The sequence below is a fragment of the Chanos chanos genome, chromosome 2 (genome assembly GCF_902362185.1).
Source record: "Chanos chanos chromosome 2, fChaCha1.1, whole genome shotgun sequence".
Taxonomy (NCBI): Eukaryota; Metazoa; Chordata; class Actinopteri; order Gonorynchiformes; family Chanidae; genus Chanos; species Chanos chanos.
Genome location: NC_044496.1, coordinates 32,474,334 through 32,599,527, shown reverse-complemented (window position 1 = coordinate 32,599,527; position 125,194 = coordinate 32,474,334). Strand labels below are relative to the sequence as shown.

Sequence of the window (125,194 nt, the reverse complement as noted above, 5' to 3'; positions counted from 1 at the left end):
TGGAGAGGATCATTTAATCTCGACCTCTGACCTCGGTCATGGACCCTAAGGTCCATTTAACCATACTATAAAAGGAAACTTCCTTTTTGGTTCTTTTCCACTGAGTATGTTACAAAATAATCTCATTTTTGTATTCTTTTTCACATCATAGAAAATGCGTCTCTTAACTTTGTTCAAGATAAAAAGGTTAGGAAAAAAATGTTTTCTGAGATTGAATTTTAAATCAGGAGCAATGAATGCAGATGTGATGGTAATATGCTCAAAAATGATAAATTGCAGAGTTGGAGAGCTATTGTAGCTTTGATCATGAAATTTACCAGATATGTCCTCAATTAAATGTGATTTTCATCAAAAAAATTTTTGCTCTGAAAGGAAGGCAAACATACATGGGGGTTTTGTGCAAACACAAGGAGAAAGAATCAGACATGCATGGTGCATGTATGCCTCTCAGCGTAAAGGCAACAGATGGTTGTTAAAATCTTTGGTGTTTTTTTCCCACATGTGGCATGCAACACCAGAAAGCAGCACACCTTGTACAAGCACTGAACCAACATCAGAAATGTTGACTCTGCAGAGACCATACTTCCCATTTAAAATTCGGACCAAAGTGTAGTTCCCTATATGTCTTTATTTATTTATTTATTTATTTATTTATTATATGTCTTTGTTTATTTTTTGGCCTTCAATAACCACTGAAACATCACCTTGGCACATTCCTTTCTGCTGTTCAGTGAATCTCTGGTTAATTACCAAGAAGCAATCTGATCTCAGCACATTCAAGTTGTCTGTGGGAAGGGGGCGCAATTCGCTAAAACCAAAGTCACGTTCTAGCCTACATTTTCAAATCCACTTGATTGGTTGTCTGGGTGAGTGCAATCTAACAAACTAAGCGTAAACTAGTCGTGTTGCGTTGTGCGTGGACTCTGAGTTGTCAACTTTCCCACAGTATTTCAAGAAAGTAGCTAGCTTCGTTTGTTGTCTAGCTTTAAACAAACAAAATGGACATCCGAAATAGATTTTTAAAAAAATCATGATAGAGGACCCTGAGACTAGCATATCAACCAACACTGACCAACCAGCCGCTCAGGACAACACAGGCAAGCCACTAATATGTCACTACTGTCACTAATAGTTTTGTTAGTTTTATAATAGCCAGCCTACAGGAAAATATGTGTCTACGTTGCGTTGCCTGTGTTAGATTCTGTTCTTCAGTAGAGACTGATTCTCAGTTTGCAGTTGCATGTGTTTATTAGCAGAGCTAATCTCTCCAGAGCTTTGTGTGGGTGACTTCACTTGGTGGTTGTTGCTTTAAGGCTTTATGTCAGTAAACGTTGTAAGCACTGTTCAAACCAAGCTCAGAGAGTCGGTAGCATGCGATGGTGTGTGGATGGTACCTGTTTCCTGGGGTTTGTTCATCTGTTGGAATGCACTTGTTAAACGCCTGGGGGGTATTCCAGAAAGCAGGTTTAGTGAAAACTCTGAGTTAGTTAACTCAGAGTAAGTAGTAAACCTCCTAATAGGAGAGTCCTGTAGCTTCATTCTCCTAGCAAAACAAAGCTATAAGGCTCTTCTATTAGGAGGTTTACTGCTTGTTCTGAGTTAACTAACTCAGAGTTTTCTCTAAACACGCTTTCTGGAATACCCCCCTGTGCGCACCTTCTCTGCATTTCAAATTGGCTACTCTGCAATCAACAATACTGCGTTTAATCTAATGTGACAAGCATGGAAGCCCTAAGATGCCAGCCGTTTACATTTTAATTTTGATTCTGTTTTCTCGTGATGACGGATTATTTTTCTTTGTTTTCCCAAGATCTCGAGTTTTTTATGTCATTATCACAAAATAACGAAACTTTGTTCTCTCGTGATAATGACATAATTAATTCAGTATCTCTGGAAAACAATATTAAGTTTCTGACTGTTGTGGCCTGTAAAGCCCTTTGAGACTGTAAACAGTGATATTGGGCTCTTGTCACGAAGTCACCAGGAAACCGGACACAAGTGCAGAGATTGTATTTTTAATGAGAACCAGGCGAATACAAACAAACACAGATTCCAACACTAAGTAAAAAACAAACGGAAAAGCAAACGGCAAACTGGAATGTAAACCAGGACTAAGACTCAGAATAACACTAGGAACAAGACTACGAATTAGACTTAGATAACTACAGAGCGCTCAGAATACATGTGGCAAGTGTAGACTTCGCGACGACTTTGGGAAACAGTGAGGTTTATAAAGAGGGGGGAATCAGGGAAAACAAAGTGAACACAGGTGTGAATGATGAAAGGACAGGCTGATGATTAGTAAACCGGCGACGCCAATCACTGAATGGCTGTAGTCGGTGCGGGAGGAGACGAAGTCATTGCAGCTCTAAATAAACTTGAAACTTGAAACTTAAGTTTCGTTATTTCGTGATAATGACAGAAATAAGTCGACATCTCAAGAAAACAAAGAAAAATAACACGTTATCAGGAGAAAATGGAATCTAAATTAAATATCAATCCATGGCATCTTAGGGCCTCTGTACTTTATGATGTAATTAACCAACATTTGTAGACAAAATGCTCCACACTGCATTTCACCTTCATTTGTGTTGAGTCTATGAGCTTACATTGTTTGCGTACTGAACTCGTCCATGTGAGTGATTTTAAGCTGCCCAGTGGCAACAGCGCCTACCACGGTCTCAGAATTTGGTGTAACACCGGCTCTGACGATAATGCTGGGACAACCACTGAACTATCTATCTAACTACATTTAGCCCAGTGTACCTTCACACAAGAAAACACTTCAGTTATGTTAAAGGAACATCAATCAAAACTATCCACAGAATCACAAGAATAAAATTTGCCTCTTAAAGCCTCCACCATCTCTTAGGGACTAAAGGCGACCGGATCCCTTTTTATTTCTTTAAACGTCGACGAACTAAAGCAAGAACCCTTAAAGATCATCGGATGAGTAACAGAGCCCCGAAGATCTTCAAGTAACAAGGAAAGGAACTTCTCCCTGGACCTGCGAATCGCACTGCTCAGGCCACCAAAAGACGCACCTTCGGTCGCCACGCAATGAGCTATTCAAAGTAAGGCTGGCATCTGGGCACACTTTAGTATTACGATTATATGCAGTTAACATGAAGGAAGTGTTGTTATTTGAATTCTTTTATGATTGAAATGTACACACTGTATTTCATGTACGATGCGGTTTTTAGCCGTTTGCTATTTTCTTTTGGTTACAACTAATGAAGGATAGATCTGGCATGCGTTCTCTCTCTCTCTAACTCCCTTTTTCTGATTGCACACCTCCAACATTGGGATTGCAGCGTGACTTAAGGGTTGGGTAGAGTGGTTGAGTTTAGGGCCTACTTACTTGAGACTAGCTCTCAAGTTAGACATTCTTTGGTCTCTCGCATACATGCGCTTCTCGTTGCCACCCCCACTCTAGTTGGTGTCTAGCACACACGCTTGTGCACAACTTCCACATACCACGCATACCTCTTGCCTGTGCACATGTGCACAGCCTCTCTCCCTCGCTCCTCCTCCTCTTTTCTGTGCACATGCGCCCAGCCTCTCTCCAAAGGACTCCTCCCTCTCTCTTCAGTGCGCAGCTGGGCACACGCCCACATACACGCACGCGCGCTCTCTCTCTCTCTCTCTCTCTCACACACACACACACACACACACACACACACACACACACTCATCTCTGGTCTAACACTCATTCAGTCCTACACTGAATACCTGTACATAGACTCATCACCATTTTGTTACCATTTACCCTTTGATCATTCTATTTGCTGCTGATTATTGATTGTACCATATCAGTATTAGTTTGCCAAGTAGTATTGATTATGTTAATAAATAGTATCATTGAAATAAACTGTTGTCCTGTCTGTTACTGCCACAGTATTCCCTGAATGCCAACCTCTGCCATCAAAGCACTCCAAATTACCTTCACCAACCTGGTTGTGCATGAGTGTTATGGACTTAGTAGTATAGATGTAGTACATTAGTACTGCAATACTCTCTAAGACTGTAGCACAGTGTTACAGCTATCTTATCCTTTTAATCTTAGTTATTTAATTAATAAAATATTGAACACCCAAATTAATGGTTAATAAATTTTATGAGACTGATTTATTAATCCTATCACATCTACATCTTTTGGTGTCCCTGTGTTAGGACTGCAATTGTACCTACATTATAAATTTCTGCTTCTAACGTATAAGGCCCTTAACGGTCTAGCCCCCCTGTTTCCAAGTGACCTCCTAACACTTTACAGCCCGCACCACCCTCTTAGATCACAAAATGCAAACCTTCTTTCCTTACCAAGAATAACAAAATCTACAGTTAGGGGCAGGTCCTTCTCCTACATGGCTCCTAAACTGTGGAACAGTCTTCCAACCAAAATGTCTGGGATTCTAACACACTCTCTCAGTTTAAGTCTAGACTAAAGACCTACCTATTCAGCCTCGCATATACCTAATCATCTTAGCCAAAGGAGTTTGGGTGGTGGACTGTGGTCATGGAGTGTTTTGGTGAAATGAGACGTCGATGATTCCTCTCTATTCACATGCGATCACTTAAGTTTGTTGACAATGGAATGGAGAGTTGATGTCTCAAAGACCCCAGATGGCCATGCTCTCTCTTTCTCTTTTTGTTTTTTGTGTCAACACTGCATTAATTAGGACTGCCAGATGTTGCACTTGAGTCAGAATCAATACCATTCTAAAACATTAAAAAAAACTACTGTGTGCCTCAGTTTGCTTCTAATTTCAGATTTTTAATCATAAATGTCAGAAAAATATGTTATTCCTTTGTATGTAATAAGGCCATGATCATGTTTTACTAGAGTTCAGCAAAAGTTCAACTGGGGACGCTGAACCGAATCACGTGAAGAACTGAAACTAGATGTGCTTCACTGATAGTGATGAGTGAACTAACCACAGGATGTCCTTCAGGCGGTAGACATGTAGGCCTAGTATAACCAACCGAATTAAACATATCGTGTGCAAATATAAGATATCATGCGCAATACATGCAAGACGCCATGTGCAGAGGTGTCAAATGTTAAATATTATAACAATGTTCAACTTAAGGGCATTTAAGCAGAAAGAAGAACATGACCTGGGACTATGAGAGGTCAACTAACCACAAGATGTTAAAAGCAAACAGTGAAACTGCTGTCACAAGAAGATAACCGTGTTGTACGCATTTAACATGCTCCGCCTAAGAATCTTATAACCGCTTATGTTATTCTATAAATACTGCATGCAAACTAGAAGAAGACAGACAACTCACTACTGTGATGCTGGATTGTATCGTTGTGTGACTTGTCTCCTCGCTGCGAGAATAAACTAACCTGCCTTGACTTTGGAGAATCTGAGAGTCTTTTATAAATTACTCTAACAATAAACCAATACTTCGCATTTATAAGCTACACAAGTTTTTATTTTGTCTCACAAAAGCGAGCCTGTGTATCACTCAGCCTCTTGTTTCCGAACTGTCAAAGACTGTATCTGCTAGCTAGGGATACTGAAATGGTGTATCCACTGAATCGACAGAACGACCCAGAACATGAGTTAAGTCTTTGGGTAGACTCCTCTATTGCATGAATCATCGCTCTCAAACTCAGGCTGTCTGGGTTTGAACTCAAGATTTCGAAGTCAGGTTTTTGAACTCGAGCTGTTCCAGTTCAAACTTATTCTTTCTAACTCGAGCTGTCCGAGTTCGAAGTCATGCTTTCTAAACTCAGCAAAGGAGCTGCAGAAGGCGATTAACTAAATTCAGACCTTTTGTTTGTAATACAAAGACTAAAAATAATTATTTCACTGGGGTAAACACTTTTTTCAAATTGTTTATTTAGAGCCCAATATCACTATTTATCTCAAAGGTCATTACATGCCCACAACAAACAAAACAGGACAGTGTAATCACTTGTCAATTCAGTAAGGTAATTAGTCTGTTTTCATATGTGGCAGACTGCAACGATTTTTTGGGGGGGTGGGCTATTAGTCTACACTTGCTCTTTGTTGACTGGCCGCTGCTGTACGCACTGCGTTGTGATAACGAAGATTTCTAACCGATTACATGCAGTTGACTAGAGGTAGCGGAACTATAAGGGACATAAAAGAACAACTAAAATAATAATAATAATAATAATAAAGGGAGTCGGTTGTTATGGTGAACGAACGACGCACTAAAATAAGTCGCTCAAAAAGAACGACTCCTTCGCGAACTGCACACCATTATTATCAAGAAATATCGGACCTCCGAACGTTGGGATGGCCCATTAAATTCAATGGAACTTTCTGCAGGAGTCTGAGGGACCGTATAATAAGCCGCGATTTAGCGTATTAGACCGGTAGAGCATGATAAACGATTTTGTTTGTTGTTTATAATACGGTTGTTTAAAATGCTGCAGAAAGTTCCACTGAATTGAATGAGCTGAAAAAAATTAATGATCGCCGCCACTGGCAACGGGTTTTGTGCCTCTGATTTACATCTTTCATACCATTCCGCAAGTACTCCGTTCACTTATCGTAACTGATATGTGTATGTCCGACAAGACCCGAAAAATGTTTCCACAGACAATCAAAGACAAGAAAGGAATGGGAGCATCAACTTCGACTTCCCTCGAGATGTGCCATTGATTCTCTAAAACTGCACCATTAATGGAAATATTCGACTTAATATCAATAAACAGAATAATAAACCTATTAATCTGCAACAAACTGACGAAGTCTGCGGGTAGCCAAACACATTGCAACACAACACCTGCAACTACTGAGTTCTCTTTGCTAGAAGGACTATTTTTCTCAACGGAAGCCATGCAACGGCAATAAAATCATTAATATGAAATAATGTGTAAAGTTTCTTTTATCATTTTGGCAAGTAACCGTATAATAAGCGACATAATAATAAGCGGCCATTATCAAAAAATAAATCCCAACAGGACGAACAGGTCTTGTTTCCTCCTGAAGGGATTTATTTTTAGATAATGACCGGCGGACTATACATTATCCCTTACGCACAAGTAACTAGTAAGCTAGCGTACTGCGAGTTTAGCCCTTTTACAAAGGTAAAGTGCTAGCTGCCAATAGCGTCAGAGTGAAGCACTTTAATTTAACTAGTACAAACAAACAGTAATATCGACGTTACAAACACAAATGTCAAGACAAATATATAAGAAAACTTAATGGTAGGATATGAACGCACACCACATACAATTTCAATGTAGCACACGCTTGCGACTGTTCGTTTTTAGTTAACCATAACATTAGGCTGGCCAGATAACAGCTGTTTGTAGATACGGCTTTATATTGAGTATGCCTGCTGCTGTTAATGTGTTTAGTGAGTACATAGTTACGGATTTTATATAATGCAGCCGATCGAGAACTCGCTACGACAGCGGAGAACAAGAGGGCGCCCTCCCCGAAATAAGGACAGAAACAGCGTCGGCCATCAGGGAGGTCACCGCTATTAAGAACGACAAAGGCAGCGCTAGATGGGAGGTCACCGCCATTAAGAACGACAAAGTATGATTTTAAAAGTGAGATTCTGTATTGTACCTTTACCAGCGAATGTTATATGCCTGGTTATAACCATGTTTAGGCCTATTAAGTAGCCTAGAATTTGACACTGCCGTTTAAATGTTTAGAAATTTCCATCCTCCAACGTACTGCCTAATCAATCAAACAAAACATTTCCTGGCACTGCACTGCCACTTAAAAATGATTTTATATTCGTATTTTTATGTTTCTATATTTTCTTTATGTTTACATTTTGTAGTAATTCCTTCTATGTTGCTTGGCACTGACTCTCGTTGTACATTTACGATGACAATAAAGGCATTCCTTATACATTTACTTGTTGCCTGTATTTCAGTATTCTCTGTTAAATTGTTATTATCAAGGTGTATATATAGATTGCAGTATACAAAGGTGTGTGTGTGTTCTCAGCCTGTGTGGACGTGGTGGAAGTAAACTGGTAAAACATAAATTACATGCAGTAATGTATTCACTATAATTCCAGGTTCCACCAATTGAACTTAGTTTAATCCATTTAAATACCAGCTGTAACATTTCACACACCACGTGAGTTCACATGAACTCAATAACCCAGTTGACCAATACATTCCAGTAGAAATTTCTATTGGTTTTTTCTACTGGCATTCCAGTAGAAACCAGTTATGAAACCAGTTGAAATGTGTATTCAATTCCCTATAAAAACCAATAGGAACTAGTTGAAATTGCTATTGGTTTTCTACTGGTTTTCAGTTGGTTTTCTACTGGGATTTTCTACTGGTTTTCAACTGGAATTTCCACTAGGGATGACAAGGATGGCGTGGAACAATTCTCGACCCCTATTATTAGCCCTTCTTTCATTCGTGCGCACACACTTGCCAGTGAATACCAGCCTATTTAGAGCAATTACGTGGAGTTTAAAGTGCATGCGTATTGGTCTCTCATTGGCTGAAATTAGAGTTACGTTAAAGAACTAGAGATAATTAAACAATACAACTCAGTAGTCCCAGTGGTGAAATTACCACTCCTTCATCACACTTGTACACTGTATTACATTCTTTAGGTCTACAGACTTTTCCTCGGTGCTATGTTCTATTTCATTGGATTTTATGCCATTACTCTAGTTCTATTGTTTTCTTATTGTTTAGCATTATTTCCATAGCCTATATTCTCCATATACCCTCAAATATATTCCATATATTTAGACATGCCCTCTCCTACTTGCATCCCCATGTTCTCCAGACCTCGTCTGGATTATAGAGAAGGAGATATGCACAAGAGACCAGGTAGTTCAAACACAAAGATAAATGTAGAGCGGTACAAACGGTGCCCAGATAACTAATATTGCAGTGGGCTTTTTAAAATACTTTCAGGACCCGCAAAAATCTATTTAAAGATTTCCATTACTTTCATACTTCACCCTTTTTCCCCAGTTATCTCTCTGTCTCTCTCTTTCTCTCTCTCTCTCTCTGTGTTTGTGTGTGTGTGTGTGTGTGTGCCTGCAAGAGACACAGAAAAACTGACTTACTTGAATGCATCGTAATGATTAGCCACACCCACTTGAATTAAAATTTGCTCAGTTCCCTCCCACAGACCACCGCAACTTTGTACACATAGTTGTCTTCATGAGTTTAAAAATGAGAGCATTCTACTCTCAGCCATACATGCGTTCTCTGCCAGCGGCAGCAATGAGGAGGATTATCTTTTTAATGTCACTGTCGGTTCTCTTTGTCTTCAGGCGAGACCTGACAGTGTCCGGGGAGAGCCCAGTCAAATGCAGATTACAGGGTAATCCTCAACCCCCTGTGCTGTCCATGGATGGAGATTATGTAATTGGAGGCATTTCTCAATCCATAAATTACATGCGGACAATGGGCCATAGTTACTACGCCATCATGCCAGACCCCTTGCAGTGCACAGGGAGGTCAGTGTAGACACACAGAGGCTGACTTCAAAGCCGACAGTTTGGTTAGAGCATTTTGAGTGGATAGCAGAGCTGGGAAACGTTCGTGGCCAAATTATGACATGAATGATATGGCCAAATGAGATTAAGTCGGAAAAGAATACAGGATTTACGAGAAACATTTGCGTTAAACCGGAAAATGACCAAGGAGCAACTGCTTAGGCGAAGTGTCATCTTTAAATGTAGCTTCTATATGCAGTCTAATTGTGTTTTTCCTCTAACAGCATGGCGCAAGGGACTGCGCTTCGCTCGTGCCATGGAATATGCTATCCATGAGATCAACAACAGTTTCTAACCTCTTACCAGCATCAGGTTAGGCTACCGATACACGATTCGTGTGCCTCAGTAGCCATGGCCGTTAAAGTCGCGTTCAGTTTTGCAAACGGACAGGACCCTGTTTTCAATGGCACAGATTCATGCGCACAGTCGACGCTGTCGTCGCCATTGTGGGAGAGTCCGGCTCTACGCCGTCGATGAGCATGTCTCGTGTAACTCCGGCCCTTTCGGTATCCCACAGGTGCACAAAAGACAAAGCTCGCTCTCTCTCTCTCTCTCTCTCTCTCTCTCTCTCTCTCTCTCTCTCTGTATGTATATATATATATATATATATATATATATATATATATATATATATATATATATAAGGAAAAAGACAATTATGTTGCAAGAGTGTATGTTAACAACAGCTGCAAAGACGTTAGACTACCATGGAGAATGTAACTTTTCCCTCTGGCGAGGAATTTGCTCGTAGATACTCTCGGACAGCTTTGTAGGTTAAAGTTATCAGGTCTTCTTCTCATACTGACTTTTGCATTGTACTGTTATCACTATTTCTGCTGGTCTGTTTACAGGTGAGTCATTTCGCAACGTGTGCGTGCCTGAGCAACAAACAGCATTACCCAGGTTTTTTCAGGACCATACCGAGTGATCATTATCAGGCAGCCGCGCTGGCCCGCCTTGTCAAATACTTTGGATGGACGTGGATAGGAGTTGTTCGCAGCGATTCAGACTATGGAAACAATGCAATGGCATCTTTTGTGAGGGCTGCGCAAGAAGAGGGGATCTGCATAGAGTACTCAGAGGCCTTCTACAGGACACAATCTCGCAGTAAACTAGAAAGAGTGGCGAGTGTTATTCGCAGATCCACGGCCCGTGTCGTCTTGGCATTTCTTGCTCCAGGTGACATGAGAATGATTTTGGAGGAACTGGGGTCGCCAAAACGCCTCCTCAGCTACAATGGATTGGCAGTGAAGCGTGGGTCACGGAGCCAGGCATGCTGCGCTACGATTTTTGCGAGGGCGCTGTTGGATTCGGGATCCAGCAGTCTGTTATCCCGGGTTTTCGCGATTTCCTTCTAGACCTCTCCCCTGAACGCGTAACAGAATCAGCCGTGTTGACTGAATTTTGGGAGAGTGCTTTTGGTTGCCGTATTGTGAGAGATCGGGTTGATTCGTCTCAGAGCATTCCTTTATGTGATGGGAGTGAAGACGTGCGTAGTTTACAGAATCCATACACGGACACTTCCCAGTTGCGCATCTCAAACATGGTGTACAAGGCCACTTATGCCATAGCCCACGCCATACATGGCCTTGCGTGTGCCGATGCGAAGTGCAAGAAGATCACAGTTGAGCCATATCAGGTATAGGGTCCTTAAAGTGTGTGAAAACAGTGCTATTAATTAATTATATTCTGTTTATCCTTAAATACCAATATACCAAGCAATATACAGTATACAGTACATACATATATTTTTTTACACACACACGCACATACACACATACATACATATACAGGGGTTGGACAAAATAATGGAAACACATGGTATTTCAAGACCTATAAATTTGCTGATGTTTAGATGTTAATATAATTCCCAGTGATAGGTAAATCTTATGTATATGCACTGCAGACATCCTGTACTTTATGTATTACCCAAGATTTTTCTCTCTGTAGAGGTCTGCGTATTAGTATAAGTCAAAATGTGTGACCTTTCAGACTTCCAAAGAGGGCAAATTGTTGGAGCGCAAATGGCTGGCGCTTCAGTAACAAAAACTGCTGAGTTGTTTAACGTATCAAGAGGAACTGTTTCTAAAGTCATGATGGCATACCAATAACTAGAGAAAACTAGTTCTGGGAAGTGTAACTCTGGATGTGACTGGCAGAGCACTAAAACATATTGTATGTCAAAATAATCACTGAACCATAGCCACTAAAAGTGACTGCTGAGCTAAACCAACAACCAACATCTTGCTAAACCAGTATCAACCAAAACAATTCGTTGAGAGCTCAATGCAGCTGGATACCATGGAAGGGCTGCCATTGCCAAACCTTTTCTTTCCCCCATCAATGTTCGAAAATGCCGAAAATGGTGCAAAGACATCATCTCTGACGAATCATCCTTCATGCTTTTTCCTTGTTCAGGAGGAATTTATATATGGAGGAAGCCCAAAGAAACCCTTGATTTCGATTGCCTGACCCTAGCCATTAAGCATGGAGGTGGTTCTGTGATGGTTTAGGCCGCAATATTGTGGAATTCTCTTGGTCCTGTGTTAGTACTGCATGGAAGGGTTACCTTTATTTGTCAGTTTTGAGTGACCAAATTTACCCAATGGTCCAAACACTCTTTCCAAACGGTGGTGACATCTTTCAAGATGATAATGTGCCAACTCACACTGCTGAAATCATTAAAGACTGGCATGAAGAGCACAACAGTGAAGCCGAACACTTGAATTGGCCCCGACAATCACCAGATCTTAACATAATTGAAAATCTCTAGTATAATTTGGAGAAGCAAGTAAGGAGCCACTTTCCTTCACCATCATCTCTGAAAGAGCTGGAATAGGTTTTGCCCCAAGAATGGATTAAAATTCCCTTAGCCACTGTCCAAAAGTTGAATGAATCTATTCCTTGGTGTATTCAAGCAGTTATTGCTGCCAAAGGAGGACCAACTCGATATTAAATAATAAAACTGTTATTTAACAAGGTGTTTCCATTATTTTGTTTAAGCTCCGTATATAAATACATACATATATATATGTATATATATATAGACACACACACAGACACATTGTGCTTGGTGTGTTGGTATATAAGGACAAACAGAATATAATTAATGAGATGGATAATGGGTAATGGATAAGCATTGTTGCGTTTCCATTGTTAACCCACTGGGATTGTGTTTTAGGTTCTTGAGCAACTTAAAAAGGTGCATTTCAAAAGAAATGGTTATAAAGTGTCATTTGATGCCTATGGGGACCCTGTTGCCAAGTATGAGCTTGTGAACTGGCAGAAGAAGAACGGAGTCATGGAGTTTGTGTCAGTGGGTCATTATGACGCATCCCAACCCAGGGGTCAGGAATTCAGCATAAGCAAGACCATCTCCTGGGTGGGAGGCCAGACTGAGGTATTATGTTTTCTTTTGAAAATCTTTCCTTGTAACAAAATATAGGGATGCTGGTTTGAAGCTATCTATTGGTCCTTTCACAGGTGCCTGTGTCAGTGTGCAGTGAGAGCTGTCCTCCAGGCACTAGGAAAGCTGTACAGAAAGGAAGGCCTGTGTGCTGCTATGACTGTATACCATGTGCTGAAGGAGAGATCAGTAATGAGACAGGTAAATATTCTATTATTCATTCTGATGTACACTCACTTGCCGCTTTATCAGAAACAACTAGGTTGAACTTATGCTTACATTTACATTTATTCAGTTAGCAGAACCTTATATCCAAAGTGACTTCCAAGAGGGGCAGAATACCAAACAAGCACGTAGCCACTATGGAGCTGTCTGAGGCATAAGTGCTGCAGCTAAGTTCAGTATTAGACCAGACCTAGTTGTTGTACAGTTAGACTATGGCCCATCTGTTGCCATGCACAGTTTTCATTAGCCATCCTCTAATCCTTCATCACAGGACCAGCATTGACTGGATGTTTTTGGGTGGCAATTTGTTCTTAACCCTCACTGATACTGATGTGTGTAAAAACCCCAGTAATGCTGTTGTGCCTGATACTCATACTACAGTGGCATCCACTACCATGTCACTACCATGTCAGTGTCACTGCTGTGTTGACAATACTCTTTTGCCTCAATAACATCTGTTTAACGGTGGTCCTGTGGTCAGAAACTGACCATTGATGAATGGGGTAGAGGATGGCTGACAAGCTGTGCATGGTAAGAGAATAAAGTGTGTACGGGCTAAAGTCTGTGATTGTACACCTATATAGTGTGCCTATAAGGTACATATACCTCATAAAATCTACCTTATAGGTACACTACATAGGAGTGAGTGTTGGCCCAAGGAAGGAGTCTCTAGCTAAGTAGATGGTGAGTGTATAAAGTCCTCAGAACATAGGAGTTGCATTTATGACACTAACAATAAGCCTAACTTTTCAGAATGGTCACCACTTTAAAATATGAAGCGTTTCTGAATACTGGCCTGAGTGCCTTATGGTTGGCTTACTTGTAGCTATACATTGTCTTGTCACATACATAGAATAGCAGCTGCCTTCAAGTTGTATCTGAAAATACGTCATTCTTGTACTCTGTAGTTTGTAGTCTATTTACTGTTCAAATGTAAACATTCAACATAATATGAGTGTTTGTCGTTGTGTAACACTGCATGGTACTGAATGGTCCAGAGCGCACAAAAGCACATCCGTACATGACAAGTGTGCTCTTTGAGTCATTCTGAAGTAAAGTAAAGAAATGTGCCCTTTAGCCTCAGAACCTAGCATACCCAAGACAAAAACAAGTGAAGAGCAGCATTTTTCTGTGCTCAAAAGAAAAGAATTGAGACAGACTGACTACAGAAAAGCCGCCCCCATTCTCTCATCTGTACTTTTGATATGTATGGTTTTGGTCAACACACATGTCTGCAAAATGGTAGTTGTATCTGCAAGTCTGATTCCACCACACCAAATAGTTGCATGCAGTTCTGACGCAAATGCTGTTTTAAAAACATTTTTGTTCATGGTGCTGTCCTAACCAGTGTTTTTCAATGGTGTCATTGTTCCTCAGATGCCCTGGGTTGTGTCTCATGCACCCCTGAGTCCTGGCCTAATGCTCAAAGAGACCTATGCAAGCCTAAACTCTTGGAGTTCCTGTCTTGGGACGAGGTGTTGGGCATTGTCCTCACTGTTTGCTCTGTCAGTGGGGCATGCATGGTAGTAATTGTGGCTGTTGTGTTTTATAGACACAGGACCACACCAGTCATCAAAGCCAACAACTCAGAGCTGAGCTTCCTCCTGCTCTTCTCTCTAACACTGTGTTTTCTTTGTTCACTGACGTTCATTGGTCGACCCTCTGAGTGGTCCTGCATGCTACGCCACACAGCTTTTAGCATCACCCTCGTCCTCTGCATCTCCTGTGTTCTGGGGAAAACAATAGTGGTGTTAATGGCCTTCAGGGCTACACTTCCAGGCAATAATGTCATGAAATGGTTTGGGCCCCTGCAGCAGAGGATAACAGTGATCTTCTTTACAAGTGTGCAGGCATTAATATGCACACTCTGGTTGGTGCTGTCACCCCCTTTCCCTATTAAAAATGTGTCACAATTTAAAGAGAAGATCATTCTTGAATGTAACCTTGGATCTGCTGGGGCTTTCTGGGCTGTATTAAGTTACATAGGATTCCTGGCTGTCCTGTGTTTTGTGTTGGCTTTTCTGGCCCGCAAGCTGCCCGATAATTTCAACGAAGCGAAATTCATCACATTCAGTATGCTCATATTCTGTGCAGTGTGGATCACCTTTATCCCAGCTTATGTCAGTTCTCCTGGAAAGTTTACTGTAGCTGTGGAAATATTTGCCATTTTAGCCTCCAGTTTTGGTTTGATTTTTTGTATTTTTATCCCCAAGTTTTTCATTATTGTGTGTAGACCAGAACAAAATACCAAAAAGCACCTTATGGGTAAGGTGCCCTCAAAGGCTCTCTAAAACAGTCATAAGAAGCCAGCAGTAATATAATTTTGTCTATATTTATGGTTAACTACCATTGACACTTGATTCACGATAAACTAACAGAAAAAAAATGTTGTACAAGCAGAGATCCAGTTCTTTACCGCAGATGTATGTGTATGTGAAATGTGAATAAAATGTTTTGAGCAATTGTCCTGATTGGTCATATGTGTTCGTTTTCCACTCATGTTGTATTCTTCTTGATGTACACATACTCATTTATCTTGTCCAGACTAAAGTTTACAAAGCATATTAGACTTTTGTGAGTGTGATCATTTATGTAAATGTATTTGTTTTATTAATTTATTTTATCCATACTGTTTATGTATTGTCCATTTACAAGTTTTACAGGGGAAATAACATTCAGGTAATCCATCATGACTATGTCTGTGATGTAACAGGGACTTGTTTATTTATATCAAACATAGGGTGTGAGTATTCTCAGCTGCTCACTAATTCATCATTGTTCTTTTTTATTTTGTCAAAGATTTTGCTAATTTTTTGGTAATTAAAAAAGAATATTATCAGCTATTTGTGCTGTAAATCTGTAACTTAATCATTACAACTGGAATGATGAGCTGAAAAGTTATTAAAAAGAGTTCAGCATCTCATGTCATTTAATGTGAGGATCGCTGTGTCATTCCTTTCTTGGTGTTCTTCTCTGGACTCAGCAAGATGATGTAACACTTAGGCATAAAGATACAAAACAGCAATCCAAAAGCAGATGCTAAGATAGCGAAGATCTCTATGGCAACCCTGTATTTCCCTGGGGTGCTGATATATGCAGGTATGAAAGAGATCCAAACAGCGAAGAAGATGAGCATGCTGAAGGTGATGAACTTGGCCTCATTGAAGGCATCTGGAAGCTTCCGCCCAAGGAAGGCTAAGACAAAACAGGCGCAGGAGAGAAGACCAGTGTAGCCCAGCACCACATAAAAACCCAAAGGCCAAGCATCCTTACATTCCAGCACAATTCTTCCACCCTGGTAGGAGGCATTCTTGAAGGGTAAAGGTGGAGCCCAAGCCAGCCAAAAAGCACACAGGATGACTTGGCCTGCAGTGCAGCAGAAGATGAAGGCCCGTTGCTGAGGTGGTCCAAACAGTTTCACTATGTTGAACCTGGGCATGGTGGAGCGGAAGGCCAGGAGAACTACAATGCTCTTGACCAAGATGCATGATATGCAGAAGACAAAGCTGATCCCAAATGCAGCCTGGCGAGTGCGGCAGGACCACGGGGATGGCTTACCTATGAATACCAGTGAGCAAAGGAAACAGAGCTTGAGTGACAACAGCAGCAAAAAGCTCACTTCTGAATTGTTGGCCTTGACAACTGGCGTGGCTCGGAAGATGAAAAAAATTATGGTAACAACAGTTGCTCCAGCAACACCCAGGAGAGACAGGGTAACCAGGGTGATGCCCATGACCTCCTGGAAGGAGAGATACTCCTCGAAACCTGCCATACAGGCAATCCTGTCTCTGTCTGACCAGTAATATAGAGGACACTTGGTACACTCTGTGGCACCTGGTGGAAGATATGAACATAGCTGTTTTTAAAGTTGTACTTTAAAAGGTACGTGCTTGTTTCATAACACATTAGGAACAATACAATGCCTCTAGTGTTAATGAGTTTAATTTGTGTCTAATGATATATACTGATGGTATTACATTTATTTAAATTTACATTCTTCATGGAATGACAAATCTGAAATCGTTCACCATTACCTACTGACTGTACCTCCATAAAACACCATGTAACATATAGTCATCATACCTCTCTAAGATCACACCCTCTATGTCTTGCGTTCCAGTCACTTCAGTCAAGCTGTGTTCATTTGCTGTGTCTTTGAGTGAGGAATATATGTTGCCAGAACTCTCACCCGTGAGGTTGCTTATTTCTCCATCAGCACAAGGAAGGCAGTCAAAGCAGCAGATGGGTTTGCCTGGGCGAGTGGCCTGCCGGGTACCGAGAGGACAGGGGGCAGTGCAGAGTGACACAACCTCCATCATAGAGAGATCACAGCCATAATTTGAGGATTAAAGACTTCTTGTCCTTTACCATTTAAAAATTTTGCGCTATTTTTGGTGTCCTATTGCCAAAACAATCTAATAATAAGCACATCAGACATGTATTGAACTAAATATAATGAACACATATTTCAAAATGTGTCTGAGAGCAATAGTTTATACTATTGAGATGGTGTTTAACTGGGACAAAATGTGACAGAACAATAGCATTGTAAATATAAACAAGTTTCCAGTCTTTAAGTAAATGCAATGATTGTCAAAAGTTTAGCATGGTGGGATGGACATACCTGAGAATGCCCTCCTGCCCACTCTATTAATGCCTTGTTTATCTTCAGTTGGTGCTCATAGGGGGCAGAGCCATCGTAGCTCCCCACTTTCTGGAACCTTATGCTACCCCAGCCATCTTTCTGCCAGTTGATGATATCATAAAGGGGTACAGGTTCACCACTGGTGTCAAAATTTACCTTCTCACCAAATTGATTTGTAAAATTGATCTCTTTCAGGTAGTGTAAAAGCTAGTAGGGATAGTTGAAGGACAAAGAAAGATAAAATATAGCCTACATAATAAACCACACAGTCTATTTAAATATTGCTATTTAAAGATAATGAGATACTTCTGTGGAGTGAACATTTGTAATATATGAATGCAGATCATTACACCAACAATCACACAGTGTAATCACATGCAGCATGGTGCACACGCACACACACACACACACACACAAATAATTAACACTCCCAAAGAGTTGAAATGGACTGCCTGTTACCTCTGTAGATGTGAAAGTTGAGTTGGTTTTACAGGATCTGAGAGCCGAATTCTTGTGCGTGGGTCCACACTGCAGTAGTCTGTGTAGTGCATGAGCAATGGTATACACTGCCTTATACACATTATAGGAGATCCTCACCTGCAACACTTCTGTGTAGCTGCTCTGTCTGGTCTGCAGGTCCTCAGAGCCAGTACAGACTGGCCTACCATCATTACCATTACCATGGAAAGCTAGGTTACAGCCAAACTGCTCTTCCCAGAACATGTTGGTGAAAACGGATTCGGGTCCTGGTGAAGGCCGTACCTTCAGCAAGAATTCATACAGTCCAGGGATTGTGGTGCCTCGGAAGGAGAATCCCAGCGTGCCAGCCAGGATGGGCTGGAACTCAGGACGGGTGAGAACCCTGGCAGTCACCCAGGCCTCACTGGCCACCCACTGCATACTGGTCAGGTTCCGGCGGGCAACCTCAGTTAGCAGACCCAATAACTGGCCTTCAGTGGCAAACACAACCACTACATGAGCTGTTGAGACTTCTAATACATCAACAATGGAGTGGATCTGCTCTGGAGTAGCTGCTCTGGGCAGGGTTTTGTGGAAGGCCAAACAGCTACCCTGGGCCTGCAGCTGATCAGTGAAGGCCTGGATACCATAGTGGCTGTAGTCATCCTCAGTGCCCACCATACCCACCCAGTGCCACCCAAAATAAGTGACCAGCCGGACCAACGCCTGCACCTGGAACATGTCACTGGGCACAGTGCGCAGGAATGAGGGATACACTTTCTTATCTGTGAGGCAAGTGCAAGTGGCAAAGTAGCTGATCTAAGAGAGGGGAAGAGGGAAGAATCTATTTTTGGGTTTTGAGACATTTAGATGGGCTTTAATACTTTAATGATTAAACAGTTTTTATACTGTTTTTAATCTCTCAGGACACAGATCAGTCAGTGGTCAGTGGGGTCTTACGTATTCTCACTGACATAGTATTTGCTCGAAATCAATGGCTACTCTGCTCAGACAATGCACTAAATATCATCCCTTAATCTATCCCAAGTTTCTTTCTGCATTTGAAAATTCAGTGTTTGAAATGAATACTAATTTGTTTGCTTGAACATTTAAATGAAATTCATTGGATTTAATGGGCAAATGCTCAAACTCTTGTTAAAAAAAAAGTGATTGTCTCCCCTTGCATACTCTGTAGCATTGATTAAGCATGATACTGGATTGCTAAACTAACCTACAGTAAATTATCTAATATATTACATATTCACACACATAGGCCTCACCAGTGGGATTTTAAATGGTCCCAGTAAGTGTGCCACTGCACGGGTCGGTGTGGAGGATGCCAGACCAATGACAGCAGGCACAGGGATCTTGGCCATGCATTGAGTCTGCCCCTGTTTCTGCACAAAGGAACCACTGATTAGAGACAGCACCCCTCTCAGGCCAGTCCGGACATGGTCACAGCTGTCTACGATCCTGTAGCCCAGAGTTACCCCTGGCAACAGGCTGGAGTTCCCATTTATTTCCTCAATAGCAAATATCATGGTTTGGACCCAGCGAAAGGCACGCAAATCAAACCTGGGGATAGAAACAGAAGGGATGGTGAGGAACAGGACACAGGGGTGAGTGAGTGATTGAGTGAGTGAGTGAGTGAGTGAGTGAGTGAGTGAGTGAGTGAGTGAGTGAGTGAGTGAGTGAAATAAACTGGAATAAAAGGTCGATGTGAGTTAGGAAGTGACGGAGAGAAATAAGAATGACCCATGGAGCAGTCTTGGACAGATCTATGTTTTCTGTAGAAGCCAAAGCTCTAAATGATTTATCCTAAATAAAATTGATTAAATGATTAGTCACTATTAACTGACAACTGACTTAATATTCTGTGATGGCATATATTTTACACAAGGGTTTGTTCATATTGAGGGTATTTTAGAATTATTTGTTCCATTCAGCAAAAAGAGCACTGTAAAATGGCAAATTCTTACAGAGCCAGCTTTCACCAAGAGTTCACTCTGTCTTCCAAGCTAGGTATATGTCTCTGGGAAGATTGTAGAACTGCAGCATAAACAGCACCACTCAGGTGGGGGAGACTGGGCTGGTTGCTTTTTACAATTTTACATCTTTGCATCTTATAAAAATCATTACAATATTAGTGGAAATCTGAAAGTCTTGAGTTGAAATGGGCATCACTTTTATCCTTATAGCAAACTTCACTGTCCTTCAAAACCACTCTGCCAGTTTGTGATGGACTATCTTTTGCAGTCCAAACACACAGTTGCTTGTCAATAAAACATATCAAAAGGACTTGAACAAAAAATAGAGAATTTGTTTAACATGATTAACTTTTTTTTTAAAGTTAGAAACACCTAATGAGTTTTAAAAATTGTGGAATAACTGTCCCTAGGGATCTATAATGGTTCAATGTTTTTTGTTTATTTGTTTGTTTGTTTTTTAATTCTGTCAGTGGTTTTGAATCTATAAAGGTAACATTTTACAGTATTTCATATGGTAGGTTACCTCAATTAGTGAATACAAATAACAAATAAACTGATGTACAAACAGGTAAATGCATAATGGGTTGATAAGCATAATTTCATTTGAAAAAGCATGATTAGTCAATACAACAGAAAGCTACCAACCCCTGCAGCAGCAAAGCAACCATCCCCATCTAACTACTTGAGCTAAACTTTTTGATAGCTCCCAATGGACTTTATCTGCTGATTTGAATGTAATCCTAAATTAAAGCTTTTTCATCCCTCTTTTCTACAAATGTGTATATTTGTAGTGAGCTCCAGAAGTTCTTGGACTGTGACACATTTTTTATTCTTCGTATGTTTATTCTTCCGTGCTAATGATGTACCGAACATTTGATTTTTGTATGTCAAATATTTCTGAAATGCTTTGATTTGGTTTGCTTTATTCTGATTTCTCTACCTCATGACAGCCAGATTCATATGCGTCAACACTTTATTGATCCTTATCTGATCCTACAAAGACAAAAACAAAACTAAGGCAGTGTTCACACGTAGCGATTCTTTGAAGTTGTCAGCGTCTGTTTTACATAATAATCCTATGAAGTAGATCGTGTTTTTAAAAACGCCCTGAGCAATAATAAAAAAACAACTTCTCAGAAAACACGCCCTGCATTAAGCGCTTTTTTGACAGCTGACCAATCACCCGGAGTGCTGAGATTTAGCGTTTCTCATAGCAACGAACGAAAATGGAGAGGATAGCGGTGGAGAAAGTAATTGTCCTAGTTCCCGAGCACAATGAATTGTTAGACATGACAGTGAAACTATCATAACATTCATAATAAAGAGGCCGTCTGGAGTCACGCTGTACGGATTCTAGGAGTTTCTGGTAAGTGTTTGTGTTTACTGCCTGTCGTTAGCAAAACTAGCCTAGCTGTAGATGTTGTCAAGGCAACAAAAGACGTTCTCAACTGCTTTTTGAAACAAACGTTGCCAGCATTTTTTTTTCTACCTGAAAAAACGCTCTGGCAAGCTTTTTTCATCAAAAAACAAAACATAAACATGTGCATAAACTTTACAGGCATGGATACAAATGTACCTGTAATATTCATAAAATAAGGAGAGCTATCTATAAAAATATGCTGCTTATCTGGTATGGATGAAAACACCCTCAAATTAAAATAGGTACTCTGCACTTTATCCACCTTCTCATACTCTCATTACATAATTTGTCCACCCTCTCACATTCTCACTGCATTATTTTAAACCCACAGTGCTGGAGGACAAAGCCAAAACACACACACATACACACACTTTCCAAAAAGACTTTTAAGCTCATTGTATATAGACATTGAACATACCAACATTTGCTAGGCCTACACACAAAAAAAAAAACATGTTTCCACTCATCTACAGGTTCTGTGTTGTTTCCATCAACTGACCACATAAAAGTTTACACATTTGTTTTGCAAATCGTTACACAGACTGTAGTTGGCTCTAGTAAGAGATGTGACAACCACCTGCCCCTCCCCCCCCCCCCCCCCCCATGCACACTAATTACAATTTTAAATCTGTGGAACCTTGAATTTTATTGACAAATTGCAAAGATTTTGCGCAAGACTGCTGTCAGTGAATCTTTGATCTTGCGCCCTTGTTTTGAAAAAGCATTGCATACTCTGGCCAGGAAAACAAGATTAAGTTAAATCCTAATCACAGATCAGTTTTGCAATCCTCAATCCATTTAGATCTACTTGCCATGAGATTTTGATAAATACAGCAGTTGCGTGCTCATGAACCATCTTTGGCCTTGACCCCAAATTGCATGTTATGTCTTAGAACAGTCAGAGTGAGAGAAAAGGTCCTTGTTCAGCTCCTTTTCTTTTGGGTGTTGTAAAATGATTAGGTGGATTCAGGCTGGTGTATTCTGACTCACCCACTGCACTGGTGATGCTGTGGTTTGGTGTCAAATTTATTGTCCAACTCTGGAGCCATGTAGTGCAGGGGGAACAGCCCTCCGATCACCACATCCCCTTCAGACTGCAGCACTGGAGGGTCATAATCATCCAGCCTCCAATAAACACTCTCCAAGGCTCCTGCCTTTGCCAGGTGTAAGAGCTGTAGCAAGACAGTGACTGTCACCTGTTTGACCCCTGGCATCTCTGTGGACATCAGACCAGACCCCTGATACTGTCAAGAAGCCGCCTCGCCCGACTGCCAAATTAGCAGAAATGTCCTGCTTTATAAAACATCTCAACACCCCTTTTGTAAGTAGGTCAGGTTACTGACAGTAAGACAGGCCAACCAGGGGAAAACAGAGGGTGAGCAAAGGCTGGCTGCGGTACTGCAATCTGAAACTGCTTTGAGGTGCCTGAGGTGTCCTTATGGTGGAGTGAGTGGAAAAATAATGTCTGGTACATAAATTAACCTTCAGGTATATTCAGTAAAACATTCTAACATATAATCATATTTGATTATGGACCTGACTCATGATTTGAATTTCTAGTCTGTGTTTTATATGCTATGTGCATATAAAATTGAGAGTTTGAGCTTACAATGATATCCAATCAATACAATGAACAAAAAAAATAATTTCTTTGGTTTTACAAGTTAAAATCTTATTGCACACTAAAAGTGTCAGCGCCTTTGACCTAAGAGAATTGAAGATGTCATATTTGGCCTACAAATTCCAACAGATATATGTCTCATATATTTTGTCTCTGATGAGTTGTTGTCTCTGTGAGTGAGGGTTGAGAGCAAGTGGATGGACAGATATTATCACCAAATGAAGATGCCTGCAGAAAAAAATTACATTCTGGAAAGTGTACTGCAGCTGCTTGTAGCAATGAATGTTAAAAGTAAATTAAGAAGGAGTGTGTGTGTGTGTGTGTGTGTGTGTGTGTGCGCGCGCGCACGCATGTGCATGTGCGTGTGTGTGTGTATTGGGGGGTGGATAGGTGGGTAAATATCAGAAGACTCGGGCAGCTATAAAAGTCTAAGAAAAGTCTACAAATTCAGGTTAATCTTTCACATGAATGATAGTGGCAAGTCTAAACCAGGCAAAAAAAGAAAAACAGGCCTGCTACTGCCACCTACAGGACATTCTAAGCAGTTTACAGACACAGTTCAGGCCTAAATGTGGGCATGTGAACTTCAAATCCTCTGCTGAAATGTACTCGAGAAAAGTGGTGGGTACAACAGCATCTTAGAAAAAAAGCAACAGGTGGAAAAAAAAATTAGGAAACAACTGTGGTACATGTATGCTATGTGAATAATTATTCATATCTGAAAGATAAAACAAAAGAACTGACCAGCAACTCAAAACTCAGACCCATAAACTTCAAATGATAGCAGTTTGTCTTAATTTTTTTACTAAACTGACCTGTTTTGAATAATAGGGACATTACATGCCACAGAAATGATTTACAGAAGCACTGAATATTTTCTTGACATGGTCTCCCCCATGAGAAAGGACAAAAAATGGCCCCAAATTCTCACGATCCATCATCTCCAGAGAGATCAGCAGAGCACCGCCTGCCCTATAAAACTACACTCCTCATAATGCTGTCAGTAAACCCAGAGGGGACAAGGACTGACAGGAAACAGAGTGAAAAAAAATAACAGAGAGAGACAAAGACATACGATAAGACAGGCATGTGGGCCATCCAGCTTTTTTGCTTGTTAATTGTCTGCAAGACTTTTGGCTCATCCAGCTCCTCATTCAGCTCTTTTTCCTCCAACCTCACCTCTTTGCCTCCAGACAACATTACATTGTGTCGACTCAGGGGAAAGTTCCGTCTGAACGGAATGCAGAAGAATGGGGATTTGATTCTGGGGGGTCTGTTTGAGGTCCATTTCCTCAGCGTGTTCCCTGAGCTGTCTTTCACATCAGAACCAGAGCAGCCCTACTGTGAGCAGTGAGTCAGAGAGAGGACCAGTGAGTCTAAGAGTAGAGCAGTGAGTCAGAGAGGAGCAGTGAGTGCGAGCTGGGAGGAGGCAGGAGAGACCTCCACTGAGACTATGGACGATATAGATAGAACTCTTTCTTTGTGCATACAGCAAATCAATTCTTTTTGGGAAAAATATGAGCACAAAACTGTGTGTGTAACCAACATTATTTGTTTTGGCTGACACTTTTTAACCTACCAAACAAGATACTGAATTTAAAAAAAATGAATCAACACATCCTAACATTGAAGTGAAGAAACTCTTTTCAAAGAGAGAGACAAATGGACTGCACATAATGCTCCAAATGATTTGTCCCCACAGCACTTACAGCACTGGCAAATTTTCTCAACCCTGTTGAAGGATTAAACTGTGTAACAAAAACCACACCAGATAAACTACAGTTCTTTGTATACACACTGGGATTATGCAGTTCATTTTACCCAATTGCTTTTGCAGTGTGTTTTACCAATTTTTCTCTTTGTTGCCAGGTTTGATATGGCAAGTTTTCAGCAAGCCCAGACCATGGTTTTTGCAGTCGAGGAGATTAACAGAAACCCCAACCTTCTCCCCAACATTACCCTGGGTTACCATCTCTATGACAACTGTGTAAAGCTTGGGGTAGCATTCCGGGCAGCAACTGCACTGGTTAGTGGGACAGAAGAGTTGATTTCAAATGGGCACTGTAGCGGGTCACCCCCAGTGATCGGCATTGTGGGGGATCCAGGCTCCACACACTCTATTGCCATCTCGAGTGTGCTTGGACTTTTTCGTGTGCCTATGGTATGGGTTAAGGCATTTTCTAAATAAATATGACTTATGTTCTTATAATGGTATATTTTGAGCATTGTTGTGTAGGAACATGATTAATATGAGCATATAGGTGCCACCGAATTCAGGTTGGGGAAAAATTCCCCCATCCTCTCTTTCCACACTCTTTTCTTCCATATGTATATGAAAAAAATGGAATTCAGGTATGAAATCTGAAATTTCTTTGTTTATTCTTTTCTTTTTCTCCTTCTCCTTTTTCTCATTGTGTCACCAGGTGAGTTACTTTGCCACTTGTTCGTGTCTGAGTAATCGACACAGGTATCCCTCCTTCTTTCGTACAATCCCCAGTGATGCCTTCCAGACCAGGGCCATGGCCAAGATCCTGCATCGTTTTGGCTGGACCTGGGTTGGCCTCATTTACAGCAATGATGACTATGGCATCCACGCCGCACACTCCTTTCACCAAGATGTGGAGCACTTTGGTGGCTGCGTGGCATACTCTGAGGTATTGCCAAGAGACAACAATCAGGAGGATGTGAGCCGTATCGTAGGAGTAATTGGCACCTCCACTACCCGTGTTGTTGTGGTTTTCTCCACTGAGGCCTACCTGCTCCCACTGGTAGATGAGGTGGTGCGACAGAATGTAACAGGAAGGCAGTGGATCGCCAGTGAGGCTTGGGCCACTTCACCAGTTTTCCTCACCCCACGCTTAGTGCCCTACCTTGGGGGCACCTTAGGCATTGCCATCCGCCGAGGTGAAATTGCTAGACTACAAGAGCATCTGCTACATGTCCTCCCTGATGACAAACCTGAGAACAATATGCTCAGAATATTCTGGGAGGAGATGTTTGGTTGCAGGTTCAGAAAACAGGAAAGAGAGAGTGAGATAGCAAAATTGTGTACAGGCTATGAAAACCTTGCGAGTACAAACACAGCATACAGTGATGTATCAGAGCTCAGGCCTTCTTACAATGTATACAAGGCAGTATATGCTCTGGCACATGCCCTTGACGACCTCCTGCGCTGTAAACCTGGCAGAGGGCCCTTCAGTGGACACAGCTGTGCCAATTTCCACAATCTGCAACCCTGGCATGTGAGGCCTTCCTCTGTTGGGCGCAAGTAAAGTCAGCGAATATTTCATATACACATATTGTGTATAATGTGGGGGTATTAATAAATTCCCATGAGAGAAAAATTTCTTTTATACATACTGACAACTAACAATTAAATTAGCATGCAGATGTTCTCTGTTTTAGAACAAGGGTTCCTGTGTAACTTTGGCTTTTTCAATATACCTCTGACATATATTTTTAAAATCAGTTCACAGTCTTATAAATGTGTAATCTTGCCACCAAGATGGGGTTTCCTTTTATGTGTGCTATTTGCTTTCTGACATATCACACTTCTCCCCACTTGCTGTTGTTCGTTGTTTGTTTAAAGTATAGGGAAAAGGGACAAGGGACCAACTATAGTGATAACCCTCACAAAATCTGGCATGTTATTCTTAATCAATTCAAACCCCATCATTATGATATTTTTGTGTATTCTCCAGTTAGTCTATTACCTGCAGAGGGTGAACTTCACTACAACCTTTGGAGACCACGTGTCCTTTGATGAAAATGGTGACGCCCTGGCCATCTATGATGTCATGAACTGGCAAAGGCAATCAGATGGATCAATAAAGGTTCACACTGTGGGCATAGTGGATGAGGCCGCACCCAACGGGAAGGTGTTGACTCTTGACGAGGACAAAATATTTTGGAATTTTGAAAACAACGGTGTAAACATCTTTTCTCACTTTGTGGGCCGTCTTTTTATTTTCTTTTGTGTCAATGAATGTACAACTAACAATAGGAATAATCATTAGGACACCATGTCCGAGGTTCATGACTAGACTATGGGGAGAATCATTTTTGTTTATATTGGTGTTTATTTAAATTATTTTCAGTTCAATTCAAACTGAATGTGTAGTTTGTGGCTGAGGAAATAAGTAATTGTGTTGATCTCTCTTTTCTCAGCCTCTAAGATCCGTGTGCAGTGATAGCTGTCCTCCAGGCACCAGAAAGGCTACGAGGAAGGGTGAGCCAATTTGCTGCTTTGATTGCTTGCCCTGCGCAGATGGAGAGATCAGCAATATGACAGGTGAAGATGGTCATACTTAAAAGAAAAGCAAATGAACAAAAAATTCATGCAACCTTATCGGGGAGTTTTTATTACTAGCATAATCACTATTATTCACATTTTGCCCGGGGGGGGGGCGCTCTTTCTTCCTCCTTCCTTTAAATCCCTCCCTCTCTCTCTCTCTCTTTCTCTGTTTCAGACTCTGTTGAGTGCACCATCTGTCCAGAGGAATTTTGGTCAAGTCCTGACAAGGACCGTTGTGTTCCTAAAGAGGTGGAGTTCCTCTCCTACAAGGAGCCTTTGGGCATCTCCTTGACAACCGCTTCACTTCTTGGTGCCTGCTTCTGTGCCGGGGTACTCATTGTCTTTGCCCGGCACCGCCATACTCCGGTGGTACGTGCCAACAACTCAGAGCTCAGTTTTCTGCTGCTACTGTCACTCAAACTCTGTTTCCTATGCGCCCTCTTGTTCATTGGCCGGCCGCAGCTGTGGACGTGTCAGCTTAGGCATGCAGCTTTTGGCATCAGCTTTGTGCTGAGTGTCTCCAGCATTTTGGTGAAAACCATGGTGGTGATAGCTGTGTTCAAAGCCTCAAGGCCAGAGGGGCAAGGGACCATGAAGTGGTTTGGGGCATCACAGCAAAGGGGAACAGTTCTTGCCCTTACTGCCCTGCAAGTGGTTATCTGTGTGGTCTGGTTGGCCACTGCCTCTCCAGCTCCCCATAAGAACATGCGTCACTTCAGCTCCAAAATTGTGTATGAGTGTGCAGTTGGCTCGGTGGCTGGATTTGCCACATTGCTGGGCTACATTGGCCTGTTAGCAGCCATCTGTTTCCTGCTGGCCTTTTTTGCCAGGAAGCTTCCAGACACATTCAACGAGACTAAATTCATCACCTTCAGCATGTTCATCTTCTGTGCCGTGTGGGTTGCCTTCGTGCCCGCCTATGTCAGCTCACCAGGGAAGTATGCAGTTGCCGTGGAGATCTTTGCCATCCTGGCCTCAAGCTTTGGCCTCCTATTGGCGATATTTGCCCCAAAATGTTACATCATCCTTCTGCACCCAGAGAAAAACACCAAAAAAGCCATCATGGGACGGGCACCTCAAAAGAAATAAATATTTTTCTATGAGGATCGAGGTTAAATTGATTGACAAAGAGACTGCTGGACCTTTGATTGAAGAACACTGAGGGAAAAATTATGCTGTTAATTATGTTAATTATGCTGTCATTTTTGGACAAGAAATTCTTCTGAATGTGAAGTAATTTCTTGAAACTCAGTTATGTTCATGTGTTTAAGCATTCATTTTTAATTGTTGGACCTGTTGCTGTAGCTGATCCTTAATTCTGCTTCCATATTCTGAGGAAACAGTTAAGTTGTAAGGTGCTCATTTTTGTCATGTATAAGCTACAGTGAAAAGTAGGCTATTAAAGTAGGCTATTAACCATTACAAATATTTCAGACTTGCCAGAGAATGAAGGCTGCAGCGGTAATGCTAAAAATATCATAACACTATGAGGCAGTAGTACCAGTGGGAATTACTGCCATGAATGATGATGTTCAAGTAGGTGTTTACACTTCAATTTTAATGCTGCACATTTTGACGTGCCCAGAATGAAGAGTTGTTAAAATGAAGAAAGCCTGTATAAAACAACATCATGATTTTTGAAACATAGTGTAAGATACTGTCCCTCTCCAACAGCAAAGTTGCACTCTTCCCCTGCAATGTTTCCAGAGTATTTCAACTGTGGAGCTGCTTCAGTCCCTTATATTGTGTTCGAATGAAAAAACTTCACAGAACCTGAGCAACACTATAACTCCACAAGGAAATAAATTTTTTTCTGTAATATTCATTTTTTCCTTCAGGTGAAATATTCGTTAACACAATTGTTCATTTAATAAAACACTCAGACCACAAGGAAGCTGTACAGATGTGTCTCTTTATTGAGCCACAGAAAGTGAAACAGATATCAAATGAAAACAACACCTTATTTTGAACTAAACAGCTAAACACATAAGTGGATTTCAGTAGACTTGCTTTTCTGTCAGGGTGTACACTTTTTACCATATTTATTGAAGGGGTTAATGAAATTTGTCAAAACAAAAAGCATTCAGGTAGGATAATAATGCTCATTGTAAAATTATTTTATTATTGACCTCTGAGCCTTTCCCCCATTATAAACTTCTTTGTATTGTTTTCTGGCCTGACTAAAATTATATAGCATTTTGGAGCAAAAATGCACACAAGGAGGCCATAGCTAGATGCCAGGATAGCGAAGATCTCTACAGCAACACTGTATTTCCCTGGTGAGCTGACATAGGCAGGCACAAAAGCTATCCACACAGCACAGAAGATGAGCATGCTGAAGGTGATGAATTTAGCCTCATTGAAATTGTCTGGAAGCTTCCGAGCAAAAAAGGCCAGGAGAAGGCAGATGGCAGCCAGCAGCCCGATGTAGCCCAGCACAAGTGCGAAGCCCACCACTGAGCCCACTTCACACTCAAGGATGACCTTTGACCCCTGTAGGCCTGAGTTATGGTGAGGAGAGGGTGGGCTCAGGGACAGCCAAATGGCACAGATTATCACCTGGATGCAGGTGAAGAGAAAGACACTCCCTCGCTGCTGACGAGGTCCAAACCACTTCATCAGTGCTGTAGAACCTGGCTTAGCTGAACAGAATACAGCAAGCACCACAATAGTCTTCACCAGGATGCAGGATAGACATAGAACAAATGTGATTCCAAATGCAGCCTGCTGCACCCTGCAGGACCACAGTGAAGGACGTCCTACAAACACCAGAGAGCAGAGGAAACAGAACTTAATTGACAACAGCAGCATGAAACTCAGCTCAGAGTTGTTGGCCTTGACAATGGGTGTCTGTCTGTTGTACAGGAAAACCACAGCCACAGCTACAGTCGTCACAACGCCGGACACGGCAACAGTTGTCAGGGTAATGCCCATGGTATCAGTGAAAGAGAGGAATTCAATATCCCTTGGAACACATGCTGTCCTGAAACTGTTGGACCAGAATTCTGGTGGACATGTGTCACATTTTGTAGAGCCTAGGGACAAACAAACATATACAATAGTTTGTTTAAAAACATTTTTGAAACATATTTTTTAAACATATTTTTGGAGCTATTTAATAAAGAATTACAGTAATTTTCTTAATCAGTGTTTTTCAAACCATGGGCCATGACCTGCAAATGGGTGGAGAATGGGCTGGGTGATAGATACAGACATAATACATTTTACTAATTTGCAGGGGACCCAGCAAATGAAATACTTCACAAAGAGCCAAGTGAAAACTTGCTTTGAGAAAATTTGATGATTTGCATATAAATTTTGTCTTTGTTTCTGAGGAAAGACCAGTTGCCAAAGTGCTTGTTCTGCTTATAAAAGCTAGTGAAAGAACAAAGCCTACACTCTTACTTACAATTAAGATGGATAAAGCACCGTGTTTTCATTATTACTGTAACAGTTTGGACCTACAGGCAAATCATTACTGATGCTATTTATGTCATTTTTACTGACAGGGCTTAAATGTGTTTTGTTCAGTTCAAGAAAGCATGTGCCCAATTTTCATAATATCTACCGTGTCCTATGAGGCAAAAGTATGCAAACAGTTATTTTCATGCACTAATGTCTTTATAAATGCATTGTATCATTAAAGGAGTAAGCTAACAATGCTGATATCACACTCTCTGACCACCTTAGTGTCTGAGTTTGCTTCTACATATAAACTTAGCATTTGGTAGAGTCTGGAACAAAGACACACCTGTCCTGGTGAGTTACACCATGAAAAGGTGTCAGGAACACCAGTTGTAAACAGTATATAACAATATAACGGTATACAGGATGTTACACTCTCGAAACAGGTACACTGTGCCTATACTTATTGCCTTAACTATCATCAAGAAAACAATCCTCCTGAACTGGAAAACTAGAAATACATTAAATATCACACAATGTTAAGGTTAAACCTCCTCAAAGATTACATATCTATGGAAAAAATTACATTCCAGCTCCAAACCGCACACTTTGAAAAAATCTGGGGCCCCTTTATCATCTCATTGGATTTGCCTGTAAAGTAAACCCACCAACTCCAAAAGTCACACAGGCGCACACACACGCAAACAATCACGCACGCACGCACGCACACACACATATGCACATACACATTACAGCCATCACCAAAATCTTACTTCCTACCTTTCATCATACACTCTGATATCATACCTCCTACATAACCACATAAATTTCCCTATAAACTCTCATTTATTATATGCAATGCTTGGTCTTTTCATTGTCCTGTCATGTCAGTCTGTTTGTCGGTCTGACCGTCTATTAGTTTGGTCTTGTCACGTCTCGTCATGTCTTGTCTTGTTTGTCCGTTGAGTTCCTGTCCGTCCTTCCACCTGTTCTTGTCATATCTCGTCGTGTCTCTGTCTGTCTGTCTGTCTGTGTTCGGGTATTAACATGGGATCAGGCTAGGTGGGTGGGAGGGTGGGTACGGAGCGGCTTTACTGAAGATATTGAATTTCCACTCAGAAAATAAATAAATAAATAATAAAATAAAGCTGTCCTCCAAAGAGGGAGGGTGGTGGCGGGCCTATAAAAAAAAGAAACGTGTGTTACACTCTCAGTGTACACTGTGTGTTACAGCCAACATTCTCAGGTGTTTTACAGACCTGTGGAGTTGCTGATTTCACCTTCTGCACAGGGCAAACAGTCAAAACAGCAAACAGCCTGTCCCTTTTTAGTGGCTTTACGTGTCCCTGGAGGACACTCCTCAGAGCAAACAGAGACAGGAACCTGGTCACACATACAAACATGCACACACACATACACACACACACAAACACAAACACAGGGAAAAGGATTAGAAACATAGACAGCAGCTGCATTTACCCTCTGTATTAATTTATGTTGTAATATGTGCATGTCTTGAGGACAGCTCACTTATACTTAATGTTCATGCATAATATCCATCAATGTTCATTTAATACGATTTCTAAATACTCTTCAGTATTCTTCTGATTGATGTTATTTTTGTTCATTTGTTTTTTTAACAATGTCGAAAGTAGCTTCCTCCAACGAACACGATATTACTATTATACTGAGGAAGCAACTTATCAAATAAAAAATACATTACAAAATACAATAATTTCCTGATGCTGTTTTTGTCTGTCTTTTTAACGTCTCTCCGCAATAAAAATCCACCTTGTACCCTGTTTGCACTGGCAGTCCACACAACGGCTGATTCACTGATAGTGAGTGTGGAGCCCTCCATCCGACCGACAGTGACGCAGCGCAGTGTGCCATCTAGTGCATCCTGCCAGTTTACCAGGTCATAGACTGCTGGGATCCCCCCCTCCTGGAAGTAAAAGCTCTCCCCAAGTTTGGTGGTGAATTGCACTTTATTAAGATGCTCCAAGAGCTGCAGGATTGAGTGTGACAAAAGAGAAACATGTTCACATGAATGCATACATGTGTGTGTACTGTATGTGTGTGTCTCTTTCATCCCTTGCTGTAAAGAAACGTGAGAAATCTGATTTAAAAAAAAAAAAAAAAAAACACCTCTGAATAAACACAGCACAGAATAATTATTTTTCCCCAGATTGCCATATTTTACCAATGATGTTCCTGATGTAAGATGAAGTGATACTGGAACTGCGTTTCTCCTGACAAACACATCTGCTCACCCACCACTATTGATCACAATATTTTAACATGGACTTTGCACACTGAAAATGCTTTTAAAGTTTGGAAATGTTGCAATATATTGGAAAAAAAAAATTTGGGCAAATGCTTGATAGTTTCATGACAGTATCAGCATAACTGGAAATGGAAAATATTGTTCTGGTTCTGATCCTTGTGGAAGACGCTATCCTCCCAGACAGAGGCTGCATGGCTCATTTTGGTAAGTTCTGCTACATTCTTAGTGCTGAATGCTGCGTCAAAAGTAATAAAACCCTGAGACAAAAAAATTATGCTGACATCACAGAAGCTTTCCTGTAAAATGATACAGGTTTCCTGAGAGACCCACCTGTGCAAGGTTAATCTCTTGTGTTGTGGAACAGTGTGAAGTTTTGTTTGAGCTGGAGCTGGTCTGCGCAGTGCAGTTAAGCAGAGAGTGGAATGCATGAGCAGCAGAGTACACAGCTAGATATACATTATAGGTCACCCTAAGGTTAGATGTGTCTGTGAAGGTGTTCTGGATCCCCTCCAAACTCTCTGACCCATTGCAGAGAGGCAAATTATTAGTGGGGGGTCCAGAGGTGTTCAGCGCCAGGCTGCAGCCAAATGTCTCCTCCCAAAGCTCCTTCAGAAGAACATTGCCTGGGTAACGGGAGGGGTGCACCTGTGTGAGGTGCTCCTTGAACCTGGGGATGGGAGCACTTCGGATGGCTACACCCAAGATACCCCTGGTGAGAGTGTAGAGATGGGGCTTGCTGAGCAGACTGGTACTTGTGCTCCAGGCTTCGCTGGCAAGGAACTGTCGGTCAGTGATGTTCCGTCGCAACAACTCCAATAGCAGCTGCTCTACATCACCATGCCAGGCAAATACTAGGATCACACGGGCCAGCGACCCCTCGATTGTCGAGGCGGCACGGGCCACATCTTGAGCTAACCGCTCCCGGAGGAGTGTCTCAAAGAAAGCTAAGCAGATGTTTGAGCCTTGGGTCTCCTCCAGGAAGACCTGCACTGCCAAACGTCCATAGTCATTATCAGCCCCCACAGCACCCACCCAGGTCCAGCCAAAAAGCTTGGCCAGATGAGCCATGGCGCGGGCCTGGTACACATCACTAGGAATGGTCCGGAAAAAGTTGGGGTACTCACGTCGGTTACTCAGACAGGAACAGGTGGCCTGATAGCTAATCTGACAGAAAAACAGATTTACTGGCGATTCATGCATAATCTAACATTAAAAGCATTCACACCTTTCACAATTCCCTATAGCTCTTTTGGTGCCCATTTCTTTAACATTTTCTAAAACATAAACCAACATTAACACACTAACACATATGTGATGTGTGTCTCTCAGATTCTTCCCATGTATTTACAGCCCCAATATGGCTTTGATACAAGCACGTTATTAATGTTAATCACTGACTCACCACAGGAACATGAAGCGGACTGAGGGTTCTAGACAGGATTATGCTTTGAGTGGATGAGCCTTCCCCTATGATGATTCGCACCGGGCCAGTTTTGTCACAGGAGCGGTTTCCCCCACTAATCATGGCCAGTGCTCCCCTCAGGGAGAAAGGATGTCGGCTACAACTGTCCATGATCTGGTACCCTAGACGAAGACCCGGTAGGAGGAAGGGGTCTTGGTTAATCTCTTCCACCGCAAATACGATTGCCTGTGCCCAACGCAGTGGGCCGCCCTGAAAACTGACACCACAATGAAAAGTACACACAGCACACCATACGTGTAAACATCAGTGTAAACAAGTGTAAACATTAAGTCATCCACTATAATCCAGTAAAAGAAATCAAATGAACTGTGTTTGGAGGTGCTTAGCATTTCCTGTTTTTATGAGCTTTCAGTACTCATGTGACTGTGCCTGTGTGCCTGTTAAATTAGCAAATAAAACACTAAAATAAAACAAAAATAAAATTAAAATTAAACATTAAAAACTCTGAAATACCATTTAGTTAGAGAAGTACACATTTAATATAAGAATATATTTACATTAAGTATACTGATAAATGATAAAAAAAGATAAGATGATAAAAAGAAAAGAAAGAAAAAAGAGAAAAGTAACTGAATATTGAAAATCATGTCATGTTCATCATGTTCAGTACAACAGTACTACATCTTAAAACACACTCCATATAAAAATCATGAATGTCTACCAAAATTATACTAATAATACTATAATAATAATAACACTAATTAAGCCATAATCACGTTTTCTGAAATCATGTAATAGATTATGAATAATAAAAAGATAATTTTATATTCTGTTTTGGAGGGGGGAGAGGCAGAACTAATTTGTGGTGTTTTGTGAAATTAGCCAAGTGTGTTTTTCATGTGGAATGACATGTCTGAAAAGGAACCCATACACTTAAGGGGAATAACTAAGGTTCATTTCAGTTGATTTAATGGAACTTGAAAAGAGAGAGTAGTCTCAGGAGTTTGCTTGGTTTTTCCATTGAGAACAGTGTTCTGACCCTTTCATTTCTCAAGACACATTAGAGAGGGAGGAAACTACTCTGCTTACTGAGACATGGAGAGAGAGAGAGAGAGAGAGAGAGAGAGAGAGAGTGAGAGAATGTGTGTGTGTGTATGAGAGAGAGAGAGAGAGTGGCTTTTTTTCCCATTTGGTTCACTCTTTGGTCCACTTTCACAGTACTGCTTGGTTCATTTAAAGAGGTCTACATGTGGCAATACCTTATTTTAAATCAGTAGCCTACTTCAACTGAGCCTAAAATAACAGCTTCTCTGACAGAGAAAGGGTTACAGGGTTATCACCAGCCATTTTTTTACTATGAGAAATATGAACTGTAAATGTTTTCACATTCAATTTAAATTCCTCTTTTCATAACAGATTGGTTGTACTATACCTACACGCTAATAAAGAGATAGACCAATGCACATATCTTAGAAATCAAAACCAAGCTCAATTTATCCAAGAAGACAAATAAGAACAGAACATAAAGTAGGTAGAGCCTCTCTCTCACTCATTCATTATCTAAACCGCCTATCCTAATTAGGGTCGCGGGGGGTGCTGGAGCCTATCCCTGTGCTCATAGGCCGAAAGGCAGGGAAACACTCTGGACAGGTCACTAGTCCATCACAGGGCAGACACACAGACAAACAAACTCATACCTAGGGGCAGTTTAGTGTCTCCAATTCACAGCGCTACCCACTGCACCACCATGCCGCCCTAGGTAGAGCCTCATTCGGATATTATGAATTGTCTTTTTGTAGCTGTTGAACAAGCAATAATTAATAACATGTGGTCATTTTACTGCAATGCAGTGTTTAAGATTTACAATAAACCATTAACCCTCACCAGACAGACTGCAAATACAAGCTCTGTGTAAACCATTGGAATCCAGGTGCTCTTGGAATCTGAAGTTAACTCTAGTGTATTTGAAACAAGTTTGAGAAAAAAATTCACAAAATATCCTAATGAAAAAATTCTTAGAGCAACGAAAAGTCCTTTTGGGGGGATCCTAGGTAGTAGGCAGAAAAAGAGAGACAGAGAAAACTAGAGACTCGCTTACTTAACACAAGGCTTCAGGTCAGGCAGGCTGGTAAAGGTCAGGTCCTGTGCAGTGGGCAGGTTGTGGAAGTTGATGAGGCCCCCAATAACAACATCACCATTCTGAAAGAGCCCCACATTGTCAAGATGCGTGGCTGTATCCCAGCTCCTACACCTTTCCTGCCACATCTTCACCTCTAAAACTTCTATCATTCCCTCTCCAAATGTCCACAGGGCCAACACTATCATAGTCACTGTATGCAACAGACAGCCAGAGGCCACAAACATGCTCATGGGCTTGACTGGTCCCTGTGACTGTGTGTCAGTGCCAAGTTTATATGCGTATTTGTAACAATCACAGGTTCCTAGGAGGGTGTGAAATAAACAAGAATCCAATAGCATAGAGAATCTGCAAATGGCTCTTCCCCTGAGCTGGTAATCAGTTGGCACTAAATGTTTGGTGCTTAAAGATGAGTGCATGGTTGAAAGAACCAGCAGAGGGGAGCAAAGTAATTTTAGGCCCAATGTGATTTCAGTTGGCGTTCAGGTAATGATGGGTAATTTTAAATAGCAAAGGCACATCTGATCTTTAACTGTTATGCTTCATGCGTATGGAGCAGAAAGAATTTTTTTCTTTGTTATTTTTTTGTTGTTGTTATTTAAAACAAATGTACGCTCAGCCAGAACTGATGTTTTCATTAGGAGCAATAAAACTGTGCCGTTGCCACAGGTGCAGGTATTCATTTCACATCAATTTCTAACCCATTAGATCCTGAGATGTGTTTGTGCTGGCCAAAATCATGTCCCAGCTCAACCCTGAGTATTTCTGAGACCATGTCCACCCTGGAGCTGTCAGGTTAGATTTGGATCATATGCTATGCAAATCAGATGTTTGTAGAGCAGTGTGCAACCTTTTAAGTTCTTACAGTCCTATGATATTTTCATTGCTCTCCATGAAACAAGTTCATCCGGTCATAACCTTGCATTAATGGAACTGTAAGGAAAAGGTTGAAGAAGAGAATAGCAATACCTGTGTAGATAGCTACAGCAGCAACTTCCCTCTTTCCTTATTTTGGATATTATCATTGTAATCTGATTAATACTACCTAAAACATTACTTATCCATGAAAGAGCTTATTGACAACATCAGTGGTTTCTGAGATGGGGTTGGTACTCTTTTGCTTGCTTTTGCTTGCTCTAAACAATGTGTCTTTCTACTCCTATACAGATGTAGTACAGAGGACAGTTTAGATATATGGGACAAGAATTACTTCAGTTTTAACAGTTATACCAAAAACATAGGATCTGAGAAACAATTCAGAATTCAGAGAGGGCAAAATGAAAACGTGCCAGACAATGCTGCACTATATTGTTTATTTCCTCCATGGCAAAAATTTCAGAATTTTATTGCATCAGTAGGAAAATGCTCACAGTCATTTCATGTTTAACCATACAAAGATTACCTAGATGCTATTCATAACAAAGAAAATAAAAAAGGAGTGTGGTTAGTTTTAAAACACATATCTGAGAATGCCTTCTCTAGGTGGGTTACTGTGAAACTGTCCTTTTAAAAGAAAATATATAACCAACAAGATATTTTTTTCTATCAGTATCAAAGCAATTATAAAAATAAAATTTTAGTCCCAAACCTTTAAAATATGATGTGTTAAAATCTTTAAATTCATGACTCACAGCAAGCAAGCAAGTCAGAGCAAGCAACTCTTCAGATAATGTTACATTCAGCAGAAAGTTCTGTGCAAGTTTTCAGCTATGGAGACATCTACAGATCTGTGCATAGTCATGCTGAACATGTTGACACATGCATATCCTGTTGTTGTTCTAAAAGCAGTCAGTTTATTTCAAACTAAAACCCTAATACCATAAATGGGAGTACATGTCAAAATTGTATGTACAAACACCAAAGAAAAAAAGTAATATCTGAGAGAAAGGAAGACCCAATAAAAGACTACGCATTTAAAAAAGTGAGGCCCTATTTGATATGTTAAACTATATATACTACACTGAAAAAGGGACAAAAATAAGACTGAGACAACACTGCCATCATAAAACACGCAATCAAATGACTTTGTTTTATCAACTATTGTCAGACAGCACTTATTGGCGAACATAATCTACTGGTAAACAGCACATACACACAGAGGAATGCTGTCAAGATAGTGTAGCACAAAAGACAAGAGACTCATCACATGACCACTATTTACATGTTCCTGGAAATACCCTGGAACACATCTCCTACGTTATTATGAAGTGCATTCATACTGACCAAGAGCTCCTTTCATGGTGTTGGACAGAGAATGCCTCACAAGTCAAAGTCTCAGCAAGAATTAGATCTCTGGCTCTGAGAAGGAGCAGGAGCTGGAGGGAAGCACGGTGTCAGAGTAGAACTGATCACTGTAGCCATGGCGCAAGGTTGTACAGGCCCCTTCAGGCAGTCCCCTGTACTCTAGTCCCATACGATCCAGGCAACAAGAGATATAGGAGCCAGCGGAGTGTCGGTTGGAAGAAGAGTTCTGGGAAGACAATGGCTTGTTGCGGAGCATCACTCAAGTGCCACTCATGGGCTTGAACTTAAGTGCTTCCTGTTGTCGTTCACGGGCATGGCTGGCAATGTGATGCACACGGCTCTGGCTGTGGGATGACAGTCGCCGTGACAGGAAGGTTGGAGGGTCCTCCTGGTCACCTGCTGCAGTTGCAGAAGAGCTGGAGAGGCTAGGAGTAAGCATTGAGGTGACAGGCTGAACTTTGGGTACGAAGAGCTCAGGGCAGTCCTGTTCCAGAGTCACAAGTTTGCATAGCTGCTCTGTCAGGGAGTCAGCAGACTGTCGATGGTTTGTCAGATTGACCGTCTGTCTCACATCGTGTAGCGAGGACGGTATGATACTGCGACTGATGACTTTGTATTTGCTTTGGAAGTTGCAGGAGATGTCTTCAGATGTCAGGTCACCCAAATTCTTGGACTTGGAGGGGCTGAGAATCTTAGACATGTTTGAAGAGGCAATGTTGCAATCTGTGCAGCCTAGGGGTGGTAAACTAAGTTGTAAAGTGGAACAGGAGCGTGAATGTGATGGACCAAAGCAGTCTCCAAACTCTGTAGTGTTGCAGACCATGTCATGGTCTGAGTTGGGTGGGGAAGAGTTCTCTACAAAAGCACTGATGCTCGGTCTGAGGTACACAATCCTGACCTGCCATTCTCTATGAAACTGTCTTTTACAGCCTGTCTGATCATGCCTGTCCCCAGCTATCTGCCTCCACTAAGAACATGTCCATTATAACGCCTGACTGACATGCTCTAACAAAAGTCTCACTACTGTTGTTGGGCCCTCCAGGTGCTGCTGGCATGGGTAATTGCCCTGATGAAGAGCACTGAAGTTCAGTGGATGCTGGCAGTGGGGGTGGCTGGTAGGGTCTGTGCTGTGGAGATAGCGCGTGTAAAACTGAGGAGAGGCCTGGCATGACTGCCTTTGGAGGAAAGTAGGTTTGTAAGGAGAAGATTGTTCATATGTGGGCACATGAAGATGGAATGTCTGGTTTGAGCGGACAGTAACTCAGGTGGCTTTCACGTTCTTTGTCATGGCTTGGAGGGTATACCGTGAGGGCACTGTCCACAGGAATCTTCATCCACATTGATCTCGATTTCTAACAGACTGCTCCCAGCTGCACCCTGGCAGAGTACAAAGCAGTCTGAGGCTATGCTATTGACAAAGGTACCTCCATAACCTCCAGACCTCAAGTTCTGCAAAGAGTCCTTCAACTGATGCAGACCTCCATAACTCTCACCTCTGTAATGCTCCCAGCACGCATCCCCCCTCAATAACTCATCCAGATGGTATTTTATACCTGTGGGTAAACAGGGTTTTTCTCTTGTCAGTACCCTCAGGGGAAGCCTCTTCCTCGGAACTCAGTATCTGATCACTCAAACTGAACCTAGAGACAAGAGACAGCACTTCCTCATCCAATATGGTGTAAAAGGCTGGTTCAGTGGTCTCTGGGCTGGAAGGGAAAGGTGTCTCAGAATGTTTAAGTTTACAGGGAAAGCTGTCGTCCTGCGTTACCTTGAGAGGATTGTTGGTGTTTTTTCTCTCCATGCCAGGAGGGCACTCATTTTGGCCTACTTGAAGAGGAGTGCTGGAAAGGTTCACAGTAGATACATGCAGGGCACTGGGGGAAACAGAAAGATGAGAAGGCCTTGAACCAGACCCCAAAGTTACACTGTTCTGTTCATCAGTGAATTCAATCTGACCCAGTACGGCAGATATGGATCCACAGGTGTCATACTCAGTTCTGCGTGAGACTGCATCGATCAGTTGGGAAATGGTACTGTCTTGCAGGGAGGCTTGATTTTGCTGAGTGGGCTGATCCTCCACAAAATGAGGAGAGAGGAAAAGGGCAAAAAGTGGGACTTCTTCAGGTTTTACTTCAGTCCTGTTATAGTTGTTTGTTTTAGCAGTTTTAATGTGGACACTTTCAAATGATAGGTTCACATCACAATCCAAGAAGGACTGGTGGCCTGCAGGTCCTGTGGAAGGAGCTAAATCACCTGGTTGGATAAGTCCATCTTGAAGCAGATGTGTGAGATCATATGTTGTGGTCTTAATTGCAAGGTTAGATGTCTCCTGCTCTGTCTCTCCCATTCCGTCTAGGATTGGTTGGTTCGTTGGTTGGTGGTGGGTTGATTGACTGTCAATATGAGGGTAATTAAAGGTGAGGATTTCGGTCAGCAGATCCACTGAGACAGATCTAGGCTGGTCAAAGTGGAGAAGTGTATCTGTGGGAGACATTTCAGAAAAAAGGAACAATATCAGTGAGTTCCACAGAATTGCAAGAAATACCAAAACAGCAAAACCAAGGGTGATCCACAGGACAAATGGAATGAAGCATCAAGTAGGGCTGAGGCGGCGGGTGAGAATGAGGCTGTGCAGGTGCCAAGGAAACACTGATTTTGTTCGTTTTTTCCCCCAAAATATCACTCTGGAGAATATGATCTGATTCAATGCTTTGTGACTTCAAAAAATGTGAATTTTAATTCAATTTTCTAGAACTTAAAATAGATCAGTGAAATGATGCAATCGTGGGATGTTTCAGATGAGTCAACCCCCCATGTAAGGTTTGTGCATTACCTGCAGGGGCTTCCTAGTCAGTTTTCTATTAAAAAGAAGCATAACAGTAAAGACAGAACAAGACAAAGGTGAGCTGAAGTGCTGAGGAAGAAAAGCCTGTAAGCCTGTACAAAGCATATGGAGGGTTAAAAAAACTCAGTATATTGTTGAAAAACGTAAACACCAGAAACAAGAGAAACCAATAGTGTATGACCACCAAAATTTGCAGAACAGCATTTCACCAGGTACCTTTGTTACATGACAACACAGGCAATGACCAGATACACAACTACCATTTTAATTAGTGAGGAAGCTATGACTTGGAGAACAAATGGAACAAATATTTCATCATTGTAACAAAAGCTAACCAGCAGCTATCCAGAATCAGTGTTTTTAGGGAAACATATGCCCTACTGGAAGCAAAAACAGACTTTATGCTCATAACTAGAGATCCAAGAACTGTTTTCTTTTTTTCTTGTTTTTTTTCCCTGAGTTGTCCTTACTACCTGAAGTTTTATTTTTTTTTTCGTTAATAGATTATGATTATGATTAGATTAGATTATGAAAGCTCTCAGAAATCAGAAGGGGCTACATTTGTAAAAGGTGAAAGCTGAAAACTGAAAATGAATTTTCCCCAACATTCACACCGTTTTTTGTTCTTAATACTTCAGATTTCAGGTCCCTCACAGCTCATGTGAGATATTCAGTGCACAGTGAGGCTGATTCAACTAGGCTGAACGCACCAGAAAGAGTGTCAGCCCTAGGATCAGGCCCTTCCTGGATGGGAGAGGTGAGGATGAGCTGGTCTTGCAGAAGGTGTTCAAGGGGCATAGACGCTGGACGATGCTGGAGGGTGGCACGTGGACCCACACGTCTCTCCACTTCAGCTGCAGTAGCCTTGGGGTCTCCAGAGCTGACCTTCCACTCGGACGAACACTCAGGCACAGCCATCTTGGTCTTCTTGCGGCCCTTGGCAGGGGCGCTGGCTGTCCGCCGTAAAAGGTGGTCACTTACTGACCCCTTGCGAGGTGAGAGCCCTGCTTGTGTGTCCACGGATGACTTGGAGCTTTTTTTAAACAGACCTCTGATACCCCGCAAATGGTGACCCTAAGAGGGAGGGAATGAAAGTGGAAGAAATGGTAAGCATGTACGGGAAACATATATCACCTACTATTGCTGTCTAACAGAGGTGAGAAATGCAGACAAATTGCAGTTAAAAGCCTTCGAAAATATATTTAAAACCATGAAACACACACAACATGATCTTCTAGTATTAGCCATTAATTATTTACTTTCACAGACATTCTATGAACAAGGGACACACATAAGAACAAAATCAAAGCATAAATGATAAATCCAAACACACATATACAGGAAGTCACATTAACATACAGAGTATGTAGATTTTTTCACATGGAGTATGTCACATTGACACATAGTCAAGTCAAGTCATGCAGTGCCATGCAGTACACTGAAATATCCAGAATACCTTGTTAACTCCTAGAAAGTGCATTATGGTATAGCTGGGGTTGAGGACTAGGGGACTCCACTGGAAAGTAAAGAGTTCTGAAGAGTTTGAATACGGTCAAAGACCAAGCAAGATTGTCTAATATTTTACCACTGAATTTCCCAAATGCTGCACTGTTTTTTTTTATGTTTTTGCATTTTCGACAAAATGAGAAAGGTCTGAAGGATTAGAAAAAAATAATGTCACAGCTCAGCATAATTACAGAGTGAATGGAAATGTCCTCTGGCTCAAAACAGAAAGCACCAACCTTGCCATAAATCTCATGGACAGTAATGTGGACAAAGATAGAGGCCTCTGTCTGCCCATCCAGGTAAATATGTCTATAACCTGAGGAAAAAACAGATAATGACATAGTGAGAGTGGTAGGAGGAGAGGAGTGTGTTCTCTGACATTGGTTTCAGTGGCAGTGAAGTACAACTACATATACATCAAAGCCAAACACCTGAAGCATTAACATTGAGCCTTAGACTCAGGCGAGATGACAAAACTGAGTTCTCAACTGTTCTCATACATTCAGACATAGTAAATGCATTTATCTGGCAAAAAGCTACAACAGAGGTCCTGGATTCTCTGCACTGAAATACTGTAATTGATTTGGAATCAGACATTACACAGGGAATGTTTGCCAGAAATCTACTCTCTCACCTGGCATGAGGCTGCTAAATGCTAGGGTTCTCTGGCCCACAAAGTCACGTCCAATCGGGTCATGATCCCAGATCAGGAAACGCACCAGTGCCACCTCAGGCATGTGCAAAGTGAAGGACAGAGTCTCCTCCCACACTGGGTTAAAGCCTGAGAAGGGAACACATACCCATCAGACTTATAAAACACGAAAATGCAGAACACAAGCTCACCCGCACACTCAATCCTACGACCTTTTAAAACTTGTTAAAATAGGGGGCAAAGTCAGTTATCACATGAAATGATCATAATGGTTACTACATACTTTTCTATACGACCATAAATTCAACAGAAGGGTGACTTAAGTGTCATTCCACTGCATACACTAGGGTATCAGTAATTATACACTAAACATTTAAGTGGTAGATGTGCGTGTGTTGATTTTGCTGACATAAAATGTGTGTCAGCAGAAAATACATAATGATAATTGAATAAAAATAAACACACCCACACATGAGTCCTCTTCAGTGGAAAATAACATTAATGGGAACATTAAATGCCAGCATAAACAAGATCACCAAATCCCACTGTAACTTGCAATCAGTGCAGTAATAATGAGCAAAGTACATTCTGCCTTTGTCACTCATCAATGAGTTCTTTTTCCAATCGATATTCATTCCTCAAACCTAAAATGAATCATTTCTGGTATCCATAATCCTGCACTGTGAGAGCTAGCTAAAGAGGCGACAAATGAATAGCTTGACTCATACTTCCAATTTAGCTGAAGGGGCTTAGATCAATAAAATTAGGAGTCAGATGCATTTAAACCAACTTAGCTGCTCATTTCCACAAGACTATGTCTCACCAAAGGCAGGAACCAGTTTCTGAGCAGGTCTGCATATGTACATTTGCTATATGAACTTGTAAGCAGTGATCAATACACCCTGCATTCAAACCGTTCCTTATTAAAACCACTCCACGTTCAGACACTGTTGTAACTCTATTTAGAATCCATTGTTAACAGTTTGACTTACATAGACTACAGAAAAAGACTACAAGTTCTATGTTGTGTGAATTCTTCCATGATGCCAAGAGTTCTACCCAGTGATGCTTGATGGGGAAATTAATAACGGTTGTAACAGAATGTCTCTTCACTATAGTTAAGGCAAATGTCACGTAAACAATTCAACAAGCCTCATTAAAAGGGGTCTGGTTTCCTTAAAGAGAAAGTTGTTCATCATTATTACTAGCTAGTTAAATCAACGAGAAGATACAAAATCAACAGCAAATGACTGCACAGGAAAATGGTTTAAATGTACATCATACCTCATCACACTGTATAATGTTAAAAAGGATTCATAATATCATCTCTGCGTGATGTGAGAGAAACAGGAAGAGAACTGTCTTTTCTTGAGATTGGAGGACAGTATTAACCACACAGGCAATTTTCAGTCTTACAGATACCCAGAAGTATTTCACAATCAGTCCAAAATCTTTTATCTTCACAGGCAGCTGAGAGTTCACCTGTAATTCAGAGCTATTGAACCAGCCATGTGACGCACATCATGCATACACATGGACAAACAAAGTGATCCTACCATTGTCATCCACGACCCTGGTCTGCTCTTTGCAGCAGTCCACTGGAAGGCCGATGATCTCCACTTCCACAAAGGGGTCAATAATCTAAAGGAGACAGAAGCACACTTAATGAGAGGCTAGTGATTCAGCATTAATGCATAACATTGTAAAAAGTCAAGTGTTTTTGTGTGTTCAGTCATGCACCGAGACTGTCCAAGAGAAGATTTGTTACCAAAATTAGGAGGCTCTTCCATTTCTTTGATATGAAAGGTTACCTTCCATTTCTTTGATAATAATAATAATAATAATAATAATAATAATAATAATAATAATAATGTTTATTTAGAGCCTAATATCACTATTTATAGTCTCAAAGGGCTTTACATGTCTATAACAAAGTCAAATCAAAATTATATTATGCGTAAATTTGAGAAAATAGATAAGCCTTTAGTCTGGTTTTAAAGGTATGGAGAGAATTTGTAAACCATTCCAGCGGAAGGGAGAGCGATAGGAAAAGGCTCGGTTGTTAGCGGACTTCTTTTTAACTCTTGGAATGGAATGACTAATAGTCCAGAATCTTGAGAGCGCAGGGTGCAAGGTGGGTTATAGGGTGTAATTAAGTCAGACAGGTAGGAAGGTGCAAGCCCATGTAAAATTTTAGATGTTAATAAGAGGACCTTAAAATCTGCCCTTGCACGAATTGGGAGCCAATGAAGGGAAGCCAGGACAGGGGTAATGTGATCAAACTTCCTCATTCTGATCAGAATTCTTGCAGCAGCATTCCGGACCGGCTGAAGACTATTGGTACTAGAGGCAGACAGACCAGAGTAAAGAACATTGCAGTAATCGAGGTGAGACGTGACGAATGCGTGAACAATGGTTTCTGCATCAGCCATACTTAGAAAGGGCCTAATTTTAGCTATGTTAAGGAGGTGATAAAAGGCAGCTTTGGTTGTGTTCTTGATATGAGTGACTAGCGAGAGACTAGAGACAAAAAAAAGGGGGGGCGTCTCTACATCAGGGGCCGGTGGGGCCTGGCCCCAACACATGTATCATGCAGCAGCCCACAACACGATCAATAATTCAGTGTAACAATACATTACATATATATATATATATATATATATATATATATATATATACATACACACACACACACACACGTGTATGTACACGTACACGTACACGTATTTTTTATTTTTTTTGGTCTTCGTAACTAACATCGTTGTGTGTTTATTACATATGACAACGGTAGCGCTGTCCGACACATTCACAATATCTTCCTGTACATGTTGCGTAAAGGTCTGTAGTTCTCCTAGCAGTCTTTGTTCGGTGACAGTGGGGCGGGCCTGTTAGTGTTCGTTTAACCAACTGAGCAGTTGAACATTGTAGGCATGTTCATCGCGATTTCAATTATGGCTGTGGGTCACGATCATGTTGGCCCCCATGCTGAGAGCAGCCAATAAAAATATTAGAATGATATACGTCAAGATGTTTAGTAGATGCTGTTTAGGGTATCGCCGTTGCTACACAGCGAGCTAGTCATCACAGTTATGTTAGCCGCTACTACTAATAGCAAGGCAATATAATGAATCAAGTCGACTAAAGTTAAATTTAGTTCATTTGTGATCACATTGATGAAGTATGTTTGTGTTTGGATTCTTTGAGCAAGTAGGTTTGTGTGTAGTTTCATTGATGAGTTAGATGCTACCCATACAAGGGACATTCTAAGCCTTAAGGCTTAGCGAGGAAAAGCTTAACGTGGCTTAATGTTCCAAAACTGCAATCAATGGTCATCAGACTTCTCTCGGACATCTCGTCACAAACGCTTCCCCCCCGTAAAAAATCAAAACCAAAACCCCAGGAGTATGGCCGTTAACTTCTCACGTTAAGTGCTCTCCTCTCCATTGAGGCCCATTATAAGGGAAAAGCTTAACATGGCTTAATGTTCCAAAACAGCAATCAATGATCGCCAAATTTGTCTGACATCTCACATAGGAAATCCTTATGTACTTCAATTAGAATTTTTAAGATGGGAGAGAGCTCGTAACAAGAGATGTATGAGAGCAAATGGTGATCTTTGATCGTAGATTTGGCGTATTAAGCTGCGTTAAACTTAATGGACACTTAACGTGACATGGCCCTAACTACCATATTCCTTGGATTTTAGTTTTGCTTTTTTGATAGGAGATGGTGTTTATGACGTGTGAGATGTCAGTGAAAATTTGGTGATTACTGGATGCTATTTTGGAACATTAAGCCATGTTAAGCTTTTTTCATATAATGGCCATCGATGGAGAGGAAAACGTCTAATGTAAGATAACGTCCATACTAATAGGATTTTGGTTTTGATTTCTTGACAGGTGGAAGAGTTTATGACAAGACATGTCAGAGAGAAATTTGGTAAGCGTCGATCGCAGTTTTTGGAACATTAAGCCACGTTAACCCTTTTGACATTTTAGAATGTCCAGTTATTGGTGCCCCACCAGACTTTCCGTGTCAGAGATGCCACTGGAAAGGTAATCAAATCTGCAGCCTTCATTGATGGAAAAATCACTGCCTCCTCTGGTAAACAGCCCATTTTAAGACATAATTATGGTCAGCAGTTAGTGTAAACAATCAGGGCTCCTTTGTGCCAGTCTACAATTTGCCCTTACCCTGAGAGTGAGGTTGGAAGCACAAAATTTCTGTCAGCAAATATGCCAAAATCCAAAGTAACCTCTGGAGACCTCCAGGAAAAAAAAACCTGCCACTGACAGTCTAGAAAGTTGCAATACTATTTCCAAGGCTTTAAGGCTCAACTGAACCACCACCAGCGCCACATTATCCAAAGTCATGAAGTTCAGAATCGTGGTGAATCTTCCCAGGAGATGTTCATTGTGCCAGAATCTCTAAGATCAAGACCTAAAATTGTCCTAGGATTCAAAAATACTTGAGCTACATGCTGAGATGTCCACCGAGATGTTTCTCCACCAAAGTCCAGGACTAAGCCCCACTCAGATAGCCTTCAGATTCGGATTTTGCACGTTAAATTTGTGGTTGCAGTTAATCACCTGTGGTCCTGTGGATCCTATAAAATATGTTGGAAATTTATATTTGGATAAGCAATGAAAAAATGGCTGTTGTGTAGGTTCAATAGTTCAGAGTGTAGGGCCATAAAGTCATTTTAAACAATGTTTATGAATCTTCAACAAGTAATCACAAAATGATTTAGTGTACTGATGATTATTTTCACAAAACATTTTTAAAAATGATTCTATGAGAAAAAGCAGAAAAAACAAAAGGTTGTTTTTGCCTGCACACCGTTAGCTCTTGGTGTCCTTTTGCACTGTCATACCTGACCTATTGAACTTCAGTCTAGTGTTGGAGAAAAAAATGTTTCTTGGCCCGAGAAGAAGACATTGTAACAGCTATGTAGCCATTTTTGTGTGAGGTAATCAACATAATCATTTTGTATTAAGATTTCATAATTATATAGTCATTTATACTAAAGCAAATGTGTAAAGTTCTTTTATAAAGATGTGATCTGCGAATGGGGGAATAAAAAAAGGTCATTTGAGTTTGTCTCTGTGCTGATGGTCAAACATTCAAGGTTACATGGTGTGAGCCTTTTTTGGAGGAAATGAAAAGACTGTGTTGGAATATAGCCAAGGGCACTAAGATGAAACAGTGCTCTCATTTATTCTTTGTATTTCCAACAGTATTCTGATTTAGTCTTAGTCAAGACCAAGCAGGTATGAATCAAGTGTGTAATGATGTTTAGTGTGAGACACTACTCCTTGCATTCACCTTTGTTCATTTGTCAATGTAGGTGCCAATGTAAGACATACTGCTCACTTATTTTTTGACCTAGGTCACAGGTGTCACTTTCTGACTAGGTCATTAGGAAATGATGGTGTCTATCAAGATAGGCAAAGAAGGTGTTAGTCAAGACAGTCATCAGAGGACTTATCATTAGATAATCTTTGATATGCTTGTATAACTACATATTTTTGTATAACTATAAGTGGTGCGTGACGGTTAGTAAGTCACTCCCCGGACCTGACTCAGTTTGTTGTAAACTGCTCTCAAGTGGTTACAATACACTTATACTGCACCAGACTCTTCAAGATTTCGATTGCTTTTTGAAACTTAGAATTCATTGAAGACTTAGCACCAGAAGAGAAGTAAATGGTCTAGCGGTGGGACTCAGTTATATCTGGCCCTGACTTGGCAGTCTCCCCCAAACTAGTTTTCAGGATTTCTATATTCATAACTTTCTATACCCGTACATTAATGGGTGACTAAATGCTTGAATCTAGTTCTCAGGATTTCTGTACGTGTAACTTTCTACACCTTAAATTAATGGGTAACTAAATGCTTGAGCCTAGTTTGCAGGACTTCTATACCCATAACTTAATGGGTAACTAAATGTAGGCTATATTTTTGAGGCACTCTGTGCAATATACTTTTCATAAATGAATGTGGCAACCCTTCACCTGCCACTATGCCAGAAATGTGACTTAATAATGAAGTGATAGAACTAGATTCCTCTAACCTTTTCCCTAACTACATGCATTCTGAGTTTGGCACTCTGACAGGTGCATTCCTTTCTCCCTCACCTCTCCTCGGTCCCCCAGCATGGAGTCAGGTGGTTTGGGCAGCTGCTGCCCACTGATGATCTTGAGCACCAGCTGTTTCTTAGGATAAGCTGGAAGAGGGTCATCACAGAGCGGGTTGAATGAGCCTGGAACACAGAATCTTATCAGTCACTGTTAAGACATGGGTGTAACCTTAGCATACTCACTTGCCTGATGGCCCCTCTTCCTAATGAACAGTATTTGAGAGCAGGACTATATCTCTTCAGGAGCAAATTCAAAAAAGCATTGTAAACAGACTTTTCCTCACAGATTTCAATTTATATTTTGATGTATTTCTTCTCCTGTGATCGTAACATATCTTTATATAGAATGTGTGTTTATAATTAGATCAGCCTACATATGTTGATCTGTTTATACACAACCTACATCATATATACATACTAGAGTGTGTACTGAGACAGCATTATCTGTATCTGTTCAGTCAACAAATTATTTGTCTCTGTATCTGTATTTGAAGAGTAGACCGGACGTGAGCATGGTTTATAATGGTAGTCACGTTAAATTGGGCAATGCTGTATTTTCTAACCTAATATTATTGGCAATACAATTTTGTGCCTTCACACCATCAAATTGATTTAATATTTGCATACAATTAGTTATGAAATATATATTCCACATCCTCATACTGTGCTTTTCATCTCTCACTTTTATTTTTCTTGTTAACTAAACTAAGTATTAGTTAACTGTTCTAAACCTCACCACCCCTTTGTGGGACACTGAACAATCAGAAACTGAAAAAATGTTTTATAAATCAAAAGATCTTGTTTTGTATTGGAAATACATAACTATTTACAGTAAAGATATATAGAAAATATCCTTCAGCTGAAGGGAATCGTCTTAAATTCCAATGATGCAGTGTTTGCGATTCTTGATGTGTTAACGTTACTGCAGTTCGCTAGGGAAACGTAAATTACTATTTCACAACAGTAACTTGCACTGACTCGGTGGGGGCGACTACAGAACATAGCTATCACTTTTCAGTATCACGTAGTGAATGAAACAACTTTCGACCAGGGTTTTTTGTTTTTGTTTTTTTTTCCAATGGAGGAAATTAACACATACAGCTAAAAACTACAGGTTGCGGTGGTAAACCAGCTGACACGACAGGCTTTTGTATCGCTAGCTCCCGTACCTTACTCAGTGGGGGCGACTACAGTACATAAAGCAATCCCTTTTCAGTAATGTGTAGTAAATGAAACAACTAGTTAGTGGAATTAAAGTCCTATGTTGCAAACAGAATGGGCATTTTTATCTTGTGGCCATCCACAATGATATGAATTGATTTGAAGAAACATAATGGCCGACTCACAGACATGTGAATCCCACAGATGGTGATAATTCAGTGATGAAACGTGCTGGTGTGTTGTAATTAGACATCTCTGTACCTTTACACATAGATGGAGGTTTAAGAACATAGCCAATGCCTCCATTCAGCATAAACTTCGCCCTGTTCAGCTGCATCATTCTTCCCTCTGTCTGATAGTTCAGTGCCACTGAAGCATATCAGGAGAAAAACAGCCAAGACATTGTCAAGAAAATTAACAAATATATTCACTCATTTTTTTCAGCTTTTTAAGCTGGTTCTCCATAAGGAGGGAATCACAGAATGATTTTTCTTGTTCTTGCAAAGTCAGAGCATGAGAACAATTTTTCAAATAATGAAATGAACTAACAAGTAAATAAATAAATAAACAAGTAAATAAAACCTAACAAGAAGTGAAAGGACCTAGATGTTTTACAGCACATGAATACTGAACCATTTACTATGGTGTTTGAGAAGATTTGATTAATTTTCCCTCTCCGTCTCTTTCTCAGAACTCACATACATCCAGCATACTCTTTCCCTCTTTCTCTCCCTCAGTCTCATCCTCTTTCCTCACTTCATTGCCCTCTCAATCCTGTTATCTGTATTTTTTTTTACTTCCTTTCTCTCATTTAAATTTCATATTGCTCTGTGATGTTCTGTCTGACTATTCATTGGTCTTTTACCAAAATGTGAGAGAATGTGTGCACACATACTGGGACATCAGTGAGTGCGTGTGAGAAAGTGAGTGAGAGAGAGTGTGTGTGTTATCAGCACTATGTGGTAAAGAACAAGCTGACCCCCCCCCCCACCCACACACACATACACACACACACACACACACACACACACACACACACACACACACAAATCGGCCTAATGTTTCAGTGGAGCTGTTGTATTAAGAGCATGGTGACAGCCCTCAGGACGATCAGATCAACTCAAAATGAGCTCAGATCAGCTGATCCCAGAACCAAGCACCAATTACACAGATTACACTTTAATCCAAAAACTCCCAAGTGTGTCTCTCTGTACTCTGGACAAGCCCAAAAATTAGAAACAACTTGTAACCCACAAATGGATTTCTCTTTAAACTGAGCATAATCACAGTTGGAATGTGGACACAAGAGCAGTGAAAAGGGCTTTGCATGTCATGTGTAGGAATTTTTACTACAGATAATGTTCACTTGTAATTGTAGTAGTGCACACAGCATACTAAAATAGAATTTTATCATACATTAGTGGTGCTTTTGTGTATGTGTGTGTGTGTATGTGTGGGTGTGTGTGTTGAGTAGCTATGGACACATGTATATGTAGGTGCACTCACCTAACTGGCATCCCATGTTCCAGTATGTCTGTGGATTGAAGTTGCTGGAGTCAATGCGATAGGCTGAGGGGTAAACGCGCGAGAACTGATGCTGGTTAAACACCAAGAAATGCTCTGCCCGGTTGTGTACCAACTGCTGAGCCCGTGTCTCACTGAAGGATAGTACATTACACAGAGAACCTGAGACCAAAGAGAGATAGAGAGATTGGTAGAGGAGCAAAAGCCAAGAGAGAAGACAGAAGCCTCATTCATCCCAAGAGGACATGCTACGTTCAGGTCACACTGACTAATGTATATGTGAGACAAAAAGACTGGAGAGAATGAGGGTGAAAGAGAATAAAACAGGAGAAACTGAGACAAGTGAGGAGAAAGAAGTATTGTGTGCAAGAGGAGAGGGAAATGTAGAGGATGACAGATGTGACGAGGAGACAATCTTGTCTTACCCTCATCCAGCCCATCCTGACATGCCACACAGTTAGTGAGGACCACAAGGTCCGACAGATCTCGGCTAAGTTTCATTGTTTTCCTCCGCTTCCCTGCACCCCTTCACCCAGAGGCAGAAACACAAAGTGTATTAGACACACACAAACATTCTAGCAAGGCTATTGTATTGTGCACAAACCTGAGCATGTGTGCAAGATTTTCACACTTGTCACCAGTTTTTGTACATTATATTATTACATTTCTGTACACATGGTGGCAGTGTTGCAAAAACCACATTAGGTAGGAAAAGACAAATTTCACTAGAAATGCCTCTCTATTTCAGTAGATAACCAGTAAGTGTCTGTCTGCATAACCTTCAAGTGTAACATTCAACATTTACAAATGCATCTGCACAGACTCACACATACTCAAAAATAGAGGACAGAGTGTGTGGAGAAATGATTATACACAACAGGGAAGCACATCAAAGAGGAGGAAGCAGGGAGACAGATTGTGACTGAGAGACACAGACAAGCTAAACCAAGAGAGAGAATGAAACAGAGATGGTATCTCCAATAACATATTGGATATATACCATATTAGATATTTGGACACAACACATCAGGTTTAAGCAGTTCCTGGTGCAAATGTCCTGATCTTATGAAGAAAAACTCATAAAAATGTTTACTTTGCAAAAAAGTGCCAGTCAGCATACATCTCTTGTATGGCTATGACAGTGAGAGCAGAGGAGACAACAGTAGACATGAAATGGTGTTTATGAATATCTGTCAGTTGAGTTTAGGATTATAAATGGCAAATGCCATTTAGAATACTCAGTGCAGGAAAACACTAATGACAGACTAATGGCCTTTGTGTTACATGACTTTGCTTCCTCGTCCTGCAGTGAGGATGCTGTGATGGGATCTGCATTGAAAGCTTTCATCCCTCTGGACCACACGCATGCTTTCATAGAGAACTACTCATTTGTGGACTGACATTTATTCTCTTGCTCTCCAGCATCAAACACTTTACTTCATTTCTCTCTCTCCCTCTCTCTCTCTCTTTTTGTCTCATCATTCCTGTAACTCTCTCTCTCAGGCTGACTTTTTCCATTCTTCTCTTTTCATGTCCTTACATGTTTTTTTCTCTCGTGTATGTCCTCCTGTTTCCCCACACTTCTCTCTGTGCCAGAATTACTTTCCCACTGTCTCCTTTACCCTACAGCACTCTCTCTCTTAATTCCAACCTAAGATCCTGAATGCAGATAGAGTGGTTGCTCTGATTGGGCCTTGGGCTGTGACCCAATTCGTCAGACAGCTCAGACCAGCTCATCACTTCACCAGGTCATCAGACTAGCAACACGCAGCATCACTTCACAACCCCACACCAAAAACTGACATATCAAAGCCGATGATGAAACAGATTTAATACATTTACAGAACATTAAAAACCACTTTGTCCACCCATAACAGTGAGCAGGCATGATTTTTTTTTGTGCACTTTGCACATCTGATAGAAAATGTACAACTTTTCACAAAAAGTGATCTTCTGAAGAGGTTGCTCAGTTGAAAGAGTGAAGGAGATGCGAAAATAGCCAACTGCAGGTCGGAAGAGAGGGAGAGCACCTGTTGAACTGCCCCCCAGCCTCTTTTCCAGACACCTCCTGCAGCCCATCCTCATCTGTGTCTGCACTCTTCAGCCTATACCTGGAATGTCGCTGTGGATGGATGGGAACACACATCTTTATTATCTTTAAAATGACTCCCAGCAAATAGCTAGTGTTCAGGCCATTAACTCATATTAGAGCTCACCACTGCTGAGCACGATACAAACTCAAACAATATTTAAACTTAAAACTTTATCATTAACCCTACACTTAACTGACATCAGGAAGCTTGAATCACAGCCTCTGAACAGGTCTCTCTTCCACTTTATCTGTCCCAAAAATTCATGAGAAGCTGTCATCCTATTAAACTGGACTGGTCCAGCTTGGGGAGGTCACTTATTTAACTGGGTGTCTCCCTGGACTGGGGTAGTCGTGTTTAATCTCTAGGTCATCTTTCTCTCTTGCTGTTTGCATCTGTCTTTTGCTATATTTCTAAAAGATGTTCTCACCTTGTGCTTCAGGTTACTTATGAAGGAACGACTCTGCGATTTCTTCAAACCCCCCTCTTTGGAGTTCTAGAAAGAAAAATGAAACAAGGGATATCACAAACTGTTGTTTAAGCACCAAAAAAATGCAGAGACCAGTCATTTCAGAGGACAGTAATCTCCACACACGTGACAATTTTTCAAGCATTCAAGCAAGTATACACTGGGTTTTTACAAAATTCCTACTGGATCCTTTGGTAAACAAGTTTTCAAACTCACTTGACAAGCCCAGGAGTGAAGGGTGTGTGTGTATGTGTGTGTGTCTAGAAGGTGATCGGTGCTGAACCCACATATCAGATTCAGATAGTAAAAGTCAAAAAAGCCACCAGGACAATGTCAAGACCAGTGATAATGAGGCAGAACAAATTAAATATCCACAAAACACAGCTATAGCTGCTGATTTCTGTTATGCACTTCCATCTACAGTCTGTGGTTTCTGTTATGTACTACCATCTACAGTCTGTGGTTTCTGTTATATACTGCCGTCTACAGTCTGTGATCTCTTTCACGTACTACCATCTAAAGTCTGTGATTTCTTTCACACACTACCATCTGAAGTCTGTGATTTCCTTTACGTACTACAATCTAAAGTCTGTGATTTCTGTTATGTACTACCATCTACAGTCTGTGCCAGAGTGACCGTGACTGGACACAGTGGCTGTGTGTGATCAGACGCAGTCTAAGGGAGGCAGAGCAGGACAGAGGCCCAGTGCAATCGGGTGGATGAAGAGTGGGATTGGCTAGAGCTTTGGTGTACCTTGCGCAGGTTTTTCTGCAGGCCTCCGTGAGTGGCACGGAGCAGTGCATGGATGGAGAAGCTGTCCGTGTCCTCCTTGTCTCCAATCTGAGACTCCTTTAGCAGAAAGTCCAGTTTCTTCCTAATGTAAGATTCCACCTGGTGCTGATTGGTGCCATTACTCTGTACACAGAGGAAGAGGAGTCATCTCTCACACTAAGCATGTGCATTAAAACCGTTTCTGCAACTAAGCACAGACATAATTCTCACACTCTCAACACTTACCAACACCTCTTAGACAGGTTCTCTTGGTACAAGGTCATTCCCAAATTTCACCAGTCACCAGCCAAATCAGAGTTTTATTGCATTTCAAAGCAGTGTCTTAATATATCAGGCTTTTATAATGGAAGCTTGGCCCAGATGATGTGTTGTGTACATTTTGAAACTTGCACAGTACAGAAAAGAAAAACATTGCAAGAGTCAGTAGTCATACATCAGCTGTCTGACACAATAACTGTTCTGCTGCTTGAGGAGTTCAGAGCTCAACAAAGACAATCCTACAGACAAACACATCACACCTTTAATTAGGTAATGAAAGAAGTGGGAAATGAACTGCAGAAGTAAACAGGGTCAAATGATGCGAGACACTGAAACAAATGATAATGCCCTGTACTGGTCAGTAACATGTATGGAAAACAACTCAGAGTGAGAGGTTGGAAGGAAAGAAAGAAAGAAAGAAAGAAAGAAAGAGAGAGAGAGAGAGAGAGAGAGAGGGAGAGAGGGAGGAACATACTAACTTGAACCACTGATTGTTCTATTGAGAAGGAACACTGGGCCTCATTCACCAACTGTTCTTAAGAAGAAATCCGTTCTTAAAACCTACTTATGCAGTTTCTGACATTCACCAATGCTTTCTTATTTGGGATTTGTTTTTAGGTAAGAATCTACATACACTCAAGAGCATACTTGCGCACATTTGAGGGCTGACATGTTTGTGCAAAGTAATTGACTAGAGTTTACTTCAATTCTACAGTTGTATAATGTTATAGGATTTCAATTAGGCCTACAATAATCTTTATCATTTATATTATTTTTAATAATTATTTTACAAAGCATCATGGTCTTTTAAAATAAATAAACACTAACACTTCATGTAACACTCCAGAATGTAGTGCATATTTATTCAGACTTTTGTACGACAAACAAAAAAAGCAATACGAGAATATTATAGCTGATGGAGACTGTTAAATGAGAAGTAGTTTTACATACACTACTTATGTGTTATCCTATCTGAAACCACACAGGCAGGTGTGTGAGAATCAATCAGTTCAACTTTTACATATGGATAAATATTAAATATACCTGGACAGAGCAGACACAGCCATTGTAGCCCTCACTCCTGTCTGCTACTGTACGCGCATTGCATTGAACCATTAACACAGGAGCAGAATTGGTGGCACAAGCTACTTGTTGGTTGTTAGAAAATAACTCAGAATGACGAGAAATAAAGTCAGAATTGCAAGAAAAAAAGTTGGAGGGTTTTTTTTTTTTGTGGCTGAAACTGGCTTCCATAGATGTATGCATACAGTGCTGCAGTCTCATGCCCTTTATGGGGATTGGCAGGGTATTTACCCATACCAATTTGGAACTGGCACGTGCTTTCAATTTACAAGAACAATGGGATTCATCATTATAAGAGCAAAGATGCGAACAATTCTGTGGCTTAAGAACACGTCATGAATCTGAGGTGGACTTTTTCTTAGGACCTTTCTCAAGAACAAATTTAAGAAAAAAACTTAAGATATTGGTGACTGAGGCCCATTGTTTTTCCACTTTTGTTGATGTGAAATGTACCCCAAATTAGAGAAAGACTCCTATGGTGTGTTATGGAGTGGTTATCACATACTACAATGGTTCAGGCCTTTAAACCACCAGTTTATATCCATGGCCCAGTTCAGGCCTTTAAATCACCAGTTTATGTCTATGGCCCTGTTTAACCTTACCTGGTTTTACAGATCTGCAAATTACTGTATGGAGTTTCATGAAAACACAGCTCACAGAAGTGAGTTACATTTTCAAATAGAAAAAAAACCCCATAAAATTATGTCTGACTGGAAGGACCTGACCTCAGATAAATAAAAGCATACTGTAGAAGAGACTACAACTCTCATGCTGCCACTCTGCCATTTCTAGGCACGAGAGAGGAAAGCATCAAATGAGATGAGAGAGAAGAGATCCAAATAAAACCTTTAACTGTGTCTCATGAAAGGCCTCAGTGGGTTGTTAAAAATTAATTAGTTTTAACAAAACAACTGTAGTATTTTGTCAAACCTGGCTGAACATCCACATAAAATAGCAATTAGTGGAATCTCCCGGAATTGATGAGACTACTGTCTCCTCATCCGAGCAGGTGGCCAGGGTTTTCAGTCCTCTCTGTCTCACTGACAGAACTTGATAGGAGAAGTTAGACTGTGTACAGGTTCATTTCACAGTGTACTGCCCTCCTAATGGTGTTTTGTAACCAAAATTAGACACCCAGCCAAACTCCCTCAATAAGCAACACAAGAGTCAGGACGTAGCTTTCTAGCTCCAAGTTTAATGCGGACTCTTGTAGAACATGTTGACAAAGTAAGAGAGCAAAACTGAAACAATAGAAATGTGCATCGAGCCCCTTCCTCACACAACAGTGCATCGAGTTACTTATATACGGATAATAAATGTATAGCCATATGTTTGTCAAGCACTACATATAAAGCCAAACAGAACGAACTGTGCTCAAAATATTGTAAATGTGATTTATATACTACAGGGGCACAACGTAACATGTCTTATAGTACGGGCACCTATCAGCCAGTATCTAACTTTAATCAAATATAAGCGTAGAGACGTCGCATCGACAATCAAGATTCGTCAACACTGAAAGGTAACCTTACAAACAATAAAAGATTACTCACAGGCAATGCTTACGATGGGGCAAATGGAGGACTTACAAGGGATGTTAGGATGCTATGTTGATCTGCTTAGATCTCCCTTACAACTGAAGCGTGTAGTCCGCTTCCTGTTTCCTGTTCATACTGCTGCAATACCACATTTGACCTAAAACAAACTCAACAACTAAAACATTAGACCAACTGCCTGGAGGGCAGAATACACAGAGTTGATTTTAAACCTTCAGAGGAGAAACTCTCATACAGAGCAAATTATAAAGTTCTGACCAGAAGCACTGTGTGTTTAAATAACCTCCACAAATCATGTACATTCTCTGAAAAGTACTGTAGAGGTCCCTGTAATAGAATTGTGCATTAGTTGATTACTGTGTTCTAATATCCATTATGGTATTTTTCAAGGGACAAATCAGTCTGATGGGTATCTCGGCAAATGTTGGTGCCCCAGCATTCAAACCACTTCAGTCAGAATCACTGTGGGAGATTACGGAGCATTATCAACTGGGCATTTTACTGCTTTTGTTGAACATTTTACAATGAAAACAAGTTATTCTTGAGATAGGAATTGCATTATAATGAATTCTGTTATAATCAGACCCTTACTGATGGTTGGCCAAACAGTGCCGAACAATAAAGTTACAGGACTGAGGCAACAATACAGTGTCTCAAAAATTAAAGACTTGGAACAGAGAGAGAGAGAGGGAGAGAGAGAGAGAGAATAAGACCAACATGCAGAGGAGATGATAAAGAGTGAAAGTGTGGTGGGATGGTGTGAAAAGAGATACACTAATGCAGCATGTGGGAGGCGTGAGTGATACAGAAAGAGAAAAAGAATTAGAGATCAAAAAAGTGTGTTAACAAGAGAAAGGCTAATATTGACAAAATCCTTTTTTCTCTGACCTCTCAATTTCACATTTTTAGACCTGTTAGTATGTCTGAGTGTGTGAATGTGTGAGCGTGTGTGTGTGACTGCGTGTGTGTGTGTGTGCGCATGTGCTCTCAGAGTTAGGATGACTCACAATGCTATTCTTCAGCTTGAAATCATCTTCAATCTCATCAGCGCTATCGTCGTCAGACACCTCCCCCTCCTCCACGTCTGCTGACAGGTACGGAGACAGCCGTTTCCCCTGGAATATGCGAGAAACATTTCAGATTTTGGAATTTGTTGCATAAAGAGTGGATGCAGGAAGAGGCAGACCCTTAACCTTCAACACACAGCAGTGGCCCCACACATACATGGCTTTCTTGTTCCTCACAGGGCATACCCAAGCAATGAAGGATTGTGCTTTTGAAACAAAACAAGACTTCCACCTCCGTAAGGGATTCAGTTTTTTAGCTCTTCGTTTTTCCTTGTGGGACATATTCATTCTATGCATGCAAAGCAAAACAATTATTTCCATTCAGGTGTGAAATGTGATTGAATAGGGGAGATTAAAAGAATGTGGGATGGGTCAGTTTAACTAAGATGAGTAGATTGTGGAGAAGAAGCGACATTCACTACTGAAGACACGGTGGACACGCAGACACTACAGGATCACAGCACATAGTGGCAATAGCCAATGTCCAGGGCGAGTCAATGATCTTCATTTAAAACGCCTCTCTCTGTCCTGCCTGCAGAAACGAAAAGGATCATTAGTTTCAGGATCATTAAACCTTCTCCCCCACAGCAAAGCCTCCCCCTCTCTCCTGTCCTCTGGGTGTGACAAGGGAAATAACAGGACTAGGGTTAGATATCAGCACTGACCCCTCATCCTGACAGCTCCAGTGGACAGAGCAGGGAGATGAGCCAGTTTAGAATAACCACTCAATGTCATAAAGTCTGTGTGTGTGTGTGTGTGTGTGTGTGTGTGTGACAGAGAGGAGTGAGTGGAAATGGGGAAAAAATGAAGGTTAAAGTGTATGTCTACAGTAAAGTATTCAGTGGTTGTGTTGTAGGTGCAGTGACATTGGAGATTGAGCTAGTATAGTGTATAGGTAAGATGTGTAGGGATGCATGCTCAAACAAAAGAGGCTAAAACCACCATTCTCAAAGTGTGGATCGTGGCCCATGCAGGACATGTGGGCACATTTTGTGGCCCATGCAGGACATGTGGGCACATTTTGAAGACAAATTATATTAAAGCAAAGAAAAGAGGCAAAAAAATATATCACTGAACAGTGGTTAATTCACAAATCATTTCACCATGATGGACAAATGTCTGCAATAAGCGATAATTTCGTGATCAGCCGAGCACCTCACTGGGACCAACGTGTCTCTTCATTCTCCGTATACTTACTATCATCTTTGGAAAAACAAAATCAACCTCAAATATAAACTGTTCACATTATGGACATTAATGAACCAAAGTGACAAATTCAACAGGCTTCGTCCCAGTTGCATTTAGGTGTGTTGATCAAATTCCAGAGAGTCCCTGGTGTGAGGCATCATCTAAACTTGGAAAATGGGGAAAAAAAAAGAAGCTGTGCCTCAGTCAACCTGAGAAGTAGTGCAGTGTAAACTACGGGGCTTTCATTTGAGTGACAGGTAGCTAATCTGACTTTACATGGATCAGAACTGGCTCTGTTGTCCTCAGGTCCTGCAGAGCAGAGTGCTGGCCTTGCCATCTGCCCTTACCCACTCTACACAGTGCCCCGTTGTTACTGGTTCATCAAACTCTGTCTCTTCTCATGCCACCAACATCCCTCTGTACTGACGACCGGCTATCCTCTCGTTTACTCACTCCTCTATTTTTCTGTTCATTTCTGATCTTCTGTATTGTCATGGTGGAATCCCCTAGTTTTTGTTTGTGATTTTGGTCATCTCCTTAACAGGAAGAATAAGATAACAGAACAACCATTCTGTGTATCAGTGTCTAATAAAACCAAGACTGAATCCGTGATTAAAATATAGTAAGCAAAACAAGGTGTTACCTTGAAAGTTTGAAATACTTTCAGATATTTTAGATGTATACAGTTGGTGTGTTTTGAATACAGATTGCACTTACCCCATCAAAACAGTGTCTCATTTCTAAATAAAAAAAAAAAAAATCATATGTTGCCAAGGTGCGTAAAATGCTAAACTTCACAAAATGAGAACTGGGAGGTTTTACTGTGTTTGTATCATACTGGCAAAGCTTTGTGCCTGATCTACCTCCTGCATAATCCCCTGCTGGAGCACCTACCTCCAAATGCCCAACAAGGGGAGCTACAGCCCCTGTCTATACCATCCAGCTAGATTATGGCCACACACACTAACTCCTGTACCATCAAGGATGAAAAGTCTGACATTCTCATTTCTAACTTTCATTCATATTGACTTGAGTTTCTGTAAAATCAGCCTCATTCTTGAGTGTGGAGCAGCTTGTGTGACCAGCATGGTGTTCCTCTCATCCCTTGCTGGGCTGGGCTTCGCGGGATCTACATTCGCATGGTTCAAGTCCCATGTGTCCGACCGTTCTTACCAGGTCTCTTGGAGGGAATCGGTCTCCTCCCCCTGCCCTTTCCACACTGGAGTCCCACAAGGTTCTGTACTTGGTCCACTCCTCTTCTCTCTCTACACCAGATCACTCGGTCAAGTTCTCTCTGCCCATGGTCTTTCTTACCACTGTTACGCTGATGACACACAGCAGTTCTTCTCCTTCCCCCCCTCTGACTCTCAGGTTCTGCCTTGCATTGCAGCCTGCTTAGCTGACATTGCCTCCTGGATGTCCGCTAACCATCTCAAACTCAACCTGGAGAAAACAGAGCTTCTGTTTTTTCCCGCTAAGAACAACCCAGCGATCGACACCGCAATCACCATCAAGGGATATGTGGTGTTCCCCACCAGAGCAGCCAAAAACCTTGGCATGACCCTTGACAATCAGCTGACCTGCTCCAGTTACATCGCGGCAGTCACTCGATCCTGCAGATTCTCCCTCTACAACATCAGGAGAATCCGCCCCTTCCTCACACAACAGGTGACCCAGCTCTTGGTCCAGGTGCTTGTCATCTCCCGCCTGTACTACTGCAACGTATTACTGGCTGGCTTGCCGACCTGCGCCATCAGGCCGCTCCAGCTCATTCAGAATGCCGCTGCACGCCTGGTATTCAACCTCCCTAAGCACTCTCATGTCACTCCGCTCCTCACTGTGCTCCACTGGCTTCCAGTAGCAGCCCGCATCCAGTTCAAGACACTGGTGCTGGCCTACCAGGCCACAAGAGGCTCCGCCCCATCATACCTTCAGTCCCTGATAACTCCTTATACCCCTGCTAGAACCCTCCGCTCTACAACCTCTGGCCAACTGACAGTCCCCTCACTGCGGGAGCCCGGCAGCCGTTCTTCCCAACCATGTCTCTTCTCCGCCATTGCTCCGCGGTGGTGGAACAACCTCCCTCATGCAGTTAGGACTGCGGAATCTCTTGCCATCTTCCGCAGGAAACTGAAAACCCACCTCTTCAGGACCCACCTGTACCCCACTGCCTAACCTCCCTTTCTTTATATATATATATATATATATATATATATATAAAATACTAACCTTGTCTTGTATTTGTGTTTGTCATTCACTGTCAAAGAATTCCAGGAGCACAATACGAAGGGTAAATTAACGCACAGCCTTATTGTGATCTCTGTTTATGAGGTAATAGAATCTGACTGATGCATTTATTGTAAGTCGTTTTGGCTAAAAGTGTCTGCTAAATACCAAATTGTAATTAAACGCTGTGGTGATCCTAACATGTTAAACACTGTGGTGTTCCTAGCACATTAAACACTAGTGTCTTGTGTAGCTAGATTGCACTCTGCCACATAATGACTCTCACCTGTTTCAGCCAAAGCTGTCCAGCCACAATGCTTCAACCATCACAAAACATTTTCAAATGTGGATCAGTTTTCATATTGAATTGTATTGGACAATACTGGAATCCACGGGATTGTTTGGTGTTATTTCATCACATATAGCCCCATCTGGGCGGCATGGTGGCGCAGTGGGTAGCTCTGTTGCCTCACAGCAAGAAGGTTTTGGGTTCGGTTCCCAGCCGGGTTGCCAGGGTCCTTTCTGTGTGGAGTTTGCATGTTCTCCCCGTGTCTGCGTGGGTTTCCTCTGGGAGCTCTGGTTATCTCCCACAGTTAGGTGAATTGGAGACACTAAATTGCCCTACTAAAATGTGTGTGTGTGTGAGTGTGTTTGTCTGTGTGTCTGCCCTGCGATGGACTAGTGACGTGTCCAGGGTGTTTCCTCGCCTTTCGCCCTATGAGCGCTGGGATAGGCTCCAGCGCCCCCCGCAACCCTAATCAGGATAAGCGGCTTAGATAATGAGTGAGAGAGAGATGAGAGATAGCCTGATCTCCTCTCTCTCTCTCTCTTGTTACATGTCATCACAATTCTTATGCTTCTCCTCCACATACAGGCAGTTCAAACTGAAATTCAGCATGCAGCTTTCCCATTGATATTCCTCTGGGATTCAGTCCTGGCTTGCTTTTTAAAAGGGTTTATATGCCAGAATGCATTTAGGTTGTGTACTGACCTTATGTGATCTGTAGAAATTTCCTAAATGAGGTTCTGCTCTCTTAATGAGATCCATAAGGATCTCTCTTCCATAAGGATCTTACGCTCCAGAGCGAATGTGTTGGACAGTTTCGTCTGACTTATTTCAGTTCACAGCCTCACTCCTGCTCTCATTAGAGCTTGTTTACCTTCCCTGAGCACGAGAGACTACTCTTTTTTGAAAAGGATGTAATCCATTTACGATGTTAAAGTCTTACAAAAAGCCAGAGGATAATATCTTTAAAATGTATCTTAGATGGTGTTCAACACTGTAGGATCACAGTAGTTTCCTCACAAAGATTCAAGGACTTTTAATCTTGAAGTAGACGCAGCATTCACTGGATTCTCTCTGCTAATCTTCCAAACGTGCCTCTACTCATTTCAGGTCCAGAGGACTGATCGTTGTGACATGTTACACATCGTCAATGTCAGCAATGAACAAGCAATCCCGTATAGTTCGTATTTAGAGAAAAGTCCACAGATTTGCAAATATTAAAGATATTTTATGTGAGAGCATGGCAGACACATGGCAGACAGATCCGTTTTGCCCCCCTCTCTAACGTCTAATGTTTTGTGTCTTGGTCCATAAATACATACCCACACCTCCTCGCGTGTGCATGCATGTGGATCGTTGGCTTCATTATGGATGTATATCTTGGCTTGTCCTATGAGTCCAGATTACTCCTGGCTGTCCTCCTGGCTAACGTCCAGACACAAGTCTCCACAATCTTTTTTTTTTTTTGCCAAACCTCATACCCTGTACATCTGTATACTGAACTCTCATGATGTAAAGGCATGTTGATTTTGGGCAAATAACTCTGCAGCTCTCCACTGCTCAGGACTGCACTAGTAATAATAATAATAAAATAATAATAGTACAAATTTATTTAGAGCCCAGTCTCGCTATTTATAGTCTCAAAGGGCTCTACATGTCTATAACAAATTCAAATCAAAATTATATTATCCATAAGTTAGAGAAAATAGATAAGTCTTTGGTCTGGTTTTAAAGGTATGGAGAGAATTTCTATAGGTAAACCATTCCAGAGGAAGGGCGAGCAGGAGGAAAAGGCTTGGTTGCTGACGGACTTGTTTTTAACTCTTGGAACGACTAACAGTCCAGAATCTTGACAGCACAGGGTACGAGGGAGGTTATAGGGTGTAATTAAGTTAAATGGGTAGGCCGGCGCAAGCCCATGTAAAATTTTAAATGTTAATAAGAGGACCTTAAAATCTCCCCTTGCATGAATTGAGAGCCAACGAAGGAAAGCCAGAACAGGAGTAGTATGATCAAACTTCCTTGCTCTGGTCAGGATTCTGGCAGCAGCATTCTGGACCAGCTGAAGACTTTTGTTAATAGAGGCAGGCAGGCCAGAGAACAGAACATTGCAGTGATCGAGACAAGACATGACGAATGTGTGAACAGTGGTTTCAGCCATACTTAGAAAGGGCCTAATTTTAGCGATATTATGGAGGTGATAAAATAGGGTGACCATATTTTGGTGTTCTGCTAGTCTTTAATAAGACAAATAACTGCTAGCATAATTACGGAGCTCCTAAAGTCCCGACGCGTAAGACTTTATCTTGTGCTCACAAGATAATTTATTATAAATTCATACGCGTCTCTAATGACTTCAGATGCACACAGCAACCAATAGGTTCTGTTTAGGTGGACATGAACACCTTGGTAAAACTAACGAGTAGCACAAAGCTACTCTTCAACCAGCTCACCCACCAAACTTCATTCTTCATTCTTGTAATATTATGATTTTTTTCCCTTGCAACAATACTTTATTCTCATAATATTATGAATATTTCTCAATTACGACTTTATTCTCGTAATATTACGTCTTTATTCTCGAAACTGAAGATTTTTTTCTCCTTTTTTTTTCTCCTTAATGTGGCCCTAATAGTCCATCACATTCCCATGACCAAGTCATCAAAATGAATTTGTAGAAATTCCAAAACTAGTACCAAAAACGAGTTATCCATAAAAACATACTTGAGAAAGCAACAGGGGAGATGGCTAACCAGAAGTAAAGATACCCCCTCCCGTCTCAGACCGAAAAGACCGCCATCACTGCGTGAAAAAGGCCTTTTTCTTTCCATTCAAGTTTTAGTGGCGTCACGGCTCTCTTAAGGTCTCTTGGCTGTTGCTGCGGTGTTAACGGTAATGAATGAGATACAGTTTAACCAATGTTTATGACATGATAGTGTACATGGCAGTCCATTGCTGGCGTGTGACAGGGCAGGACGTAAAGAAAAAGGTCAAGGCAATGCAAATGCACACGCAATGAATGGTGACTGTGGTCAAATCCTGGACAAGTTTGGCAATTTAGAAATCCCAGCTGGACGTAGTTTTTAGGTCCAAAAAAGAGGACATGTCCGGGAAAAAGAGGGCATACGGTCACCCTAGGTTGTGTTTTTGACTAGCGAGAGACAAGAGTCAAAAGTCACACCAAAGTTTTTAGCTGTAGAATTTTGAGAGATGATGCAGTTGTAAAAATTTAGGGTACTAAAAAGACTACTAAAAAGATGCTTATGTGTAGGGGGACCAATGACCAGAATTTCAGTCTTGCCTGCATTAAGCATCAGGAAATTTGAAGACATCCAACCCTTAATAGCACAAAGACACCCCTCTAGGTTAGCAAATTCAGAGCAGTCATTGTGCTGGATAGGTAATAATATCTAAGTATCGTCAGCAAAACAATGGAAGTTAATGTTGTAACTACGAATAATGTCACCCAAAGGGAGCATGTGTATAGAGAGTAGAAGAGGGCCAAGGACTGATCTCTGAGGAACACCATAGTTAAGCTCCACCGTATTCAGAGGTCACATTAGTATACTGGACCATAGGCGTCATTTACGCTGGGGACATGTCCCCACCACTTTTAGAAAGCCTTTAGTTAGTTGAACTTATTCATTAAATTAATGAATAAAACTACGTTAGTCCACAGTCCATAGTCCTATCATGCCATTAAGAGTGAGACCAAACATGCTTACTGATCAGTGAATCTAATTCGAAACATTTACATAGCTGCTGTGCACTCTTATGTATGACACATGTATGTTCTTAAAACGCACTTATTCAGACGTAGTCTTGGTTAATTAGAAATTAGCAATTAAAAGAAAACATATAATGGTTGATTCGTTTGGTTACCATAAAGCGTATTCGATTTTCCTTAGAGTCTGTAAACGTGATTCAATATGTCAATTTCTTCCGATGATGTTCTCTTCAGGTGGTGTTTCGTAACAAAATACTTGCAATGCACAGTTAAGTTATAATGTCAGTAATGTGTTGCAATATGGCTTGGAGTATCGATCCACAGTTCTAACACGGTCGGTCTCATTATTTGGGAAAACATGCATAGGTGGTGTGCTTAACAGATATAGGCAGATAAAGCCTTTCAGAAAACTTTTTACTTTCACATGACAGTGACTTTAGGTCTGCTCTCTAAAAATCGTCGAGTTGAGTCATCAGTCGGAGACCCGTCAGTCGACTGAGATTCTTCAAGTCGAGCAGTTTTTTTTTTGTCTGTCATTATGCAGTACAGTACCAAGATAAAACAGATAGAAACTTACAAAAAAGCACAGGTATAAGATTTCAGTGAGGAATTATGAATAAGGGGATTCATTAATATATTTTTATATTCTAGCAGTGCGCTAAAATCCACATGACAACATGCCCTGGTGGTTAACTGATGAGAGAAGCTGAAACCAGAGGTGGAGTAGTTGGTAAACTAGTCATGGGTGCATCCGAATAGTCTTTTTTGCTTAGGAAGGTTCCTAACTGAGTTCCAATTCTCCAATTCTCTAAATGCTAAGGAAAGGTGCTTCAATGCTTCCTTTCCTGTTTCCTTTAGCATAGGGTACACTGGACCATCCTTTTCGAAAGGAAAGGAGATAATTACGTACCACAATTCTTTGCAGCAGCAACATCTAAAGTGACGTTATGTGAATGTAACACTAACCGTTGGACAGTGCCAAGCGTATCCTTGACTAAACACAAAAAAGATTATCCGGCTGAAGTTCTCATTTAATGATTTGCTGATCATACACAAGTAAAATAAAAATAAAAATAACATGACAAAGTGATGGTGTCGGTCAAAAGACGTATATGCTCTCCAAAAGATAAGTTTCTAAACAGTTTCTAACAATTTCTGATTATAAAAGGGCTGCTCGTGCAAACCAAGTCATGCTCATCTATTCTTACTTAAAATCTTAACAGTTAAAATTCACAATATGAGCTTGAATAATTTACTAACAATTTTCCAACTTAATTGCAAAAAGAAATTAAATACTATTTTCTAAAAATGGATCACATCAATATGACAGACAAGGGATATGAGACGTTTATAGCAAGATGATGTTTTTAATTCAGCATGTTTGAAACATAAGAGTGATATGTACAAAAGTAAATTTGTAGGCCTGACATGTTACATCTTTCATAAATGTAATAATTATTTTCATACACTCGTACTGGGATTGGTGTCAATAAATGTGAGTGGACAGGAGGGTGAGCGTGAGCAACCATTCGTTTCATTTTCATGACTGGTAGCCGAAATGCCTTTTTTATTTCAATTCCAGCGTTGGTAATGAAGTAGCATTTTTCATTGGGTTGTCCACGTCTATATAGCCTGCATGAAAAACACAGTGAGAATGCACGGGGTGAGGTATCTATGATGCGCTTTTAGTAGTCCATCTTCGGAACATTGTAGTTTCACCACGGCAGATCTACATAAATAATGTTCGCCGTCGTAAGATTACATGATTAGGAAGTCCTTATGAATTCTTGTTCCCATCTTTCCTGAACCTCATGACGTTTTCCATCGGAGTCAAGAGGGGTTAGGAAAGGACCTTAGACGTAATTTTTTGACTATTAGGATGCATTACATGCCTCAGAAGAAGTCTGAAGTATGGTGGCATTTTAAACTTTTGAAGGACAGCCCTAACAAAATGAAATGCAAATTCTGTATGCAAGAATTCACTCATCATTCAGCAACATCGAACATGGCAAACCACTTGAAAGGGGTAAGTTGCATAGCTAGGTGCCATCGAAAAAGAGACTTGCTTTTCATCTTAAATATCTCAAATCTTAAACTGCAATTGTTTAATTTGTTTATCTATTCGTTTACACATAAGATTTACACATTATGTTGAAAGAGAAGTATAGCCTAATAAGCCTACCCTGTTGAAGGCGAGAAGTTATTTCATATCAGGCAATGCAGTGAATATTTTTAACTGTTTCATTTGTTTATTCATTTAGGCTACACGTTGGTTTTAGTATTTAAAATGAAAGAGAAAAAATAGGCTACAAGACCTTGATTTAAACAGAAGTACACATGTGTCGCCTGTCTTATTATTCTGACAAATCCATAGCCTGACATTATATGTCGGCAATTCAAATAGGCCGCAATTCAAAACCTGCATTTTGAGCTCTGAACCTTGTAAACACAGGTGTTGGCTACACATAGGTGATTAAAGCATTCAGAAATTTCATGTGGTTTGACTACTGAATTGTTATAACTTTGGACTGACACTATTTTTTTCAAAGCCAGTGGCCTAGACAATGAATATTGAGGTAGGTGTCAACACACCTGTAACACTCCCCCGCCCCACTGTCAAAGGTAATGGCCCATCAGTCTGGAATTTCATTGTGGCCTGTCATTGTGTTTGGAATGTCAGTGTGAGTTGTAAGAAAAGAAGAGACAATAAAGGCCTTTTCACAGTTAATTGAAAATGCTGTGTTCAAACCCAAAGATACAATAGATAACAGAAGTTCAGGTTTCAAGTTTATTGTCATACTTGATAACAATGCAACATCATTACTTGTAATGCATTACAATAGCCTACACTGATGAGACTAATTGTCACAATAAGGGCAGTATAACCTCCATGAGTCTGATTTAGTTAGCTCCAAAGATTATAACACTCTTATTTTGTATAGCACACAATATTACACTACAGGAGCCTGATATGTTCCTCTGAACACGGAGGAAAAAAAAAACATTGAATCCAACTGCTGCCGCTGTGTGTAGTCCACCGTGGTACCACTAAAGACTTTCCCCATTCATTTTCAATGGGAAAATAACCGGTTAAAAATGGCAATTAAAAAAAACAACTAGTGGACCAACCAACCAAACCACAGTTAACATTATAATACCTAAAAAAAAGATCAAATACTCCTATTAAAAGCTCTGTACCTTTTGCAAAAAAACAGTGATTCTCAGCCACAGACAGCAACGCGCTGGCTATGTGAGGTTGCTTACCCAGCAGACTGCCAACAATCAGGTTATGTAGATTCAGCAATCACATTAATAACTCTAAACATGATCAATCGCTTCGCAGAGCAAAAGATCATTGAATCCAACTATCTGCTGCCGCTGTGTGCAAACCCTCCAAGCTGCAAAACTTTCCCCACTCATTTTCAATGGGAAAATAAGAGTGTCTTTTGTTGCCATAACAACAGCTAGCATGCGACCAGCAGTAAACACAAACACTTACTAGAAACTCCTAGGATCCGTCCAATTTGACTCGAAACAGAGAGATACGTGATTGTGCCATCATGTAGCTCCTCAGTTAGAGTAAAAACAACCCAAACATGTGCTCTTGTTTACAGGACTCAAATTGGGCGTTTCCACCCGTTTTCTAGCCTCGTACTGACCCAATAATGACTCGCGAATTACTATGCCGTCATCATATGAATAGCTCTATTTGCAAAAGGGTGGGCCATCAAGAGCTGCTTTCTGACTCAGAGACTGAAATGTGCATGTTGTTCTTTTTATTCCCCTCACATAGTTCTACAAAATAAATTCACGTTCTAACTGTATACATTTTAAAGCAGACCGCTGAAGGTTTCCGAGGATGTTTTTTCATGTTTCTGGGACAGAAACTTGCAGAGTTCTCGAAGTGGTTTGTCGAAACTTCTGTTTTCTCCCGCATGCGGGATGGCCAACTCCAGGGAGTTAAGTAAAGGCCTGATCACGGCTGTTTTAAAAGCAGAGGGCAGAACGCCAGATTTAAGTGACATATTTGGAAGGTTTAGCATTGTTGAGCCGAGGACCAAGAAAAGCTCTATGTAAAGTTTAGCAGGTAGGGGATCAAGGAGGTAAGAAGCTGGTTTAGCAGAGTGCACCAATTTGGACAGCACGTCTAGAGAGGTGCATTAACGGAGAGTGTGCAGGCAGTCTGATTTTAAAAATGAATTCGTCATGATATTGAAATTAAGTCTATTTTTTGCGCGAGAAAAAAAAGGACTAGATAGAGGGTAGTGATTCTGGGTAAGTTTAGATACTTTATCAAAAAGGAACCTGGGGTTATTTTTGTTAACATTAATTATTTTCCAGTAATATGCAGATTTGGCTGTGTAGAGAGTGCATTTATGATCTATCAGGCAGTTGTGCCAGGCGAGGCAGAAAACCTCTAGTTTAGTGGCCTGCCAGTTTCGTTCCAATTTCCTACACACCTGCTTCAGCGCGTGGGTTTCATTATTAAACCAGAGTGTTAAGTGTTTACGCCTATTTTTTATAGTTAATGGTACTACCATATCTAGTACATTACAGAAGGTAGAATTTATACTGTCCGTCAAGTTGTTCAAAGACCTTTGCTGATCACTGAAAGAGTTGAGAGCAGTAGGAAGCAGGTCAGCGAGCGCAGCAGTGGTGAAAGCCTTAATGAGACGACAGCTATGAATCGTTGTAGAGACAATTGGCGTGAACAGAAGAGTTACTTGGAAAGTAATAAGAAAATGGTCTGAGAGGGCAGCGGAGTAAGGAGAGACAAAAATGTGAGAGACATCTAGTCCGCGAGCTCAAATAAGATCTAAAGTGTTGCCACTGAAATGAGTTGGTTTGTGGACACTCAAAAGTGTCAATGATATCTGTAAAAGCTTTAAGAGAATCAGAACTGTTAGAATCAGAATCAGAATTGATGTGGACAATAAAGTCCCCCAGTATCAAGATTATATCTACTCTAGTTAGAATAACAGAGATCAAGTCAGAGAAGTCATCTAGAAATTGACTATAGGGCCCCGGGGGACAATAGAGCATTACTATGAGAAACGATGAGGTAGTGCAGTATTGCTCCACAGAGAGCAGCTCAAAGGAGGCAAAATTAGGTAAACTAATGGTGTTAGGAGAAAATTTAGTATTATAGATTAGAGCTACACCAGGGCTGCCAACTCTCACAGCAGTGAGTGCAACAACAAATCATTATGATGCGCATTCTGGTGGAGCAGCCTATCACAATGATTTTGTGGTCAAGCAGCTAACCCGCTGGGCATGAGTGGAGCAAGGCTAGAAGAACATATAGACCTACATAAGTGCAATGGTCATTTGTCTAAGTTTGAATTTAACCACTTCATTAGGGTCACATTAAGGGAAAAAAAAGAGATTTGGAGAATAAGTTCGTAATATTTCGAGAATAATGTCGTAATTGAAAGGAAACTCATATTATAATTTAAGTCATAATTTAATGAGAATGAAGTCACTCACTCACTCATTATCTAAGCTGCTTACCCTGATTAGGGTCGTGGGGGATGCTGGAGGAAACCCACACAGATACAGGAAGTACATGCAAATTGCACACAGAAAGGACGCTGGCCGCCCGGCCGGAAATCGAACCTGAGACCTTCTTGCTGTGAGCCGGCAGCGCTACCCACTGCACCACCGTGTTATCAGACAAAAATCATGATATTATGAGAATATTGTTCAGTCCTGATACTTATGGTAATGTGGTGCTGAAAAGCTGTGGTGCCAAAAGATTAAGTATTTTGTTATTTGTTTAACGTATAACTTCACAAGATGCTCCACGTTCCTCAATTTAAGGCAAGCGTCAGACTGCTCCTCTGACATTGCCCCTCTAAGATAACACGTAACCTAAAATTCCGACTTTTTTTTGTACTATTATGACTGTTTTCTTGTAAAATTACAACTTCACTCTCATAATATTATGACCTTATTCTCGAAATATTACGACCTTATTCTCGAAATCTCAGAATTTAACCACCTTACCTTTATCAACAATTTCCACACTGTCTGCACTCATTTTCTTCCTCCATGCTGTTTCTTTTGTTGTGTCACATGTCGATGGTGAATCTGAACTATACACCTGTTAAATGATTGGCTGTTTGCGTGTCACTCATACCAGCTCCATTATCAAGGGACATGATTGTCATGCGAGTGCGCTGTCCAGGGACTATTTTGTGAGTGTGAAGTGATTAAGGGGTATATGCAGTGTTGCGCAGGATACGGGCAGTTAGTTCCGATGTGTCAAGGTGATTGATGAGTTGTGTCAATAACGCCATCCCAGTTTTTTCATCAAGTAGCAACTTGAACAATGATAGGCTGTTTATGTACAATTTGGGTTTGTTCATGCGACGAACCTTGTTTATTTGTTACGTGCTTTCCTGACGATTTGCCTTATAAGTTTAAGTGAAACTATCAAACATTCTATCGAACAATTTTCTTATTGCTATTAATGAAGTGTGCATCGCTGTACATATCGCTATCGTTTTATCGCCCAGGCCTATATACAATTTATTCATTTTGATAAAAAAAATTACCAACCAGTCATTTCTTTTATACATTCTGGTTGTGGGTTTTAGGACAGTCAGCCTCAAAAAGAAATGTGAATTGAACTTTCCAATGTGTCAGTAGCCTACATTTAAAGAAATATTGTTCAGTTGTGAAATGTTTTGACAGTTCACACTAAATGTAAGGGAAAACTGTACACTTCTTGTGATCCATGGCTTTTTCTTTCTCTTCCTTTCCTTTTTTTTGATGGCTAAGCACACACTTTTAACCTTTTATCCTCTGTCCTGTCATCACTGTCCTTAACAACTCAAATCTAAATAAATATTAATCTAATAACAAATTAATGTTGCGAATGTTGCGAATTTATATTTAAAGCATCACTGTAAACATAGACAACAGCAAGTCCATATTCAACACACCGAGGGTTGAAAGTTGTGAATTATCTGACAGTGATTTCTGCTCACAGCCTGAAGAGAAGGCGATGAGGGAGGGAGTAAAGGAGAGCTCAGTGTAAAGAGAGAAGTAGACACTATACCTTTATAAGGATCTTTCCCTTCAGACTGTTGGGGCTGGGGAGCTGTTTAGAGTCTTTGTTCAAAACATCTTCCACATCCAGCTTGTCCCTCAAGATCTCTCTCAGATGCTGGGCTATCTTCTTCTGCTGCTGAATACTGCAGTGGTTCTCTATAGATAAAATGACTGGGTACCTGTCAAGGCAGGACATCACAGAAGCCAGAGCATTCATTTATAAGGATGAACTAAGTTCACCATCTCCAAACATATGTGAATGTACCACTATTTCTGTCGCCTTCGCTCTTTGTTATTCCCTGTCTTGGATCTATCACTTTCAAATGTGAGGCCCAACTTCTCTCTCTCTCTCTCTCTCTCTCTCTCTCTCTCTCTCTCTCTCACTCTCTCACAAAACATTATTTGTCCCATAAACCTAAAGCACCTTCTGTTCTGTTACATCTGTGTTGAGCAAAATATACTCTCAAAAACAGTGAATTCCACATGGACACATGGATGTGCTATACCTCATACCAAATTTGCTCTGTGACAGAATGTAAATGAAAGCAGCCCTGTATGATAGAATTTGAAAAGCAATTTAGTCATTCTCTATGCATATACACATAAAGGTCACATGGATGGCCCTGATGTGTCGAAGGTTATTTCCATAAGGCAAGGAGGTAAACACATTTACAGAACTCTCTCCTTCACCAACCCATAAGGAAGGAATATCAGTTTTAAGATGATCTATTACAATCGCTCTTTTAAAAGTGATTGAGTGCGCTGTGCTGCAGATGGCAACGGAGTTTAAATGTCAGGTCTGTTTGACCTGACGCACACACACCACGGTTTACGTTAGCCGGCATATGCAGTTGTCTGGCAGATGAAAATATCAATGGCCAAAATGTCTGATGGGAAATATGCCGAATAAATAAATAAATAAATAAATAGCATATTAAATAGCCTAATATTGCGTGACCTATCAGATATGTTGCCGAGACAACTTAAAAATAAACTTATATTATGCAAAAGTTTGGTTTTCCCTCCACTGTTACGATAGTGAGAGATTCTCAGAGTGTTTGGTCATGTGACTAAGTGTTGCACGAGATCTAAAGCCGTGCGCACTCCATAGCAACAGCCCTGTGCTTTTCAAAAAAAAAAAACAAGAGATGGTGCAAGTATATTGTTTTAAGTGTATTTTTAAAACTTTTAAGACTTAATTGCTTCATTTAGTCTACTTTCAAGCTATTTAATTTGACTGCCTTGGAATGGAAAAGGACATACATTTAATGTAGGCTTATGTCTTTAATTTACAATAGCAAGGCTATTTGTTTTATTTTATCGTTGTAGCTTATATGTTCGGTTTGCAAAGTTCGCAAAGAGTTTGTTTGCGCTGACTGCTTTTCATAAAATACATTTGTTGGATTATAGCGTTTGTATTTTATTGCTGTTTAAATGTAGGCTATTATATGGGTATTTAAAACATATGTCCAGAAGTTATTGTATATGGCCAAATTCTGGAATATTAACTGCCAAAAAAAGTCTAGCGTAAACTCAAACATGCACACAAACGCATCTGCATACAGTCACACTTGCGCACACGCACACACACACACACACACACACACAGACTCACATGTATGTGCACGCGCACACACACACTCACACCAGGGTTATTATAGGTTTTTTTTATTTAGTTTTTCAGTTTGGTCTTTGATTTCACTTTAGTTTTAGTTAGATTTATGAGCACATAAGTAGTTTAAGTTTTATTTTGAGGAATTGACTAGTTTTAGTTTTTTTATTAGTTTTAGTGTTAGTTTTTCAGGTATTATGAGGAAAGCCATGATTTACAGAAGCTGAAAAAGGAATAAAGAAAACGAAACAAGATGAAAAAGGAAAACAAAGCCGATTTTACCTGCAATTCTATTTAGTTTTAGTTAGTGTTGCATTGTTTGTTGTAGTTTTATTTAGTTTTCGTATTTTTGAAAATTGTCGTTTTTATTTGTATTTCAGTTAACGAAATTATTTTTTCACTGCTAGTTTTGGTTTTAGTCTTAGAGTGAGTATATGCGCATGTTTGTCAGGGTTATTACGGTTAACGAAAACTGTCACACACACACACACACACACACACACACACATATACACAAAAACACAGGCACACCCACTATCATGCACTCACAGACACACACACGAAGTTGTGCATATGCATACACATATGCACACACTAAGCATAGTTAATGTGTTTCTATGTCAGGGAAAATGGTGTCTAAGTTGTTCATATCATGCAGGAGTTGGAAGCCACATCTCCTCCATTATGTATAGTCATTACCCAAGGCAGCTGACAGACTAATGATAAAATGTGTTTAAACATGTTAATAGGTAGTTTGCTCTCATCTGCCAAAAGGTCTATAACATTGTGCAATAATTCCCTTAGAGACAGAGAGTGAGAAAGACAATGCATTCACATTTCTGTCAGCTCACTCTAATTTTCACATCACCTCAACATCCCCACGAGGTGTAACGGTGAGAATTCTAGGGGTCACTTTCTAATCATGGTTTGGACTCCACTATAACGTGACATGTCCTGGCACCCCCGTAATAAACATTCTCATTGAACAGCCAGTTCAGAGCCAGAGAAACAGGGAGGGATATCAGTCACATCTCTGTCTGCTGTAGAACTGTGTTACTTATAGCTCATTAGCATAGAGATCTTTCACATGATTCTCAAGTTGCCTTCCCTTCTGTCAGCAGCTCTAACACTTGAAAGAGGAAATAAATAAAAAGATAAGTTATTGGTTTTATCATGAGTCACCATCTGCCATGTGGAGTGAGAGAATGTCATGCGTACTCATTGTTGACGAAGGCATATTTGTTGATGGTCTCGATGACTGACTTGAAGGTGATCTTTGAGGTGAGTGTGTACCCATGCTGCACCATGGGCTCACCATCTGAACCATCCCAACAGTCAACTGCAGAAAAAATGCAATATCACACGTAAAATCAGTACAGCACGTTGTCGGGGATAGACATCAGTGTGACAAATGAAAACCATGGGCTAGTTGAACCTTTGAAAGACCATGACTGGATGGACAGGCAGATGGCTACAATGTAAAAGTAAAGTGTAAGGATAGTTTAAAAAAAGTTTAGAGTTACCCTCCACACAGCGGCAGCCAGACTGGAGGACCCAGGCATACATGTCTGTCTTGGACTGGGAGAGGAGCTGGTCTCCTGTGAGGTATGTGTTGTGTGAGGAGGCTATATAGTAGTGACATAGAGGTTGGTCCATGTCTTGATTCACATCATGATGCATGGGGTTACACACATCACATGCTGGGCTCCGCATAAAATTAGTGAAGCCTGAATAAGACAGAAAGAGAAAGACAAGGAAAGGAGGTGTTATTTGGTTAACAAAGAGAATGGGAAATGAAGAGCACAAAGACTGATCACAGGGCTTAAGATACTCACACATACATACACACACACACACACAAACACACACACATCCTGCTGAGAAGGTAAATACAATGCTAAATTTATTAGGAATGATGAACAAATATGTAGTTTTGACCCAGTTGCTAAAGCCAACACACACACCACTGAATAGAACCACATAGATAAAACACCAAGCTACAAATTCTGCCATTTAAAAAATGTCACTAGGCAAACTAGCCAGGGGGACCAAAGAGTGTCTCAGAGTGTGGGGGCATCTAAGGAGCTCTGTGTTTGTGTGAGAAAGAGAGATTTAGGTTATGTAAACAGACTGTAACAGTTCACAGATCCCTACCATTTCACATTTCATGAATAGACGTATACATCAACACACACACACACACACACACACACACACACACAGGCACACAAACAGAGTGGGCCCTTCCAGGTCAGGCCTAATTTAGGTAAGACAGGTAACAGTGTTTCAGTTAAACAGAATTTTCATTAAGCCTCAGATCAAAACTCCTCTTTATTCATATTTATTCTAGTGGAGAGCACATCTTGCAGTGTGCTAAACATTTTAACAAGTCCATTTGTCAATAATCTAAACCTAATGTTTGTACCTACACTGCCAAAAACGGACACACACACACACAACAATATTCAAGAAATGACCCAGACTGGCAAAGCAGAGATAGAGACAGAGACAGACAGACAGAGAGAGCGAGAGAGATGTAAAAGGTTGATTACTTAGTTAAATTAATGATACATCTCACCTTCAGTTCCCAGAATGCCTTTCTGCTTGTTCTCCTCAGACACTTCAAACTTACTAATGATGTCCTGGCAGTATTCTGGTGTCACGTTGACCATCTGCAGTGTGAACACAGGATAAGAAGAAGGTGTGAGGGAGAGAGAAAGAGAGAGAAATGATATCTATGAGATCCATGACTCGACAGTGAGCCTTTCTTTCAGTTCCGCTCAAATCACCTTAACCTTTAGAGCCTTTTCCTCTCTGTCCTAGGCAACACTGAGTATTTCCATCTCTGCCCTAGACAACATTGAGTATTTCCCTCTCTGTCCTAGACAACACTGAGTGTTGTGTGTGTGTGTGTGTGTGTGTGTGTGTTTCTCTCAGTGCAAAACCTTCTGCTCCACTTGCAGAAAGTTGCCGAGCTCCTCGGCTGTCAGGTAGTCTCTCTTGTCACTGTAACACATAAGGAGAAGGAAGAGGTCACGCCGCAGTGACATCATCTTGTAGAAGACGCTGAACTCTTCAAAGGTCAGCGTGCCCTGCTGTTCGTCTGTGTCAGCCTCCTGTGTCAGTGGACAGTGATGGAGGAGAGGAGGCTCAGTTAGCAATCAGTGGTAAGTGTCGGATATGTCAATAAACCATAAACCTGTCTACAGTCATGCACATGGACCAGTACAACTGAATGCTCTAATGTGGACCATGGAAAACAGCAAAATGTCATTTTTAGATTCTGAAATTGATGCTTAAGTGCATTCCATTGTTGTAGCTAAATTATACTAATACATTTGGAGAGTAACAGTTTGTGCCAGTAAAGACAGCTCTGATCCATGTTTAAAGAATTGCATCTCTAAATCCAATTCTTTATTAAAAGAGACACTGTGGATCACGGTTTACTGCAGAACTGTGATGATGAATATTGTTCATTGGTTCTCAGCAATGTTCTGGGTGAGTTTTGACATGTTCTCTAAAAAAAACTAACAGAAAGTCTTGCACCTTTCTCTCTAAATCTCTATGTTCTTTTCATTTCTCTCTTCCTCATGTATCCTTTCTTTCTCCATTAGGCCTGTGTACTTTCTCCCCATCTCCTTATTCTCCTTTTTTAAATTGGCCTCTTTTCAGCCCTAACTCCATTATAACCCCTCTGTCTTTCTCTCTCCTGAAATTTGCGTAATGATATGAACATAAAAACCATCTTTAATTCCATGCCCTCTCCATGCCCCACAGACAATGTCTCTACAGGACTCAAAGTCACACCAGCAATGGTGTCAGACACAACATCCCACTTCAGAAGTAACCAAGAAAACAAGCAGATTTTTTAATCCTTATAAAGAAATACAACAACAAACAAGGATACATGGATACAAATACTACCGATTTCCTAAACCAAATCAGTCCAAATACCATGTCTGAACTTAGGGGTGGGCGGTATTTCAGTATTATAGTTGTCTACGGTATTACGTCATGCCACCGCATGAATTTTGCAGTATCGTCAATACCGGGATATTTTTTAAAAGCATGAAATAAAGCATACGAATTTCCCAGTTTGTCAGAGAATTGATCAGCTGTCAGAGAATTGATTGGTGTAATCAGTGATTGCATCGGAACATCTGTAAAGTGAAGGGAAACATAATAGTAAAATGTCCCAGTGCTGTTATACTCTATCAACACACGTGGAATGTCTCTTGTCCAATCAAATTACTCGGAACTAACTGTTGTATAAGGCTAGTTTAAAATCTAAGTGCTATAAAACGACTGTGTGGACTGGGCATCACGTCGAATTTTTTATCTGGCTATTTTGGAACGATCAGAATAAGAATGACCACTATAGTTGCTATCTTTTATGTGGGGACGGGACGGGATGCACGCAGTTACAGAAATTTTTTTTTAAAAAAGCATCATGTTTATGGCTTATACAGGATGGACTGTTAGGGATATTTATTTAAATGTTTTAAATTGTACATTATCACATTTATTCCATCCATCCATTTTCTGCCACTTATCCGGGACCAGGTCGCGGTGGTAGCAGGCTGAGGGTAGCCAAGACATCCCTTTCCCCGGCTACATCCACCAGCTCCTCCTGGGGGATTCCAAGGCATTCCCAGGCCAGCCGAGATATATAATTCTTGTATCCGCGAGCTCATTCTTTCGGTCACTACCCAGAGCTCGTGACCATAGATGAGGGTTGGAACAAAGATAGACTGGTAAATTGAGAGCCTTGCCTTCTGACTCAGCTCCTTCTTCACCACGACGGTCCGGTACAACAACCGCATGACTGCCGCCACCGCCGCGCTGATCCACCTGTCAATCTCCCGCTCCATTTTACCATCACTCCTGAACAAGACCCCGAGATACTTGAACTCCACTTGAGACAGAAACTCAGTCCCAACTCGAAGGGGGCAAGCCACCTTTTTCCGGCATAGGACCGTGGCCTTGGACTTGGAGGTGCTGATCCTCATCCCGACCGTTTCACACTCGGCTGAAAACCACCCCAATGCATGCTGGAGGTCATAGTTTGATGAGGCCAACAGAACCACATTATCTGCAAAAAGCAGAGATGCAATCCTGAGGGCACCGTACTGGACACCCTCCTCACCCCAACTGCACCTTGAGATCCTGTCCATGAAAATTAAGAACAAGACTGGGGACAAGGTACAGCCCTGACGAGTCCAACACTCACTCGGAACGAGTTTGACTTTGTGCCGAGAATATGGACACTGCACTCACTGTGGTTATACAGGGACCAATTAGCTCGCAGCAGTGGACCTGGCATACTCCCGCAGTACTCCCCACAGGACACCCCGGGGAACACGAGCGTAAAAGTTCTCCAGGTCCACAAAACACATATAGACTGGATTGGCAAACTCCCATGATCCCTCTGTGCAAGGGTGTTTCCGGTTTCCGGTTCGTAGCTGTGCAAGTCTGCTGCCGCTGTTGTGCTGATTATCATCACTGCTTTACAGTCTGTCTTTAACATTTACGTTGTGCTGCACTTGTAATCTTGTGTGCTTGTTTAATCTCGCTCTCTGTCTGCTTCGTTAGCGTTACCTATCAACACATTCTTTCTACTGTTTGGCTGCTAGCGTGCTAACACCAGCTTAGCCTTCTTGCTAACCCTACTTGCACAACAATAGTGTGTTGATAGTTAACGTTTTCGTTACCTCTCGTTGTCTGCCACTATGTCTTGCTCTCTCTGCCTCGCTCTCGTAGAGAAGTTGTCTCTCCTAGAGAGACGTGTCCGTCAGCTAGAGCAAGGTAGCGCTAGTTCTAGTTTTATTACGATAGACACCACGGGCACCCCAGATAGCATTAGTTTAGCCTCTGAGCCGATTAGCGGCTCGGTCTCTCCCTTTAGTGCAGTTTTGCCGGCAGAAAAGGAGTTTGTTACGGTCGTGAGTGACAGGAGGTCTCGCCGACGCCGACACCAGCCGTCATCTGTACGGCTCGACTCACAACCGCTGCTGGTGGTGAATCGCTATTCTACTCTTGTTTCCCCTGCTTGCCGGCCCGGGTACCTCCCTCGACCGCCCCAACCCCCGGTACCTTAGCTATAGGGGACTCAGTGACCCGAGGGATTAGGTTAGCAAAGCCAGCGACTGTTACCTGTCTCTCTGGGGCCAGAGCTCCCGACATAGAAGCTAACCTTAGGGTGCTGGCAAACAGGAATAGCCGTATCGATAAGGCACACCCCATAGACACCAGCTATGACAACATCGTTATTCATGTCGGCACCAACGATACTAGAATGAGGCAATCAGAAGTCACAAAGGTCAACATAGCTAGGACTTGTGACTTCGCCAGAAAGATGTGTCGGCATCGATTAATTGTCTCTGGCCCTCTACCAGCTAGGGGTAATGATGAAAGATATAGTAGACTAGTGCAATTGAATCGCTGGCTGGCGCAGTTTTGTTTAGATCAGGGATTTGATTTTGTAGATAACTGGCCCTTTTTCTGGGCATGGCGCCGCTGTTTTATCAGGTAACATAGATAGATGTTTGAGTCAGCTATGACATCTTTCACTAGAGCGGGCCGGGTCGCAGGTGATTATAGAACCTGCTATTGAAAACCCCTCAGAGGCTGCTGAGTCCCATGAATCAATGACTCCTCTCCTCCAACATAAGGCTACGAGTAATATAACTAGTTGTCGGGCAGACACTGCTTTCAGAAAGAAAAGGACATTTGTTAACCTTAAGTGTTCCTTAGTAATTAAAGTTGCAGTTGTGTAAACTCTCTCCCTCTTTTTCACCCTTCTTTATCTATTTCTATCATTCTCACTCTGCCTCTCTATCCTTATTCCCTTTGATCCCAGTTCTCTCTTTATGGCCCAGGTCTCCTGCGTGTAGGACCAATGCATACCAAAGCAGAAACAACTCGCGGTAACACCTAACAGACGCCAGGCTTGATGTTTTAGCGCAGCAACCCCCAGACCATTTGGTCAAATGCTGATAACGTTTAAGTGTGAGGGACACTAGATCACCTCGGGAGGTTAGTTTCCCTGTGAAAATGGAATTCAGACCATGTCACAGGCCTCATCTGCATTGCTCCACTCGGGCACAAACTATGTAGAACAAAAGAAAAACAAAACTAACCATACGATATTATCAGTTAAATACGCACTGTTCGTATAGTCAGAAATGCGCGGTAAAACTTAAAAAAAATAGCCAGGAGCCAAGTCATGAGCAGCTAATTGTATGACCATCAGTGTAACTGTTCTGTTTTTAATGGTAAAGAAACCATATTTGGTCTTGTTTGGGAGCATAAAATGCGGTAGATTCAAGTACACGGACGTAATTTTACTATTCTTTAATGGGAAAAAGTTATGTAAAATTATCTCAACCGAGCTCAAATTAATACTTCCCAAATTCCAATGAGTGTCTCCTCCTTTCAGGCAGAGACACCCCCCCAAAAGGATTGCGGCACCCCCCGTCTGCAAATCAGATAAAATGCCGAACTCTCTGCTATCCTACAGCTCAGTTCAGTTCAGCTGCGCCAAAGTTCAGTTCAGCTGCGCTAAGGTTCAGCTCCAGTTGAGCTCCGGTTGTATCAGCCGTAATGTAAGTCCGTCCGTTCCGTCCTGCTCGTCTCCACGAAGAATCGGCCCAGGCTCACCGCTATGGAAGATCCGCGACGCTAAAAGACTTTCCCGGCACCGACATGAAGTCTCGCTCACGGTCTCCTTCTGCCTACCTCGGTAACTCCAGTCTCTCATACCTGAACGTGGCTGGGCCTGCTCTTCTTCTTCCTCATCCCTTTTCTCTCCCTTCCTCACAACCCCTTTTTGTATTTAGGTAACTCCACTAGAACATCACTCAGGTAGTTCTTTTGGTTAAGCATGCCTTCTCGTGAGTAATGCTTCATGCTCGCGTAGTTGTTCATTCATACATACTTTAGGTAACGAGGATATTGTTATTGTCTACCGTTAGTTGTTCGTCTTCGTGTTAGCAGTTTAGATGCTGTTGTATGTGTGTGTATAGTGGGTGTGCCTTAATTCCACCTGATTTCCAATTTATTCAACATTAGATTCATTCTGTACCGTTTGAATTTGATCGTTGTAATAAACGTGTACGTCTGTGGTCCTACTCTTTGAGTACGTGATAAATTATTTCCTAGCTGCTGAATGTGGTGATCCAGGAACTTAGTTAGCTAGAAGTATTGAATTTGAAGAGTATTATTGTACCTGCTACTTTAATGCTGTTATTTATTATATGTACGGCTAATGAAGAGGTATTCAGGATAATTTCTAGGTTCAGTGTTCAGAGCACTGAGCTATAAATAGAGTTTTTCAGAATATCTGTAATTTCACTGGGTTCAGGTTCCAAAATAAGGTTATGGTTACAGCAAAGTGATATTAGTATTAAGTCTAATATTCACAGTGAACCATTAACCAGATTTTCCTCATACCATTGGCACGACATAGTTATTCATTTAGTGAAGAGGCTTCAGCAGAGACTAGCTCCCTCTTTAAGCCTGGTCCTCATTCTGCCTCAGTTGCTCAACATAACCCGCTCTATGGTCATCCCTCTGTCAGCAGCAATTTGGCTTGTGCTATTAGCGTACTCTCACGCCCCCACAGACCACTTTGGTCTAGATTTAGACAGCCCATTTCCCACAATAACTTAATTCCAATTCAACTGACCCCCCTTCCAATTTAATTGTTGTAAGCCCGATAACCCTGAAGTTCGGTTTTATTAATATTAGATCACTCTCCCATAAGGCCTTGCTGATCAGCGATCTTATCATTGATCTTAGCCTTGACATGATGGGTTTGTGTGAAACTTGGTTGAAGCGCGATGTTTATTTCTCTTTCAATGAAGCCTCACCCCCCCAACTATTCCTTTTCGCATGCTGCTAGAGCAGCAAAGAATGGTGGGGGTGTAGCCCTAATTTATAACACTGAATTCTCTCCTAGCATCTTTAATGCACCAAACTTTGCCTCCTTTGAGCTGCTCTCTTTGAAGCAATCCTGCTCTACCTCACCCTTCCTTATAGCAGTGATCTATCAGCCCCCTGGGCCCTATAGTCAATTTCTAGATGAATTCTCTGAATTCATCTCTAGCATTATAACTACGGTTGATAAAATCCTTATAATGGGGGATTTTAATATCCACATCAATGACAACTCTGATTCTCTTAATAAAGCATTCACATTTATTTTAGACACTTTTGGCTTCAACCAATACGTCTGCGAGCCCACTCATTCCAATGGCAACACCTTAGATCTTATTCTAGCTCGCAGCCTAACCGTCTCTCATGTCTCCCTATTCCACCGCCTTATCTGACCATTTTCTCGTTACCTTCCAGGTCACGCTCCCCTCTCCTCCTGTAGTCTTTACCGTGGTTCGTCACTGCTGCCGCATTAATGCTTCCACCACTGCCGCGCTCGCTAACTTACTTCCTGCTGCCCTCACCTCCCTCGATGATCAACAAGGGCCTTTGAACAATCTGACAGACAGTATATATATTGTACCCTCCGTAATGCATTAGATATGGTAGCACCATTAACGCTAAAAAATAGGCGTAAACATGTAACACCCTGGTTTAATAACGATAAACGAGCTCTGAAGCAAGCATGTAGAAGATTAGAACAAAACTGGCGCGCCACTAAACTGGAGGTCTTCCGCCACGCCTGGCATGATAGCTTGATAGCCTATAAATGCGCCCTCTCCACGGCCAAATCCGCCTATTACTCAAGAATAATTAATCTCAATAAAAACAACCCGAGATTTCTATTTGATACAGTATCAAAATTGACCCAGAATCACTCCCCTCAATCCAGCTCTATGACCGCATGCGACTTTGTCAAATTTTTCTTGCAAAAAATAGATTTAATCCGTTGTGATACTCAAAGTAGTCGACAAAATCAATGTGCCAGTATACTCCCCATCGCTGCCCCAGAGCCTAATCAGGATGTGCACTCTTTAACCCAATTTGAGCCTCTCTTACTAGACGCGCTCTCCATACTGGTGCACTCCGCTAAACCAGCCTCTTCCCTGCTCGACCCCCTACCTCCTAAACTTCATGTAGAACTTTTTTTGCAATCCTCGGCCCTACAATCCTCAACCTTTTAAACCTGTCAGTTAAGTCGGGCATTATACCCTCTGCTTTTAAAACAGCCGTGATTAGCCCCCTACTTAAAAGACCTAACCTCGACCCAGAAGGCTTGAATAATTATAGGCCAATCTCTAATCTCCCGTTTCTTTCTAAAATACTCGAAAAAATTGTCGCTGCGCAACTCATCGCTTATATGTCCTCCAACAGCCTGTTTGAAGTGTTTCAGTCGGGCTTTAGGTGTTTTCATTCCACTGAAACCGCATTAACTAGAGTGACTAATGATGTATTACTAGCCATGAATGCTGGTGATACCTCAATGCTTATTCTTCTCGATCTGAGTGCAGCATTCGACAAAGTCGATCACACCGTACTGTTAAAGCGCCTGGAAATTCAAATTGGCATCTGTGGCCTTGCGCTCTCCTGGTTAAAATCTTATCTCTTAGAGAGAAAGCAGTGTATCCACTACAATAATGTGACATCTGAGTACCGAGAGCTTAACTATGGTGTCCCTCTCCTTTTCTCTATTTACATGCTCCCTCTTGGAGACATTATTCGCAGCTATAACATTAGCTTCCACTGTTATGCTGATGATACTCAGACCTACTTACCAATCAAGCACAGTGACCGCTCTGAATTGGCCAACCTTGAGGCGTGTCTCTGTGCAAAAAAATTGGATGTCTTCAAACTTCCTGATGCTTAACACAGGTAAGACGTAAATGCTAGTCATTGGTCCCCCTGCGCATAAGCATCTTTTTAATAATCTTACTTTAATAATTTTAACAACTGCATTCTCTCGCAAAATTCCACAGCTAAAAGCCTTGGTGTGATTTTTGACTCTAGTCTCTCGCTCGTCACTCATATCAAGAATACTACCAAAACGGCCTTTTATCATCTCCGCAATATTGCCAAAATTAGACCCCTACTATGCTTGGCTGATGCAGAAACCATTGTTCATGCATTTGTCACGTCTCGCCTCGACTACTGTAACGTTCTGTACTCTGGTCTGCCCGCCTCTAGTACCAGATGTCTTCAGCTCGTCCAGAATGCTGCTGCCAGAATCCTGACCCGAACTAGGAAGTTCGATCATATCACCCCCGTCCTGGCTTCCCTTCACTGGCTCCCAATTCACATGAGGGCTGATTTTAAAGTCTTCCTATTAACATTTAAAATTCTCCATGGGCTTGCACTGGCCTATCTTTCCAAATTAATTACACCCTATGACCCCCCTCGCACCCTGCGCTCTCAGGATGCTAAATTATTAGTTGTTCCAAGAGTTAAAAAGAAGTCCGCTGGCCATCGCGCCTTTGCCTATCACGCACCCTTTCTCTGGAACAGCCTACCTATAGAAATCAAAGAGACAAACTCTCTTGTTACCTTTAAAACCAAACTTAAGACTCATTTATTCTCTGTATTGTATGATAGCATAATCTCAAACTGACTATCCGGTGAGGCTCAGTCTCTGCTGTAGTCTCTCCTGGCATAGTTTAGCTTAGTAGCTGCCGGCTTAGATACCTCTCTTCTTCTCTCTCTCCTCCCTCTCCTCTGCTTTTTTCTTAACCTTGTCAGTTTCTGTCATTAACCTGCTCTCTTCTCTTTGTGTGAGCGGTCGATGTCTGCGCCTACTTCCTGGATGTGGCGCCTTCCCTTGGCCGGCTGAATGACTTTGTGCCCTGCTGTTCCCGGCCCTGCTTCCCCCGCGTGGCCCTGCTCCTCCTGTGCCCTCCACAGCCACTAGTCTTGCAACATTCATGCTTCTATAAAATTATTTTCCTTATTTCATCTGTTAAGTGCTGCTACTCCAATAATGCTCTCCTTCCCTCCCTCTTCTCCTGCATGGCTGTGGCTCATCTGTTCGAGCATCTGGCTTGAATGTGGCTACTTTCTTCTTAGGTGTGCCCCCCCTTCCTCCCTGTCATCTCTCTCTTCATCGTCATCCTGATGGCTGCCGCGGCTTCGTGGCTTCCTGCACTGCTGTGGCTGTGTCGTCCACCCTAACTGAGCCCATCCTGTCTTGTCATCCATCATACTGCCTACTAGTTGTGTTTTCATGTTCATCATCACTATGTTGTTTTGTAATTTGCCCACTGGGTTGGCACCTATTACACGCCTGGCTGGCCTAGAAGGAGTCTCCTCTCTCGGTGGTCCTTCTCAAGATTTCTCCTATTTTTCCCCTAGCTTCTGGGTTTTTTGAGGAGTTTTTTTCTTGCCCGCTTTGAGGATCAAGTCAGGGGGTGCCACCCTGCTCTGTTTGTCGTAATCCTGTGGGCATGTAAAGCCCTTTGAGACTTTAAAAGGTGATATTGGGCTTTAAATAAACTTAAACTTGTAACTTAAACTTGTTCCACGGCCAGGACGGAATCCACATTGTTCCTCCTGGATCTGAGGTTCGACAATCGGCTGCAGTCTCCTTTCCAGTACCCTGCAGTAGGCTTTACCAGGGAGGCTGAGCAGTGTGATACCCCGATAACTGGAGCACACTCTCCGGTCCCCTTTTTTAAAAATGGGGACCACCACCCCTGTCTGCCACTCCACAGGTACTGTCCCTGACTCCCAGGCAACACCGAAGAGGCATGTCAGCCATGACAGCCTAACAACATTCAAAGCCTTCAGCATTTCAGGGCAGATCTCATCCACTCCTGGTGCCTTGCCACTGCGGAGTTTATCACATTTATGAATTATAAAATAAATAACTCTCTTAACCTTCAGCACAAAATCTAAAAGAATGTATGGAATATCAGGATGGTATTGATATTTTCACTGATTATTGCCTAGCTACCTATACTGGTTACTGTGTAATATGTTATGCTATACTACAGTTTGTTGGTATGTAGCTCACATCTGAAATTAAACCTCCCGCTTGTATAACTGGTTTGATTTTACTTGATGTTATGTTATTCTCAGCACTTTATAGACCTAGTGAATGAAATGACATTTACGAAAATACGTGACAAACCACATCCCTTATTGATTCAATACAGGACACAGCATTTTATTTTCTAATACAGGACGATCCCATATTAAGGGACGGGTGGCCACGCTACTGGCCACATTTTCAAACCCCCAAACCAGGACCCTTAAGTGTACCGCACTTTCATGCATGCGTACAGGTACTGTATGCGTTTATGCACGCACCATAGGCATTTTCATTAATGTGATCTTTCATGTCAGCATTTTCTCTATGCGCGACCGAAAGACCAGCTTTCTTTTCAGCATGATGCTAACTGTTAGCCAATTGACAGATTCTGTCAGGCAGAGCCACAAGCGTCATAGCAAGAGACACATTGACAACGACACCTTATTGACACACAGACAAATCAGTATTGAATTCAGACGTCCCATTGTTTGTGTTTTTTTAATTGGGTTAGGTAATATTGAGTGGAACAGAGTATGATAAACATCTATGTAAGCGATGAAAACATATATAATAGTATTGTTATTACTGTGGTGAAAGCAATTTGGTAGTCTCGAATCCCGAACGCTGCACCTGACCATCCCCGCCACAAGTTCCCCTTCTGAGCGTGCTTTCAGCTGGTATTCCTAGCTAAGAATTTTGAGGGCTTGTTGTTTATGATTTCCTGTTTTTTGTCATTTCAGTTGTAGGTACGATTGCAATCCTAACACAGGGACACCAAAAGATGTAGGTGTGATAGGATTAATAAATCAGTCTCATATAATTTATTAACTATTAATTTGGGTGTTCAACATTTTATAATTAAACAACTAAGATTAATGGAATAAGCTAGCTGTAACATTGTGCTACAGTCTTCGAGAGTATTGCAGTACTAATGTATTACAATTACACTACTAAACAGTCATGAACAACCAGGTTGATGAAGGTAATTGGGAGTACTTTGATGGCAGAGGTTGGCATTCAGTGAATCCTGCGGCAGAAACAGACAGGACAACAGTTTAACAGTTTTATCAGTACTACTTGGAAAACTAACACTGATATGGTACAATCAATAATCAGCAGCAAGTAGAATGATCAAAGTGTAAATGGTAATATAATGGTGATGAGGCTATATACAAGTATTCAGTGTAGGACTGAATGAATGTTAGAGCAGAGATGTGTGCGTGTGTATGTGTGTGTGTGTGTGTGAGAGAGAGAGCGTGCGTGTATGTGGGTGTGTGCCCAGCTGCGCACAGAAAAGAGGAGGAGGAGCGAGGGAGAGAGGCTGTGCACAAGCGTGTGTGCTAGGCACCAAGTGGGGATGGGCAACAAGAAGCGCATGTGTGTGAGAGAACAAAGAATCTCTAACTTGAGAGCTGGTCTCAAGCAAGTAGGCCCTAAACTCAACAACTCTACCCAACCCTTAAGTCACACTGCAATCCCAATGTTGGAGGTGTGCAATTAGAAAAAAGGGAGTCAGAGAGAGAAAGAACGCATGCCAGATCTATCCTTCATAAGTTGTAACCAAAAGAAAATAACAAACAGCTAAAAACCGCATTGTACATGAAATACAGTGTATACATTTAAATCATAAAAGAATTCAAATAACAACACTTCCTTCACGTTAACTGCATATAATCTTAATACTAAAGTGTGCCCAGATGCAAGCCTTACTTTGAATAGCTCATTGCATGGTGACCGAAGATGCATCTGAGGTGGCCTGATGAGCAGTACCATGTGCAGGTCCAGGGAGAAGTTCTTTTCCTTGTCGCTTAAAGATCTTCGGGACGCCGTCGCTCATCCGATGATCTTTAAGGGTTCTTGATTTAGTTCGTCAATGTTTAAAGAAATAAAAAGGGATTCGGTCGCCTTTTCTTCCGTCGAATACTGTGTGCGTTACAGTGTAATTAGCCAGTTGAAGTTACACTCGCAACTGCGCGAGAGAAAGTACATTAAAACTTTGGCTGTACAAATATCTCGCTTCATTGTTTCTTGGTTCTTTTCTTCAGCAGAGAAACGGTGTCTCTTTATCCAGATAGGATCACTCGCCCAAGAAATCCAATGCCAGGGAGTAACGGAGTCTCTGTATGCAGGCAGGAACACCCGATAGAGACACCCACTGATAGCGAGCTGCTGCTAGAGCAAGTCGCTGTCAGGGAGTTGGAGAATTGAAGAGATTTGGTGAGAGAGAGTGTTTGGAATTTTTCGCGGTTTTATGGCAAAAATTGCGTCATCACTGTGTCTGGTATCTGGCTCCATTGCTGTATCCAATACCGTTACAGTGAAAGCTGAGAAGATGGATTCAGATTACCCATGGGGTCAAGCAGGGAATTATGGGTAGTATGGTCTACGGGCCTGGCAACCCCTACACAGTCCTACACAGGAAAAGATTCTGTATTGTTCTAGTAGTTAGGGGCCTCATCATGATTATTATTTTATTGTAATTGTTCATTCGCAGAAACTCAAGCCATTTACATGTTTACAATGTTAATTAAAAATAGTTGTCATACCTTAATCTTTCTTGATCTCCCTCCCACTCTTTGAAATGCTTCTTTTTTAAATAAATACTTTTGAAATGCATAATTCTGGTGCTTTTGCTACAGATAAAATAGTATTAAGTGTATGGACTTTAAATAATAAATACTGTGATATACTACCAATACCGTTCATACAGTTGAAAATACCGTGATAAAAATCTTAGTCAATATCACCCACCCCTAGTCTGAGCAGGGTCTAACAAACACACGGCTAAAATTTCTCTGTGTCAAGACTGCACTTGGCCATGATGAGATTTTATTCAAAGCCTGGAGCCCACTTTCTCACCCGGAACATCTGTTTGACCTTTCTGCGAGGCAGGTTAACATTCATCTTGTGTAGGAGCTGGTAGATCTCCTCAATGTTGAGGAAACCATCTCCATTCTTGTCAGCATCTTCAAATGTCTGTTTCATCCATCTGTGTTTGGGTTAAGGAGTAAGAATCACAGAGGATGACTTGGCTATCACTTTACACAGTACTTCAAAGGTGATCAGATGTGTTAGAGAAAAAAAATCTTAGAGCCTTTAGCAGTGCCAAGACCCATTACCATGAACACTTCCACAAATAATGTGCTCAGCCCTCATAATAGCGGCTTGTGCAGGCAATGGTTATTCAAAGGTTTCGGTAGTAAACTAGAAAGGTAACTGGAAAAGCTACAGTGGGTTGCTTGAATCTGAAAACTAGTCTAACTCCAAGTACTTTCACTTAACCACTGAAGATTCAATGAGAACTCAGGGAGATGCTCATCAAAACACAGAGTAAGAATAATCAGAATGGCTGTGTGTCTGCAAGGGAAACCCAACATACTTACTCTCATAACAGAAGCCCCAAGAGAGGTACTCTCCCCCCTCTGTTTTTTACAGAGATGTTTTTGCATGTAGACTAATAGGGCGTGAGAGACTGAGTGAGCTTTTCCTTTGTGATACATAATTCAGATAAAATATGTACAACTCATTCAAAGGAAAGCTTTCCACTAAAAAACTGTCTTGGGAGAGAGATTAGTCAGGAATAGTGTGTAAAGTAATTAAAGAAATAAAGGGTACATAAAGATCACCGATGCCTTAACTGGGAACCAACAGACATGAGGCTGACTGTGAGGGTCACAGCAAAGACCAATACATGATGGAACCTGCACTGGCTCAGTATTTTGATCCCAGAGGTTGTGAAAAGGTAGCCAGGCACTGAAGCTGGCTCTGGGGGTGGTTGTGAGTTTAGCACTGAGAAGGGTTCAGAGGTTGGCACTGTGGCTGGTTCTGCTGTTGGCAATGGAGCTAGAGTGTGTGTGTTGACAGATGTCTGTCAGATGACAGTAAAATGGGGCACAGTCAGTGAAGGTCATGCAATTAGAAACAGAGGTTACCCTGAAATCTGAGCTCAACTCAGCTCAGAGTACTGAGTGCTCAGAGTGTAACTGGCTCAGCTCTAACTCACTTTGGTAGATATTGGGTGGCACAGGTCGGTAACTCACTCTATATTTATAAATTTGAAACCAATTGGACCAGTGCACCAGAAACTCCAGGTTCACCTCACAGGAGAAAGGAGTATGTAATCAGAAGAGTAGCTAGAGTAAAGAAGACTCACAGACCAGCAGGCACCTTTAAACTGTTGAACTGTGTTTAAGGGTTGCATGAAAAACGAAATGACAAAAATATAAATAAACAGGCACCAATAAACAATATGGCTTCCCTCTTTTGTGCGAATTAGAATAACTCACTGTGTAAAATGGAACACAAACTTAAATAACTAAAATCAGTGCTCACTGAATTATAATCCCTTTTAGAAATTAAACTCAAGTTAAATAAAGTAGCTTAACACATACACTGTAGTTTTCATACAAAAATAAAACCCTTTTGATATTTGAGACTGACACCCTCTTTGTCTCAACTTCTTAGAAAATATACAGTTACAACTTACAGGGAATTGGTATCATTTAAAAGATAAACACACAAACATAACTCACAGCAATAACTCTTAATGAACAGTTTTTCCCTCTTTTGTTCACTTCTCAGTCCACTGAAGATATGCAGTATATGCAATATATCCTTACAGGTTCCTTACGGGTTCTGGCAATAACCAGTCCTACCACACTTCGGGTTAAAAACACAGTTCAGATCCCTCACGATGTGGGAGCTTCCCCTAGAACTACATACGTTCTAGGGCTTTTTTTTCTGTTTGCATTCGCACCACCAGTAGGAATGCTGAAGTGACGTAAGCCGGCCGACGGTATAGCGGCTAAGAGCTGTTGTTTGCGACTAACCAGGATAGCTGCACATTTTAAGTACAAATGTAATGACTTTTAAGACCTTTTAAATACTGCCAAAAGGGAAAAAAATACCATTACTGCGGCAAAATAAATCGACAAACTAGACTACACTATACACAGTTAAGAAGTTTTATTGAATTTGAATGACAGAAATATTGAGTGCACATTAAATAACAGCTGCCTTCTCATTAACGAAAATAACACTGTATGGCGATAGACCCAGTCCAATGGAAAAAAATATGTGCCCCTGCATTTACCACCACAGTAGCAGTGAATGACTCGATGGGCATAGTACTTTTCGGGTGCTAGCATAGCGCTTGTGCCTGACGCTTGCTCGCAGCATCATGTTTTTTTCTCCTTTTTCCCCCACTGCAGCCCTCAAATCGTAAGCTGGATAAACACATTCTTATTTTAGGTTAAAATGCAGATCACAGCCACACAAGCGGACACACAAGCACCTACCGAAGCGGAGTGTACGCTACCTCTTCAATGTACAAATATACAGTGGACGTTGCAGAAATGGTCATTGTTGTGGGATATAACATACCAGTAAAATAAAACATGAAAACCATGTCCCCCCTCCTACCATTCCAGACGTTTTAAGACATTATATTTTGCACAGATCTTTAAAAATGGCGGTTGCAATCATCGTATACCTGCGTCTGGACCAATGGCTGTACACCTACATCAAAAGGTTCCTATTGCGCTGCGAAAGTACCTACCCTGAAGTAGGAGCTAAAAAAGCCCCTCAAAATGGTGTTCTAAGAACTGTGATTGTTTTAAGTTCCTGCGGTGCAAACACACAAAAAAGGGGGTACTTTCTACAGTTCTAAGAACTATGGAAAAGTTCCTCCGGTGCGAAAGTGCCTGATGTTCACTGCCGCCACACTCACAAAATTCACACGGACAGGCTTCACTCAACAATGTATTTCACACACACCATCTTCTTAACAACACTGAACACATGAACTCGAATTGACAAGTTTTCTATAGTTTACCAGTGCATAAAGGTCGGTTTCAACTAATCACATAGATTTGCAGAAAATTACACTCACCAGAAAACTTCAACGTGCAGGTATACTAGCCTGGTATGCTCCCAGCTCCCCATCATATTCAATCAGACATCAAAGCTGAAGTCAGCTCAGGGGGGTATTTCAGAAAGCGGGTTTAGTGAAAACTCAGAGTTAGTTAACTCAGAGAAAGTAGTAAACCTCCTTATAGAAGAGCCCTTTGTGGTTTGCTTACAGGAAGTGAGTCACAGAGCATGCCAACTGTCCTCTGAACACTTTGCTGCCAGTGACAGGAACCATACGTTTACAAACTGTCATAACAGGACCATAAGGTTATGATGTACTCTGTACCTTTCATATAGGCCGCACACAGGGACCACCTTATCCCCCTATCTCTTACACAAGGGCTTCTCTTTCAGCTGAGCAGCATTTTCTCAGAGAGAGACAAGGAGGGATGGAAGGAGGGAGGAAGAGAAAGACAGGTCATATCTAAAGTATTGAGCTGCTCTTGGTCTACAAGGACTTCATAACGATAAAGCCAGACCCGGTTTCTCAATTTTTTAAGAAACTAATCCTAGAGATTAATATCACCATGACTGTTAACTTCAGTAATAACAGTGCTCAGAAAACATTTTATTAATCGCCGCACAGACATAAGAAAAAACCCTAAATATTCCACCCTTTCCATCCCATTAGTCTATAAAGGATACTGGTCATGTGTACGCTGTCTCTTGGCCAGAGAGTCCTCGTCACTGATCCCTGCCATTAGGTAGCGGAGACCAGTCACCCAGGTTCGCGCCTCCTCTGCACTGGATGTCACCAGGTCCAGCGATTCCATGTGGTTGCCATGGTAAACAGTGAAACAGCAGTTGGGATCAAAGTTGCCCTCAGCATGCCGGTGGAAGATATCAGACTGCCGACCTTCAGTGACCTTGCATAGTGAGTCGATTGTGACTGTTAGAAGGGAGAAGATGATGATGGGTGAGAGAGAGGTTGGACTCACATGAGCTAAGAAAGCTGACAGGATGTGAAGCCATGAGCCTTAATCCTAAAATTGACTGAAGTACGGAAAAAAACTGACACAAAGAGTTACAAACTTATCCCCACCAGAAAATATTATTTGAAAAAAGTCCTTTATTAAACAATAAATCATCTTTTATTTGTATAAAATTTGTTTTTCCTTTTAACTTAAAGTGCTTCTGCTTTAGCTACTAAAGTGACTTTCATCTACAGATATTGCACGCACACATTTGTCTGTGCGTGATTGTTTGTTTGGGTTTTTTGTTTGTTTTTAAAATAAATTTGATTGCCAATAACGCCCTGTAATGGCCAGTTAGTAAATCGAGGCTGCCGTGATTCACTATACATTCTGATGGTTAGCTAGCTAAGGTAGTGATTTGGTTTAGGCAAACGTAACACCTGGTAAATCTGTCAGCAACAGAGTGTTTCAAAATGAAAGCAATTCTATACCACTTAACAGCAAAGATACAAAAAAGAATATCCCTTTCCACACAAATGAATGTACAAATTTGGCTATCTTGGTGAGCTAACTTGCTTAGCTGGCTAAACAGCATTGGTGGACTGAAACTTAGCAGGGTAACATTAGCAATTTCCCTACATGCACCCCGCATTTCAGCAGTGTGCACTGACATTGCTTCTTTTCTTATTATACTTGTGTCTCCCCTGCAACAGCCAACAACTTCCTTTCCCAGAGATCTCTAACCCGTCAAATAAAGCTCTTTACCTGACCAGCCTAGATGTGACAAGCACACTGCCCTTATTTATTTATTTAAAAGTCTTGCCTAGCTGAAGTGTCTTAATCAGTGCGCTACAGTTTTGACAAAGAGATAGAACAGAGATATACTAGCAAAATAACCATGTGATATCCTGGTGGATATCATCACAGTCCCACAACAGTATCCAGACATTTTTTTTTTTTATTACGATATCGCGAAATTTGATGTATTGTTACATCCGGCCATTTCTATATGCCAAGTCTTCTTCTTCCTCTCCCTAAAGACTCTGTCTTTCCATTTTGCCTCATGATTTGTGAGTGCAACCAATTCTGTACAGACTGGTTTAAGTAACACAGAACATTCTGTACATACGGGGCCCAATCAAAAATAAACCTTTCACAGTGCTGATTTGTTTAAGGATATATTGCTTTTACTGTTAGGGTATGGACATGGCAGGAGATTATTCATCATTGTGGCTAAATGCGTCAGTGTAAACTAAACATCAGCAAAAGTAGTGAATAAAATAATGATTACTCCAACATTTGTCGCAGACGTTCGAGATGTAGCAGCAGTGGCTAGCTGCTCCAAGCATCCCCTGCGCTTTCTGGCCTCTTGTTTACTATGAATGTTTGTTATGAAAATCTATGAGTTTGGTAATGTTCAATATGAAAAAGGGACACCACTGAGTACATAATAACTCAAAGCCACTGCCCTTGGACTCCAATGAACATTACAAAGTCAATGCTAACATGAGGGAATTGAAATCTGAATTTGTCTAAAATTTGAAGTTTACAGGAGATCAAGACATTTTTAGATTTTGATATTGTTTTGGTTTGTTGGTTAGTTTTTGTTTATTTAGTTATATAAGATTTCTTCCTTTTTTCATAAACGAGGAACATGTTAGAAAGTGAGTAAGCAGGTCTGATTCAGCATTTTGTTTTTCCTTAAAAAGGAAAAAAAAAATAAGTTCATATTAGTAAACAGTGTGAAGTGCAGCAGTTTCCTTTCATATGTAAGACAACCATAAGTTATAAATTAATTTATGGTTGTAGCACACTCATCAGTGCAACTACTGCCCTGTCATGGATATTGCACCAGCTACAAATAAAATGAAGACATGAACTAACTTGGGAATATTTAAAAAGAGAGAACATCTGTGCACCAACACACAGCTCATGCGACTTATATTCCTTTGGTAGGCTATTACTTCACACATGGGGACTGTGCACTATCCTTGGTAGAGCTGGGTGAGAGAGGTAACCTAAAACATTTTCAAAGAGCTAAACTCTGTTATTGTGAAAAGGATTCAGTAGCACCCATTTTAGTGTCTCTCGTACATTTACAGGGGAATAATTTGCCCCAGCCTTGAAAAGACTGTCCTCACAGTGCATTTATGTGTTTTAAAGTAATTTACAATATTCACACTGAGATTAATACAGTTTATCAAGAGCAGCTTGAGAGCCATTACGGATATCTGAACCAACACTGAAATATTATCATCTGAAGCATGCAAACTTACCAGCAGATAATTTATTCAACAAAATGACCACTTATGCCTCCTAAAATAAATATGTCAATATATTTTATCAGTATAATAAAATCTCTATGCCAGAAAAGTTGTTCTCTCCAAGGAAAATGTACCTCTGCCCAGTTTCACTCAAAAGTGCCTCGTCCATAATTCTCTGCATTCAAGACACAAACTGAACGTGTATTCTCCTCAGCATGAATTTGCAAATTTCTTTAAACACACTGTAGTAGTTGAAACCTCTGATTTTATCTGTATAGTGCTACAGGATCGCTGGCTGCTGCAAGATTATTAATAAACACCAGATAAGTCTATTCATTAATTCATTCATTTTCTGCCGCTTATCTGGAACCAGGTCGTGGTGGCAGCAGGCTGAGGAGGATAGCCCAGACATCCCTTTTCCCGGCTACATCCATCAGCTCCTCCTGGCTGATGATTCCCAGGACAGCTGAGATATATAATTCTCCCAACAATCTCATTCTTTCAGTCACTACCCAGAGTTTGGGACCATAGGTGAGGGTTGGAACAAAGATAGACTGGTAAATTGAGAGACTTGCCTTCTGACTCAGCTCCTTCTTCACCACGACGGTCCGGTACAACGACCACATGTCTGCCGCTGCCGCTGCCGCCGCCCTGACCTGCCTGTCGATCTCCCGCTCCATTTTACCCTCGCTCGTGAACAAGACCCTGAGATACTTAAACTCCTCCACTTAAGGCAGTAACTCAGTCCCAAATAAGACTAATGAACAACCAATCAACTAATCCCAGATAAGACTAATCAACAGAAAATCTTAAGGTTAAGGGGCCAAATGACACTAATGTAAAAAAAATGCAGGGAATTCAAAAGAACCCATATGTTTAGTAACTGGGTGTCGAGCCTTCAGTGTTAAACTAATTTAAACTGCCCATTGCTAGGCAACCATGTGACTGACTCATCCTGTAATGTGACTGGCTGATCCTACGATGTGACTGACTCATCCCATTGTGATATAGTATACAAATTAGCCTGAGGTCCTATGTATCTGTAAAGTTTGGTGAATTTTCATTGTAAAGTCAAAAAGATACAGTTCAAAAAATGGGGGGAGAAGAATATGAAATCGCAAACCCTTGTGATTCTTACAGCTTCACTGCTCAGACCCCCGATAACAGCTCACACAAGAAAACAGGAAAACCCCACTGACTGAACTGACACAATTCATTTGGATGAGCGCTTTATCTGACCAGCCCACAAAGGGAAAATACAGAATCCATTACACATCCTGCAGTGAACAGCACATGTTCATTTCACACCATCTGTACTAACACTTCTCTTTTTCCCCTCCTCTCCATTACTCTCCTCATTCTCTCTGTCCCCAAGCTGAAACAGCAGTGCCTTAGACTATCACTGTGTAAAGGGATTCCACCCCCCCCCCCACGTGAACACAGACTGATTCTCTTGATGTCTACCACCTACTACTATACAGTGTCCCTTTGGAAACATCTACATTTAAATAACCAGTTTTTCATCTATTTATTTATTGTTTTGATTCATTTATTTATGATTTCAATTGAATTTTACAGCTTCTCTGTACTTAGACTTCCAAAACGTGGCAGTAATCTTAACTAAAACCTCTCTCACTGCCCCAGAAACTACCGGAACATCTATGGTGCAAACAGTGAAAGGATTCGTACTGATTCCTTAACCAGACAGAGAGCTGGGCGACCATTCCTTTCCTGAATTTTCCTTTTAATTATGCAAATGGAGGCAAACAAAGAGGCTTATCTTATACTGGCAGTTCACAAATACAAGAGGAGTGAAATGAGAAAGAGAGAAAGACAGAGCGACAGAGTGGAAAAAAGGAGAACATAATGGTGTCTGAGCCTCTTTTAGTTGACAATAATCCTTTACCCTCACCTGGATCAGGGCTGGCCTGCCTTGTTAACAACTGTGGGGAATTCGCCGGTGAGAGGAGAGAATGGGATTAATACCTAACAGAAATCCGAGTATCGGAAAAGACGGCCATTTCAGCGGAGCGATCAACTCCAGCCAATACCAGACCTCTCCAAGCACAAAATGATCGCTCTGTCCTCGCAACTTTTAACACCTTCACACCAGTACAGCATTTTGGGTCATGATGAGAACTTCTTCATGCCTCAGAACATTGCCACAGTACCATGCAAAGAGAGTCAGAATAAATGAAGTGAGAGACCAACAGACAGGCCAAGCACAGGAAGGGGAGGGACAAACAGAAAGGCCAAGCACAGTCAGGGGAAGGACCAACAGACAGGCCAAGCACAGGAAAGGGAGGGACCAACAGACAGGCCAAGCAAAGGATGGGGAGGGACCAACAGACAGGCCAAGCACAGGAAGGGGAGGGACAAACAGAAAGGCCAAGCACAGGAAGGGGAGGGACAAACAGTCAGGCCAAGCACAGGAAGGGGAGGAACAAACAGACAGGCCAAGCACAGGAAGGGGAGAAGCTACATCTCAGGGGGATATCAACCATGGCCAGTTACACTGATACTCTCAGAGTCAGAGGCATTGATAGATATACACTCATGCACTAAAGCATGATATTTATAAAAATGCACATTCATCAGTGTGTCATGTCAATGCAGTGTTCTAATGCTTCATCTGAAACTCTCATTCAAGTGGGAATGAAAGATGTACATAAATGAGCATTCCTAATACTGATATTTTTTAAAAAGCATTTGACATTGTTGTAATGTCCAAAAGTTCACCAAAAATTCAAACATTACAATTTTAATGTTATAAGGGAAAACACATATTATCACACATCTCTCATCTCCTCTTTCTTTCCTTCACTATTAAAAAGACTGCAGCCCCTATTCACATCACCCACAGCCCTGCCAGTCTGCCTGTCTCAGAAATGACCCAGTCAGGGTAGGAAATCAGAGACATTTTACATATTTAATAGTTAAGCGGAATGTTAATGCTGTCAATCTTTATTTTCCCATGGGGAATTCAAAGTTGACACCAATTTCACATAAATTTACATAACGAATTCATGGAATTAATCAGTCAATACTGCCCAATTTCTGATTCTCCAGATCAGAACAAAAATTGCAATCTGAAAGTTCATAATATAAAGACTAGATTATGTCTGTTAGCACATGCCTCATGGACCGCTCTGCTGGGACAGTCAGCCCAGACAACGCCTGGTTGTGGAGATCATCTAAGATTTGAGGCTTACCTAAAATGCAAAGTCAGAATGAAAAGGCTGCAGAGGCTTTACAGGTGATGTTAGCCTCTTATAAAGGTGAACCAATACTGTTATCATCTCAGTGGCACCTGTGCTTTCAATCAGCCCAATCCAACCAGGCCAGGGAAAACAAAACGACTGCACTGTTAGTACAGAACGTGCAAAACCTCTCAACCAGCAAACAGAAGAACCACTCTGGTTTATCTCTATATTGCAGCAGCTGGCAGATTCATATATACTGACTGACTCTTGTGGTTGTGCTCTGTTAACTATCTCTGCTGTGGTTTGAAATGAGAGAGTATTTGTGATATATAGACACAGCTGGTAACTCACACAGATCAATACAGCCCATGCATTAACCTTTGAATGGCAGTTCTTGTTATATCCACAATGCTGTTCAGAGTCATTACATGATGTCTAGCTTTGGAAACCATTTATAAACTGAATGGCAATGTGTATATCTCACAGAGTGATGAGGGCTTTAAAGTATGTAACAGCCATAGCTTCTGTGTTCTGGTATTACTTGTACATGACATACATCAGTTCTGAGTAGTAGTGCATAACTGGTTATCAGGGGAAAAAAACATGCATTTTATGACAACGTCATTTAAAATCAGATTTGATAGAGCTGCTTTAGTTGGGCTGCTTGGTTTGCATTAGGATTAAAAAAAGGGTTTTTTTTGTTTGTTTATTTTGTTTTTTCTTGCATGGCTGGCATGGTGTACTCTGAGCATGCTCAGTGATACTCACTCTTGGCTTTCTCACTCTTGCGGGAGGGTTTCCAGCGGATGCAGGAGCGATGCTCATCCAGATAGAACAAACGTACCAGACCTTTGGAGCCATTCTTGAGCTTCACCATCTGAGTCCCAGACTGCATGACGCTCATGCATCGCTCCACTGCAGAGACAAACAGAGAGAGGGAGACAGAGAGAGAGAGAGAGACAGAGAGAGGGAGACAGAGAGAGAGAGAGAGACAGGGGCAGTCCTGGATCCATCAGAGCTCTTGTCAAGTGACCAATATACCAACAAGACTTCACCATCAAACCCTCAAGCAGACAGGTAACTGTCTACAAATAGCAAAACCAGAGACTTTTCCCCAGCACTCAAACAGGAAACTGTCTATATACAATAAAACCCAAAACTGAAAATGTTTTCACTCAGCCATTTGAATATGAATGGCTCAGAACCTCCTATTGACATTTAAAGGTGCAGAAAAGGTGTACGCAGTTTTATAGTAGCTTTCAGTAGTAGTTGCTTCTTAGGTTTCCCCCCTCTGAGATAAAACAGGGCTCCAGCACCCAAGCTTTTAGTGGTATGCTCTGTGCTATGCATGTGTTATACACTGTGGGGCCTAGCTGAATACTTTGACCGTCACCAGACCTCTTTGGTCTCTTAGTGAGGTGTAGTGGTAAAATACGATCACAGGTATATATTTTGTTAAGTGAATGGAATGTGTGGACATACTTTTCATCTTGTGTTACACTTCTCTCACTCAAACACTGGTTTATCAACCAAGCTCTCACACACCTGCCCCACTGTTTTAGAGAGCTCTCATTATCTATGGGCGTCAAGGCTGGAGGCCCTTGGCTGCACGGGTATATCTGTGTGTGTTTGAGACCTTGTTGTTAGTATTCCACCATCAAGACTCCGTCTGGGTGCCTCTGATGACCTCCTCTCTGCTTTTGCTGTATACTCTACCTTTTGTTCAATAAAGACAAAAGAGCTACCTTAAGTCATCATCGTGCCTGTTTATTATTTTCAACACTTTTAAAAACATTGATGCCCAACAATTTGGTGCCGTGACCCGGATGGAATAGAAGACTTTCGAACATAAAGGTGCGGAGCAGAGACGGTTGACGAGTAACTCTTCGGACAGCACGGGGGAATTCCATGGACTGCAAGTGTGCGCGTGAGTCGTTCTCAGTTCTATCTCCATCTCGAGGTTTGTTTAGCTGTAAACTCATATGATGTTGGTCTCCCTATTAGTCAAAAGAAGTTGGACTAACTAGAACAAGTCGTATACGCAGTTTACCATGAGTTGTACAGAGAAAGATACCACACAGAAGGGAGGAGTATTGCCTCCAAATGCTGCATTGTCTGATGTTAAGGATGAACTCGTTAAGTGGTTTGATTCACATTTTGACTTAGCCAATACTGAGAAAGAAATATGTGCAAAGTATGGCATTAAACCTTGTAAGAATGATCAATGGCATCCTGATGATATTAAAAGGGCATGGGGTAAAACACAACACATGAAAGATGGCACAGAAAAAACTAAATGACTTTTGGTGGCTCTCTCTAAGCTCAGACAGCATGAACTAAAAATTGAATGAGATAAAAGTCAACATGAGATTGGTAAGTTGAAAGCTACCATGGATTTTCTGCACTCTGAGAATGAGAAGCACAGAGAGAGAGAGAGAGAGAAAAAGGTCCATTTCGCGAACGACACTGCAGTTGGCAATCTGCCAGCTCAAGAAAACGCCCAAAACTCACTCTCACTCTGAGGTGATAGATAGCCATAACCAAGCACCTCCGCAAGGCCCTCCTGCGAGGCAAACTCAGAGTCTAGCTTCCTGTGTTATCTCTCCTTGTACCCATGGGAAGATGTAAAACAACTGGAAGAAAAAGTGGATGACCCAAGGGCTTATGAAAACTAACAAGGATGAGGGAGGAACGGGAGGAGGTCAGCTTCTAATGATAAACCGACAGGTATGAGAATAGTTAGAACTAGATACCAGAGAAGCGTGAAGCCTACAGGAGAAGAAGTTACAGATGAAGGACGGAAATGCATCTAGGGATAACATCAGACGAACAGTCCCCTGACACCAGATTTGGTTGAAAAATTTTCAGCAAAGGTACCCCCTCCCAGAAAAGGAGGTACACACGACTTGGGAAGAGCTTCAAAGGCTGAAAAGGAATTTACAATTACACCTCATGATGGATGTCAAATCTTAGCTGTACATCAAAGTGAGCAGCAAGCTGAGCAGCTGCAGGATGCAGTGAATACCAAACTAGACGCAGATGACTGAAAGCAGGTGCATGGAAGAGGATTCAAACTTGGTGTATGGCAACATGCACAGCTGACAGTGGACCGGAAGAAAATTCTTCATGTAAACAGAAACCAGGATGAGTCAGTCGAAGGAGTGTCGGAAAAGACTGAAGGATGTGGCAAGAAATGCTCCTGTGCCACAGAACCAACAACACCCTCAGCCCTCCATCAGTGGCTCTCAGCAGTCTGATGCAGCATCAAACAGCCCACTGGAAATGGTTTCCCAGTTTATGCGGCTATCGCCAGAGGTTCAAACCAGACTCCTGGGGAGTGTTAGAAACACGTCCCAGGGAAACTTCTGAATCACCCCTCTCTTCGATCTCTGTCCGCAGCTGTCCAACAGCGGGCAGATGGTTTGTATGTGAAAGTCACAGTTGGACCTTGGAGTGTAGATTTTCTCATTGATACAGGCACTCAAGTAACTGTCATTCCAGATATCTATAAGTTGCCCCTTAGTGATAAAACAGCAGAACGTTGTGGTGTGGGAGGACCTAAATTTTTCCTAAAACAAACAGTTCCTGTTTACATTCAAATTGGGCCTATTACATTGTCTACATCCATTTGGACTGGGCCAGTCAGACAGGCTTTATTGGGACTAGACGTTCTTAGTCAAACTAGTTCAGACATACAATTCAAAGATGGGAAAATTAATTGGCTATTGCGCAATTTAACTTTAACCCAATTAGCTGATCATCCAATTTGGGCCACAGATAAGAATGATTGTGGGTGAAAATGGAACCTGTCACCTTTACCAGCTCCCCACCCCCTTCAACTAGGCAATATCCTTTGAGCATGCAGGCAGTCCAAGGAATTCTGCCAATCGTTAAACAGCTGGAAGAAAAAGGCATTCTGATTCAAACCTTCAGCAGCAGTAACAGCCCCATCTGGCCAGTCAAAAAAGCAGATGGAAGCTGGCGCCTTACAATTGATTACCGAGAAGCCAATAAACACACTGATAAGCTTACACCTCTTGTAGCAGATCCATCTACCATCTTTAATGTCATCAAACCATCACATCAATGGTTTTCAGTCGTTGACATGGCTAATGGCTTTTGGTCGGTACCACTCAGCCCAGACGTACAACCTTGGTTTGCATTCACAGTCAAAGGACAACAGTACACCTGGACACGCCTCCAACAAGGATTCCATAACTCACCCACTGTCTACCATCAAGCGCTGAGATAAGATTTAGGGAAATTGACAGAAGTGTCATCCACCGTGGTTCAGTATGTTGATGATGTATTGATAGCATCTGATGGCAGAGAGCAACATGAGCATGACGTGCTGAAATTGCTAGACCATCTAGCGAAGCGAGGTCACAAGGCCAGTCTGAAGAGGGCACAGCTCAGTCAAACAAAGGTAACCTATTTGGGTCAAAACTTTTCACAAGGTCAACAAGAAATCACCCAGACAGGAAAACGGCTGTTAAATCATCTCCACTACCAACAACGGTGAGAGAGTTAAGATCTTTTCTTGGTCTTTGTAATTACAACAGGACTTGGGTAGATGGATATGCTGAGCTCACTCAACCTCTGAATAACAAACTCAAGGGTAATCCTCATCCAAAGGATCAGCTGACATGGACTAATGAGGAGAAGCAGGCCTTTGACGATGTGAAACAGGCCCTGACAACAGCTCCTGCTTTGAGAATTCCAGACACCTCAAAACCATTTGTTCTCCACATCCATGAACCTCAGGGGTACATGACAGCGGTTCTAACTCAAGAATGGGGAGACAGAGACAAACCTGTAGGTTATTTTTCAGCTCAGTTAGACCCTGTAGTACAAGGCATGGGAGCATGTCTTAGGGCAGTACAAGCAACATACTTAGCAGTTCATTTAACAGGACCCCTTGTTCTAGACCAGAAACTGACAGTCAGATGTCCTCATGCTGTACACACCATCCTCAGTATAGGACAATCTTCACAAGTGACAGCAGCCAGATGGACAAAATGGTCAGTAGCTCTAGAAATGCCAAACATCACAATTGAGAAAGCCACTCCCAGTAACCCAGCTACTATGATGACGCCTCCCAACGATCCTGTGAGTGACGAGCATGACTGCTCCGAGGTAATTCAGGCATCACTGGAGGGTGATGAACACATCAAAACGACTCCACTACAAAACCCTGACTTAGTACTGTTTACCGACGGATCTTCCATGACTATTGAAGGAAGACGGAAAGCAGGATGGGCAGTGACTTCAAGTCATGAGGTCATGGCGAGCGGTTCTTTGCCTGCAGGGACTTCAGCTCAACAAGCAGAACTCCATGCACTTATTGAAACATTGAAAGTGGCAGAAGGAAAGACAGCAAATGTCTACACTGATTCCAGGTACACCTTCGGGGTGGTCCATGATTTTGGAGCCCTGTGGAAACAGAGAGGGTACCTGACGGCCACCGGCACACCCATACACAATGGCAAAGAAGTAGCTCAACTGCTAGATGCTCTTAAACTACCAGATGTTGTAGCAGTACTCAAGGTTAAAGCGCACTCCAGACAAAAGGACGAGATCAGTGAGGGAAATGCGGTGGCAGATGAAGCTGCTAAAGCTGCCGCAAGGAGGGATGATGAAAAACGTGATGAAAAACGTGATGAAAACTCTGACAGCAGCAATGTTGACTCAGCTCCAAAAGACATGGATGAGACTTTTAATGGTGGCAGCACGACAATGCCCACCAGCAGAACTGAGGAATTGTGACATGTTATTGTCCGCGATCTTAAACACATTTCTGAATTGCAAGATAGTTCAAGCCCAGAGGAACGATGGACTTGGATGGAGAATGGTGCAAAGCTGTATGATGACTTAGTATGGAGGAAAGGTGACAAGGTCGTTGCTCCTTCCTGCCTCTTGTCATATCTGGCTCAGCAGATACATAGCGTCGGCCACATTGGACCCAAAGCAATGGTCTCAAGATTTTCTTCAATCTGGTATAACCCTCTCTTTAGAGCGGAGGCTTAGAAAGTTAAAGACGCTTGCATCATCTGTCAACAACATGATCCTTCTCCCAGAGCTCCAGTTCCAATGCTTTGATCGAACGTTCCACTTGGACCTTTCAGGCATCTGCAAGTAGATTACATCACCTTGCCGAAGGTGAAAGGGAAACAGGATGTCTTAGTCATCGTGGATAAGTTCTCCAGATGGATTGAAGCTTACCCAACAAAGAAGGGGACGGCCTCTCACACAGCTAAAGTGCTGGCACAGGACATCATTCCCCGATGGGGACTCCCTGACATCATAGACTCAGACCAAGGAACACACTTCACAGGAAGGGTGTGTCAGGAAGTGTGCCGACGGCTGGGTGTCCAATGGTCGTTACATTGCGCTCACCACCCCCAATGGTCTGGAATGGTGGAACGGGCCAATGGCGTTCTCAAAGCACGACTTTCTAAAATGCACTCAGAAGGACTTTTATGGGTTGATGCTCTTCCTATGGCTCTCTGCAGCATGAGAGCGACAGCCAATCGAATAACAGGACTCAGCCCTTTTGAAATTGTCACAGGACGACCAATGAAGCTTCCTGGTATGCCAGATCTACGTGAAGCTGACGTTCACCTTCTTTCTGACTCTCTTTTCCAATACTGTTGCGAGCTCACTAAAGCTGTCTCAGCAGCAGAGGCACAGGTTAGGCAGGCCTGAGGAGAGCCACCAGAGGGGGGACATTCTTTAGTGCCAGGACAGTGTGTCATGATTAAGAAATTTCCATGCTCAGGTCTAGAACCAAGATGGGAAGGGCCATTCCCAGTCTTATTAATTACACCATCAGCGGTTTAGTTACAGGGCAAGAAACGTTGAGTTCATGCTTCACATTGTAAACCGATTAAGGGTGTTCAAAGTGTAGGAGCCAGTGGGAAGAACTGAGTTGTTTAGAGGCTCAGGAGCCACCCCACGGTGAAGATAGTTAGTTGTCAACGCTATTTAGCTTCCACCTGCACTTTGACTAGCTTCCATCCTTATTTTTAAACTTTATGGTTAATAATATATGTTGTGACGAATGTTGTTACTCCCCAATATGTTTCTGTTTTTCTATGTTTTACAGGCCTGAGATACATCGACGCCTTCCAACAACACACCACGATTGGTTCTTAAGGTGTCCGCGTCTGAGTAAACCACGAGGGTTGAGCTTAATAGGTCACCTGAGTCTGCCAGCTCTTCAACAGACTCAGATAGGGACAGCAGCTAAGTGGTTGTTTGAAGATCCCTGTGTTCTGGCAGTAGGGTTTGTTTCGTCTTACCGACAGACAATCAGACGCCCTCCTAATCCATTAACAGATTTAGCTGCTGATAGAGTAACAGAGCTCACCTTTCTTTACTCAGTATGCATATTAGTTAAGTGTAAGCTTAAACACAGGTCATTTATACTGTAAACCACATAGTCAGTGGACTAAAACTCGCCCAGGGGGTAGACATAGCTCTACAGTAGCGTTTTTTACATACATTTCTGCTCTTTATCCCACTAATTAGGTGAGGCAAGACTCATCGCTACCAGGTGAAGTGCTAGTAACCTCTCCTTGGCAAGCCTGCGCTGCTGATCTATGACTCACAAAAGGTCACATCAGCCAAAAGACTGAAGACCAGGAGGAGACAAAGATCTTCCTCACCATCCTTCATCATGAAGCACATTGTTTTGTTTATGATTTGTTGGTCTTTGGTGTTGTCTTTCAATCCAAAAGATAACTATTTTGAGAGCGTATTGACCAAAACACGCCACATGTTGTATGGTAATTGTAGTGTTTGTGTGCCACATGTTCAGAGTGTCGGGGCGGGAATTCCATGGGTAGCTCATCAGATATCCGATTGTGACACATATTCCCTCCTACTCACTGATCATAGCTCTCCAGGGTAATTTTAGCTGGCGACATGAAACTGATCCTGACTTAAACAAACCAATTGCTATACAGGTAATGTTAATCACATCTAGAAATCGCCGTAGCACAGACGGTTCAATGGGGTGTGTAGAACATTTTACCTGTGGACAAACATGGTGGACCAGAGTGTTAGCATTAATTCCTAGTTATGGTGTTATGCAGTCTTTAGATCAAATTAGAGCTTTGTCACAGGAGGTGCAAAAGCTTGCTAATGACACTCTCACTGCTTTAGGTGATGTTTCCTTCGCACTGCAGTCCCACCGTATGATGATACTGCAAAACCGTATGGCTCTAGATTATCTTCTCTCTGCCCAGGGTGGTGTATGCTCAGTCGTAGGCCCAGAGTGTTGTACTGACGTAGCCGACCCCTCTCAGAATTTATCACAAATTATGGGTGACATCTCTGACCTGAGCCTACGGGTTCAGAGTATTCAAGGTGATAACAGTGGTTGGTTTAGTGGCTTATTTGGGGGCCTCTGGCCTATGGCCCAGCAGGCACTGCATGTTCTTACATTAGTGATAGGGGCAGCTCTGTTTGTGTATTTTATCCTGAGACTTATGTGTTGTGGTATCAAGGCTGTTAGTACTCTGAGACAATTGCAGCCAAAACATCAGCGTGCTAAGAGGCCGTTAATGCCTTTCTGAATGTGACGTATTTCCAATGCATGGTACGCGGCTTGATTTGTTAGACCTCCTTATTTCAGGATGTAGATGGATAATGGCCTGATCACCCATTATACAATTAGAGGGCTCAATATATGGTTTGCTTAGCGCATATTTAGCTCATGCATGTATGTATTAATCATTAGGCTTCTTAATGATTAAGAGGGGGGAGATGTGGGGCCTAGCTGAATACTTTGACCGTCACCAGACCTCTTTGGTCTCTTAGTGAGGTGTAGTGGTAAAATACGATCACAGGTATATATTTTGTTAAGTGAATGGAATGTGTGGACATACTTTTCATCTTGTGTTACACTTCTCTCACTCAAACACTGGTTTATCAACCAAGCTCTCACACACCTGCCCCACTGTTTTAGAGAGCTCTCATTATCTATGGGCGTCAAGGCTGGAGGCCCTTGGCTGCACGGGTATATCTGTGTGTGTGTGAGACCTTGTTGTTAGTCTTCCACCATCAAGACTACGTCTGGGTGCCTCTGATGACCTCCTCTCTGCTTTTGCTGTATACTCTACCTTTTGTTCAATAAAGACAAAAGAGCTACCTTAAGTCGTGTCTGTTTATTATTTTCAACACTTTTAAAAACACTGATGCCCAACAACACTGTGTATATTCCATGTCACATGTGTCACATACTAATCGGCCATAGCAGTGTGTCATTTTAACACACTGAGGCATGTTCTCTACAGGGACAACATGACACACAGCAACTATCTTCACATTAAAAAAAGTTCTTAGAGTCTCAGAACAAAGAAAAGTTTTTGCCACAGAGTAGACAATCTGCCTCAGATCAAAGGGGAAACACTGTCTTTGAAGAAGTTGAGCTGAGAGAGAATAGCAAGGGGGGGAGAGGGATAGCATAAGAGTAAAACATATAGCATGAGTCACAAGAGAAGGAAAAGAAAGAGTGTGTTTGAGTGCAGCATCATTTAGAACCCCCATGTACAGTGGCATAGAGCACACCTCCTCCTCAATCAGTTTCAAACAGGATTTGAAAAGGAGGACACTTGGTGCCTCCCGGTGCCACCCATTTCCCAAGGATGAGCCTAAAACGGAAACAGTTCCATGCCTCACAAACATGAGAGTTTGTAGTCAGGGAACCCAGCAGACAGTGAACGCAGAAGCTGCAATGAAAAATGGATGACTGAAGCAGAATCAATACCAATTAATTATCTAAAGAAGAGGAATTAACGTCAGGCTCTTGCAGAGGAGTATGTCACAACACATTAAACACACATGCTCTGATTACATGTTTCACACAAAGCTTGAAGCCTAGACATCTGAAGACTGTTACTGAGTGAGGTCCAGTGGCAGGGACCAGACAGTGACACGCGGAATACACAGAGTAAACTGAGGGGAGCTTTAGTCCTCCCAGAGCATTTAACATGAACTCGGAGGGAAATGTAATAATCACCTAACAGCCCTATACATTGCGGCACGGAGTGAGGGGACCGTCAGTTGTCCGGAGGACGTGGAGCGGAGGGTCCTAGTTGGGGTGTATGGCGTTATAAGAGACTGAAGGTATGATGGGGCAGAGCCTCTTGTGGCCAGGTAGGCCAGCACCAGTGTCTTGAACTGGATGCGGGCTGCTTGTGGAGCGCAGTAAGCAGGGACTTTCGCCCTACGAGCGCTGGGATAGGCTCCAGCACCCCCGCAACCCTAATCAGGATAAGCGGCTTAGATAATGAGTGAGTGAGTGAGTGAGATGAGCCCTATACATTAACATGGTATACAAACACCACAAAAAGAGAATCAATTCAAACACACCAGCTTTAATAGAGTGTAATAGGTACAACCACTGTGCTCCAGTTCACCCAATACAGATTTGAGGTTCACAGACCAGGGGACTAAGTTTTGGAACACATGCGTTGGATGGGCTTATGGGTAAAACAAAGACAGCAATTGTGTTAGGTCAGCGTCTGACCCAGATTAGGACAGGCAAACATTTCCACTCAGAGAATTCACTGCCACACTATGAGTCTGTGATTCCACTCTCCTCCTCAGTCCCCAATTCCTCCTCTCCCCTCCTCAGTCCCTAATTTTTTGCTCTCTGAAAGATGATGGTGATGTTTCCTCTTCTCGTCCCACGCCACTGTCATCATTTCTCACAAAAATCACACGCCTAGAACTCAATTCATAAATAAAAGACATGTACACAAAACAGTATGCTCTCCTGTCCTTTCTCCTCTCACTGCTCTGGTTACATAAGCATAAAATGCAATAATCTAAGGGAGTGGTATTAAAGGGGAAACAAATGGCAGCATTAAATATGATTACATAACCGACAAATGTTTTTACCACAAGAGATTGGTGTCAGTTAAGATGGTCCTGCCAGAAGCCAGTGTAACAAAAAAAGGGCAAGACATTGCATACATGCAGACACGTGATGACTACAGACAGACAAGACAGACAAGCAGGGGGTAGAACTAGCTTAAACAAAAACCTTTACTCTGTCTGTGTGGACTTGTGTATGGGTATTTTAGTGGCACCTAAATTCATCTTCATGAATACAATTTCTGAACACACTCCATCAGTGAATCAATAGGATTCTCTGATCCACTCTCCTCCTAATCAGAACTTTAATAGGGATCTTTAAGCTGATCTACTGAGTTACTACAACTGTTCACAGTCTCCTAAAACTGTTCACAATGCCCCAATAAACTGTTCACAATGGCCTAATAAACCACAAACCCTGTTGCCAACTCTTCAGTCAACAATATTGCCTAGGAGACCACATTAAATGGGATAGAAGGACTCCAATAAACAAAAACATTAATCTTCTGGTTCAAGCAAAACTACAAGACATAAAACCTCAGACAGGAGAGGAAAATGCCCAATAAAATGGCAAATGTTTATCAGCAAAAAAAGAGGTTTGAGTGGAAACAGTATAAATGACTCTTGTGTTGAGGGGTTTGTCTTTTTAAATGTGGAGCTAAGAGCCCACTCTCTGAAGTGAGTCACAACCATAATATAAATCCAGATACCCTCAAGATCCAAACCTGCCATGGCCCACCAGAGACTGCACTGAAGAGCTGGCACTCCCCCACAAACATCAGTCATATAGAAATTGTCACTACTGTGTTTGTAGAGGATGGGGACAATTCCAATCCACACTGCCTCCATTATCACTGAGTGTAATCAATTCATTTCTAGTGATTGAGAGCCTGCATGGCTCTAGATGTTAAGTAGACTGACTGAGCATGCTCAGACCCTGGTCTCAGCACATCTCTGGGGTCGTCACTTATATCACACGAGCACAGACAGGGATTATGTTAATGAGGGCAGTGGAAAAGGATGTCAGGTATTGCCGCATTTCCCATTTCCTACTCTACATCTACAACCAATCAGCTTCTCATCTGATCTCATCCATCATTCCTCTTCTTTCTCCTTTTCCACTTCCTTCGCTCCTCCTGTCCAGACTCTTGTTGTCACACCATTGCTGTGTAGCTCATTTAAAGCCAATTAGCTAGTGTTGGATAAACGTTAATGCCTGATTACTGCTGACACTGAGGAGCCACCATGGAATACCAGGGAGCAGACAGCTGGAGGGGGTGCTCAGAGACAGAGAAAGAATCTTAGGTCATCATTAGAGTAAAGGAGAGAAAGCCTGTAAAGTGTATGAGTGTGACGAAGCAGCAGGTCAGCTTCGCTCACACTTCACTTGTCTTAGGACCTACAATTGTGTATAACTATGTTAGAGGGATGTGCCACTGTTCTTCCAACATTCATTGTTTATGCCAATGGAAACCACTGTGTCAGGCAGCATTGTGGAATCATCTGTAAGTATACCATTGAGCTGAGATGTGGAGACTGGGACATCCATGACAAATGGTATCTATCGTTTTCACGCTCATCAAAGCAGTCTGTGTCCTTTCATGGTCTGTGTCTACAGGAACTGTCTCCACCCGGGAGGAGACCACTCAGAACAGAGATGTTTCACTGTGGGATAAAAGTGCAAAGACATGGCAAAACTAATTAATCAAAGGCTTTGTATTTTTTTTCAATGACATTGTCCTATAAATGGCTATGTAGACCAAAACGGTGCCTTTAAAGAATGCCCCAAACATCACAGACAACAAGCACTCAGATTTCTTTAGCATGCACCACATGTGCACTTCCCAACATCCCCAGCACAGTTATCCAGTGATGTCTTTCCCTCACGCTGTCATGTCAACACCAGGATACCCGCTGTACTTTAAGAGACTTCAAAAGTTGAGCAGTGTTTGTTACCAAAGCACCACCTGATCAATCGCCTTTGACAGTTACTAACATCCCTCCCCTCAGCAGTGCACTACACTACCCTGACAGACCCCATGAGTGCACTGAGTTTTTAATCTCAGCCCAAAACATGATGGGACACTGACTGTTGCTGAATCTCAGTGCCCACCATGTTTACTCAAGTGCTTCCTCTACTTTAGGAGTTCTCTGATCCATTCCAAAAAGGCACACAGAGTCCCTGTGCTTTCAAATATTTAAAAGAGTACAGACCACAAATACATTTGCATGACTACCACAAGGACATGAAAATTATTTCCATATGGAGAGCCAGCTCCCCTCAGGGTGGAGAGGAGGAACTGCAGTCCCTCATTGTGGGGGTATGTTCTCTAAAGGAAATCGTCAGCTGTCCTAATCTGGGTCCTTCCTCAACACATGTCCCTCACAGTCCTAAGGCTTAAAATCTACCCATCAGCCTGAAAGAGAGAGAATGAGGAGAGGAGAGAGAAAGAGAAAGGAGAGACAGAGGAGAAAAAGGAGGGGGAGAGAGAGAGATGAATTTCTAATAATACCTTTATTTTGAACTAGTCCTTTTTGTATGCATACTGAAAAAAATATTTCAAGAAAGGCACAAAACATAACTACAGTATCCAGGTTGCATTTAACAGGAAACGATAAAGAAGAAGTAAGCAGACAAGAAAGGTAAATAAACATAAAAATATATGCAGAAAAGAAAGAAACATACAGAAAACCACACTTAAGTACCAACATACTATCATAACACTATTCAAGAGAGAAATCATCAGTCCAGCTCTGCTGAGCTTCATCACCAAGGGAACTAATGACTTCTTTACAGGACCACTGACATACACATCAAACTCTGCCTATTCTAAAACATTACTAATAAGCTGATATTTGATTCTGCATGGAAAAATGATTAAAACATGAAATAAAACACTGTTTAGTAAAAATCTGCACAAATGAAATTGCTGAAATGAAATGATTTAAAAGTCTGAACAAAGGTTGAATTCTTTGACATTCCATAAAATAGTGGAAAATGTGTTCACCAGTATGGACAGTTCCTGGACACCAACTGATTTAAAATAGATACTAATACATTCACTGCTGCTGTCCTGTGTAAAACTCTCCATCTGAGATCCCTCACTTTCTTAATTAATGATGCTTTTTATGGGAGGGGGAGGGAGAGGGAGGCAGAGAGAGAGAGAAATCAAAGCTGCCTTGCATATAGAGACAGAGAATTTTCAAACACTGGGTAAATGGGGTCAGAGAGCTATATGGTCTGTGATGCTCAGACAACACACAAAGCATGCTCTCTCTCAGGCTGTATATAGGTCTACAACTAATGCCACATGAATCATTCAGTTAACACACACCTTCCTTGTCATGTTCAGCATCACCACTGCAGCAATCACCATCATCATCACTCACAAAGTGTTCTGTCATAAGTCAGGGCCCATGAAATGAACGAGGCATAACTCAGTGCCAAAGGACTCTTATTAGAGTCTAACACCCAGACATTGCCGAAAGACAGACAGAAATGATATGCTTAGCAATGCTTTTCATGTTGCATGAGAGGAAGCTATGAATGTTGAGTGTTACCATCTGCACAAATAAACAAAGAGTGAAAAAAGGCAGTACCAATACACAGGCCTTGCTAAAAATAGCAGACGATAGGCAACAGATTGATGCTTAGCTGGTGTTCTCCCTGTGTAGCTTTTGAGAATCATTCACATGCAAATCAAGGCAGACATGTGTATGTGCACATGCACATACAGTGTTAACTATACTGCACATGATCATAAAGATGTGTCAGCTAAGGAAGAAGACATCCCAGCACAGAGCTTTGGGCTGTGCTACTTCATAAGCAGTGAAAAATGTAACAAAAGCACTGAAGTTCACATATACAAGTTCACATTATGTTTAAGGGCATGACTCACATACATAGAAAATACACACACAAGCACACCTTCCCTGCTGTCCCGTAAACACTTACCCATATATGCCAGGCGGTACTTCTGTGGCATTGCCATGCTTCCCCCAATGTAACAGAACCTGCTTGCCAGGAGGGATGCCACCCTGGCCACTGCCAGGCACTCGGCAGTCTGTAAGAGCACATCCATGCCCTCCTCACCCACACTCATCCAAAGCAACAAGAAATCCCCAATACAAACCACACAAAGACACCTTTCTATTTTCTCTCTCTCCTCCCTGTATTGTCTGCTCTAGTGTATACCCCTCAGTCTCCCTTACCCTCCTCCTTCCCTCCATACCAATCCTCCCTCCATGTTTCTCTTTCTTTTAGTCATCTGTCCTCTCAACATGTTATCCACAGTGGCCCTCTGAACTGCTGTAATTGTGGCTGGAGGAGGCAGACTGAGGGATTTACCCAGAATATGTAATGCATTGTTTCGGAGAATCCTCCACTTAATGGGGGGCACTACAGAGACCTTGGAACAGATGTGTCACCCACAGGGGTTAGCAGGGGTCAGGGTAAGCCGTTAAACGGCAGAGAGAGCACAGCACTAAGCTAAATGAGATGACATAATAAAGCATGCCTACTCATGGTGTGAGCTCAGTTGGCAGATCTTACTGTGTGCTTGCACAGCAGATGATAGAAACATCTCTCTTTCAGCTGTTCTATTGTTTGGCTGCATCTAATCCCATGTGGAGAGAGAGTGGTGAGCAGGAGGACTGACGGTGGTGAGCAGGAGGACTGACCTGCTTAAGGGCAAGAGAGACAGCTCTTATAAGATCAGTCTACTGCAATTTGCCTTATGGCACTAATGGCAGGAGACTAATCTCAAAATTAAATCAATGTCACAGAAATAGAGTGAAGTAGGAAGTCGAGGAGTGCAGGGGAAGGGAGCAGTAGAGGCAAAAGTGAGCAGGATTTGGCTTGAAATAAAATTAAACCAACTCAGAACGAAGTTCTAAAGGTGTACTTTTTACAAATTATTACAAACATTACTAATCATGTTAAAAAGCACAAACAGAGTGTGGAATGTTCTCCTGTATGTATCTACTGTGATTTGACACTGCGATTTTGCATGCAAACATCATTGATAGACTGCTGAGAGTGCTGCTGACTGGACTGAAATTGGGCAACATAACTCCCCTCAGCTCTGAGCAACACGTTCCAACGTTCTTATCATAAATCATTAAACTTTGCAGAGTCTATGCACTCATTACAAGCACCAAAATGTATGCTTTCTAAATGCTTTCTCCATGTGCTTTAGTTACTGATTAGTAGTAAGATGGAATCAGTCTTAGGAGCAGAAGAAAAATCCCCTTAATTTGGTATTTAAACTCTCTGAGCCATGTTCAGTCATAACACTGTGGTATTTGAGCAGCTCTCAGATATTTCTTAACCAGTGTCCTTTCTGCTATACTAGTTTCTCTGAAATGGTCCACAAGACATGGTCCCCATTAACTCATTCTGAATGTACACTAAAATCTCTCACACCACCTCCACCACACCAGCTACCTTCACAGTATTACAGCACCTCTACCATACAGTTACACCATCCTGAACACACCATTAAAACACCTCCACCACATTGTTACTCTACCCTCACACAGTTACACGATTCCCACCACATAGCTACAGCACCCCCCCATACACCATTATACCACCCCAACACATCATTACCATATCCACGTTATGTTGGCCCTACACACTGCTCTAAATTGTTTTGAGTCTTTACCGTCAGTGCTGCTCACTGCTCCAAGTTGAAGCACCTGGACATAGATTTACAGTATACTGATACTACAGTATACTGATGTACAAAACATCTGTAAAGTAAAAAAGGATCATCTGGGATCAGACACAACAAACATGCATTGACAGTTGTCACACTGGCAATAATACACCACCAAGAAAGAAGTGACATCACCAAAAACTCTGGAGTATTGAACACATCCAGTGATATAATCAATAGTATTGATCCAAGTTTTTTTGTCTGCTGTGCAGGAGTAGCCATTAACATCAATTAAAGGCCAAGCACAGCATTGTGTTCTTGGGTTAGTCATGGCCCCTTGAAATAAAAAACACACCCCCATTGCCAGTAAGGCACATACGATCATTTATTGCAGAATTCACGTCTTAATTAGAAGCACTGATGCTGTGTTGCAGATCTTTTCATGGGAGCCCCTCTGGGCAGATCCTGTGGAGCCAAAAAGAACAGTGCAGAATGCATAATGTGTTTGTGAGTGCAGATACAACAAAATTGCCACCGCAGGTTCCTAGAACTGACATCAAAGAAAATCTGTCAGAAAGGGAGGTGGAAAGAGGCTGATTGGCATTTTGCTGTAGGACAGAGCTGAACTGAAACAGATCTCTCAGAGAGCTAAGACAGGAACCCCACTGAACTTTGATTCAGAGAGATCCAGCCAGGAGACATTGAACTAGAATTCACCAACCAGCAATCTGAATGCTTGTGGTAACATGACTGAGGCCTGTGGGACCAGCGAGAAAGAGTGTTCTTTCCAGGGGTGAGATTATCTGGATTCTGAGACTACAAAGGCAAGCCTAAAGCCCCACCCACTCTCTCTGTCTAGATACTGTGGATTTCCTCTCAGGATTTTTTTCAGTGGTAATACTAGACTACAAGCATATCTGTAGGGGAACAGAGTTTGCACTTTCACAAATTTGTGGGTGGAAATCCATTGCCCAGTGAGATTTTAACCAAGAGCAAGCACAAATCTGTTAGCAACTCCAGTTATCGACTTACATAACAAAACAAAGGCCAAATACTGAGACGATCATTAGCATCCAAACGACAGATATCTGTATATAATTTCAGAGAAGGAAGGAATGCCCAATGATAAAACAAGAAGGGACTAGGGTGTGGATAAAGGTGGGGAGAAGAGAAAAGAAGGAGGAAGGGAAGTGTGCAGCACACAAAAGGAGAATTGCAGAAATTCATCTGACACGTTAAAGCTATTTCCTCCTCAGATGAAAAAACAACATCAGTGAACACCCTGTCAGTCAGACAGACACTCACTCCCACACACAGTGTGGAGGCAGAGAAGCTTTCCATAAGAGAAGGATGAATTTGACCTGTTGACAGGATTTATTACAGCAGGCAGGGTTTCACAAAGTAGGTCATCTATTTACTGTTCATCGAGGTCAAAATTAATTCTTTAAAGGTAACTCCCACGGCAAGAGTTCTCCTCAACTCTGACTGCTGTCCTTTACAGAACTGAAAAGGTGACACTGACAATTATTTTGTCAAGGAAATGTGAAAGAGGCATAGCCAGTCTCCTCACTACTGAACAAGTGACTGCACATAAGAGCTGCATTATGAAAACTAACGATCCTGTTCAGTACAAGTACATAAAATTGAATGGAGGTTCCAGCCAGCTGTGAAACCATGGTTATTGCTCTTAGGTATCACTGGTTAAAGTGCACCAATCTATTGTGACGCGACACCTGTCAGCACAGTATTAGCCATAAATTACACAGTGTCACGTCACAAAACGCTGGTGGCTTCCCAAGTGCACGAGAAGATTTTGACAGCAATAACATCTGGCAAAATTTGGACGCTTGGATAGTGTTATAAGAAGTCAACAAACACCCATTCACTCATTCAACACTGATCGAAACGTCCATCGTAAATATTGCTTTCCCCCTCAAGTGTCACAGACAAATCCTACCTTGCCCCAGCTGAAGAATATATGAGCAGTGAACATGACTTATCCGCCTGGGGGAGGAAGACTAACGTTACAATAGTATCTTTAGATGACGGTTATTTTGGCAGCATTCTATGATATTTTAGGGTTCATGTTGTAGCACAACAATGTGAACAAACAGTCTACAGAACAAACAGATTATAACCGCCTTCATTTCACCGTCTGCGGGGAGTCATCTGTACGCCTCCACTTTCAGTAAACGGCATTCCTTTGTAGCACCATGGAGAGCTCCGTTCATATTTACTCTTATTTTAACGGAGCGCTTTACCAGACTAACTGTATGTAAAAAAAAAAACACCGTTCTCCCGAAACTTATGACCGAGCGAACAATGAGACTTTACCATTGCATACATTTCTTAAGACTTCGTTTAACTCATTCAAGCATTAAAATGCCCCCAATGGCTTTGGGTGGAAACAAGTGATATCCTCGTTTCGCGCTCTTTCTAATGTGTCATGCAACAAACTGGTCACAGCAAATGATTTTGCACCGTGCAACACAGTTACATGAGAATATTGATAAGAACACAACATCGTAAAGACAAACATTTACTAAAATGAGTCAAAGGTAGCGGTGCACAGAATTCTTAGGAGAAAAAAAAATGCACATACTCCAAATGACTCACCGTTCTCCAAGCTGAGATTTTTGAAAACTTCGACTTCTGCCATTTGCTTATTTCCAATTTACATAGTTGGCAACCAAATATTCCCCTTACGAAATATCAAGTGGAAAGGGTTGCGCTTTAGAGAATAAAATTCTCTATTGGAAATTGGGTATTCCGGACGCTGTTAGTGGACGTAACGTAAAAACATCGACATTAGAATGTAGCCATATATCATATAATATTAAGACTATCCATGCTTAGGAAGGGAAAATAAACATTTTTCTCCCCCCCCCCCTCAAAAACGCACGAGAAGCTGTGTATGAGAGGGATCTCTTCAGTGTTCTGCATGCTCGTCTCTCTCCGCTCGAGCCTCTCCCCACACATGCAGGTGTTAGTGGCAACCCTCGCACGATCCACATCAGCAAGTACCTCTAAATCGCTTTCCTGAACACATCTGGGCGCGAACAAGGCAAAGAAAGAGGATGAAGTGCTAGTGTGAATGGGAATAAAAGCTATCAGTAAAACGCTGTGCTGTTCGCTCAAAGTTTGAATTAGTCGTCCTGACACAAATGAACTCCAAACGCAAACAAGCAGACGGTTTCTGACCAACACAATTCAGTATGTATGTAAGCTTCAGTGAGGCACTTAAACCTCATACTGTGGAGGGTATTACTTACGGGCCTGTGTGATCATATTTAGTTCATGTGGATACTGAAACAAAATGTGTTACCTTTCATATCGTGCTGTCAGACGTGGACAACACGCTAAGTTGAGCCGTGGGAAACTGAAGCTAACATTAGTGATCACCAAAATGTTCAGGAATGGCCTCATTTGACTGAGCAAGCCTACTAAACAATATGGGAGATGCATTGTGCGTTGCCATATACAAAGGTACAACCTTCATATTCGTGTGAACTCACGTGGAGAAAGGAAAACATCTGACAATTTTCTTTCAGCTCACATATAAAACGAATTCTATGACATGGCAACAACCGCTCAGTGTTCAATTTACAGCGCTTTAATGAGCGAACTGCCCATGAACATTCCCATCAAGTTTAGATCGGATGGTGCACTTTGCAATTAAGCAGCCAATGACGAATTGAGTTCAGGTGTAAAGACGCTGCGAAACTGGCTTGACGATTCTTTGTTTATAAAACACCTCTAGAATATTTTAATGTCATTTTGACTCCTGTTTTTCCGACACTAATTGTGACAATTAGAATTATTTCTCTCGAAAAATATGATTCCTCGGAGGTGGAGTGACAGTCACCTAACGAATTTGTTTTCTGTCATACTTTGCCTGCCATGTTTCATTCGGGAGGAAAATAAAGAAACGACAATCATAATTATATGAGCTGCATCCGTCTGAGATTACGCAATCGTAGATTTTGCCTCTGACTTTAGGTCTACCCATTTATCTGAGTGTTGACTTATGTCATATAAGAAATATAGCAAAGGGATTAATGTCATTACATTTATATACTGAAAAGCTTACTTCGCTGTGGCCGTCCATGCCAACGTGAGTGTCAACACGCCCGTGGGAAAACACGTAACAGACTTAAACGGATTTATGCTTATATTTCACCAAGAGAGGTCGTAGCCTGCACCACTCCTGGAGAGCAAGGGAACATTACTGTCAGCTAAATGGAACCTCCCGACTCATGATGACTTTGCCTCGAGCAAGAATGGTAGTGAGGAGTGGCCGAAAATACAGTGCACTGAGATTAAAGCACATATAATGGGGAATCTTAAGGGTTGTGACCATGTCACCTTCACTGACTGACAGGATCCCACCCTGTTTTATAATTCTAGATATGACACAGGCCTTAAGTATGTATTGTGTATTGTGTGTATGAAATAATTTATAACGTGGGAGTGACCACGTTTTCTTGATGCAACACCTCTAAAAGGGTGGGACCATCAGCCTACCAACCACAGCTATGTTTCCATCCACTATCGGAAGGTAAAATTTTGCAATTTGCTCCATCACGATCAGCCCAAGATTTCAGTCATAAACTACAGGAGAAGGTCATGAGTTATAGTTCAGCGCTTGAATATCGTCTCTCGAACGCATGACAGGTTTAACGGATAACGTCTAATTCGAGCTTCAAGCTTGCTTTCATACGCTATGTCTTTGTATTACTCCTGTGCAGGCTGTTCGCCAACTGATTATGTAATGAACTGGAAAATTGTTCCATTGTGTGTGACGAAGAATCTGTCAGCTCACAGACCATTACACCTCATCAGCGGAGAAAATCGGAGAGCCTTTTAGTGATCCTATTCTTAATGGACATGGCCCTCGTGGACAATGGTAGTGACTCGTGACAATGAGGGCAGGCACGAAAGGATTTTATATCTCAGTCTTCGGCAGAAAGTCCACTGACTATCCTCCATTTGCCTTCATATACCAGAGAGAAAAGCTATTTCATTCTCGGAAAAATTACCACAAATGTGTCAGTTATTTCACTGAGAGAATACATGGCACACTTGTGGCCACTTACCTTTCTTTCAAAGCTGATCGATTCCATTTTTATAGATTACCTGCCAGAGTGAACAGCTCTAAGACATGAAGTCATAAAACTGTTCATCTTACTTTATTTTCATCATTTTATTCAGAATGATGTGTGTTAGAATCATAGTGAAGTACACTTTATGTGTAACGTGATGGAGAACAGCTAATGCTTGTAGAAGGTTCTCCATCACTGCAATACCAATGGACAGCGACGAACACTCACCTCTTAATGGCCTTATTTTAGCAACTGAGTAAAAGATGTCTATACGTTACTGTGTGACATATCCATCACTCTTCTTAAAACATTACAAGGAAAAAGTCACATGACGAAGTACAAGCACGGAACTGTATCTGGATCAACTTCCTTTCCAGGAACTCCACACCACACGCATATCTGAACATTATCTTTCTCATACATATGCAATACCTTTTTTACATATGCAAAGAATCTGTTTGTGTGTGTGAAAGAGAGAATGGGGTAAGAAGTCTTGAAGACATTTCACATTACTGCCATTATAGCAGCAATAACTGGAGAAAAGCCCTAAAATAGATAACCAGTGCCCCGGTTCCGCTGCAAGACAAAGACTAGATTGTGAGGCCCCTGATTAGCAGTAGACAGGTTTGGGTTGAAGGTGATGGCATCAGTGCCTTCTGTTAGGAACACCATATAAAATACATCCCTATGCACAGATCTCATTCCGTCATCCCGTGCCTCCTCATCAAGAAGTGCTATAACTGTAAATCTTATGCATGTTTTGAAAGATGTGAGATATGGTCAGCTTAAATTTGGGGAACCCTGTCTAGCCTCAGAGCTCACTCTCTCTCTTTGTCTCTCACTCACTTGCTCTCTATCAATCCATCTCTCACTCTTACACATGCACACACAGAAAACTGACCAAACAAGATGGATGGATGAGCAAGAAAAAAAGCATAGATTTTACTTTGATATTCACACCACCTGCCTCCCTCTGGCAGAGTGTTATACACAGTGGACTAAATTCCATCATTAATGATTCCAGTGCAGCACATCAGTCAGGAGTGTTCCTGAGTAGATAGCTACACATTTCAGTTCATGTGTTTGTATTTTGCCACCCATCTGCTCAGAAAGTCTTCTTAGAAAATCCCCAAAGCTGCTGTAAGACAGCCAAAGATCTGCAGTTACACCATGTCACTGCCTAGAAAACGTACATTTAAGGGTTAAACTTGGGCGGCAATGTGGCAGAATGAAAGAGTTTGAGCTTAATGTGGGAATTACGAGCAGACAGGAAACAGTAAAAACATTTTGAAAGAACTGTTATAACTAATACATGTATGTCTTCCCACCCTCTAATGACAGAGAGTACCATGTTCATCACATAAAGTCACAATGCCCACAAAAGGTGCCCTGTCTCCATCCTCATTCCAACAAACTCTTCACTGCAGACTGTTTTGCAGTAACTTGTTCTATCGTAGTCTATTTTATCCCCTGCCACTGGGCAGCTTGAAATCACTGACACAGACGAGTTCATTGCGCAAACAATGTAAGCTCATAGATTGTAAACAACTTTGTTTTTTCAAGCTGTTGACTTATTTATGTCATTAGCATGAAATAAGGAAACTAAATACACAATGTATCGTTTTCCCGAGATACTGAATGAATTATGTCATTATCACGGAACAATTACAGGGGTTGGACAAAATGTTGGAAACACCTTGTTACACCAGTTTTATTATCTAATATCGAGTTGGAGAAAATTAAAATGTAAAATGATGGCATCTTAGGGCTTCCATAATAAAGGCTTAGCAGCTTGGTTAAACCCAGTGCTGTTGATTGCAGAGTAGTCAATTTGTGTATTTCAAATGGAACCAACAATTGACTAAGCTGACCTCACACTGACATCTTTAAGTTTCAAGTTTCAAGTTTCTTTAGAGCCCAATATCACTGTTTACAGTCTCAAAGGGCTTTACAGGCCACAACAGTCAAAATCAAAACAGGACGGCACATCCTGATTTAATCCTCATGGCGGGCAAGAAAAAACTCCCCGA

General features: G+C 41.6%; 4 protein-coding genes and 1 pseudogene across 4 annotated transcripts; 2 read left to right on the top strand and 3 right to left on the bottom strand.

Moving 5' to 3' along the window:
- The first annotated feature begins 9,412 nt into the window (after window positions 1-9,412).
- LOC115829450 (extracellular calcium-sensing receptor-like) lies at window positions 9,413-15,402 on the top strand (annotated as a pseudogene).
- A 638-nt stretch (window positions 15,403-16,040) lies between these two features.
- On the bottom strand, window positions 16,041-22,735 carry olfcu1 (olfactory receptor C family, u1). The gene is made up of 6 exons (XM_030793576.1): window positions 22,614-22,735; window positions 19,496-19,790; window positions 18,216-19,034; window positions 17,736-17,963; window positions 17,301-17,421; window positions 16,041-16,945 (listed from the first exon to the last, which is right to left on the bottom strand). The coding sequence occupies exons 1-6, from the start codon at window positions 22,670-22,672 to the stop codon at window positions 16,041-16,043; spliced, it is 2,427 nt and encodes an 808-aa protein (XP_030649436.1). The 5' UTR covers window positions 22,673-22,735.
- A 1,719-nt stretch (window positions 22,736-24,454) lies between these two features.
- LOC115828755 (extracellular calcium-sensing receptor-like) lies at window positions 24,455-28,627 on the top strand. The gene is made up of 6 exons (XM_030792842.1): window positions 24,455-24,594; window positions 25,114-25,405; window positions 25,668-26,486; window positions 26,946-27,173; window positions 27,412-27,535; window positions 27,714-28,627. Exons 1-6 carry the CDS (start codon window positions 24,485-24,487, stop codon window positions 28,625-28,627), a joined length of 2,487 nt encoding a protein of 828 aa, XP_030648702.1. The 5' UTR covers window positions 24,455-24,484.
- Window positions 28,628-29,659: 1,032 nt separating this feature from the next.
- Window positions 29,660-36,978, bottom strand: olfcr1 (olfactory receptor C family, r1). Its single transcript, XM_030765250.1, has 6 exons — window positions 36,752-36,978; window positions 34,633-34,909; window positions 33,561-34,394; window positions 32,742-32,951; window positions 32,203-32,326; window positions 29,660-30,573 (listed from the first exon to the last, which is right to left on the bottom strand). Exons 1-6 carry the CDS (start codon window positions 36,976-36,978, stop codon window positions 29,660-29,662), a joined length of 2,586 nt encoding a protein of 861 aa, XP_030621110.1.
- Window positions 36,979-39,056: 2,078 nt separating this feature from the next.
- Window positions 39,057-116,460, bottom strand: plch1 (phospholipase C, eta 1). The gene is given in 27 exon segments (XM_030765249.1): window positions 39,057-39,728; window positions 39,731-39,766; window positions 40,339-40,359; window positions 40,361-40,587; window positions 40,622-41,515; window positions 42,590-42,953; window positions 43,336-43,395; window positions 43,622-43,701; window positions 44,020-44,166; window positions 45,594-45,678; window positions 50,175-50,299; window positions 51,599-51,706; window positions 52,844-53,023; window positions 53,287-53,387; window positions 54,892-54,983; window positions 55,382-55,447; window positions 56,175-56,336; window positions 60,118-60,225; window positions 74,668-74,839; window positions 77,491-77,611; window positions 77,796-77,999; window positions 78,851-78,944; window positions 79,218-79,388; window positions 92,087-92,216; window positions 95,783-96,026; window positions 102,287-102,433; window positions 116,358-116,460. Coding segments are annotated over 27 exon segments (4,848 nt in total). The 5' UTR covers window positions 116,395-116,460.
- Window positions 116,461-125,194: the final 8,734 nt, after the last annotated feature.

Bases quoted from the DNA above. Each gene is read 5' to 3' on its own strand.
- LOC115828755 (XM_030792842.1), top strand. From the start codon at position 24,485: ATGCAGAAGAATGGGGATTTGATTCTGGGGGGTCTGTTTGAGGTCCAT. The intron at 25,406-25,667 runs GTATGGGTTAAG...TTGTGTCACCAG, and splicing joins GACTTTTTCGTGTGCCTATG to GTGAGTTACTTTGCCACTTG. The intron at 27,174-27,411 runs GTAAACATCTTT...CTCTTTTCTCAG, and splicing joins GGAATTTTGAAAACAACGGT to CCTCTAAGATCCGTGTGCAG.
- olfcu1 (XM_030793576.1), bottom strand. From the start codon at position 22,672: ATGGCTCCAGAGTTGGACAATAAATTTGACACCAAACCACAGCATCAC. The intron at 17,422-17,735 runs GTATGTCCATCC...TCTATGATGGAG, and splicing joins GGGCAGGAGGGCATTCTCAG to GTTGTGTCACTCTGCACTGC. The intron at 16,946-17,300 runs GTGAGAGTTCTG...ATCTTCCACCAG, and splicing joins AGAAATAAGCAACCTCACGG to GTGCCACAGAGTGTACCAAG.
- olfcr1 (XM_030765250.1), bottom strand. From the start codon at position 36,978: ATGATAGTGTTGGCCCTGTGGACATTTGGAGAGGGAATGATAGAAGTT. The intron at 34,910-36,751 runs GTAAGCGAGTCT...TTGTGGTGTCAG, and splicing joins GACCTGAAGCCTTGTGTTAA to TTTTCAGGGCGGCCCACTGC. The intron at 34,395-34,632 runs GTGAGTCAGTGA...TTTTTCTGTCAG, and splicing joins GTCCGCTTCATGTTCCTGTG to ATTAGCTATCAGGCCACCTG.